Source organism: Trichomycterus rosablanca, chromosome 6, assembly GCF_030014385.1.
Source record: "Trichomycterus rosablanca isolate fTriRos1 chromosome 6, fTriRos1.hap1, whole genome shotgun sequence".
Classification (NCBI taxonomy): Eukaryota; Metazoa; Chordata; class Actinopteri; order Siluriformes; family Trichomycteridae; genus Trichomycterus; species Trichomycterus rosablanca.
The window spans coordinates 2,422,809-2,564,225 of record NC_085993.1 but is presented as its reverse complement, the minus strand read 5'-3'; the positions used below and the strand labels follow the sequence as shown (position 1 = coordinate 2,564,225).

General features: G+C 42.0%; 3 protein-coding genes across 7 annotated transcripts; 2 read left to right on the top strand and 1 right to left on the bottom strand.

Moving 5' to 3' along the window:
* Nucleotides 1–883: 883 nt before the first annotated feature.
* On the bottom strand, nt 884–18,039 carry rpl5b (ribosomal protein L5b). The gene is made up of 8 exons (XM_062997251.1): nt 17,951–18,039; nt 17,463–17,532; nt 17,263–17,378; nt 15,341–15,475; nt 6,178–6,380; nt 4,498–4,675; nt 4,264–4,352; nt 884–1,047 (listed from the first exon to the last, which is right to left on the bottom strand). The coding sequence occupies exons 1-8, from the start codon at nt 17,951–17,953 to the stop codon at nt 951–953; spliced, it is 891 nt and encodes a 296-aa protein (XP_062853321.1). The 5' UTR covers nt 17,954–18,039; the 3' UTR covers nt 884–950.
* A 5,652-nt stretch (nt 18,040–23,691) lies between these two features.
* On the top strand, nt 23,692–114,787 carry evi5b (ecotropic viral integration site 5b). Of its 5 annotated transcripts, none has more exons than XM_062997246.1 (20): nt 23,692–23,868; nt 45,198–45,436; nt 64,166–64,355; nt 66,926–67,147; nt 69,906–69,980; nt 72,456–72,581; nt 75,962–76,105; nt 76,314–76,403; nt 77,698–77,795; nt 77,884–77,944; nt 78,690–78,743; nt 82,377–82,409; nt 82,957–83,148; nt 84,774–84,905; nt 84,985–85,125; nt 86,710–86,868; nt 89,571–89,717; nt 89,955–90,050; nt 100,721–100,816; nt 114,040–114,787. In XM_062997246.1, exons 2-20 carry the CDS (start codon nt 45,279–45,281, stop codon nt 114,325–114,327), a joined length of 2,502 nt encoding a protein of 833 aa, XP_062853316.1. In that variant the 5' UTR covers nt 23,692–23,868; nt 45,198–45,278; the 3' UTR covers nt 114,328–114,787. The 5 variants fall into 5 exon arrangements, with proteins under 5 accessions (XP_062853316.1, XP_062853315.1, XP_062853317.1 ...); XM_062997245.1 differs by lacking the exon at nt 23,692–23,868 and adding an exon at nt 29,737–29,856; XM_062997248.1 differs by lacking the exons at nt 23,692–23,868; nt 45,198–45,436 and adding an exon at nt 59,282–59,455.
* Nucleotides 114,788–131,885: 17,098 nt separating this feature from the next.
* On the top strand, nt 131,886–138,932 carry gfi1ab (growth factor independent 1A transcription repressor b). Its single transcript, XM_062997250.1, has 6 exons — nt 131,886–131,997; nt 134,301–134,492; nt 136,549–136,913; nt 137,088–137,225; nt 137,323–137,488; nt 138,754–138,932. Exons 1-6 carry the CDS (start codon nt 131,886–131,888, stop codon nt 138,930–138,932), a joined length of 1,152 nt encoding a protein of 383 aa, XP_062853320.1.
* The last annotated feature ends 2,485 nt before the right edge of the window (nt 138,933–141,417 follow it).

Genomic DNA, 141,417 nt, shown 5'->3' with positions numbered 1-141,417 from the left:
TGTAGTCCATCTGTTTCTCTACATGCTTTGTTACCCCCTTTCATGCTGTTCTTCAATGGTCAGGACCACCACAGAGCAGGTATTATTTAGGTGGTGGATCATTCTCAGCACTGCTGTGACACTGACATGGTGCTGGTGTGTTAGTGGGTGTTGTGCTGGTATGAGTGAATCAGACACAGCAGCGCTGCTGGAGCTTTTAAACACCTCGGTGTCACTGCTGGACTCAGAATAGTCCACCAACCAAAAATATCCAGCCAACAGCGTCCTGTGACCACTGATGAAGCTCTAGAAGATGAGCGACTCAAACAGCAGCAATAGATGAGCGATCGTCTCTGACTTTACATCTACAAGGTGGACCGACTAGGTAGGAGTGTCTAATAGAGTGGACAGTGAGTGGACACTGTGTTTAAATCCACTCATACCAGCACCTAAATAATACCTGCTCTGTGGTGGTCCTGACCATTAAAGAACAGCATGAAAGGGGGGTAACAAAGTATGCAGAGAAACAGATGGACTACAGTCAGTAATTGTAGAACTACATAGTGCTTCTAAGTGGAGCTGATGGTAAGTGGAGCTGATAACATGGTTGATTTTGAACCATCAACCAAGACAGTAAAGTAAATGTCTAAGAAAATAAGGGTTTCATTTTATTTTATAATAATTATTTTCCCATAACTGCTTGATTGTTATCTGGAGCAGCGGTTACTCTACAACCTCTTTCTAGGAACTTGTTGGTGCCCTGTGTTACCCTCCTGTGCCCATTTACACTTTGACGCTTGAACCGGTGACCTTCTGATTACCGCTCCAGTACCTTAACCACCTTCAAATACAGTGAAGAGAATTTCTGGCTTTTCAAAAGCAAAAAGAAATCACAATAACAGTGTTTTTGGGTTTTTTTTCAATAGATTTTATTAGAACAAATTTCTGAAAAATCCGGGAGGGGATGTGATCTAGTCCTCCTCTGTAACCTGAGCACGAAGGAAACTGGCCTTCTTCTGTGCGACACGGTCTTTCCTCTGACCGATTGTGAGCTTGGCACGGTTCCACCTGGTAAAAAAAAAAGAAAAAAAGCAAATAAAAGTAAGAAAAGCCACAAATGAAGATGAATTAATTAATCTTAGTTTACTGCGTTATTTCTGCATTATCTCCCAATTTATTGTACCCAGTTCAGTTAGTCTTCCGCTGCTTGGGACCACGATCGCATCCGATTGTATATTTGCCTAACATGCACGGTACTTCGAAGGATCGGCTCGGCTCACGTGCCGATCTCCACGTTCCTAGACTTCAGTACAGGCGCCTCGGGCTACTAACCAGGGTCCTTAGGCGGCATCGAAGACCCCACCCTCCTTTTTTAGTCCCATCTTTTCCCACACAGAAGACTAGTGACTGATCTTGTCGGCTGCACTGTCTGCACTGCCAATAGTGCCAGGTAGGGGGCGCCCACCAGACCGGTTGGATTTAGTTTTAGATCTGCTTGATTCACATCGATTATCTATCAATACAAATACACACATCATACATGGTGCAGCGCTTCAGTGTGAAGATACAGAGATCTCTCTATATAGGCGCATTTTACACCATCCTACACTCCCGAGAAGAGGGCGTGTCTAAATTCTTCGATCCCTTAAAGGCTAAGCACCAGCTAATATTGAAATTTTAAACACATACATGCATCGAAAGTTGAGTTCCTAACTTGTGATTATTGATAGTTAGAAAACATTTTTTTTTTTACAAATTCAAGGAATACGGCTTAAAATTATGATGTTTTGCGTCGCTCGCGGTCTTCGGATTCTGTCACAGGCGTCGCACGTGTGACGTAGATGGTGGACAACAACTCAAGAAGTTGAATGGAAGGCGATGCAAAATGATTAAAAGGTGCGCTGTGTTTGGCTGCAATAATTCAATTCAACACCAACACCGATTTGATATTATCGCCAAATATATAAATATTATATATCTAGATAGATATATAGATGAGACAGCTTTAGGACAAATCAAATGCGTGTTTATTGGTAAATACTGAACAGAGCAGGGATGCGCTATAAGAATGCGCGTGTTTTCTCTATTAAAAAGGTTTAAATTTAGCTTCTATCCTAGGCTAGATATACACTGTAAAACGAAAAAAAAGTGTTTAGGCTAAATATTTTAAATGCACTAATCTGATCAAAATATGGTATAAATAAAAATAGAATAAAGGCTGAAAGACCTTAAACCTGCGTTATCATGCGCGCTAAACCAACACATTCACCTGATGTGGTTTCAGAGAGGATCTGAGAGGGGTAGCGATGTTCCCCTCAGCACTAAATCTCTCTCTGATGGTGCTCGGTGCACTAATACACACGTGTACTGATCCTGCATGCATACTTTACAGAGCAGAGCAAATCTAGCCTGGTTATCGCGCCAATATTACCCATCTATTTAGTAGGTATAATTAACATAACAATATGTACTACATTTTAAGTTATTATTCGTTTCAATACATTTTTATTCAACGAAAAAATACATTTCAATCATTCCAGCAAGAGAGTGTCTGCAGGCTGCAATGCCATATTAACCGTCATTAAGTGTTTTAGAACGCCGAGGCTGTTTAAATATAGTCTATATTACAATTATTTTATTGAGTGTGAACCATTAATAAACTTGCCTATAATTACTGTTGCCATTGTTTCCATTTTAAAACACAAAGCCTGACACTCAGAAAGAAAGAAAGAAAGAAAGAAAGAAAAAACGTTATACAGGCACCCCCACTGTCAATGCAGATTCATCCTCTTCATTAAATTCAGAAATAGCTTCGGAATCTGAAAAACCAGCACTGGAAAATTCGCTGTCCAAGTCAGTCATAACGGTGTAGTAGTACACTGTTGTCCACCAGTGACGTCACGCTGCAACTTCCTGGAATTTCCGGAGCGACCTCGGGTTTTTCCGTCAATTTACTTGAAATCGTCGATTTTTGAGTGAATTAAACAAGTTATTTACATTTTATTCACGTGTATGGTTTTTAACTAGCTAAAATAATGTGAAATATTTAGAGAGGTCCATTAGGTGGTGCTTAGCCTTTAAAATGCTCCTACTGAGGCGCCTTAATTCCGAGTGATGATCTGACTGAATAACGAGGGAGCGTCCGACGCCTCCTCAGCGCTGAAATTAATCCCAGCATTCAGTGCGGCACGACTTCTCACGAAAAACAAAACAAAACAAAAAAACAAAAAAGTCTACGTTGTGGATCATCAAATGTGTTTCCAGTCCTGTTTGGTTAGGGAATTTGAGAACTTTCTGGACATGTCCAAAGGCTCCTTTTATAGTTCTTGGCGTCAGGTTGGCGCATATTTGGGTCATTCTGTTAGTATGTGTTTAACAGTCAGTGGAGAGTGGCATGTAGGGCTGCCACTAACGACTATTTTTCTATTGATTATGCTAATCATGTAATTCAGAATCTCATTTAAGCTCCTTTTATTTTAACAACAAACTGTACGGCCTAATATGTCCATATGATCACATTCTCAAGCGCTCCATATTAAACAGAGCGCAGCACGTGCTTCAACTTCTAGCAGGAATAAAATAGTGAGAGGTGGGCACGTCTCATTAAGTCCCACGTACAGTAACGACAGAATGAGCCCAGATTCTAACCTCCACATTTTCTCAACACTTATGTGATTGTAAACACAGAGGCGAGTGTTCGGGCGCATTCACACGAGACGCTTCTTGCGCTTCTAACTGAACGCGAATGGCGCCGGTGCTGCTGTGGTACCATCAAAGCTCTGCACAGTGAACAAACCAGCTTTTAGTTTCGTGCCAGTTTTAAGTATCACCAAACTTTGGATGATTTGGGTCGTGGAAAACCTTGAGCTGTTATTTGAAAGCTCTACAATCGTCCTCTGACTGCTGCAGACGACTGCGCTTAATGCCGCCGACCAGTGACCGGACCAGATACGACTGAGGTCCTGCACGCACACAGCGAGTAGTGCTGAGGGAATCATATGAACGCTTATATGAACGGAAACGTTGTAGAAATGAAGAAGGATCATTTATAAACAGTTTTATAAACGATGCGTCGACTTAAAATATCGACATCGGCGCATTTCTAGGATATAGTAGTTTGATCTGCTCAGTTTTGAGCTGTAATCGTGGTACGAGTGTTTGAGAGGGCATATTTCATGCCGTTTATTTCAGCTCTGGGATTCCCATGCAGCTTGCCATTTATTTTCGATCCACTGTGATCAGGGCCCTTGGTCTGGAGCATTACCCACATGGATCTGTACATACCTCTTCTTCTTGACGACCTTCTTGGGCTTCTTTTCGTGTATGGGGTTCTCACGGATGGTCGCGTGCGCCTTCTTGTACATTTCCTCCACCTGAAGGAGCAGAATAGTATATTACCATGTGCTCAGGTGCTAAACATCTGGAATGAATCCCTGTTAAAAAGACGAGCGACGGCGTCTGTGAGGATCTAAAGTTCAGGGTGTTTGGTTAAAAAGAAAGAAGAAAAAAAGGCTTTACACTGTCGGGGGTGACGCCGTTCTTGATGAAGCGAGAGAACTGTTTCTTGTAGGCCTCCTCGTCGTCGTCCATCAGGATCCTCATGTACTCCGCCACGTTCAGGCCGAAGATGTGCTTGCGGTGGACCTCGGCGTTGAACTCTTTGCTCTCGGGGTCGTAGCCCGGGAAACGTTTGGTGCTAAAAGAGGAAGAAGAAGTGAAGTGTAGGATTACGTCAAAATATGCAAATCAAAAGCACACCATATGGCCAAAAGTATTTGGACACCTGACCACAAGCTTGTCGGATATGTCATTTAAAAACAAACACTACGATTTATTTATTTATTATTAGAATTTTAACGTCATATTCGACACACTGGTTACGTTCATGACAGGAACGGTGGTTACTGGTTTACAAGTTTAATCTCAAACACAGTCGTGGACAATTTTGCATCTCCAGTTCACCTCACTTGCACGTCTTTGGAGCTTCCGGATGAAACCCACACAGACTTGGGGGAGAACATGCAAACTCCACACAGAAAGGACCTGGACCTCTGCACCTGGGAATCGAACCTAGGACCTTCTCACCGTGAGACGACGAGGCAATTCAGCCAGGTTCAACCCTAAACTGTTGCTGCAAAGCTCAAAACATATTTACTTATAATAATTGATAATTGATTCTTTGCACCTGTTAGCAATTACTGTGGCTGAAACACATTAATTACACCGATCAGCCAGAACATTAAAACCACCTCCTTGTTTCTACACTCACTGTCTATTTTATCAGCTCCACTTACCATATAGAAGCACTTTGTAGTTCTACAATTACTGACTGTAGTCCATCTGTTTCTCTACATGCTTTGTTACCCCCCTTTCATGCTGTTCTTCAATGGTCAGGACCACCACAGAGCAGGTATTATTTAGGTGGTGGATGATTCTCAGCACTGCAGTGACACTGACATGGTGGTGGTGTGTTAGTGTGTGTTGTGCTTGTATGAGTGGATCAGACACAGCAGTGCTGCTGGAGTTTTTAAACACCGTGTCCACTCACTGTCCACTCTATTAGACACTCCTACCTAGTCGGTCCACCTTGTAGATGTAAAGTCAGAGACGATCGCTCATCTATTGCTGCTGTTTGAGTCGGTCATCTTCTAGACCTTCATCGGTGGGCACAGGACGCTGCCCACGGGGCGCTTTTTGGTTGGTGGACTATTCTCAGTCCAGCAGTGACGGTGTGGTGTATAAAAACTCCAGCAGCGCTGCTGTGTCTGATCCACTCACACCAGCACAACACACACTAACACACCACCACCATGTCAGTGTCACTGCAGTGCTGAGAATCATCCACCACCTAAATAATACCTGCTCTGCGGTGGTCCTGACTATTGAAGAACTGGACTACAGTCAGTCATTGTAGAACTACAAAGTGCTTCTATATGGTAAGTGGAGCTGATAAAATGGACAGTGAGTGTAGAACATCATTCAAAAATAATAACCTGATTAAACAATCAGCTAAATGTTCATTCATCAGACTAAACTCTCGAGGACTCCTCAACAACAACAACAAAAAACCTGCTTTCAGTCCCGTCTTGAAACATCAACCGTGCAAACGAAGGACCGACTCCAATTTGCTCAGTTTCAGAAAGTCATCATCAAGCAGCACCGAGCTCCAGGAGAGAACAGCGATAAGAACCTGTGTACCTGTGAGGGATGGACAGACCTCCGTCCACGGCTCCCTTCAAGGCTCCGAACACCTTGTTGCCGGTGGTGGTTCTGGCCAGGCCGGCGTCCAGGTAGCAGGTGAAGGCGCTGGGCTGACCGTCGAGGCTCTCCACGTTGAACTCGTCTCCGGTGATCTCGACCTGGCCCTCGTAGACCTTGTCCAGCCCGAATTTGTTCAGCAGCTGTAAGAAAAAACAACATTGTAAGAATTTTTTTCTATATAAAACCTTTCAACTAACCCTCTCGAAATTACATTGGCTTGGAATTATAAGCCTGTACTTGCAGTGGACAACCAACTGAGTTGATGTAGCTTTAAAACTTACGTCAAAGCAGTATTTTATTTTCCTAACCCTTTGAGTCTAAATACTAGGGACCTTCCAAAAGTTTTAGCACTTTTTTTTAAAACTCTATTTATGAAGAATTTCAAATACAAACTCCAGCACTTTTCTACATCGTCACCTTCCGACGTATTTGTCATTATACCAGGTATAACGAAATTAAGGTGCAATACTCTCTAGTGTTATAAGTAGGGCTGTCGAAGTTAACGCGATTTAAAAAAAGTGCCGTTAATTAGGGATGTCCCGATCACGTTTTTTTGTTCCCGATCCCGATCTTTAATTTTGATCCCGATCCGATACCGATTCTCAAACAGATACTTGTATTTTCTAGATATTGTCTAGATAAGAACTAGATAATAGTGTTCACACAGTGCACACTTCAAGTACATTACAGTTATTCTAATTAATCTAATGTACATGTTTAACAACTGAATAGCTCTGCAGTGCTGTAGGAAAAGAATTGCCTGCATCCAAGCTATTGCTTAATGTTCTTTTACAAAATAAAAGTAAACAAACCTAGTGCAGCATTGTAGTAAAAATGAAGTGAGATCATTACAGTTTCACTTTGAACTTTATATTCAAAGAACATAATTCTGTTTAATGCAGTGATACACTAAAAATGAACAAAAATCTCCACTCACAAGTGGTGTAGCAGCTTAACTTGAATATAAAAAAAACAAATAAGTTACTTAACAGCATTACAGTCAAACCTGAATACCAAAATAAAATGGAAAGTCACTCTTTTGTTATGAAGGAAAACCAGTTCTTAAAGTGCTTGTATTGTGACAATGGTTTGATGGACGGGTCTACGCAAAGTGAGTGTGTTTTGACCCTTTGGGGCTTCCATAGTGCATGGGATAGCGTGCTCGGCTCTGGCTGTCCGCTATTCGGAACAGAAGAAGTTAATAAAGTGTTTTGCTCCCGACAGTTTGTGAATATACCGTGTATTTATTTCTTTATTAAGCGAGTGCATCACTACGACGCTCGGTTACATAACTAAGCCAATCAGAGAGCTTGATACTGAGATGTCGTTCAGTCTTGTAACACGTAAACTGGTAAAAGCTGTACGTTCTGGTCCTGAAGTTTTCATACTGGGATTAAAAGTTATTGTTTTGTAAACCGGAGTGATCCTCGACTCACACACCATATAAACAGTAAAATTCTACAGTAATGAACGCAGCTCTGCTCCCACCGCCTCGTGAAGCGCTCGCACTGCAGACGTCACACTTCACTGCTGGACTCGTTTCACTTTCCAATTTAAAGTATTTCCACACAGCGGACATGCTGACGTAAAACAAAAGATCGGGTTATGATCGATTTCCGATCAGTTTAAAATGCCTTGATCGGCCCCGATCCCGATCTGTGAGATCGGATCGGGACATCCCTACCGTTAATGCAAATTCTATTTGGCTCTGCGAGTCTTCCGTAGTTCATGTTGAGACTTGACCGTGCACGGCATCTCTCATTAAGACGGCGTTTCTCTAAGTGTGGGGCGAGCGCGTCTGACTGGTAGAACCAACGTTTTAACGTCGGACTTGCCACCGTTTGTTTCATTTGCGGTTTGTTAACATAATGTAACCGAGCGTCGTAGTGATGCACTCGCTTAATAAAGAAATAAATACACGCTATATTCACAAGTTGTCGGGAGTCATCGCGTTAGACAAGCACGCTATTCCATGAACTATGGAAGCCCCAAAGGGTCAAAACGCACTCACTTTGTGTAGAAACATCCATCAAACCATCGTCACGATACAACCACAGAAAAGTCTGTTACAATAACTACGCCTTATCCCGCCTGAAGCACCGCTGATCTACAATGTTTGCTGATGGAGAAACTTTAACCTACAATCTGACACATATATGAAGTCGAGGGTCTCTGCTGGATAGTATTACTGCCTAGTATGTGAGTGAATAAACTCCCTTACAGTTTTCTCTTGTCCCAGCAGTTTTTAACATAAGTACATTTAGCATCAAATGTGTTCACCATTTTAATGGTAACATTTCACTTAAAATCCTTGTTTTCTATAACATTTACACAGATTTTTTTTTTAATGCGATTAATCGCGATTAACTATATAAAATTCTGAGATTAATCGCGATTAAAAAATTTAATCGTTTGACAGCCCTAGTTATAAGTAGAGATGGACCGATCTGGGTTTTTGGCACCGATTCCGATCTCCTTTCAGGGACATCGGCCGATAGCCGATTCCGATCGGGGGGGGGTTATAGCAGTAAATAAACTTAAAAAGAGCCTCACAGTAAAGACAAACCGGAGCAGCGCACGTGTCTAAGGAGCTGAAAGTTTTCTAAAAGTTCAGCAGATGATCCTGAACTAACGAATTTGGTAATGAATAAACTTTTGCCTCTGATTGGCTCTGTAACGTTTTCTGTTCTCATTTACATCAAAAGCAAGAACCGCTTACGATTTACCAAAGTGAACCAGGAGTTTATATAACGTGCTGATAGAATCGACTCAGATGTGACCGGGTTGAATTATCTTTTTAAAGTAAATATTACAATCAGCAAAATTACATCGTAAGAGCTTTCACGATGGTTTCTGTACGATGGTTGATGAATGGTGATGTGATGGTTGGCGCTTCGTAGCTCAAAGTCTGGATCGATCCACTGAGCTGTTAACTTAACATGGTCTTTATATATCACACGATCGGATCGGCTACTTTTAGGAAATATCGCCGATAGCATATTTTGATTAAAAATCGGCCGATACCGATTCGTAGCCGATCGATCGTCCCATCTCTAGTTATAAGCAATAAATTTAAAGAAAAACTAGAATTTACAAAATACCAAAATTTGCATTTACAAAATCAACAGAATTTACAATAACAATAATGACAATAACACAATAACATTAACACACAAAAATAGACTTTGTCAGTAACAAGCTGGTGGAAAATTGCACATTACCCTTTGTAAACATTGTAAAATTGCCCAAAAATTGCCCATTACCTTTGTAAACATTGTAAAATTGCCCAAAAATTGCCCATTACCTTTGTAAACATTGTAAAATTGCCCAAAAATTGCCCATTACCTTTGTAAACATTGTCCGAAATTTGCACAGTTTGTAAACATTGTCCAAAACAGTCCCATTGTTAGTAAAACTGCACAGTCCCGTCTGTTTAAACTCACCTTATATAGAAATATTTAAGATTGGAACTGCGGTGGGGTAAAAGCTATTTTTGAGCCGGTTTGTCCTTGTCCTGATAGTCCTATACCGTCTGCCTGACAGTAATAACTCAAAAAGTGACAAAGATCCCTTAAATAATCTGGTTTGAGCCGTATTGACTCCTTGGTTGACACGTGTTGAACTCGAATATATTGGTAGAAGCTTTTAAGAAACATAAGGAAAGGGGTGGGGAGTGAGTTACACCCAACCTCGATCAGGAGTGGACGACAGTAGCAGTAAAAGTGAAAAATCTAATCAGTTAATTGGATAAAACATGAAAAAAATAAATAAAATAGGGAGGACCCCTAAAGACAGGAGCAGCCAAAAGGAAACAAACAAAAAAAAAAAGAGCAAAAGACTAAACACAAATATCCAGATTCTTTTTCTTCTGCCACTTATCTAATGCCTGGTTCACACTACACGACCTTTTGCCCTGATTTTCGCTCGCCGACTGGTCAGAAACTGAGCAGACGCTCGCGGAATATAAATCAGGGAAAGTTTAATATCAAAAGGGCGAAAACAGTGTCCAAAATCAGGTAGAGTCCAAAACGCGAACAGAAGAGTTTAATTAGGATCCACTGAATCAAACACAGCCGAACTGAATCAAAACTCCGGAGCCGGTGAGCGCGATCAGGATTGGCTGACCGGGGACATGTGCTAGTCACGTGACAGTCCGTGGGAGCATGGGAATTGTAGTCTATAGTGTTAGAAGCAGGTCTTAAGACCTACATCCACCCCCAGAGTCACAAGAGGACAAAATCAGAGCAGAGCGATTACTTGATGCCGCCCCGCCCCGCCCAGCCCAGATACTGATACAGACTCACTTCACAGGCTCGTCAAGTCAACTCGTGTTCCTTTTAAGAAACCTGTAAAGAACTTTTTGTAGTTTTGCACTTTTGCTAATGTAAGGAGGTTCTGCTGCACAATATTTAAAGTAAGAGTTGTTTGTGAGCTATTCTTATAAAGGATATAGCTAATTAAGATTTCTATTTTCTTTTCATTATTGTTATATCGTTATCGTTAAAAAGTTCGAGTCTCTTGAAAGGATAATTAAAGGTGGTGCTGTTCAATGTTCCCTCTAAAAATCCAACCTGAATTGAAAATAAAATAAACACATAACAATTCATTCTGTACGGACATCCCCTAAAAAGAAAATAATGCGACTTAGAGTGGGAATGGAATGAGATCGTGGCCACGACTTAAAAAGGTTGAAACTAGGGATGCATCAATACCATTTTTTCCCAACCGAGTACGAGTACAAGTACATGTATTTTAGTACTCGCCGATACCGATACCTATTTAGAATTGCGATTCCGCTGATTGAAATATTTACTTTAAAAGGATAATACAGTCCGATCCCATCTGAGCCGATTCTATCAGCACGTACATTCGTGGTTCACCTCGGTAAATCGTAAACGACTCTGAGTCGGCTCCCGCTCTGTGGTAATAACCAGTATAATTAAGCCTGAGCTTTATAATGTAAGCGAGTCACACAGAATGTTCTGTAGTAGTTGGTGTTTATTTACAACCGCATCATTTATTATAACAGTAAACACGGAGAGATGACTGAGAAAAGAAGCTTAAAATGAGTCGACTCCTGAATCACTTGTATCGACACTGTGAACAGAGTATTGAACACAAACACGTCCTGTAACAGCGGTCGCTGCTTTTGTAACCGGTTATCTTCGCTGTTAGCTCTATTTTGAAGGGGGTTTTTTTTCAAACGGAACTGAATAACATTAAACGTGCGTGTGAGCGTCGCGGTCAGTGAGAATAATTCAATCTGTCTCCCGTGGGTGAAAAATGAATTGCTTTAGTTTTAGAAGTAAAAAAATCTCGCAATGTCGCGCCCCCCCGGTCAGGCACTCGCGCCCCTCAGGTTGAAAATCCCTGCGTTAACGCAGCAACGTGCACTAGGCACAAGGTATCGGATGTTTAGTATCGGAGCCTCGTTTGCGAGTGCGAGTTAATGAGCGCGGTATCGGGCTAATGCCCGATACTAGTATCCGTACTCATGCATCTCTAGTTGAAACAGTTGAATATTGTTTACTCTGTTTACTTTCTTGACTATCGTGTCAATAAACAGAATGGACGATTAAAGCATTGTACTTGCTTACTTTATATTTATTACATCTACAACAGTAGCGTACATTAACGTGTGTATAAACATTTTTATGACAACCAGCATACATCTGTGTGTGCGTCGCTCTAACAGTTCCGTACCGAAACATAAAACCATCACACGTTCCATACATTAACACATGCTGTTAGCCATAGATCGTTTGTTTTGGAGCCTTGATGTAATATGCAGTCTCCCTCCTGGGTGTAACAGATGAACACACCATATTCAACCGTTTCCCCTAACAACACGTGTTAATGTATGGAACGTGTGATGGTTTTATGTTTCAGCTTCACACACTGGACGTCAGTGCCTTATAATAAAAATATTCAGTGTGTTTTCAAAATTGGAGTTTATAGTTGGCTTGGTTTGGTCGGCAGTTCACGTTTTGCCATATTTAGAATTAAATATTTATACATGAACAAGATTTTTGTAATTTTTATGAAAAGTATTCCAACAGAAATGTAAATGCTGAAATTTCATTCTTTGAATAAACCATGTAACTTGGATAGATGCGATGCTGGCGTGACCACAGTGCACACATCTGATGTTGCTCACAGTGGTCCAAGGCAGGGGTTTTCAACCTTTTTAGGCATGCGACGCCCTTCGTGTGCCGAGCACGACTTGCGCCTCCCTCCCCTTGGTGGAGCAGCACTCGGTCGCGTGTACCACCACGCCCCCCTCCCCTGGATGGCACGGCTTTCGTCACGCACCCCTCCCCTTTGTGGACCACGGCTCAATCGCGGATGCCTGCCACGTGTGCCACCGGTTCATAATAATAATCTCGTAGTGCCACGCCCCCCGGACAGCCGCTCGCTCGGGTTGAAGACCCCTGGTGAAAATGAGCTAGGAGCGACATTTTCCTGCCAACTGTTCGCATCCGTTGCTGCTGAGTTTCAGGCTTTGTGTTTTAAAATGTAAACAATCGCAACATGAATTATAGGCAAGTTTATTAATGATCAAATTGAGTTCACACTCAATAAAATACTTGTAATTTAGACCATATTTAAACAGCCTTGGCGTACTTAAACACTTAATGACGGTTAATATGGCATTGCAGCCTGCAAATATTCTCTTGCTGGCTTGCTAGAATGATTTAAATGAATTTTTTCGTTGAATAAAAATGTATTGAAACGAATAATAACTTAAAATGTAGTATATATTGTTATGTTAATTATACCTAATAAATAGATAGTTAATAGTGGCGCGATAACCAGGCTAGATTTGCTTTGCTCTGTAAAGTCGCATGCAGGATCAGTACACGTGTATTAGTGCAACATCGGTAACGTCGGGAACATCACTACCCCACTCAGATCCTCTCTAAACCACATCAGATAAACGTGTTGGTTCTTCTAGCGCGCATGATAAAGCAGGTTTAAACTCTTACAGACTTTATTCTTTATTAAATTTTTTTTTTTACCATATTTTGATTAGATGTGCATTTAGAATATTTAGCCTGAACTCTTTTTTTTTTCGTTTCACAGTGCATATCTAGCCTAAGCTAGAAGCTTAATTTAAAGCTTTTTTTAATAGAGAAAAGACGCGCATCCCTGCTCTGTTCTGTATTTAACATTAAACACGCATTTCATTGGTCTTAAAGCCGTCTCATCTTTGTCATTATAAAGCAATAATATACCGAATCATAGCCTAATAATAAAGCTTGTTTATATAGCTCTAAAATGCAGATTAATTAAGTAATTTTCAAAAAACAAAAAAAATGGCGATATCACCGCATACCGCGATATTAAGACAGGCTGAATATCGCAAGGGGAAATTCTTTCACCGCGACAGCCCTAGCTCAGACACATGAAAAATTAGAGGGAACATTGGTGCTGTTACTCTTTTTCACTTCTGCAGTCTTTTAAATTAAAATGCAAAAGAAAGAAGAAAAAAAAAAAAAAAGAAATGAATATTTTTTTCAATTGCATTATACAAGAACAAAAAAAATCTAAATCGTAATCGACAATCGGTAATAATTAGGGCTGCACGATATTGGAAAAAACTGACATTGCGATATTTTTTTTTCCTGCGATTATATTACGATATTAAAAAAAATGCAGGAATTTTCACCACATTATTAATAATATTAATGATGCATGTATCTTACTCTAAATAAGGGGCTCATCTGTGAAAAAGCATGGTGCCTACAGGGGATACAAAAGATCATGACCAGCTACATCTTTGTACTGGGTTGAAACTGAGCATTAAACTAAGAAAGCTTCAATATCACACGAGGGAATTATTAACAGGATTGACAAAATTGGTCATTTAATATTTTATTTCACAATCAAAACCTCTTCAAGTAGTAAACATTATTTAAAAAAAAACTATACAAACAAAAGAGCAGCTATACACCTGTTCCAAATCCCAGATTTCTTAGTTACTTAGATGCCTTAGTTACTAAGCACAATGCTGAGGCAGAACGAGTGAGACTCGAGAGCGTCCTTAGTGATGAAGTCAATCCCAGAATACACTGCGGCATCTCTTCTCTCAAACGTAAATGAATAATTATTGATTTTTAACGAGTGTTTTTCTTTGCAAGTTTGGGCTTGTCAGCAAATGTAACAGTTTTCTGTACACGAATCGAGATGTTATGTTGACATGTTAGCGCCGTCCCACCTCATTCCATTGGTTTTAATGGCAAGATGCTAAACGCGAAACCCGATGGAATCGGGCGCGTTCCAATAACCTGCCTTCCTAATAAGTCATTGACTTATTAGGATCCTCTCTACTGTGGCAGCTGCCTATGTAGGTAGTACAGCGAGGCGGCGCACTAGGTTGTTGAACACACTGGTAGATGCGTCATGGAAAATGAGAACGGTGTGAATTTTCGTTTTGTGTGCAGCCCTAGTGATAATATTAAAATAATCTAGATTTTTCAGCCCTAGTTGGAGTGTAAAAAGGTGGTACAGGGGAGTAATATAGTTTATATCAGAATACATCAGCACACACACACAAGTTTTACAGTATTTCTGACCTGATCGTTCTCTACAAAACACCCACGCTGCATTGCAAAAATATATTTATTAACCTCCAACTCACTATAGAACGATCCATGCTGGTCGCGTTACCAAATCCACTCAGATTCATTTATTTTCCTCCTTGATTTTACGCTGCACATCAGCGCACAAACTTTGATCGCTCGCTACTTGTTGACGTGCATGTTTGGACGTGGTGTCACTAAACCCCTCGTCACTTCTCGCGTGTGTTTTTGTGACGGAACGTAGTCCGAGAGACCAGACGGACTCGCCTGCGATTAAACTCCCGGTGATGGTGTAGTGCGTGACCCCCACTATCGCCGATCAGTCGTGTAGTGTGAAAGCCACACCGACTCGAAAGGCTCCCGATTACAAGAGATCCAGTCGTGTCGTGTGAACCGTACGGCGACCCGACGGCTTGGAAATGAATCCGACTAAGCACCGATACATTCTTCCTGGTAGCGCTGTTGGACGTGCACCGGCGTCAGGACCAGCGTTCGTTCTACGGCCGAGCGGTACGTACCCTGCGGGCGAGGAGCAGTCCGGTGCAGTAGGCTGCCGCGTAGTTCGTCAGACCCACAGTGATGCCGTACTTGGGAAGCTCATGAGAATACGCGGCGCACACGATCACGTCTCCCTCGATCTTGGCGTAGGCGATCTGCAACAGAGACGTCGACGCATTAACAGACATTCAGAACCTGGAACAGGATGTGAGGTCATTATTTTACACACTCTGGTTGCATTCATGACAGGAACGGTAGTTACTGCTTACACAGGATTCATCACTTCACAAGTTTAATGTCAAACACAGTCGTTTTTGGACTGTTGGAGGAAACAGGAGCTCCCGGAGTAAACCCACGCAGACACGGGGAGAACCTGGGAATCGAACCCAGGACCTTCTTGCTGCGAGATGACAGTGCTACCCACCGAGCCATTGAAAGCAGCCGTGGCTATCTGGTTGGTTTAAACCAGCAACTAGTTCAGAATCACTGTGATGTTTCAATTCACATGAATTAAAAACAATAATAATTACAAGGGGTGTCCCAATACTTTTGTCTATCTCGAGTGCGCATGTACATTTCTGTATATGAAAAAAAGCACCATTCAAAAATAATAAACTGGTAAAACAATCATCTAAACGTTCATTCCTCGGACTGCAAACTCTCGAGGACTCCTTTAAAGAAAAAGCTGCTTTCAGTCCCGTCTTGAAACATCAACCGTGCAAACGAAGGACCGACTCCAATTTGCTCAGTTTCAGAAAGTCATCATCAAGCAGCACCGAGCTCCAGGAATTGATCGATTAGTTTTAGCTGGTTTGTGGATTTCTATGGACAAGGAGTCTTTTTATTTCTGGTACATGCTTCCTCAGTTGGTTTGCCCAGTTGATTTCATACACGGGACGCTACTGGCGGATGGATGAGAAGCTACACAATCGGAGCACGCGGTTAAGTACCACCTTCCGCGGGGGGTTCTGGAACGCAACCCCCGCGATCGAGGAGGGATTACTGTATTCCCGTTCTTGTAATTCTTTATCTCTTCTCAGTATTTCGGAAATAATGGGGTGGTCTGCGTCAAGGTGTTCCAAGGCTTTTAGGCATGATTTTGAGTCTGTAAAAATAAGGAATCTATGGTTGCTTGTTTGGATATATTCTAGGGCTAACAGAGCATAGCCTTCTGCGGAGAATATGGAACTGTAGTTCGGCGAGTTCCAGGAGAGAACGGCGATAAGAACCAGTGGCGTACCTGTGAGGGATGGACAGACCTGCGTCCACGCCTCCCTTCGAGTCTCTGAACACCTTGGTGCCGGTGGTGGTTCTGGCAACTAGTTTCTGAACTAGAATCTGAACTGTTAAACTAGCACAGCCCTGTAAAATCGGTACCAAATATTCTGCCACTGCATGGACAATAACGGTCAATAATTCAAATAGGCCAATAAAACCACATTATTGTGCCAAATTTATTGCGTATTTATTATATTTGGGTTTTAATGCCAATAGTAACACGTGCGTCATTTACTGGCAAAACACGTATTATGTTGTTTTTTCCCGATAGAATTTAACGAATTACAAATCCTGGCATTGTAAGAGATGTATGTAGACCTTTTAAGTCGACTGTACCTAAACTAAACATCCTACTGTCATTTATTTCTTATTATTTCCATCATTAGCATAATATGAGCTACTGAAGGGCACCCACACTTATTTCCCATCAGCTGTATGCATACTCGAATTGTCTGTCTGTCTGTCTGTCTGTCTTTAGAGGAGTGTAAACAGCCGAGCGCGTAACAGCCAACTGCCCGATTGCGTCACGCTTCCTCTCCACCAATGCCGATCCCCGCTCTGATCGAGGAGAACGAAGCTATGCACTGGAGTTTCTCGAGCAATCGTTTCAGCCCTAATCTGAAGGTTGTCAGTTCAAACCGTTTTAATGTACAGTGTCTCTTACCTGACAGATGATGTCCCTGTTGGAGAAGCGGACAATCATCCTGTACTTGGGTGTGTTGTACTTGTTCTTGTCCTGGAGCACCAGGCGTTTGCGGGCAAAGTAATCAGTCTTTCCCTCTGATTAAAAACAAAACATGAAGGGTTAACACACATGGCAGAGTAACAGTATGGGGTTAGATCGAGTCCATACAGGGTCAGTACCTCTCCTCCTCCTGAATTTCACCTGGTACCTCTTGAAATAGGCCTTGTTCTTCACTACTTTAACGAATCCCTGTAAAACAGTGATGCCACAGGTCAGTCAGGCATGTAAACAAATATAAACATAAACAACACTGAGAGGAAACTGAGCCAGATCAGCCATAGCAATAACATTAGAAGCACGTAGCATTTAGCACGTAACTTGCATTCACATAAACATACAGGGGGTTTATAATAATAAGCTTATTTTAAGTGTTTTAAATACATTTCACATATTAAATACATGAAGGTCGAGTAAGTAAACAGTGCCACACAGCCGGACTGTGAGCAGCCATGTTGGGCCACGTTAGATCAGACACTCTGCAGCTATGCTAACCGCAATCTAACTCCATCCTCAACGTTTATTAACATCATCCACAGACACAACACGGCGGACAGACAAGCGACGCTTGGAGAATCATGCGATGATGCTATTAGATGGCGTTACTGACCATTTTGCAGACTTTTTAGTCTCCGAAGCCGGAGCCTGGAGTCAAACGGCAGTGGCCTTAAGTCCGCTGCACTGGAAAAAGAAAGACTAATGTGCGCATGCGCGATACATGTCTTCCGCACAGAGAGGCGCAGAAACAAACAGCGCAGAGTCGCCGCGTACTGGAGTGGAGCTATTACCAGTTCATCACCAGTACACTGTTACAGTCCAGTTACCGTCTTACCAGTTCATCACCAGCAGTTACAATCCAGTTACTGTCTTACCAGTTCCTCACCAGTACACGGTTACAATCCACTTACCGTCTTACCAGTTCATCACCAGTACACGGTTACAATCCACTCACCGTCTTACCAGTTCATCACCAGTACACGGTTACAATCCACTTACCGTCTTACCAGTTCATCACCAGTACACGGTTACAATCCACTTACCGTCTTACCAGTTCATCACCAACATACTGTAATACAATAATATAATAATCATTTATCTTACCACCAACATACTCTTACAATCCATTTACCGTCTTACCAGTTCATCACCAGTATACGGTTACAATCCATTTACCGTCTTACCAGTTCATCACCAGTACACTGTTACAGTCCAGTTACCGTCTTACCAGTTCATCACCAGTACACCGTTACAGTCCATTTACCGTCTTACCAGCTCATCACCAGTATATGGTTACAATCCACTTACCGTCTTACCAGTTCATTATCAGTACACTGTTACAGTCCAGTTATCGTCTTACCAGTTCATTACCAGTACACGGTTACAATCCACTTACCATCTTACCAGTTCATCACCAGTACACTGTTACAGTCCAGTTACCGTCTTACCAGTTCATCACCAGTATACTGTAATACTCTAATACTCAACTTACCATTTTATTATCGTACCACCAACATACTCTTACTTTCCTATTACCGTCTTCACCAGTTCATCACCAGTACACGTTTACATTCCATTTAGCGTCTTACCAGTTTACTACCAACATAATGTAATTAAATAATAAAATAATCATTTAATTATCTTACCACCAGTATACTCTTACATTCCATTTACCGTCTTACCAGTTCATCACCAGTACACGGTTACGTTCCATTTACCGTCTTACCAGTTCATCACCAGTACACGGTTACATTCCATTTACCGTCTTACAAGTTTAGCCCCAGCATACTGAAATATTTGATTTACCATTTTATTATCTTACCACCAACATACTCTTACATTTCACCATCTTACCAGTATACCACCAACATACTCTTACATTCCAGTTTATCACCAATATACTGTAATATTTAATTTACTGTCTTACTAGTAGTTCATCACCAGTATACTCTTACATTCCATTTACAGTCTTACCAGTTTACCACCAATTTAATGTAATATTCAATTTATGTCATACCAGTTTACCACCAACATACTGTAATATTCAACTTACCAATTTATTATCTTACCACCAACATACTCTTACATTCCATTTACCATCTTACCAGTTCATCACCGACATAATGCAATATTCAGCATACTATTTATTTAATACATGGTAAGCTTAATATTACAGTATGTTGGTGAAAAACTGGTAAGATGGTAAATTAAATGTAAGAGCATTCAGTGGTTAGGAATTTCAGTGTGTAAAGGTCGAGGGTGCGAGCTTAATCTGAACGCTCGTGATCTTCCATCCCTCAGAAGGTGCCGCATCAAGAACCTCCACTCAACACTAGCTGATATAACCACATGGGTGAGGGATTAGTTTATCAAACCTTTATCAAGCTCTACAATACAGAGTTACTGCACTAATCATACTTAACACTTTACTGTGCAAAAAAGAAGCCTTATGTTAACCATGTCCATAGGCGGCGTCGCTTTCTCTGGGCTCGGAGGCATCTAGGATGGACCATCACACAGTGGAAACGTGTATTGTGGTCAGATGAATCAGCATTCCAGGTCTTTTTTGGGAGAAATGGACGCCGTGTGCTCCGGACCAAAGACAAAAAGGATCCAGACTGTTATCTGCAACACGTCCAAAAGCCAGAGTCTGTCATGGTATGGGGTGTGTCAGTACCAGGGTCTGTCATGGTATGGGGGTGTGTCAGTACCAGGGTCTGTCATGGTATGGGGGGGTGTCAGTACCAGGGTCTGTCATGGTATGGGGGTGTGTCAGTACCAGGGTGTGTCATGGTATGGGGGGGTGTCAGTACCAGGGTCTGTCATGGTATGGGGGTGTGTCAGTACCAGGGTGTGTCATGGTATGGGGTGTGTCAGTACCAGGGTGTATCATGGTATGGGGGTGTGTCAGTACCAGGGTGTGTCATGGTATGGGGGCGTGTCAGTGCCCTTGGTAAGGGTCATTTACACTCTGTGATGCAGCATTAATGCAGAAAAGTACGTTGAGATCTTAGAGCAACATGTGCTTTTCCAGGGACGTCCAGCATTTTTCAACAAGACGATGCAAAACCACCTGCTGCACACATTACAAAGGCGTGGCTGTGGAAGAAGTACGGGTACTGGACTGGCCTCTTATACAAATATAAAAGACTCAAATAAAACTGTGCACACAAGCCAGCACTCACGTGTGAATAAACCTAAAGGTGTGAGTGTTGTTTTGGTAATTCGTTAGTTTCAGTGACGTTTTCTTTACACACCCTGTTCTGCATGCCAGAACAGACAGACAGGCGATGGTTCTTCCTGCTTAATGGTTTGTGAGACTGAAATGGCAGCTATACAAAGTGAGCACAGATTACAGCAGGCCTGCGTCAGACAGACTCTTCATGAGAAAGGTAGAGGTGTGTCTATCATCAGATCCAACACGAGAGCGACGTCAGCACTTCCAGGAAAAACCAGAAAAGTTGGTTCAGTGTGCTACCACGACTAAATCACAACTGTCATTCTGGTCACTAATAAAGTGTTTTTAGGATGGTATCGGAAAATGGAACAACTATAAGAATGATAATCTGATGGTGAGTGTCAGTTTTAGTTCCTGTCTTAATACTACGATTGAAAATCAATCAATCTTGGAACTTGATCTCAGAAAACATGTTCAAACGTTTTAGGATTTATCTTAAATGTACTGCAGTGACATTTCCTGTATGTGCAGATGTACTTGTGTTTTGATTGTGTATCATAAGAATCTCATTATTTTTTAATCAGCACGAATGAATTTACACAGAACTGGTAGTGTGTTATTAACAATGTCATAAAAATGTCTCTGGTTATTAAAAATGGGGTTAAAATATGAGATATATTCTTTTCTAGAGGTTTTAATGAATCTAATCTTTTATTCTCTAAGTCCCTCTCTTGTGGATCTGCCTTGACAGCTCCCATGGTTTTTTTTATTTTAATAATGTTTACACTAGTGGGTTGGGACTGACAAGACAAAATTCAGTAGACATCAAACCATTTAGCGTTCCTCCCGTGTCCACTTGAACTTGGACAGTGATTTTAAATCTTAAGACCTACCAGTTTAGGTCTCTCCCCATTGAAAACGATAGAAACTTGGTCTAGAGTAAAAGGAAATACGGGTAGCACTGTCGCCTCACAGCAAGAAGGTCCTGGGTTCGATCCCCAGGTGGGGCGGTCCTGCGTGGGTTTCCTCTGGGTGCTCCGGTTTCCTCCCACAGTCCAAAGACGTGCAGTCAGGTGAATTGGAGACACAAAATTGTCCATGACTGTGTTCATCATTAAACTTGAGAACTGATGAATCTTGTGTAATGAGTAACTACCGTTCCTGTCATGAATGTAACCAAAGTGGGTAAAACATGACATTAAAATCCCAATAAAAATCCCGGGGGCAGTTGTAGCCTAGCAGTTAAGGTACTGGACTAGTAAGCACAAGGTTGCTGGTTCAAACCCCGCCACTGTTGGGCCCTTAACCCTTAATTGCTTAGACTGTATAATGTAAGTCGCTTTGGATAAAAGCGTCTGCTAAATGCTGAAAATTTAAATAAACAAAAGGAAATGCTTTGGAGTTTTTTAATGGCTGAAAAAATCACCTAATTATTCCTTATAATTTCAGTTTCTATTTTTAAATGAGGGAAATCACCAAGCTTACTAAGCTGTACTGGAATCCAGCGATAAAGTACTTCAGCTCGGCTTCCAACCGAAACTATCTAACTGTTTGTTCTGTTGCTTATTGTTAAGCGTGCTACAGCATTGAACACCTGATTTAAGACATCATTTAACTCATTATACCAATCCCTCGTGAACTATAGTGGGTGTGAAAAGGTATAAGCATAAAACAATGCAGAGTTTATCCTGTGTGACCTGATATTGACACCCTGGATGTACTGTATTTGTTTGATTACCAGTATCTGACCTTATACCAGTATCTGACCTTATTACCAGTATCTGACCTGGTCAACAAAAGGTATTTCAGCAGTCACTGGTAAGTTCCTAGATACAAGCTGAGCCCCACTGATGATGTTCAACAAATTGTTGAACTCTGGGGTCCTTCTGAAATCCCTCATAATCCTCCTTTAATGGCCATACTGGATTGTACTGTGTTGAAAAGCTTTCAGTGTAGTTGCAATGGATTGATGTCTATTTTCCAGTTATGTTGGACCCACAGATTCCTGTCACCATGCTGACTAAACATAGCAGAATGTGGATTGCCATACGTATGCTATAATAAGCAAGATGTTGTTTAGGGTGGATTGACATGTTACCTGTGCCATGGGTACTAATACACCCGTCCTTGGCTTTTAGCTCAATGAACACATCATCTGTTATTTCTGAAAGGTTACCAAGTTATATCACAGATAATAAAGTGTACTTTAATGGTGTCCCCAGTCAGAAACAAGAGATTCATAGTGTAAAATGTGAAGCTGACAAATCTGATGTACACTGATCACCCATAACATTAAAACCACCTCTTTGTTTCTACACTCACTGTCCATGTTATCAGCTCCACTTACCATATAGAAGCACTTTGTAGTTCTACAATTACTGACTGTAGTCCATCTGTTTCTCTGCATGCTTTGTTAGCCCCCTTTCATGCTGTTCTTCAATGGTCAGGACCCCCACAGGACCACCACAGAGCAGGTATTATTTAGGTGGTGGATCATTCTCAGCACTGCAGTGACACTGACATTGTGGTGGTGTGTTAGTGTGTGTTGTAGTTTTTAAACACCTCACTGTCACCTCACAAATGTCCAGCCAACGGCACCCCGTGACTGATGACCACTGATGAAGGTCTAGAAGACGACCGACTCAAACAGCAGCAATAGATGAGCGATCGTCTCTGACTTTACATCTACAAGGTGGACCAGCTAGGTAGGAGTGTCTAACAGAGTGGACAGTGAGTGGACACTGCGTTTAAAAACTCACTAACACACCCACCACCATGTCAGTGTCACTGCAGTGCTGAGAATCATCCACCACCTAAATAATACCTGCTCTGTGGGGGGTCCTGACCATCGAAGAACAGCATGAAAGGGGGGTAACAAAGCATGCTGAGAAAAAGATGGACTACAGTCAGTAATTGTAGAGCTACAAAGTGCTTCTATATGGTAAGTTGAGCTGATAAAATGGACAGTAAGTGTAGAAACAAGGGTGTGCATGATCGCCTTGAATACACGGCAGATGGCAGCATTGGTTTTGAATGTAAAGCGACACGCATGCGCAGTCGGGTCCGGCTCAGTGACGTGGGCCTGGCCCATTTGTCGGCGTTTGTAACTGTAGTGTATGGGCACACACACTCTCACATAGACACTAATACAGTGTTACACGAACACACGCACACACACACACACTGCTGTTCCTGCCTAAGCAAGCTTGCTTGAAGTCAGTGGATGTTGTTGAATTCGTGCCCGGCCTGAGAATCTGTTGACATTGTTCTGGACGCTGTAATCTCTCCACCAATGCGGTACAGCAGGAGTTAATGTTTAACTAAACGCCGGGATTAAACCACAATCATCCAAGGTAAACGCACTGCAGCTGGTTCATTCTTCCATGTTTAGTGGTGGTGTTGCACTGGGAGATTCGTGGCTGCTGGTTTTCTGTACTGGAACTGAATCTGCTTCCATTTCTACTTGTTGTTTACACCCGATGCAGCGTTACCTTTAGCTACAAATTAATGTATTCCAGGGTTCTTCATTGAACCACAAACACTTCTGCTTTTGGAGCAGCTCATCATTACATTGACCATCGTTTGTTTGGGGCTTTTCTGCTTCGTGTCATTAAAAGCAGTAAATCCTGTGACACTTAAAGCTGTAAAATCCTTTCTTGTATTTGTCTTGAGAATCATGAGAGATTCATTTATTTACATTTACATTTTCAGCGTTTAGCAGACGCTTTTATCCTAAGCGACTTACAGTTATGTCTGAACACAACTTTTGAGCAATTGAGGGTTAAGGGCCTTGCTCGGGGGCCCAACAGTGGCAACTTGGCAGTGGTGGGGCTTGAACCGGCGACCTCTAGATTACAAGTCCAGTAGCTTAACCGCTGAGCTATCACTGCCCCACGTTGTAGCCTAGTGGTGACCAAAAGGTGGCTGGTTCAAGCCACCACCACTGTTGGGCCCCTGAGCAAGGCCCTTAACCCTCGATTGCTTAGACAATATCAATATACTGTCACAGTACTGTAAGTCGCTTTGGATAAAAGCGTCCGCTAAATGCTGAAAATGCAAATGTAACTATTAGGATTTAACCTCATGTTTTACACACAAGTTTAATATCAAACACAGTCATGGACAATTTTGTATCTCTAATTCACCTCACTTGCACGTCTTTGGACCGTGGGAGGAAACCGGAGCGCCCGGAGGAAACCCCACACAGACACGGGGAGAACATTTCACTCAGGCCGGTCCACGTGGGGACCGAACCCACCCGACCGTACCACCCAGTCATGAGAGAAGGACCAAAGAAAACCAGTCCAATGACGTAGTTGGGTCTATATCTTGAATGGGAAGCTATTTAGTCACTAATAAATCAGGTATCCTGTAGTTTATACCTGGTTTTACCCAGGCTGATTAGTTTTTAATGCAAATGACGAATTTGTGATGTCAAAAAATCGTTTATGATTATTATTTATCATTGTCTAATGGCTACTTACAGGGGATGAAGTACCATGTCACAAAGCAAGTCATCTTACTCATCTCAAACTGGTATGTTCAGCGGGTTGCCCAGTCTCCGGATCCAAATCCAGTGAAGTACCTTTGGGATGTAGCATAGATCTGCACCTATTCCATGATGCGGTCATGTCAGCACGGTCCAGTATCTCAGGCGAATGTCTTTAGCACCGTATGGAATTCATGCCGCAAAGAACTGAGGCATTTTTAGTGCTCAGGGATCCAAACCTATTATTAGTGTGGCGCTTCTGATGTCTAAACGCTGCATAATTACACAGAAAATAAAGAAAGGTTCTGTAGTTTGAAGTTACTATGACCCGGGGGGGGGGCTTCTCCAGATTTGATTGGTAAGTTAGCATCATAGCAACTTCTCAGATCCTACTCAGGTTTTGAGGCTTTGGTCATGTAGATGGTATATTATTGTTGTTTGAGTAAACTGTAGGATTTCTGACCTCTAATCGAGTTATTTTACACATTTGTTATGATTTATTTAGTCACTTTTCCTTCATAGTTCTGGAACTGCACACACAGTATGTGGAATTACTGTACTGTACTGTATGTGCCAGGCTGGCACTTGTCTGACATCAAAGGTGCCATTTCTTTTCTATTTCTTCCTATTTATTCATTCATTTTCTCCCATTTATCTCCCGATTTAGCGTAGTCAATCTGTCCTCCGCTGCCGGGGATCCCTGATTTGGTTCGAGGATGGTATGTTGCTGCTCATGTGCCCTCCAACACGTGCACAGTCCCCTTCTTTTTGCCCATACTTACTGCACAGATGCTTCTATCTGCTAACCAGGGTTCCTACTAGGGATGTAACGATTCAAAAATTCCAACGATTCAAATCGATTTGACATGGGTAATGAATTGATTTTCACTTCAAACAGCAGAGGGCGCTGGCGCTATACACCTTGCCCTGTTGACATCACTGGTGCTATACGCCTGGTTGCCAAATCCGGGGTTTTTCAGCCAAATTGGGCTTAATTCAAAATTGTTTTGCATAGTTTGTTCCTACCTCAGAAAGGAAAGGGCATTCATTATTTAGATAAATAAAAGATTTTATTTTCTTTTTATAAGAGAAATAATAAAAAGGAAACTTTGTCATCATTTGTCTTCAATTTCAGTTTTTAAGTATTGTTATATCCCTAGTCCCTACACAGCGTTTGAAGACCCCACCCACATTGTCCAGTCACCTCTCCCTAGCAGACACGGTGGCCAATTAGTGTCTGCTGCGGGCACGAGTAGTTCAGAACCTCGTCGCTGGTGTACTAGCGGAATTTCCCGCTGCACCACCTGGTGGTGGCCTAGTGGGTAGAGCTTCGGACTATCAACTGAAAGGTTGAGAGTTCGAATCCCAGCTCTGCCTTGCAGCCACTGTTGGACCCTTGATTAAAGCCTTTAACCCTCTCTGCTCCAGTGGCGCCTTACGATGGCTGACCCTGCGCTCTGACCCCGCGCTCTGACCCCGGCTTCCGAACAAGCTGGAGTACGCGAAGAAAGAATTTCGTTGTACTGTACATGTGTGTATATATCTTCTTCTTGTTCCTCAGCCTTTGTCCCGTTTTTCGGTTACGGGGTCGGCATTTCCGGCTTCTTCCCGTTAGGGGTCGCCGGTGGGATTTGGCACAGTTTTTACGCCGGATGCCCTTCCTGACACGACCCTCCCTATTTATCCGGGCTTGGGACCGGCACTTCGATGCACTGGTCTGTGCATCCCAGCGGCTAGGTAACTATGGGACAATTCAGTGTCTCCAATTAGCCTAGCAGCATGTCTTTGGACTGTGGGTGGAAACCGGAGCACCCGGAGGAAACCCACGAAGACACGGGGAGAACAGTACATGTGTGTATATATATATATATTGTATATATATTGTGTATTGGTGCATTGTCATCCTGATACACGGCACCGCCTTCAGGATACAATGTTTGAACCATTGGATGCACATGGTCCTCCAGAATGGTTCGGTAGTCCTTGGCAGTGACGCGCCCATCTAGCACAAGTATTGGGCCAAGGGAATGCCATGATATGGCAGCCCAAACCATCACTGATCCACCCCCATGCTTCACTCTGGGCATGCAACAGTCTGGGTGGTACGCTTCTTTGGGGCTTCTCCACACCGTAACTCTCCCGGATGTGGGGAAAACAGTAAAGGTAGACTCATCAGAGAACAATACATGTTTCACATTGTCCACAGCCCAAGATTTGCGCTCCTTGCACCATTGAAACCGACGTTTGGCATCGGCACGAGTGACCAAAGGTTTGGCTATAGCAGCCCGGCCGTGTATATCGACCCTGTGGAGCTCCCGACGGACAGTTCTGGTGGAAACAGGAGAGTTGAGGTGCACATTTAATTCTGCCGTGATTTGGGCAGCCGTGGTTTTATGTTTTTTGGATACAATCCGGGTTAGCACCCGAACATCCCTTTCAGACAGCTTCCTCTTGCGTCCACAGTTAATCCTGTTGGATGTGGTTTGTCCTTCTTGGTGGTATGCTGACATTACCCTGGATACCGTGGCTCTTGATACATCACAAAGACTTGCTGTCTTGGTCACAGATGCGCCAGCAAGACGTGCACCAACAATTTGTCCTCTTTTGAACTCTGGTATGTCACCCATAATGTTGTGTGCATTGCAATATTTTGAGCAAAACTGTGCTCTTACCCTGCTAATAGAACCTTCACACTCTGCTCTTACTGGTGCAATGTGCAATTAATGAAGATTGGCCACCAGACTGGTCCAATTTAGCCATGAAACCTCCCACACTAAAATGACAGGTGTTTCAGTTTCATTGTCCAACCCCTGTATATATACATATATATATATATATATATATACAGTATATATATATACAATATATATATATGACAAATAAAGACATTCTACAAGCACAATCACCTTGAAACCAAGTGGCATTATTATGTTATTTTCCTTTTTAAAGATTGAAACTTGAGAGTACATTTATTTAAAAATGATTGACCTCAATATATACAAAAGTATGTGGCCGTACAGTGGTACTGTATTTTTGGTAAGTTTGGTGGGGAGGAATTCCAGTGGCTTGCACACAGCCCTGATCTCAACCCCCATTATAAACCTTTGGGATTAATTGGAATGTAGATTGTGAGCCAGGCCCTTCTGTGCTGGACCTTATGATGCTTTTTGACTGGATGCTAAGCATGAATTTCGGAAGCAATCAGACTTGCCTGATTAACGTGAACTAAGAAATGACCTGGCGGGTTAAAACTACTGATCAGAGTGCATTTGGAGGATATTGCAGCTCTGTTTGTGCTATCTGGGATCCTTGAACATTCCTGATGTGTAAGGAGGACGTGTTGGGGAACCTCAGTGAGGGATGGACATACAGGTTGGAACTCGTCTGTTTGGGTCTGTGTGTGGTTACGACCCACCACATCTGCAGCGCCTCGTTCTTTCTTTTGAAGTATACATAAGACGAGTTCTACTTTGTGCCAGTTAGGGATTGGGGGATCCATTTTCGCTGAGTTAATAGATTTTAAATACAGCGGTACCTTGAAACTCGACGTCAGTCGGTTCTGGGAGTGGCGTTGAGTTTCGAGGTATTTTTTCCCATAAGGATGTTTGGGAAACCTGTTAATGCGTCCATGGTCCCGTGGAGCTGCAGATATTTTAATCTCATGTAAAATAATGAGGTTGTTTTTGACACTTAAACACTGAAAATAACACAAATATAATATAAACACTCAAATACAATAAAAGCTGCACTTTAGTTTTACTTCTTTATTGTTTCCTGACGCTTCTTAATGGCGGAGATGCTTGATGTTGGAATACCGTATTCCGTTCAGCACCGGCGCATTCACATGAGAAGTGACAAAACCGCTTTTGTGCCGCTGTGCCGTTATTTCCTATGAAGTGTGATGGCGGTGCACAAAACTTAGCGTGACTTACTGTAGTAAAACAGCGAGTGAGGAATGTGATTAGTGGAGGAACTTATGAGCAGTAATAATGAAGAGAAGTTTAGTGCTCCTGTCTCCTTCTTTTACTACATTAAACCACGTTAAGCTTTATTCTGAACCAGAAGCGTTTTAGATTCTGGGAGAAGCTGATTCTGATTCTCACCATTTCTCAGAAGCTGGAGCTGTAACACAAGTTTAAAAGTGAAACAGGGAGGAAAATCCAGATAAACACAGATACATGTGGAGCGGTAACCCTGGATCTGATCACCCTTCAGTGTGATTACTTTCTCTCACAGGGTGTAATATACTGTAGTTTTTGTCTAATATTAGCAGGAGTTTGATTATTTGAAGCACTGTACCTTCTAACCCGGATCTCAGTTCTGGTGGGCTGGCGTGATGGTCCCCGTTGATGGATTTTGTCGGGTTGCCCTTATTTACCACAATAAACGTTATTTATTTACAAAATTACAAAATTCGACCCTGAATGCAGGTCATTGGAGTGACTGTGGCTTTAAGATCACAATGGTACACGAGCTTGTTCCTGGATTGTGTTTTTCCCCCGCTGTATTTTTCTCTTTCTCTTCTCAGCTCTTTTAAATAGGACCGAATTCTTCTGCTGTTCTCACGTTGCTGATTTTTTTTCACTGGAAACGGCTTTATGTTCACCCTGCTTCCTCGTTTAGTATTCTGGCTGAGTCTTCGCTTCCATCCTGAGGCGAGTGGAAGGAAGGAATCTGTATCCAGTCTGAATTTGTGCTTCTGTGCCGCCGGAGGTTTTGATTCCGACTCCAACGGCGATCGAGCGTCCGGCAGGTCTGAACCGACGCGCCACGGTAGAGGTAGAGGAGACGCTCGGTCCGGTAACACGTAATCAAGAAGCAAATGCCATCTGGGCGGCGTGGGAAGACCAGTGTGAGTACTGGAGCTGTGTGCCATCTGCTTTAGCCTGGTTCAGGGCTGTTATCACACGTCGTGCTAATAATTCCATTATAATCACGTTTTCATTCAGTTCTGTTGATCAGATTAGCACAACTGTAGCAAATAAATAGAATAGAATACGTTTTCCTGCTGCTTCATCCTGGTCAGGGCCGTCTTGGGTCTGGCTTTCCCAGAATCACTGGGTCGCCAATCCATCACGGGGTCTCGTCCACCCCCCGTCTCAGACACAGCCAATTATTTCTGGATGTAGATGCTTAACCGAGCGGTAGCACTGCTGAGGATACAAACCCTGCATCCCAGCAGTGGTGGGCTAGCGTATAGTAAGTATACGCTAGTATAATTAATATTTATATACATATTTTTCCCTGGTGAGTTGGTTTTTAGTTTTAAGTCTAATAACTGGTAACCTTTTGTCCCACCTTTAAGGACCAGATATCAGACCTGGGGTGACGGAGCTATCCTCTTGCTGCCGGAATTCTCTTCCCAAACAAATCTGTGATTGTTCCGATATTGTGAATTTTAAATAATTGATTAAGACTCACTTGTTTACAGTTTGGTGTTGTGTTTCTGACACTGTACTTCTTGTAAAGCGTCTTTGAGTATTCTGGAAAGCACTCTTTAAAATAAATGTATTATTATTACTATTATTATTCATTATCAGCCAAGTAAAGTTTATTTATGCTACTTTATTGTTTTAATCCATCACATTATATATTTTTGTTGATTGGTTGAAAGCACTAACTTAACAGAACTAGCAAGCTGTCTACAATGGCTGTCATTTTAAATGAATAATTTTAGCCACGCTACTACGCTTTATTAAGTTCACACTACACGACTTTCCAAGTCGTCGGGTCGCTGTACAGTTCACACTACACGACTGGATCTCTTGTAATCGGGAGTCTTTTAAGTTGTTTGGTTTTCACACTACACCATCTACCATCAGGAGGAATCTCAGACGAGTCGGTCTAGTCTCCCGAACTACGTTTTGTCACGAAAACACACGCGAGAAGTGACGAGGGGTTTAATGTCACCACGTCCAAAAACGCACGTCAACAATAAGCGAGCGATCAAAGCTGTTTGTGTGCCGATGTAAAAGCGTAAAAGCAAGTAGGAAAAATGAATGAATCTGAGTGGATTTGGCTACGCGACCAGCAGGGGGCGTCTGTTCTGTACTGTAGTGAGTTGGAGGTTAATAAAAATATGTTTTGCAATGCAGCGTGGGTATTATGGTTTGGCGTGGACGATAAGTCACAAATACTGTAAAGCTTGTGTGTGTGCTGATGTATTCTGATAGAAACTATATTACACTCCTGTCTCACCTTTTTTAGCCAGTCGGCGAGTGCTCTCGAGTCGTTGAACAGTTCACACACAGCGATCGAGAGCCGAGTTTCGATCGCCGAGCGAACGCCGAGTTGCCTCCGAGCCGACACATCTAGCGCCGACCAGTCGACGAGCGAAAATCAGGCCAATAAACGTCTAGTGGGAACTAGGCATTACTCACCCAATTTTTTAGATATGCTCACAGATGCCCAAAATTTGACAACTGGGTATAAAGGGTGACTTGTACTCAGAATGCAGGATGGACTCTTCCCTCTTGGACTTGTGTTGATTGGATATTGATTGGTGTTGATTGGCGTGGCTTGGTGTGAACAGAATGTTTAAGGTGTGGCCGTCTTGTTCAGCTAACAATGGCTGTTTTTTATAGAGTGAATATTCTTCATTTTAAGAGAAATTCTTAATGACTGTTGTGTTTATTGATCTTCATCTTAAATATTGTAGTTTTTTTTTGCATTTATTGCTCTTATGTAAATTAGAAGTGAAGCGATGTGGCGATTACCCATACTCCCACTTAGACATAGCCGGTAGTGCTTAATTCTTCCAGCCCTCAGATCAAAGCTTCTCTTTCTATATTTGCTGTCTGATCTTAATCAATGGAATTCATTATACTATATACAGTACCAGTCAAAAGTTTGGACACACCTTCTCATTCCTGTGGTTTGTCTTTATTTTTTTTAAATTTTCAACATTGTACATTAATAATGAAGACGTCCAAACTATGAAGGAACACGTATGGAATTATGTAGTAAACAAAAAAGTGTTAAACAAACCAGAATATGTTTTATATTTTATATTCTTTAAAGTAGCCATCTTTTGCTTTGATGACAGCTTTGCACACTTTTTGGCATTTTCTCAATCAGCTTCATGAGGTGCCACCTGGAACGGTTTTCAATTAACGTTTGTGCTTTGTCTAGAGTTAATTTCTGGAATTTCTTGCGTTTTTAATGTGTTTGAGACTATCAGTTGTGCTGTGCAGAGGTAGAGTTGGTAAAATATAAAACATATTCTGGTTTGTTTAACACTTTTTTGTTCACTACATAATTCCACATGTGTTCCTTCATAGTTTGGATGTCTTCAGTATTAATGTACAATGTAGAAAATAAAAATAATCAAGAAAAACCACTGAAGAGAAGGTGTGTCCAAACTTTTTAACTGGTACTGTATATATATATATACACTGTAGATTAGAGATGGACTGATCAGCGTTTTTGAGGCCGATGCCGATCACCTTTCAGCGCGATCGGCCGATAGCCGATACCGATCGAGGGCGGGGCTATATGCCACGGCAGGGCAACTTGCAATTTTTTGCGCAAGCAAGACATGAAACATGGTCTAAACTGGTTTATTACCATTTTTAAAGAACTCAAAATTAGCAGTAAATAAACAAAGTAAATCAAACAAATACAGCCAATACTGCAATGATTATATTTAGACCACTCATTAATCTAAAACGAAAAAAGTAAATTAAATAAATGCAGTAAAAACGGCATTCATTAAACGCAGACTCTGGGTTATTTTAAACGGAAAACTGCAACCATTAAATGTAGATCTTGAATTGTTTTAAAACGAACTCGAATTGTTTTTAAACAGTAAATTAAACAGTCAATACCGCAATACGCGCCGTGCACAAGCGTGGATAGTGATAGATTGTTTAGCGTCGCTTCAGATATACTGACTGAAAAGAGGAACAGACTGTCATCCCAAAAAGCTGAAATATTACTATTTGTGAAAAGAAATAAAACAGGCCCAGTTGTTTCATTTCAAACGTTCCATATTTTATATAGCTGCTGTTATATTTCATCTAGAATTAATTCAAGACCTACGACGACTGCACGATTTCAGTGACGCTGTGCAGACGACATTTGTTTAATTAGCTGTTTTTCGTTAAAAATAATTCAATATCTACATTTAATGGTTGCAGTTTTTCGTTTTAAAATAATGAGTTTAATGACATAATTTTGACTGCATTTATGTAATATACTGTTTTTCCGTGTTAAAATAATTAATGGTCTAAATTGAATGATTGCAGTTTTCTGATACTCACTGTATTCAGCCGCGTGGTGTACTCTTAAGTGCCGCATCAGATTAGTAGTGTATATATATGGCCGAAAATATATAGACACCCACTCTACATACTCTACAGACCAGGTCTGGAGTCTATACCATGGCAAGCACAAACAGTGTATAAAATCCATTATATTCAATACATTGTATGTGGTAACAGTTTGAGGAAGGTTCTAGTCCATAGAGGCATGGAGGAACTCCAGTAATCTGACCTGAACCCCACTGAACACATTTGGGTTGAATTGGAGCACTGATTGTGATCCAGACGTTCTTGTCCGTACTGTGTAAAGCTTTACCAGAAGAGCAGAGCGAAGGCTGTTATAGCTGCAGTGAGAAGGTGGAATCTATTTATATAAACGACCATGGCTTTGGTATTGACGTTCATCACGCTCATGGTCGCGTGTAAACAAACTTTAGCTGGTGTTTAGTGTTTAGTGTTTAGTGTATTGATTTAAATAGCTCACAGAGCTGAATGCTTTTCAAGGCTCTGCTATATTTAGCTCTGCGCTGGAGTTAGTGTACACGCGGCGTGCGGCGCTGGATTAAACGTCAGGGGTTGCAGAATGGAACCTGCTGTCTGTTTCTCTGGAGCTTTGTCACGGCGTAACACGAGCTGAGCGTCCTGTTTGATTCATTTAGCTGTCGGATCTCTAAACCCTCCTCGGTCTCGCTTTAAAGCTGGAACGTTTTTAACTGCGTCCAAGATCAAGCACTGAAATCAGTAGACGCTCACCAGGCTGGTGGTGTGTACAGACCCTTGATAACCTCACCTGTTACCAGGTTACACCTGTTCCAGAACAACGTTACTTGTATAACTGTAGTCTTATTTTGTCCCAACTTTTATGACTTGGTTTATTTATGAAGTACAGTCAATGGTACAGTAGCTCTCAATGGGCGCAAGGCACACAGAAGCACCCTGGACTCGGTGCCAGTCCATCACAGGGCATATACACACACACACACACACACACACACACACGCATGCACTTAGGGCAATTTTAGTATCTCCAGTTAATCTGACTGTCGGAGGAAACCGGAGCACCCGTAGGAAACCCACACTGACTCATGACCCACAGCACCCAGACCACTCCATTTGGGAATCAAACCCAGGACCCTTTTGCTGTGAGGTGACGGTGCTACCCACCATCCCACCTTTCCTGGAAATGGGCTTTGTACATGCGTCTGTCAGTACTTGTCTATCCTGAGTTAGCAGCTCTTCTCTCTTTCCGTCTGTTTGGACAGCTGGAGCCTCGATCCATAACAAACAGCGGGCTATTTTCATGCCAGCGCTGCATCAGCTGGCACGGTTCTTTCCCAAATTACACTCAAGTGCCGCTCTGTTTATCTTCTCGCCCGGCGGAGAGAGGGGGGGGGGGTATTAAAGCTCCTGTTAGGGCTGCGATTTTCCACCATGAGCTGAAGTTTAGCTGATCAGCCGGGACACGTTTGATACCCGACGTTTGTTTCTGTAGCTGAACGGTAAATTAAGGTTGCCGGACGGGAACAGACGCACGTTCTTACGTTATTATTTACGGTGGATGTTTTTAACGTCTCATTGTGTCTCTGGAAGGTTTGTATTGATACCACGTGACCCCTCAGGTGGCGCAGCGGTGAAAACACACGCTGGAACCAGAGCTGGGATCTCGAATACATCGTATCGAACCTCGGCTCTGCCTGCCGGCTACGTGAACAACGGTCGGCCTGTCGTTCAGATATGGGCGGGACTAAGCCGGACGGGGTCTCTCTCCCAAGACTGGTGCAATTACGACCTCTGCTGGCTGATTGATGGCGCCTGCACAGTAAAGATAAAAGAGTGCTCTCAGGGTGTGTCTCTCCGTACACGACGCTGAGCTGCACTGGCACTCGTCAAAGTGTCGGTGATGAGATGCATACGGCATGCTGCCCACGTATCTGAGGGGGCGTGGGTTAGCTTCGTTCTCCTCAATCAGAGCGGGGATCGGCATTGGTGGAGAGTAGAGATCGAAGGATCGATCGGCTGTGTATCGAAATCGGCCGATTTGTAATCAAAATATGCGATCGGTCGATATTTCCTAAGTTCAGCAGATCCGATGATGTGATATATAAAGATCACCTCCATGTTAAGCTTAACAGCTCAGTGGATTGATCCAGACTTTGAGCTACAAAGCGCCAACCGTCGCATCACCATTCGCCAACCATCGCATTTCACAACCTAAAATAACATAATTAACGATGTGCATCATACATACGATGCAATTTTGCTGATTGAAATATTTACTTTAAAAAGATAATTCAACCTGATCCCATCTGAGTCGATTCTATCAGCACGTTATATAAACTCCTGGTTCACTTTGGTAAATCGTAAGTGGTTCCTGCTTTTGATGTACGTAGATGAGAACAGAAGACGTTACAGAGCCAATCAGAGGCAAAAGTTTATTAATGACTAAATTCGTTAGTTCAGGATCATCTGCTCTGACTGACAGAAAACTTTTAGCTCCACAGACGGAACGAGTCTGACTCGGTTACAGATCTGTGGTAATAGCAGTTTAATTAAGCTTTTTAATGTAAGAGAGTCACACAGAATGTTGTGTAGTAGCTGGTGTTTATTTAAAACCACGACATTAATTAATAACAGTAAACACGGAGAGATAACTGAGAAGAGAAACTTACGCTTCACATAAAATGAACCGACTCCTGAATCACTTATATCGATACTGTGAACAGAGCGTCTCTCTTAAAGGCACACACACGTCAATGTTTTTGTCACCGGTTTATCTTCACTGTTAGACCTATTTTTATAAGGTTTTTTCAGACTGAACTGGATAACATAAACCTGTGTGTGTGTGTGTGTGTGTGTGTGTGTGTGTGTGTGTGTGTGTGGTCAGTTAGACTAATGAAATATGTCTCCTGTGGGTGAAAAAATTAATTGCTTTAGTTTTAGAAGTAAACCCCCAGTGGTTCTGTTTCCTTCCAATCTGGTCATATCCAATTACCCGTTTGCATTCCGCTTCCTTTCTCCACTATCCCGCGTTTCTGTGCAGTGCCATCGATCAGCCAGCAGAGGTCATAATTGCAGCAGTTATGACGAATCCCCTCCGGCATTCACCCTACGTTGTTCGTGTAGGCGCCCAGCCTGCCGGTAGCAGAGCTGAGGTTTGAACTCACAAGTTTGGGATGTCATCTCTGGTGTGCTAGTGGGTTTGACCCCTGTGCCACCTGAGCGCCCAGCGTCCTTATGTTTGTTAACAAATTTTCCCCAATTGCGCTTCCTCTCTATTGGTGCTGACCCCCGCCCCAATTGAGGAGAGCGAACTGACACACGCCCCCACGTATGTTTGGATTTCTGCATGTGTGTGTGTGTGTTTGCGTTTGCAAAGCAGCTGTGTAAATGCTCTGCAGTCCAGATGAAGAACAGCTGCACAGCCGAGGGTCACAAAGGGACGAGAGGGAACTAAACTGTCCCCTCTAGTCTGTGTTACTGACACACTTTACTGGGAATCGAACCCAGGACCTTCTCGCTGCGAGGTGACAGCGCTACCCACTCACCATGCTGGACAGAGTGGTGCATAATGTGGTACTGTTTACACTAGTGGTGTAGTACTGTACATTGTAGATTTCTGTGTATGCTGGACGGAGTGGTGCATAATGTGGTACCGTTTACACTAGTGGTGTAGTACATTGTAGACGTCTGTGTATGCTGGATTGAGTGGTGCATAACGTGGTACTGTTTACACTAGTGGTGTAGTACATTGTAGACGTCTGTGTATGCTGGACGGAGTGGTGCATAACGTGGTACCGTTTACACTAGTGGTGTAGTACATTGTAGACGTCTGTGTATGCTGGACGGAGTGGTGCATAACGTGGTACTGTTTACACTAGTGGTGTAGTACATTGTAGACGTCTGTGTATGCTGGATTGAGTGGTGCATAACGTGGTACCGTTTACACTAGTGGTGTAGTACATTGTAGACGTCTGTGTATGCTGGACGGAGTGGTGCATAACGTGGTACCGTTTACACTAGTGGTGTAGTACGTTGTAGACGTCTGTGTATGCTGGACGGAGTGGTGCATAACGTGGTACTGTTTACACTAGTGGTGTAGTACGTTGTAGACGTCTGTGTATGCTGGACGGAGTGGTGCATAACGTGGTACTGTTTACACTAGTGGTGTAGTACATTGTAGACGTCTGTGTATGCTGGACGGAGTGGTGCATAACGTGGTACTGTTTACACTAGTGGTGTAGTACGTTGTAGACGTCTGTGTATGCTGGACGGAGTGGTGCATAACGTGGTACTGTTTACACTAGTGGTGTAGTACGTTGTAGACGTCTGTGTATGCTGGACGGAGTGGTGCATAATGTGGTACTGTTTACACTAGTGGTGTAGTACGTTGTAGACGTCTGTGTATGCTGGACAGAGTGGTGCATAATGTGGTGCCGTTTACACTAGTGGTGTAGTACGTTGTAGACGTCTGTGTATGCTGGACGGAGTGGTGCATAACGTGGTACCGTTTACACTAGTGGTGTAGTACGTTGTAGACGTCTGTGTATGCTGGACGGAGTGGTGCATAACGTGGTACTGTTTACACTAGTGGTGTAGTACGTTGTAGACGTCTGTGTACGCTGGACAGAGTGGTGCATAATGTGGTACTGTTTACACTAGTGGTGTAGTACGTTGTAGACGTCTGTGTACGCTGGACAGAGTGGTGCATAATGTGGTACTGTTTACACTAGTGGTGTAGTACGTAGACGTCTGCGTATGCTGGACAGAGTGGTGCATAATGTGGTACTGTTTACACTAGTGGTGTAGTACGTAGACGTCTGCGTATGCTGGACAGAGTGGTGCATAATGTGGTACTGTTTACACTAGTGGTGTAGTACATTGTAGACGTCTGTGTATGCTGGACGGAGTGGTGCATAATGTGGTACCGTTTACACTAGTGGTGTAGTACGTTGTAGACGTCTGTGTATGCTGGACGGAGTGGTGCATAACGTGGTACCGTTTACACTAGTGGTGTAGTACGTTGTAGACGTCTGTGTATGCTGGACGGAGTGGTGCATAACGTGGTACCGTTTACACTAGTGGTGTAGTACGTTGTAGACGTCTGTGTATGCTGGACGGAGTGGTGCATAACGTGGTACCGTTTACACTAGTGGTGTAGTACGTTGTAGACGTCTGTGTATGCTGGACGGAGTGGTGCATAATGTGGTACCGTTTACACTAGTGGTGTAGTACGTTGTAGACGTCTGCGTATGCTGGATTGAGTGGTGCATAATGTGGTACCGTTTACACTAGTGGTGTAGTACGTTGTAGACGTCTGCGTATGCTGGACAGAGTGGTGCATAATGTGGTACTGTTTACACTAGTGGTGTAGTACGTTGTAGACGTCTGTGTACGCTGGACAGAGTGGTGCATAATGTGGTACTGTTTACACTAGTGGTGTAGTACGTTGTAGACGTCTGTGTACGCTGGACAGAGTGGTGCATAATGTGGTACTGTTTACACTAGTGGTGTAGTACGTTGTAGACGTCTGTGTACGCTGGACAGAGTGGTGCATAATGTGGTACTGTTTACACTAGTGGTGTAGTACGTTGTAGACGTCTGTGTACGCTGGACAGAGTGGTGCATAATGTGGTACTGTTTACACTAGTGGTGTAGTATGTAGACGTCTGCGTATGCTGGACAGAGTGGTGCATAATGTGGTACCGTTTACACTAGTGGTGTAGTACGTTGTAGACGTCTGTGTATGCTGGACGGAGTGGTGCATAACGTGGTACCGTTTACACTAGTGGTGTAGTACGTTGTAGACGTCTGTGTATGCTGGACGAAGTGGTGCATAACGTGGTACCGTTTACACTAGTGGTGTAGTACGTTGTAGACGTCTGTGTATGCTGGACGGAGTGGTGCATAACGTGGTACCGTTTACACTAGTGGTGTAGTACGTTGTAGACGTCTGTGTATGCTGGACGGAGTGGTGCATAATGTGGTACCGTTTACACTAGTGGTGTAGTACGTTGTAGACGTCTGTGTATGCTGGACGGAGTGGTGCATAATGTGGTACCGTTTACACTAGTGGTGTAGTACGTTGTAGACGTCTGCGTATGCTGGATTGAGTGGTGCATAATGTGGTACCGTTTACACTAGTTGTGTAGTACGTTGTAGACGTCTGCGTATGCTGGACAGAGTGGTGCATAAATGTGGTACCGTTTACACTAGTGGTGTAGTACGTTGTAGACGTCTGTGTATGCTGGACGGAGTGGTGCATAATGTGGTACAGTTTACACTAGTGGTGTAGTACGTTGTAGACGTCTGCGTATGCTGGACAGAGTGGTGCATAAATGTGGTACTGTTTACACTTGTTAGCTAAGTGTACTTTATACGCACCAGGCCGTACAGGACCGATTTCTGACCGATTGTCGTTCGATTCATTGCAGATTTTGGGATCAGGCTCGGTCTGCGTCTGTCTCTGACCTCACTTCACAGGTCACCTCGGCCTCGTTCCTTCCTCCCTTCACTTCTCCTTCTCGCTGCACTTTGCTCTTTCACTGTTTTACTTTCTTCTCTCACCCCGCCTCTCTCCTCTCTCTTCTCTTTCTCTTTCTCTCTCTGTTTTTTTTCTCGCTCGTTTTTGCCCACAGCGAAGGGTGATCCCCACTCGAACATCCCCGGGGGTTTAGCATTCGAGCGCGGCTTTAAACCTCAAGCCGAGCGTCTGAGGCAACCCGGAAGCGCGAGCTGCCTCGGTCAGGTCAGGATTCGCAGAAGTGGCTTTTGATTCTGAGACGCGCACACTTCCCCCGGGGTTACCGTCATGACAGGCGAGTGAACCGGTAACGTCGCTGATGTCTCGGCGGGTGAATTCCACCGTGTACACGACGTCGGTGCGCCTCGGGGCTCGGTGCGCACTTTGATCCCGACTGACTTCGTGACCGGCGGATGACTGAAGCGGCCGTGAATCTGTCGGCGACGTCGGGTTCGGTGGTTTGAAAACGCAGCCTTTAAAAAAATAGCTTTTTTACTCGGATGGAATCTGGTTCTGAGTCTGTACGACTGAAGAAGGAGGTGATTTCTGGGTAAGCCTGACGTTCAGTGACATTTTTTCTTTTCTTGGATGCTTTTGACAGTTTGACACTTCCTGAGAAGTTCCGGATGAATCTGTAGTGACTTCTGTAGATCGTTATTCAGACCTAAAGTTTGTGTTTGTCATCTGTTTACTGGTTAAAGGGATACGACTTCATTTGCATAGGTTTGAATGTCTGAATCTGCTGCTTGTAGAAAATGCTTTTAGCCACGTCTCACAGCAAGAAGGTCCTGGGTTCGATCCACAGGGACCTGGGTCGGTCCGGGTCTTTCCTGTGTGGGTGTCCTCCCACAGTCCAAAGACATGCAGGGTAACTGGAAATACAAAATTGTCCGTGACTGTGTTTGACATTTAGCTTGTGAGCTGATGAACTTCCGTTCCTGTCATGAATGTAACCAAAGTGTAAAATATGATTTTAAAATCCTAATAAATAAATAAATAAATAAATAAATAAATAAATAAATAAACCTTCACTAGGAATGTAACGATGCACCACAAGACTGCACATGTGCCACGATTCGAATCGGTTTACATGTATAATGAATCGATATTCACTTCAAACAGTAGTGGGCGCTGGCGCTATTCACCTCGCCTGGTTGACGGCACTTCACAAAGTTGCCAGATAGGGGATTTTCCAGCCAAATTTATTTATGTGAAGATACTTTCTTTATTTGTATTATTCATTTATTTATTTTAAAATTTCATTTGTTTTTTTTACACAATAAGCATTATTTGGCATAGTTTGTACCTACCTCAGAAATAAATGGGCATTCATTATGTAGATAAATAAAAGATAATCACAAATACAGGATTTTATTTATTTAAAGGGAAATAATAAAAGGAAACTTTGTCATAATTTGTCTTTAATTTCATTTTGTTTAAAAATTCGGGAAACAAATCGTATCGTAAACCCAGTATCGTGAGTCGTATCGCATCGTGGGTAGAGTGTATCGTTACGTCCCTACGAATCACTGATCGCTGGTTGTCGTGTGTTCACACCGGCAGTCTCATCATCGCCTGTGGGCGTCAAGCAAAATTAAAAGTAAAAAAGATTCTGTCTCGTATCTACAAAACATAACGAAGAAACTATCTGACCACGAATCAGGCGTGTCCCCTGGGTAGTCTATCACTGTCTGTTCATCAACATGACGTAAATAACTGTTTGTTCTTTGCGATCGCTGCATCTATTTGTTGATGTTGACTCCTTGACGCTGAGTATCTCTTCCATCTCTAGTAGGAACGATTATCCAGGAGTCAAAAGTTTCACGGTGGCGGAGATAAAGCGCGTTCCGCTCGGTTCGATCCGATTGAACACCGAGCGCGGTGGCAAGCGGTCAAAAACGAGCGTCGGAGCAGTGTATCTGCACTGTGATTGTGTTCAAGAGCAGCTCTGTATGGGGGAGCGACTACGGTTTCATGAGCTAGTCACACTTGATGTTCGTTTTGCCGAGCTACGTCGTCATCGACAGCGTCTCTGTGTCCGATTACGTGTTCAGACTTCCAGACGGGGTGTCGGGTTCCTGTCGGGGTTTGTTTCGTAATTTTGTCTAGATCGGCATTTCTCAACCTCGATCAGTCATGGGAAGAAACTCTGGAGTCACGGCAGTCTAAAATGTGTTAAACATGTACGCTCAGCACAGCTGATGGCCAACACACACACACACACACACACACACACACACACACAAAGACAGCGCTTTTCCACCAAAAGAACCCTGGTTCTTGAACCGGTTCTGTTCAGATTTCTTCGAACCGTCTGGTGTTTCCACCAGTTTTTGGGAACTAATCGTGCATCATCAACGGTGGCGTTACACAACGAAAGTAAAGAGTAACATGATGGCGGAGCGTGTAGATTATCTGTGGGGATTTGTGCTGCTGTTACAGATGTTGGTTTTAATGTAAAAAGCATGGATCAGCTATCGGTGATAAGGAGACGTGACGTGTTTGTCTCAGTTGTTTTCTTTAGTTCATTAATGTGAGAAGCGTTTTGCGCTTCACTCTCACCGCGACTCTCGGCACAAATAACCGATTTGCTCAGCGCTCGACTCGAGCGATAAAACACTAAAGTTCCACGACATGAAATAACCATCAAACCCAGTCTAAAATACAACACATGTATCTGTGTTTAACTGGATTTACTTCACGTGTGCTGGTTCTTCAAGCTGGGGCTTCAACTAAATAAAGAGTAACGTGGCTGAATGTACTAACAGTACCACACAGAAACACTCAATTTCTCTCAGTTATTACTGGTTATAAGTGTCTCTGTACAGGTTATAAGCACTCTGTACTGGTTATAAGTGCTGGTTGTAAGCGCTCTGTACTGGTTATAAGCGCTCTGTACTGGTTATAAGTGCTGGTTGTAAGCGCTCTGTACTGGTTATAAGCGCTCTGTACTGGTTATAAGTGCTCTGTACTGGTTATAAGTGCTCTGTACAGGTTATAAGTGCTCTGTACAGGTTATAAGCGCTCTGTATTGGTAATAAGTGCTGGTTATAAGTGCTCTGTACTGGTTATAAATGCTCTATAAGCGCTCTGTACCGGTTATAAGCGCTCTGTACAGGTTATAAGTGCTCTGTACAGGTTATAAGTGCTGGTTATAAGTGCTCTGTACTGGTTATAAGTGCTCTAAGTGCTCTGTACCGGTTATAAGCGCTCTGTACCGGTTATAAGCGCTCTGTACAGGTTATAAGCGCTCTGTACAGGTTATAAGCGCTCTGTACAGGTTATAAGTGCTCTGTACTGGTTATAAGTGCTGGTTATAAGCGCTCTGTATTGGTTATAAGTGCTCTATAAGCGCTCTGTACAGGTTATAAGCACTCTGTACAGGTTATAAGCGCTCTGTACTGGTTATAAGTGCTCTATAAGCGCTCTGTACAGGTTATAAGTGCTCTGTACTGGTTATAAGTGCTGGTTATAAGCGCTCTGTAATGGTTATAAGTGCTCTGTAAGCGCTCTGTACAGGTTATAAGCGCTCTGTACTGGTTATAAGTGCTCTATAAGCGCTCTGTACAGGTTATAAGCACTCTGTACAGGTTATAAGCGCTCTATACAGGTTATAAGCGCTCTGTACAGGATATAAGCGCTCTGTACTGATACAACTGCTCGACTTACAATCATTATTGTTTACAGTTTGAGAGATTGAGGATTATGAGCCTTGCTCAGGGTCATAATGGTCCTTGAACCGACAACCTTCTGATTACTAGTTCAGTACCTTAACCGTTGAGCTTCCACTGCCCCAATCACACGAATTCAATCATTAGAAGGGAGTGAGAGAGGGTCGTTTACTCCCGTCGTCTACCTCTCGAAACATCTGCTGAACAACCTCACATCCTGCAGCTGCACATCTGCACAGTCTCGCACGTTTCAGGGTCTAAACGAGGACGTTTTTAGCTTTGATTTTACATACTGAGTGCTGAATCAGAGCGTGAAAACCCTGAATTAGAGGCTTTTCTGCTAAACCAGGACCACATCAGCAAGTTTTCCTCCAAATTTAGTCATATCCACTTACCCGATCGCATTTCACTCCCGCTACCGCTCCGAGGAGGGTCGTGACTATCACTCGCGCCCCTTTCGACACATGCGCATTACCCAACCGCTTCTTTTCACCTGCATTATGTGTCGTGGAGATCCGTATCACGCATGGAGAGTCACGCACCGATCTCCATCATCCCTTGTCTCTGTGCAGCGCCATCGATCAGCCAGCAGAGGTCGTAACTGCAGCAGTTGTGGGGAATCATCGTCTGTATAGGCGCCCGTCTTGCTGGTAGCTGCTGATTGGTAAACGTAACATAAATATGCCCGTTTATCTTTGGTAAACAGTTTGGGGAAGGTCTTTTCTCTTCCAGAATGACTATGCCTTGTAAATACACTGGTGTGGAACACCGGTGGCCTGCACAGAGCCCAGACCTTCCTGTCCAACATCAGAGCCTACATCTCGAACGCTCTTTTGATTGAATTAGCCACAGACACACTCCGAAATCCTGTGGAGACACTGACACTGACATGGTGGTGGTGTGTTAGTGCGTGTTGTGCTGGTATGAGTGGATCAGACACAGCAGCGCTGCTGGAGTTCTTAAATACCGTGTCCACTCACTGTCCACTCTATTAGACACTCCTACCTAGTCGGTCCACCTTGTAGATGTAAAGTCAGAGACGATCGCTCATCTATTGCTGCTGTTTGAGTCGCTCATCTTCTAGACCTTCATCAGTGGGCACAGGACGCTGCCCACGGGGCGCTGTTGGCTGGATATTTTTGGTTGGTGGACTATTCTCAGTCCAGCAGTGACAGTGAGCTGTGTCTGATCCACTCATACCAGCACAACACACACTAACACACCACCACCATGTCAGTGTCACTGCAGTGCTGAGAATCATCCACCACCTAAATAATACCTGCTCTGTGGTGGTCCTGTGGGGGTCCTGACCATTGAAGAACAGCATGAAAGGGGGCAACAAAGCATGCAGAGAAACAGATGGACTACAGTCAGTAATTGTAGAACTACAAAGTGCTTCTATATGGTAAGTGGAGCTGATAAAATGGACAGTGAGTGTAGAACCGACAAATAAAAAGTCCCAAGCATACTGTGAAAAAATAGTGTGATACAAAGATTGTGCATCATCCCTCAGAAACTAAAGCATTTCCACACAACCGACCCATTCGTGGTCATTTTTTAATCAGATCTTCACTACCGGTTTTGTTTTCCTCTATTTTTGACTGATTAGTATTTCTTTCTAAACATCGTGGTCAGTTATGTGGAATATATCGATATTTTGCCCTAATTAGAAGTGGTGTCCAGGTCCTTGACCGGCTGTAATATTAACGTGACGTAACACCGATTCGTCTCTCCCGCACAGGTGGCGACGGACAAGGTAGCCGGCAAGCTGAGTTCGACTCTTTCATGGGTGAAGAACTCGGTGTCGCACACGGTCAGTCAGATGGCTAGCCAGGTGGCCGCTCCGTCCTCGCTGCACACGGCGGTGGGCTCGTCCGCCGTCTCGCTGTCCCCCCCGGGCCTCTCGCCCTCGTCGCCGTCGTCCTCCAAGCTCAGCCCGGACGAGATGGAACTGCTGGCCAAGCTCGAGGAGCAGAACAGGTAAGAGACGCGTCCTCCGCTTCGGGAATCTTACGTAGGCTCTGGGTTCGATTCCCAGGGTCCTTTCTGTGTGGAGTTTGCATGTTCTCCCCGTGTCTGTGTGGGTTTCCTCCGGGAGCTCCGGTTTCCTCACACAGTCCAAAGACGCGCAAGTGAATCATGGGTAGCCTGTAACTACCTGTCTTGTCATGAATAAATAAAAGTAATTGGCGCCCAGGTGGCGCAGCGGGATATTCCGCTAGCACACCAGCGCCGAGATTCTGAACTCCTCGGTTCGAAACTCGGCGTTGCCACCGGTTGGCTGGGCGCCATCTAGCGGGCATAATTGGCAGTGCCTGCAGCAGACACTAATTAGCCACCATGTCTGCTAGGGCGGGGAGACCGGACTATGTGCGTGGGGTCTTCAAACGCTGTGTAAGGAACCCTGATTAGCAGACAGAGGCAAAGAAGGGGTCGGAGGAGGCGTGAGCAGCGATATACCCTCCTCTAATGCATTTTGGGGATCTCCAGCAGCGGAAGACAGATTGACTACACTAAATCAGGGGAAAAAGGGAGAAAATGCAGAAATAAATAGAAAAAAAACAAACTTTGTACACAAACGTCTCACAAAGAGTCCGAGTCAAGTCACGAGTCAATATAATCTACACAAAACGTATATTGGAAATGTAGCGTAGAAATAAAGAAATAATCTGTAAGTTCAGATAAAAACAACAACAGATTAGCGAGTGTATTTAGCCGTTTTACTCAGTGCCTTTACTTTCCTAGCTACCAGTTAAAAGCTTAAATTTAAATCACTTCGCCGGAAGCTGGAACATTTACCCAGGGGTGTCGTAGTAGGGTGAAAAGTGGGACTGAGTTACCAGGGCCTCAAGTCGGGGGAGGGCCCTTGAGGAGTCTGGAATGATATTTTTCATTAAATATCATTTAAAGATCACAATAAATGTTGCTAACTAATGTAAATGTAATGTTTTGGGTAAATAAATTGGTTGATTGATGGATTGAATTGTGTGTCCTAGCCTACATACAGTGTCTGAGGACAGGCACCCTCACCCCTTGCACGAAATGGTTTAGTCCGCCTTCACCGGGCTAGGCTCATTTAATTTAGGTAGTGCGCGTTGTATCCGTGCTGTGGAAGATGATGCCCAATAAATCTAAATCAGGCAGGAACGAGAAAAAAAAAAAAAAAGAAATGTGGGAAAGCAACTGCTAACGAACTTCTTTCCCAAGAAAGGTGAGCCCACGGGCACTGCTTGTGCATAGGGCCCAGAATTTGGTGCTACGCCCCTGCATTTACCCACTGCGTGTGTTGCAGGTTAAGACGGTCAGAGCATTATTAGAGAGCAGAATCAGAATGATGTCAGATCATATATACTGTATATATATATACAGGGGTTGGACAAAATAACTGAAACACCTGTCATTTTAGTGTGGGAGGTTTCATGGCTAAATTGGACCAGTCTGGTGGCCAATCTTCATTAATTGCACATTGCACCAGTAAGAGCAGAGTGTGAAGGTTCAATTAGCAGGGTAAGAGCACAGTTTTGCTCAAAATATTGCAATGCACACAACATTATGGGTGACATACCAGAGTTCAAAAGAGGACAAATTGTTGGTGCACGTCTTGCTGGCGCATCTGTGACCAAGACAGCAAGTCTTTGTGATGTATCAAGAGCCACGGTATCCAGGGTAATGCCAGCATACCACCAAGAAGGACAAACCACATCCAACAGGATTAACTGTGGACGCAAGAGGAAGCTGTCTGAAAGGGATGTTCGGGTGCTAACCCGGATTGTATCCAAAAAACATAAAACCACGGCTGCCCAAATCACGGCAGAATTAAATGTGCACCTCAACTCTCCTGTTTCCACCAGAACTGTCCGTCGGGAGCTCCACAGGGTCAATATACACGGCCGGGCTGCTATAGCCAAACCTTTGGTCACTCGTGCCGATGCCAAACGTCGGTTTCAATGGTGCAAGGAGCGCAAATCTTGGGCTGTGGACAATGTGAAACATGTATTGTTCTCTGATGAGTCTACCTTTACTGTTTTCCCCACATCCGGGAGAGTTACGGTGTGGAGAAGCCCCAAAGAAGCGTACCACCCAGACTGTTGCATGCCCAGAGTGAAGCATGGGGGTGGATCAGTGATGGTTTGGGCTGCCATATCATGGCATTCCCTCGGCCCAATACTTGTGCTAGATGGGAGCGTCACTGCCAAGGACTACCGAACCATTCTGGAGGACCATGTGCATCCAATGGCGGTGCCGTGTATCAGGATGACAATGCACCAATACACACAGCAAGACTGGTGAAAGATTGGTTTGATGAACATGAAAGTGAAGTTGAACATCTCCCATGGCCTGCACAGTCACCAGATCTAAATATTATTGAGCCACTTTGGGGTGTTTTGGAGAAGCGAGTCAGAAAACGTTTTCCTCCACCAGCATCACGTAGTGACCTGGCCACTATCCTGCAAGAAGAATGGCTTAAAATCCCTCTGACCACTGTGCAGGACTTGTATATGTCATTTCCAAGACGAATTGACGCTGTATTGGCCGCAAAAGGAGGCCCTACACCATACTAATAAATTATTGTGGTCTTAAACCAGGTGTTTCAGTTATTTTGTCCAACCCCTGTATATACGTACTGTATATGTATTTGTATATGTAAGTATATAAGTATGCCGGGATTCAAACCCCCAAAACTTCCAGGAGCCTTGCTCACGATGTCTTTGCTCAGGGAGTGGAACTTGAACCAACCGTCTTCTGATCAATAGTCCAGTGTTTTACCCACTGAGCTCTTAGGATTAACATGAACATTGACAATTAGAGAATTTTACTCGATTTGTTTAAAGGCCCAAAGCAAATCAGCTCATAAAGGTGCCACTCTGAACCCTCAGGAGAAACAGTAGTGAAACTCGGCTGCATTTCCTGCTCTTGGTTTGCTTCCCCTTTTTCTTTTTTAATTTACTACACTTGTAAAAGTGTGAAAACTCAGAGCTCAGAGCTGATTCTTCTGATTTTCCTCAGAAATAATGACATTCAGACAGGCTTCTCAGAAAGCTCATGGCGGCCCGACACCTCCGTGTGTGTCGCCTAAATTCAGCGTTGTGTCACTGACAGATCCGGTGAAAGTTGTGACGTGACGTGACGTGGCGTGAACTGCGAGGGTGTCTGTACTGTGATTGCGCTGTGTTATCAGTACAGTAAGAACAGAACAGCGTCTGTGTCACTGCCTTTGTGTATTCATATAGACTGTATGTACAGAATTGCTGTACAATAGCGTGTGTGTGTGTGTGTGTGTGTACAGTGGGGTATTCAGTGAATCTGGCAGTGGGGGGTCATAACGATGGAAATTGTGTGAATGTTGGCAGCTTGTTGTGGTATTAAGAAAGTGAAGCATTATGGGAAATGCTGCTAGTGGGAATCAATCAACGTCACTGCAGAGCCTGGTGATAAGGTGACGATATGTCTGACGTGGAGATGCAAAATCGGCTAATTATTTGAACCCATATCCGACCATTAGATGCCGATTAACCGAAAATCTTATGGCCCTTCATTATATAACGTATAAAACACATCGCAGAGCTTTATATAAACGCGTCTTTATATATTTTAATGCATTCCCCCTTCAAATCTAGTCATATTTATCGCTGCTGACGTGTGCAGTAGCTGATCCTGCATAAGAAGGGTTCATATGGAGATCCGTATCGTGCACGGAGAGTCAAACACTGATCTCCATTATTCACTGTCTCAGAAGTGGTATTAGCAGCGGTTATGCAGAATCCCGTCCAGCGTTCCCAATCACCGTCCAAATAGATGCTTGCCCTGCCAGTAGCAGAGCTGAGATTCCAACTTGTCTTGCTTTACCAGACTTCTGTACCATCTTCTGTATTAGTGAGCCCAGCCTGGGATTCGAACCCCTGTATCTCAGGCACCACTCTTTCCAGCAGCTTGGCATTTCACGTTTCAAGAATTTACTGCAATTAAAAAAAAAAAAAAGAAGAAAAATCCTAAGCTCTAAACTGATTGTATAACTCGTAATGCGACACATTACACATTGTTTTCTCTTTGTTAGGTCTATCAGTATGGTAGAGCTTACAGAACTAATTGAATTGAAGACAGAGCATTGCAAACAAATCGGGCGATAAATCTTTAAGAAGTGAAGATCTGGAGAAGCGTACAAGTTTATCTCAAAACCATAATAATTATGTTATAAAGAGAAGACATTAAAACTAAAATTAAAAGTGTCGCCACAGCAGACTTTTCTGTTTCTATCCAGGCTTGGGACGGGCATTGAGAGTGCACTGAGAAGTAAGTGTGATTCACAAGGGTTTTTTTATCCACCCGATAGTAGCGCTGAGATTCGAACCCTAGATCCCGAGGCCAAATGACCAATGGCTATTCATTCCTTCATCCTGGCCTCTCATCCTGCACCATTGATGAAGAGATTAAAGGTTCTCTGTTGCTCTTACTTGATCGTCACGTTGGATTCGGTCAGTCCATCAGCCTGCATTGATCTCTGACCCTCATTTCGACGCGAGTCAATGCGTTCATGGTGTTCCGACCATCTGCTTTCTGACCCCTCCACCCCGGCCGGCCGGTCACAGCTGGGTCCCTTTCATTCAGCGCACACTTCCTGATTAACACCGCTCATCACCCGCTGCTCAGATACAGAGCCGGCCATCGCCGCACCGCTCTCCGCCGGTCACATGATCAAAGCTTTCTGCACCATGAAGGACACTGTCCAGTTAAACAGATAAACTACACTTTTCCCAGGTAGTCAATGAAACACTGTGCAGAAACCAAATCAAGACATGTTGGTTTTTTCCCCTTTGTTAGGTCTATCAGTATGGTAGAGCTTACAGAAGTAATTAAATTAAGACGGAGCATTGAAAACAAGGGTTAGCAAAGATCTGTAGAAGCGTACAAGTTTATCTCAAAACCATTAAACGCGCATTATATTTGTGAGGTCAGACACTGATGTTGGATGAGAAGGCCCGGCTCACAGTCTCTGCTCTAATTCATCCCAAAGTTGTTCTATCGGGTTGAGGTCAGGACTCAAGTTCTTCCACACCAAACTGGCTCATCCACGTCTTTATGGACCTTGTGCTTTGTGCACTGGTGCGCAGTCATGTTGGAACAGGAAGGGGCCATCCCCAAACTGTTCCCACAGAGTCGGGAGCATGAAATTGCCCAAAATCTCTTGGTGTGCTGAAGCATTAAGAGTTCCTTTCACTGGAACTGAGGGGTCGAGCCCGACTCCTGAAAAACACCCCCACACCGTAATCCCCCCTCCACCACACTTTACACTCGGCACAATACAGTCAGACAGGTACCGTTCCCCTGGCAACCGCCAAACCCAGACTCGTCCATCGGATCGCCAGACGGAGAAGCGTGATCCGTCACTCCAGAGAACACGTCTGCACTGCTCTAGAGTCCAGTGGCGGCGTGCTTTATACCACCGCATCCGACGCTTTGCATTGCGCTTGGTGATGTAAGGCTTGGATGCAGCTGCTCGACCATGGAGACCCGTTCCATGAAGCTCTACACGCTGTTCCTGAGCTGCTCTGAAGGCCACATGAAGTTTGGAGGTCTGTAGTGATCGACTCTGCAGAAAGTTGGTGACCTCTGCGCACTATGTTCCTCAGCATCCGCTGACCCGCCCTGTCATTTTACGTGGTAACACTTGGTGGCTGAGTTGCTGTCGTTCCCAATCACTTCCACTTTGTTGGAATACTTTTTGCAATATAGTGTATAATCCTAGTGTCTTATTTTTCTTGCTTACTGTTGGTTTATCACAACGAACATTTAGCATCAACATGTGCAGATTTCTCAGCATCATATGAAGGTGTTTTTGTTGACTGGTTGATTTGAGGTCTCTGGAAAGTCCGCAGCGTGTTTTGGGAAATCCTGAACCACGGATGTGTTACTGAGTCGACTGGTTTCAGTGCTGATGCGCTGCGCTGATCTGAACGAATGCCGCGCTAGTCATTCTGTTACACTATCAACCTGATACACGTGGATCAAGTAGCTCCTACTGTAGGATGTGTTCTGAACTGGTAAACGTAGCTGCATTATGGTAACTAGTTGCTGCTGTTGAACATGTAGGTTTGGTAGAAGCGACTGTTAAAGAGAGAAATTAAGGTCGTGGTTTCGTTTACTCGTTTACAGTTGGACCACAACAAAGCGACCACACGTTAGTCATCATTTTTTGTAGATAGCATTTTGCTTTCTAACTCTTTTGTTGACTTTTTAACCCCACTACAGAGACAATGCTTGACAATCCAAGTTCATTTATAGATATCACACGAGGTCAGGCACTGACTGACTGACTGGCTGGCTTGTAATGGGCAATGTAATGTGAATCCTTTTCTGACCAGACAGGTACAGATCAGACAGAGTGAACATGTTTTATTGATTGACGGCTAAAGTTTGGGTGCTAAAACCGCAAACCAACCTCTTTCACCTTTATTTTCTCATCAGAAGCCAGTGATCTAATGCATATCAATAATCAATATCCTCATACACTTGGACTTCGAATCATGTTTTCAGGCATTAACGCCTTTGTCATATATACACCGATCAGCCATAACATTAAAACCACCTCCTAGTTTCTACACTCACTGTCCATTTTATCAGCTCCACTTACCATATAGAAGCACTTTGTAGTTCTACAATTACTGACTGTAGTCCATCTGTTTCTCTGCATGCTTTGTTAGCCCCCTTTCACCCTGTTCTTCAATGGTCAGGACCCCCACAGAGCAGGTATTATTTAGGTGGTGGATCATTCTCAGCACTGCAGTGACACTGACATGGTGGTGGTGTGTTAGTGTGTGTTGTGCTGGTATGAGTGGATCAGATACCGTGTCCACTCACTGTCCACTCTGTTAGACACTCCTACCTAGTCGGTCCACCTTGTAGATGTAAAGTCAGAGACGATCGCTCATCTATTGCTGCTGTTTGAGTCGGTCATCTTCTAGACCTTCATCAGTGGTCACAGGACGCTGCCCACAGGGCGCTGTCGGCTGGATATTTCTGGTTGGTGGACGATTCTCAGTCCAGCAGTGACAGCGCTGCTTTGTCTGATCCACTCATACCAGCACAACACACACTAACACACCACCACCATGTCAGTGTCACTGCAGTGCTGAGAATCATCCACCACCTAAATAATACCTGCTCTGTGGTGGTCCTGTGGGGGTCCTGACCATTGAAGAACAGCATGAAAGGGGGTAACAAAGCATGCAGAGAAACAGATGGACTACAGTCAGTAATTGTAGAACTACAAAGTGCTTCTATATGGTAGGTGGAGCTGATAAAATGGACAGTGAGTGTAGCTTTACATTCAACTATTAAGGTAGTTGTAGTTGACGTAAGTCCAAGAACGGAGCAGCAGAGAGAATCATTCAGGATCGATGACGAAACAAAAGCAGAGGTCCGATATAAGTTGTGTACGTCTCAGATCGATTTACTGCATTAACTGGATGTACCGGATGCATAATTCATTATGAGTTCCATGTCTTATTAGAATCCTTTCTACTGAGGCAGCCGACCAGGTAGGCAGTAGGCAGCACGGCAGCTCATTAGATTTCCACACAGACCCTGTTTGACCAAAAGTATCTGGCCGCTTGATCGTAAGCTTGTCGGACGTCCCAAATGCGCTTGGACTCAATCAGAATTATTCATTCGGGGTCACGGGAGGGTGCTGGAGTCTATCCCAGCTTTTCAATGGGTGCAAGGCACACAGTAACACCCTGGACACACACACACACACCCATTCACCTATAGGACAATTCAGTGTCTCAACAAATGCTAGATTGCTAGAACAACAGTTGCTCTTGTATGGGAATTTGTAAAAATTTATTCAAAAGCTGACATTGTTTGTGTGGCTGGGCGCTGATGTGGGTGTTCTGGTTCATTCCACCCCGTGCAGGCCACTGGAACAGGGAAGGGCCTTCCTTAAACTGTTCCTGCCTATTATATAAGCCATTTATTCCACCTGTTAGTAATTGTTGTAGCTGAAACACATGGGGTGGCTCGGTGGGTAGCACTGTCGCCCTCACAGCAAGAAGGTCCTGGGTTTGATTCCCAGGTGGGGCGGTCCGGGTCCTCTCTGTGTGGAGTTTGCATGTTCTCCCCGTGTCCGTGTGGGTTTCCTCCGGGTGCTCCGGTTTTCTAACCGGACGCATTACGGCAACGAAAATCAGGACGCTGTTCTGAATTTACCCGGTGAGTGTCTCAGCGTTTCAGAAATCATGTTTTATATCAGTCTCTCGTTTATCTAGCTCCGATTCTCAATGTAAACGTCCACAGTGAGAAATAATCGTACTGTTGAACAGTTTGTACGGGTAAACACGGCTGTATAGGGACGCCGGCGTTACTGCGATATCAGGAACGTCCCTGAGGTGCAGATATTCGCCCTCGCAGGCGGCTGAAGGGTTTGTTGTTTGTATTTGTGTGTAGTTTGGACCGAGCAGGATCATCACACAGTTCAAAACATGACTTTCCTTCTGGGATTAATAAATATAATAATCTATCTATCTATCTATCTATCTGTCTGTCTGTCTGTCTGTCTGTCTGTCTGTCTGTCTGTCTGTCTGTCGATCAGTCTGTCTATCTGTCTGTCTATCAAGCGATCTATTGATCTATGTCTTTCTGTCTTTCTGTCTTTCTGTCTATCTATCTATCTATCTATCTATCTATCTATCTATCTATCTATCTATCTATCTATCTATCTATCTATCTATCTACCTTTCTATAATAATATCTATCTACCTGTCTGTCTGTCTGTCTGTCTATCTATAATAATGTCTGTCTGTCTGTCTGTCTGTCTGTCTGTCTGTCTGTCTGTCTGTATCAATCTATCTGTCTGTCATTCTATCTGTCTGTCTGTCTAGCGAGCGATCTATTGGTCTATCTGTCTGTCTGTCTATCTATAATAATATCTATCTATCTATCTATCTATCTATCTATCTATCTATCTATCTATCTATCTATCTATCTATCTATCTATATCTATCTATCTATCTATCTATCTATCTATTCGTATGTCTATTTATCTGTCTGTTTATACTGTATGATATTCTGGTGATACAAACTGAGTTTGTTTATTAGCCTGTAGATAATCGAATCCTAAAGACGAGTCGGTTCTGCTCTGTTCTGTTTGTCTGGTTTATTTGTTTATTATTTCTGCTTCCTCTCCTGACAAACAGCCTCAATCACGTAATTCTTATCCACTTATAAACATAAAACTTAACACTTAACATGCGTCCAAATAATTCTGGATAAACTTGTAGTCGTTCTCTCTGGGTTCTTATGTACAGTAGTGTTCAAAAAAATAGCAGTGATTTTAAAAAAGTGAATAAAGCTCAAAATCATCATAATAACTTTTATTTCCATAAATGCAAATGCACTGAAAATACTACACTTTTAATTCTAAATCAAAACATTAACAACATTTAGCCAGTTTGTGTTAAACCTTTACAAAGAATTAAGAAAAATTAATATTAGGCTGATTTTCAGCATTTTTCTTTAAAAACTCAAAAAATTTATCTATAACATGAAAAAATGTTTGAGGTTTCACTTTAAATTAAATTACTGAACTAATATTTAGTGGCATAACAATTGTTTCTGAGATCTGTGTTGCATCGAGTCGACCAACTTCTGGCACCTCTGAACAGGTATTCCAGTCCAGGATGATTAGACGACATTCCACAGTTCTTCTGCAATTTTGGGTTTTGCCTCAAAAAACCGTGTTTCAGACGTCAGACCACAAGTTCTCTCTGGGATTGAAGTCAGGGGATTGTGCTGGCCACTCTATTACCTCAATCTTGTTTGTCTGTCACTAAGATGTTTTGGGTCATTGTCATGTTGAAACACCCATTTTAAGGACATTTCTTCTTCGACATAGGGCAACATGATCTCCTCAAGTATTCTGATATATTTAAACTGATCCATGATCCCTCGTATGTGATAAATAGACGTAACACCATGGTATGAGAAACATCCCCATATCATCGTTTTGTACCACCATGCTTTACTGTCTTCACAGTGAACTTTGGCTTGAATTCAGTGCTCGAGGGTCGTCTGACATACTGTCTATGGCCACTAGACCCAAAAAGAACAATTTTGCTTTCACCAGTCCACAAAATGTTCAGCCATTTCTCTTTGGACCAGTCAATGTGTTCCTTGGCAAATTTTACCCCATTCAGGACACGTCTTTATCTTAACAACGGGACTTTGCAAGGAATTCTTACTGGTAAATTGGCTTCACTTAATCATCTTCTGTACTCACTGGTAACTTCAGATGTTCCTTGATCTTTCTGGAGGTGATCACTGGCTGAACCTTTGCCATTTTGGCTATTCTTCAATCCATTCAAACAGTAGTTCCACGCTTCCTTCTGCATCTTTCAGGTTTTGGTTGTCACTTCAAGCTATTTGAGATCATTTTAGATGAGCAGCCTATCATTGCTGCACTTCTCTGTATGTTTTTCCCTCTTCAATCAACTTTTTAATCAAAGTACGCTGTTCATCAGAACAATGTCTGGAACAACCCATTTTACCCAGTATTTCAGAAGGAAATACTCAGGGTCATGAACGACTTACTTCTGGCAGTCGACTCTGGTCTAGTGAACATACTCATTCTCCTTGATCTTACTGCTGCTTTCGACACAGTCTGCCATGATACTCTGCTGCATAGGTTGGAGACCTGGACTGGTATAACTGATATGGCAATAGCATGGCTTCGATCCTATCTCACCTGTAGGCAACAGTTTGTCTCGATAGGCGGTTTTAGGTCTGATGTCCTCTCTCTCTCTTCTGGTGTCCCCCAGGGCTCGGTTCTTGGCCCCCTTCTTTTTATCATTTATCTACTCCCACTTGGTGACATCATTCGACAGCATGGACTACAGTTTCACTGCTATGCAGATGACACTCAGATTTACATCTGCACTAAGCCCTCTGACTCTCTGCCCCCTGACTCGTTGGTCAGTTGTCTGGCCGATATCAACAGCTGGATGACCAAAAATTTTCTTAAACTAAACAGCAGTAAATCTGAAGCCATTCTCATTGCTTCTCCTTCCATTCTGAAGAAAATTGCTCACCCCACGCTATCTATCCCAGGTTTTATCACATCCTCAGTGACTCAGGTTTGCAACCTTGGTGTGATTCTGGACTCTACACTTTCCCTGGAGGCTCACATCAATAACATCACAAAAATAGCTTTTTTTCACCTAAAGAACATTGCCAGGTTGCGTCCTTCTCTCACTGACCCTGTGGCTGAAACCCTTATTCATGCATTTATTACCTCTCGACTGGATTACTGCAACTCTGTGCTGGTTGGGCTTCCTTCCAGCAGCTTAAAAAAACTCCAGTATGTCCAGAATTCAGCAGCTAGACTTCTTACTCACACTAAACCCTGGGAACACATAACCCCCATACTGCAAAACCTTCACTGGCTCCCTGTTCAATACCGAGTACAATATAAAATTCTACTCTTGGTTTATGAATCTCTGCACGGTCTGGCCCCCAGTTATCTTTCTGCCCTGCTCACTCCATACTGTCCTGCACGTTCACTCCGGTCTGCTAATGCCCATTTACTGTCTGTTCCATCAACCAGACTTCGCTCATTTGGTGAAAGAGCGTTTAGTGTGGCAGGTCCTAAATTATGGAACTCTTTGCCACTTTCCCTCCGCACGAGCTCATCACTATCTGTTTTTAAGAAGCACTTAAAAACTCATCTTTATAGGACTGCGTTCCATAGTTCATAGTTTTTATCTTAACCTCTGTACTCTTTTTATTCCTGGTCTCTTAATCTTTTTATTTTCTTATTTTTAAAGTTATTATTTTATTTTATTCCTTTTATACTTGATTCTCTGGCTTGTGCTTGTGCTGTTCTGTGTTCCCTGTATTAATCTGTTATAATGTACCTTATTGGTTGTCATTTGTTTAGTTTTTGCTCATATTTGAATTGTACAGTGTCCTTGGGTGACCTGAAAGGCGCTTATAAATAAAATTCTATTATTATTATTATTATTAAGGAAATGTGCTATGACCAACCTGTGCATTATTTGCCCCCCTCCTACATTAAATAAGGGCCAAAATTGACACCCGTTCTTCTGCAGAATGAATGACTTCACCAATTGAACTCCTCACTGCTATTATTTTAAACAACCCCCTTTCAATCAATGCTTCGATTACTCAGAATGAGCGGCATGCATGTCCTAATTGTTGGGTTTGTTTTGTTTTCAATACTCTACTACACTTTCAAGTCAATTTTTTGCTATGTAGAAATAACATTTCTACTAAAAACAGTGATTTATCAAGTTAATGGTGTTGGACTGCTATTTTTTTGAACACCACTGTACATTGAGCTTTGTGGAACTTCTGGTGAATCATTTGCAGAGTCACGTTGCCCACGAACACAGCAATGCTCATTTCTCTGCTCTTAAACTAAAAGTTACGATACAGTCAGTTCCAAAAGTATTTGCACCTTTTGTACAGATGGGTTTAAAAAAATACTAATAATGCCGCAATATATTTGTGGTTAATTAGCTGAACCCTTCACTAAAAACCTGTTTCAAAATAGTTTTAATGAAACCACGTGTTTGCATTTAATCCTCCATGCTGATGAAGATTCAAGATTTAAGATTTTTGCTGTCAAGTGTTTCACTATACAATGAAATTTGTATATTTCTTGTCCTCCATATATACACCGAGCAGGCATAACATTATGACCACTGACAGGTGAAGTGAATAACACTGATTATCTCATCATGGCACCTGTTAGTGGGGGGGGTATATTAGGCAGTAAGTGAACATTTTATCCTCAAAGTTGATGTTAGAAGCAGGAAAAATGGACGAGCGTGAGGATCTGAGCGAGTTTGACGAGGGCCAAATTGTGATGGCTAGACGACTGTGTCAGAGCATCTCCAAAACTGCAGCTCTTGTGGGGTGTTCCCGGTCTGCAGTGGTCAGTATCTATCCAAAGTGGTCCAAGGAAGGAGCAGTGGTAAACCGGCGTCAAGGTCATGGGCGGCCAATGCTCATTGATGCATGTGTGGAGCAAAGGCTGGTCCGAGCTACTGTAGCTCAAACTGCTGGTTCTGATAGAAAGGTATCAGAATACACAGTGCAGCGCAGTTTGTTGCGTATGGGGCAGCATACTGACCCCTGTCCACCGCCAAAAGCACAGCAGCGCTGCTGGAGTTTTTAAATACCGTGTCCACTCACTGTCCACTCTATTAGACACTCCTACCTAGTCGGTCCACCTTGTAGATGTAAAGTCAGAGACGATCGCTCATCTCATCTATTGCTGCAGTTTGAGTTGATCATCTTCTAGACCTTCATCGGGGTGCTGTTGGCTGGATGTTTTTGGTTGGTGGACTATTCTCAGTCCAGCAGTGACAGTGAGGTGTTTAAAAACTCCATCAGCAATGCTGAGAATGATCCACCACCTAAATAATACCTGCTCTGTGGTGGTCCTGTGGGGGCCCTGACCATTGAAGAACAGGGTGAAAGGGGGCTAAAAAAGCATGTAGAGAAACAGATGGACTACAGTCAGTAATTGTAGAACTACAAAGTGCTTCTATATGGTAAGTGGAGCTGATAAAATGGACAGTGAGTGTAGAAACAAGGAGGTGGTTTTAATGTTATGGCTGATCAGTGTACACTACTTGTGTGGTGCAGAAATTATGAGCACTAGAGTTTGAATGGCAGCGGTGCTACTGACCTGGAGTTCGACTGACACAGTTGGCCATGTCAGGGAGGAAAGGTCAGTTCCGCTCTCTGCCGTGGTGATAAGCGATCTCTGGGACCGGTCAGCACACTGGTATAGAGCGTAGAGTGACTCTCCATGCATGATAAGTCGAAGGACCGACACGATAGTCTGCAGATCTCAGCCAGAACGGCAGAGGAAATTGGAAACATGTTCCTGATGCCGATCATCTGATCGATCTGATGGAACAGTCCTGTCTTGATGCGAGTGGTCTCTTCTAGGATGACAATGCCTTCATCCACTGGGTATGAAGTTTCACTGTGTGCTTTGACATGTGAAAGTGATGTAAGTTAAATGCTATAATGTGCTTCTCTTTAACAACATCTTCAGTGGTGTTTCGTCATCCAGTTCAGCTCCAGAGGCCTGAATGTAGATTGTAAGCCAAGGAGTCGCCCTCGGTTCCCCTCATACGATCCTCATCTGTAACCTGAGGCAGCGCGGCTTGATTGCTCTGGCCTCACTATTTTTTTCCGAGATCAGGTTCCCGGTTCTTGTCTGTGTGTGTGTGTGTGTGTGTGTGTGTGTGTGCGTGTCTGTCAGGGTGTTTGCATGTGTGTGTTAGTGTGTAGGTGAGTGTTTGTGTCTATCACTGTCTGTTTTATGTCAGGGTGTGTGTGTGTCAGGATGTGTGTGTTAATGTGTAGGAAGATATTGGGTATATTGTTGTTAGGGTGTGTGTCATTTAAAAAAGTAAACGTGAGGCACTTGAAATTGCTAAACGCAATACTCAGATAGACAGACTGTCAGACAGACAGATCAATGCAGATAGATAGACAGATAGATCGACAGACAGTCAGACAGATAGATAGATAGATAGATAGATAGATAGATAGATAGATAGATAGATAGACAGACAGACAGACAGACAGATCGATATAGATAGACAGACAGACAGACAGATAGACAGACAGACAGACAGACAGACAGATAGATAGATAGATAGATAGATAGATAGATAGATAGATAGATAGATAGACAGACACAGACAGACAGACAGACAGACAGATCGATATAGATAGATAGACAGATAGACAGACAGACAGATCGATATAGATAGACAGACAGACAGACAGATAGATAGATAGATAGATAGATAGACAGACAGACAGACAGACAGACAGATTGATATAGATAGATAGACAGACAGATTGATAGATAGACAGACAGATCGATATAGATAGACAGACAGACAGACAGACAGATTGATAGATAGATCGACAGACAGACAGACAGACAGACAGACAGATAGACAGATCGATATAGATAGATAGGCAGACAGACAGATCAATATAGATAGACAGACAGACAGACAGACCGATTGATAGATAGATAGACAGGCAGGCAGACAGACAGATCAGGCAGGTTGCCGGTTCTTGTGTGTGTGTGTGTGTGTGTGTGTGTGTGTGTGTGTGTGTGTGTGTGTGTGTGTGTGTGTGTGCGTGTGCCTGTCAGGGTGTTTGCATGTGTGTGTTAGTGTGTAGGTGAGTGTTTGTGTCTATCACTGTCTGTTTTATGTCAGGGTGTGTGTGTGTCAGGATGTGTGTGTTAATGTGTAGGAAGATATTGGGTATATTTCTGTTAGGGTGTGTGTCATTTAAAAAAGTAAACGTGAGGCACTTGAATGATAGCTGAATGAAAAACGTAAAATCGCTAAACACAAACCCTGTTTTAAATTTGACAGTAAATTGCAGATGACACGAGAGACGGCTCATCTCATGGTCTGTGACGCGATTTTCATGGCCGTGAATTAGGTAGGGACTTGGTTATAGTGTATTGAGGTGGAAGTAGTAATTGTAGTCACTTTAGTAATTCTATCAGGAGTCACAGACATGTTGAAAGAGATCATTCCAGTTCCTGAAGATCTGATGAGTCAGATAAGTGTGTACGTGTATAGGAATTATAACCCCTGACTGAACTTAAACGTCTCCTTCTATAGACTCATGTGATGGACCTTAATACAGCTGAAAGCTTAAGACTGTAAGACTATAAACCATTAAAGATAACAGAGCAGCACTTCCTGAGCGTGTGCTTCCTACATAAACAGTGTTTGAAAATAGAGGCCGTTTGACAACCTGAAGGAGGTTTTACCTACAAAAACACACAAACCCGCAGGTAAACGCTTCACGTATCTAGAGCAAAGTTCATATTTAAAATAGACGTGGTACAGAACAGAACCGTAAACACATTCCTACTTTCATTTTAACTTTGGACCAGATAAGAGCAGAGTCAGCTGAACTGACCGACCGACTAACCGACCGACCGACTAACCGACCAACCACAGTTGCAGTTGTAAGACAGACAGTCAGAAAGACAGACAGTCAGAAAGACAGACAGATAGATAGATAGATAGATAGATAGATAGATAGATAGATAGATAGATAGATAGATAGATAGACTTACGGACGGACGGACAGATCAATATATATAGATAGATAGACAAATAGATGGATGGATTGATGGATAGACGGACAGACAGACAGACAGATTTATAGACAGGTAGACATAGATAGATAGACAGACATATTGACAGATAAAGAGATGGACATAGATAGACAGACAGACAGACAGACAGACACAGACAGACAGATAGATTAATAGATTAATAGACGGATAGATAGACAGACAGACAGACAGACAGACAGACAGACAGACAGAAAGAGACAGACAGATAGACGGATAGATAGACAGACAGACAGACAGATTGATTGATAGATAGACGGACGGACGGACAGACAGATAGATAGATAGACAGATAGATAGACACTTTATTGATCCCAGAGGGAAATTCATGTTACAGCAGTGCAGTAGAGAAGAGACGAGTAAAAATAACATAATTACAACTGTAAAATAAATATTACATTATAGAATATATGTAAAAGCTACAATAAAGAATAAAAAAAATACAATGTGCATTAATACTGAGAATAATATACATGACATAATATGTAAGAAATTATGTAAGAAAAGCACTGGTTTAAATTATGCCCTTAAATTACTGTACGAAACCCAAGCTGATGCTCGGCACTTGGAATGGCACGTACAGTCCCCTGATCTGAACAGAAATTAAAACATGTGGGTAGAATTGCAATTCATTCTGAAAGAAAGCTTTAACATTCGCAGAGACGTTCTGTTAATTATTTGCTGAGGAAACATTACACCGATCAGCCATAACATTAAAACCACCTCCTTGTTTCTACACTCACTGTCCACATGACTACACGTACTTTGTAGTTCTACAATTACTGACTGTAGTCCATCTGTTTCTCTACATACCTATTTAACCTGCTTTCACCCTGTTCTTCAATGGTCAGGACCCCCACAGGACCACTACAGAGCAGGTATTATTTAGTTGGTGGATGATTCTCAGCACTGCAGTGACACTGACATGGTGGTGGTGTGTTAGTGTGTGTTGTGCTGGTATGAGTGGATCAGACACAGCAGCGCTGCTGGAGTTCTTAAATACCGTGTCCACTCACTGTCCACTCTATTAGACACTCCTACCTAGTCGGTCCACCTTGTAGATGTAAAGTCAGAGACGATCGCTCATCTATTGCTGCTGTTTGAGTCGGTCATCTTCTAGACCTTCATCAGTGGTCACAGGACGCTGCCCACGGGGCGCTGTCGGCTGGATGTTTTTGGTTGGTGGATGATTCTCAGTCCAGCAGTGACAGTGAGGTGTTTAAAAACTCCAGCAGCGCTGCTGTGTCTAACACACCACCACCATGTCAGTGTCACTGCAGTGCTGAGAATCATCCACCACCTAAACAATACCTGCTCTGTGGTGGTCCTGTGGTGGTCCTGACCATTGAAGGTGTAAAGAAACAGATGGACTACAGTCAGTAATTGTAGAACAACAAAGTGCTTCTATATGGTAAGTGGAGCTGATAAAATGGACAGTGAGTGTAGAAACAAGGAGGTGGTCACACAGAGAATGAACGTCTCTACAAAACACGCTAACCTCTTTTAGCAGCAGCGACTTTTATTAATGTGTTTACTCTTCCTCATGCCAGTGACCTTCACAAAGTACGATCATTATTCTTCCCTCCTAAACAAACTGCCAGACAAAACAAAAGCTGGAAAAACTCTCAACGATCCGATGCCAGACCAAAACACTGGTTCAGGTATTTTTAATCATGGTGTGTTGTGCACGAGGTTTTAAGACCAAACACATGCTGCTGCTTTTAAAGCTGCATACCTCAAAACCAAAGCTGTCTGTATTAGAACAGGTCTAGACCTGTATGATAGTCCAGGAGGGGGATTAACAGATGGCTAGAGACCGTGGTATGGTGTGGTGGGGTGGTTCACATTTGTTTTTATGTTATTTTATTACAGGTTATAAGGTAAATGATAGATCTATTAGCAGATAACAATCAAACAAGGAACCAGTTTCCTGGCTCAGTTAGAAATGTGATTCTAGGAGCACCAAGTTGGCACAGCAGGTTATTCCGCTAGCACATCAACTCCAAACTGTCCGAGTTCGAATCTCAGCTTTGTTACCGGTCAGCTGGGTGCCCTCTAGCAAGCACAGTTGGCCGCGACTGACTATACCCTCCGAATACACAGGCAAATATACCCTCCTCGGACGCCATCAGGGTCTCCAGTAGCCGAAGACCAATTGGCTACACTAAACTGGGAATAAATGAGAAGAAAATGCATAAATAAAATAGTAAAAATTTAAAAATGTGATTATGTGAAGTTCTTAATAGAGTTCGGATACACATTATATATATTTTTATATAAGGAATATATATTTAAAATTCCTTCCCTGTTTTTATTGCTGTTTTATGCTGTTTGTATGTGTTTTTTGCTTTGATTTTATTATTTTATGTACGGTGACCTTGAGACTCCTGAAAGGCGCCTATAAATAAAATTTATTATTATTATTATTAAAGCTTTTTTAGTTTACGTAGATCACAGTAAGTCACACATTGGTTCTTTGGTTCTTCGCTCTGCAGGTTGCTGGAGACGGACAGCAAATCGCTGCGTTCAATGAACGGTTCTCGAAGGAACAGCGGCTCTTCACTGGTATCCAGCTCCTCCGCCTCTTCCAACCTGTCCCACCTGGAAGAAGACTCGTGGATCTTATGGGGACGCATCGTCAATGAGTGGGAGGATGTTCGCAAGAAAAAGGAGAAGCTGCTAAAGGTAACAGCACACGTGCACCAAAAACGCTCAGTAATCTTGTTATTTATTGTCTTGTACTTTTACTTCCACTACATGGCAGGCAAAAGTGTCTACGGATAGGGACATCGGGTCTAAGTCAATCAGAACTAGCTATAAGGCATAACAAAACCAAAATGTAATGTCCCCATATGTGACCGCAGGGTCTTAAGAGGTTAACTTTCTCCCAAAAATACACTACATTGCCAAAAGTATTCACTCACCCATCCAAATCATTGAATTCAGGTGTTCCAATCACTTCCATGGTCACAGGTGTATAAAACCGAGCACCTCGGCATGCAGACTGCTTCTACACACATCAGTGAAAGAACGGGTCGCTCTCAGGAGCTCAGTGAATTCCAGCGTGGTACCGTGATGCCACCTGTGCGACAAGTCCAGTCGTGAAATCACCTCGCTACTAAATATTCCACAGTCGACCGTCAGTGCTATTATAACAAAGTGGAGGCGATTGGGAACGACAGCAACTCAGCCACCAAGTGTTACCACGTAAAATAACAGAGTGGGTCAGCGGATCCAAACTTCATGTGGCTTCAGATGAGCTGAAGAACAGCGTGTAGAGCTTCATGGAACGGGTTTCCATGGTCGAGCAGCTGCATCCAAGCCTCACATCACCGAGCGCAATGCAAAGCGTCGGATGCAGTGGTGTAAAGCACGCCGCCACTGGACTCTAGAGCAGTGCAGACGTGTTCTCTGGAGTGACGAATCACGCTTCTCCGTCTGGCGATCCGATGGACGAGTCTGGGTTTGGCGGTTGCCAGGGGAACGGTACCTGTCTGACTGTATTGTGCCGAGTGTAAAGTGTGGTGGAGGGGGGATTATGGTGTGGGGGTGTTTTTCAGGAGTCGGGCTCGGCCTCTTAGTTCCAGTGAAAGGAACTCTTAATGCCTCAGCACACCAAGAGATTCTGGACAATTTCCTGACTTTGTGGGAACAGTTTGGGGATGGCCCCTTCCTGTTCCAACATGACTGCGAACTTGACCGTCCTGACCTCGACCCGATAGATAGAACACCTTTGGGATGAATTAGAGCAGAGACTGTGAGCCAGGCCTTCTCATCCAACATCAGTGTCTGACCTCACAAATGCGCTTCTGGAAGAATGGTCAAAAATTCCCATAAACACACTTCTAAACCTTGTGGAAAGCCTTCCCAGAGGAGTTGAAGCTGTTATAGCTGTAAGGGTGGCCGACATCATATTAAACTCTGTGGATTAAGAATGGGAGTCACTCAAGTGTGTGAAGGCAGACGAGCGAATACTTTTGGTGCTTTTATTTTGTAATTAAAATATTTATGGACCTGACGGTGAAGACATCACAATGTTACATAATAATTATTATTAATTAATTATTAAGAGTTGAGATATAGACCTGTTTTTCTGCGTTTTACAGACGCACTGATGTTGTCAGACTCTCCCAAAGGCTTTAAACAAATTATGCAAATTTAAACTCGGGCATTATTACAATTTTTTTACAGCACAAGAAAATTCTCACAGCAAAAAGCTCTGTAAGAAAATACATACAATACATATAATGCCAAAAATATGTGGACATTGTTCCGATTAATGAATTTAGCCACAATCTTTCAGCCACACCTGCACCATAAATACAGAGGAACCTCGATTTAACAGACAAAATCTGGAAAACCGAATGACCAAGACCAGTAGTTCAGTAGTCGTCCGCTAGCCGGCGCACGTCTCTCTGTTTACATGAGCGAGAGGCTTTATTTTGCCGGGAGGCTCACTTTGTTCTTGCCTTTTTCTCTGTAATTTATGGTTAGTTAGGGATGGATTTGAAAGTGCTCAGTGAAAGAGGAGCATCTAGGTATTGCTAGGTATTGCATTTTCTCCCTTTTTTTCCTCATTTGCTTTTTAGTGCGTCCTATTTCATTTAGAGTTATGCTTCCTCTCTGCTGGTGCTGACCCCCGCCCCAGATTGAGGAGAGCGAACTGACACACGCCCCCTCCGACACGTGAGCAGTACCCGACTGCATCTTTTCACCTGCACGAGGCGAGTTCATATGCAGATCAGCCTTGTGCACGGAGAGCCACACCCTGATCAGCATGATTCCTCGACTCTGTGCAGACGCCATCAATCAGCCAGCAGAGGTCATAATTGCATCAGTTATGATGACCAGTGCTCCCCCCTTTTAGTCCGTTAAATCGAGGTTCCTCTGAGTATGGTTTGATAAGTTTAGTGTAGCGGAACTCCAGAGATCCAGACCGCAACCCTGCTTAGCACTTTCGGAATGAATTGGATCGTATTTTTCGGGCCAGGCCTTCTTGTTCAATACAAGTGCCTGACAAAATGGGCACAAATTTCCATAGACACACTCCAAAATCATGTGGACAGTGTTAACAGAGAAGTGGATGCTGCTGTTGTGATGTTAAAATCAGATGTCTAACAAGCACACGGTCGGGTGTCCACTTACTTTTGGCTCTGTAGTGTATTTATGGATCCTTAAAGCTGATTGGTTGATACCAGTAGATTGATTTTAGCTGGAATTTGTTATTAATGCGGTTTGCTGACCCCTGTGTGCAGGAGTTGGTCAGGAAGGGCATCCCGCATCACTTCCGGGCGATAGTGTGGCAGCTCCTGTGTAACGCCCAGAATCTGACCATAAAGGATCAGTACTCGGACCTGCTGAAGATGACGTCGCCCTGCGAGAAGCTGATCCGCCGAGACATCGCCCGGACGTACCCGGAGCACGAGTTCTTCAAGGAGGAAAGCCTGGGTCAGGAGGTCCTCTTCAACGTCATGAAGGTACCCGGCCGAATTCTGTTTGATTGGTAACGATTTGTTATTAAGAACGTAGATTTGTACACGTCTGATCCAATCCGCTGATGTAAACGTATCTGCAGTGCATGCAGAGTGTATCGAGTCTCACGTTTCTGCTCCACAACACTGTGACCCTGATTCCTGACGTGGCTCACGTTTCTACACGGCTAAATAAACAACGAAACACACGCCAACATTACAACCCAACCAAACCATCTATTAATAAACCTACTCTGTTACCATAGCAACCACAATGAGCTGGTCCTTATAGATGTTAATGGATTAAAACAGGGTGTGTGTGTGTTTTACTATGTGTGTATGCATTGCACAGTGCAGGTGTGTAAGTGTTTTCCAGTTCAAGTGTGTGTGTGTGTGTGTGTGTGTTACTAATTATTAATGTGTTTGACACTGAAGTGTGTGTGTGTGTGTGTGTGTGTGTTTTACAGTGCAAGTGTATTTTACAGTGAAGGAGTGTGTGTGTGTTACAGTCCAAGTGTGTGTTATCAATAATTACTAATTATCAATGTATTTGACACTGAAGTGTCACTGAAGTGTGTGTGTGTGTTTGTATGTGAGGTTGTATTTGTATTTGTGTGTGTGTGTGTGTGTGTGTGTGCTACCATGCATCTATGTATTTGACAGTGAAAGAGTGTGTGTGTGTGTTTCCTATGTGTGTGAAAGTGTGTGAGCTTGTATGTGTGTGTGTTTGTGTGTTACTACAAGTCTATGTATTTCACAGTAAAATAGTTTGTGTGTGTGTGTGTGTGTGTGTGTGTGTGTGTTGGGTTGTATTTATGTGTGTGTGTGTGTGTGTGTGTGTGTGTGTTGTACCATAAATGTGTGTGTGTGTGTGACTATGCATCTATGTATTTGACTGTGAAACTGTGTGTGTTTACTACGTGTGTGAAAGTGTGTGTGTGTGTGTTTGTGTTATGTAGCATAAATGTTTGTGTGTGTGTGTGTGTGTTACTATGCAGCTATGTATTTGACAAACGTGTGGTGTGAAAGTGTGTGAGCTTGTATGTGTGTGTATGTGTGTGGTATATAGCATAAATATTTGTGTGTGTGTGTTACTACGTGTGTGAAAGTGTGTGAGCTTGTATGTGTGTGTGTGTTTGTGTGTTATGTAGCATAAATGTTTGTGTGTGTTACTACAAGTCTATGTATTTGACAGTAAAATAGCTTGTGTGTGTGTGTGTGTTTGACAGCAAAAGTGTGTGTGTTACTATGTGTGTATGTATGTAAGCTTGTAAGTGTGCATATGTGTTGTACCATAAATGTGTGTGTGTGTGTTACTACATGTCTGTATGTATTTGACAGTGAAGGTAAGAGTGTGTGTGTTATTACATGTGTGTATGTATGTTCGTACTGTATGTATTTGAATGTGTTTGAGCTTTTATGTGTGTGTTGTACCATAAATGTGTGTGTGTGTGTGTGTGTTACTGTTCATCTATGTATTTGACTGTGAAACTGTGTGTGTTTACTACATTTGTGTATGTGTGTTTGTAAGGGTGTGTATGTGTGTGAGCCTGTGTGTTTGTGTAGTACCATAAATGTCTGTGTGTGTGTGTGTGCTACTACATGTATACATGTATTTGACAGTGTGTGTGTGTGTGTGTGTGTGTGTGTGTTAATACATGTGTGTATGTGTGTTTGTAATGGTGTGTATGTGTGTGAGCCTGTATGCCTGTGTGTTGTTTGTGTGTTACTACGTACATGTATATGTATTTGACTGTGTGTATGTGTGTGTTAATACATGTGTGTATGTGTGTTTGTATGGGTGTATATGTGTGCGAGCATGTATGCATGTGTGTTGTGTTGTTTCATAAATGTGTGTGTATGGTTGTGTTTGTATGGGTGTGTATGTGTGTAAGCTTGTATGTGTGTATGTATATATTTGTGTTGTACCATGTGTGTGTGTGTGTGTGTGTGTGTGTGTGTGTGTGTGTTGCTACATGTCTATATGTATTTGACAGTGAAAGTAAGAGTGTGTGTTTGATACAATGTGTGTGTGTTTGTGTTGTACCATAAATGTGTGTGTGTGTGCAGTCCGGGTCCTTTCTGTGTGGAGTTTGCATGTTCTCCATGTGTCTGTGTGGGAGGAAACCCACAGTACAAAGCCATGCGGTCAGATTAATTGGAGATGCTAAGTTGCTCTAGATGTGTGTGTGTGTGTGTGTGTGTGTGTGTGTGTTTGCCCTGTGATGGATGGACTGTTGATCTGTCCAGTGTGTTTCCTACCTTACGCCCGGTGCATCGTACCCACCTCGACCCTGAATAGGGTAAAACGGTGGTAAAACAGACAGTGAATGAATGAATGAATGTTTAATGGGTAAAAAATCACCTGTTTAAGGCTTAAACATCCCAAACTTGGGTCGCATGTTTTTGTTAACGTGGCTTTAACGTCCTCAGCATTCTTTTCAATGATGATACAGCATTTCTGTTTATACTTTATACCAGGCTTCTCCTCTAGTCATCATTTTTTTACTGTGTTCGGAGGATCTGTTTTTCGCTGACGGTGTTTAGTTCAGTTCCTGTTTTGGATTTTTTTCTCCCAGTCCGGCTGATTTGGGAGAAACGCTTCAGTTCTTCAGTCATCACAAATCAAGCATCTGCACACAAAAAGACCAGTATGATCAAACCAGTATAGAAATGGACCGGTCGGCCTTCTCGAGGCTGTTTTTAAAGAAAGCTATTGTGAGAGTTTCATTTTATGCCTCATGTTGACTTCCTGTTATTGCAGGCCTACTCGCTGGTGGACCGGGAGGTGGGGTACTGCCAGGGCAGCGCCTTCATCGTCGGCCTGCTGCTCATGCAGGTATTTACAATCACAGAACTGAACACGAATAAAGGCTTAGTACAAGTGTACAAATGTGTGGGTTCACACCATGAGCTCCATGTTTTATTTAGAGGATAAAAACAAAATGTTATTTTAAATTCACCAACTTCAGTGTATTTGAATTTTGATCAAAGGCCTTATGGGGTAAATAGTTAGTAGGGATGTAACGATACACTCGCGATGCGATTTACGATACTGGGTTCACGATATGATTTCCCCCGATTTTTTTAAACAAAATTAAACCGGATTCAACGTACCAGATCCCACCAGTGGACATCAAACCTATAATAAACTCATATATCAAGGACAAATGGCAAAACGACTGGAACACACACCAGAATAATAAACTATACGAAGCTAATCCCACTATTGGGGAAAAAATGCAGACCTACCTTGAAAACCGTTGGGACCAGACAGTGTACACAAGGTGCCGTATTGGACACTCTAGGTTAACACACATGTACCTGATAAAAGGCGAAGCTGTCCCATATTGCGCAACATGCCAAACACAGATTACAATAAAACATTTAATGCTGGAATCATTTATGTCCATGAAAGACAACAGATTTTATCAGCAAAAACCATAAAGGAATTATTTACCAAGACAAAAGCAACAACACTCCTAAAATTCCTGTCATTAACAAAACTGAAGCAACACATATAAATGAACATACATAGACAACAGACATAACTTCCCTAAGTCGAATGGAATAAGTAAATAAAAGACAGATCACAACCTTTCCTGCCATGAACATGGCCCAAAGGGCAGACATGGCGTTAAAAACGAAACACCAAACCAAACCTAAACAAAATTCAATCGAAGACAAAGTTTCCTTTTATTATTTCTCTTCAAAAAATAAAATAAAATCCTGTATTTGTGCTTTTATTTATCTAAATAATGAATATCCTTTTATTTCTGAGGTAGGTACAAACTATGCAAAACAATGCTGCACATTTCCCTTTTTGTGTAAAAAAAACTGAAATGAAATAAATCGCACATTAAATAAAGTATCCTCACATAAATACATTTGGCTGGAAAATTCAGAACCTGGCAACCCTGTAGTGACCTCAACCAGGCGAGCTGAATATCGCCAGCGCCCTCTGCTGTTTAAAGTGAATATAAATTCATTATACATGTAAACCAATTTGAATCGTTACACATGTGAATCGATTTTTAACTGTCTTGTGGTGCATCGTTACATCCCTAATAGTTAGTAAATTAAAGTTAAACTATTTTTTTTACTGAGCTTTTATTTGTGCATGAGGTAGAATTTGGGCTCCAGTTGTGTCAACATAAACAGCAGCAGATTGTATTTGTATTATATTATTATTATGCTTTTTTATTTGTATTTTTGTATATATTTTAGGAACCATAGTATGTCAAGACACTAGCTAATTAGTGCGAGATTCAGCCAAGTGTTTGCCTGTTAGCACTAGATGGACGTGAGGTCTAAGGGTCTAAAACCATTTTAGAAGAGCAGGTTACTGAGGCTGCTGACACAGGATGCTGATACACTCACGCTGTCGAAACAATCGTGTTTTAAGATTTTTTAAAAGTAATTTTTCACCTTATTTACAATAGCAAGAACAATCGCACACTGACCTGTACATCTTTACATTAAGACCCACACTTTGTCCATGATGTTTTATATGACCCAGGCAACACAATGCATCTTACTCTCTCTAAACGAGATGTAACATAAAGCCTCCACAGGGGGGCGTTCAAGTTAACTCACTCACTCGCTCACCTTCTTAACCGCTTATCCAATTAGGATCGTGGTGGTTGCTGGAGCCTATCCCAGCTTTTCAATGGACGCAAGGCACACAGTAACACCCTGGACAAGAACATTGCTGTGAGGCGACAGTTCTACCCACCGAGCCACCGTGCCATCCCACTTTCAAGTTTATTTAATTTTAATATTTTTCGCTGTGACCCATTGATTTTTTTCGGCTCGCGATTCACTTAAGGGTTTGAAAGACCCTGCTTTAAGATACAGAAGAGTAAAGGTGTGTAAATTATAAACAAATACCTTTTAGACTAGTATTGTTTTTCAGTCTTGAATTTAAATGATATATTATGTTCCAAAGCCACAATATTTACATATATTTCAATATTTACAACTGATGGGAACACTAAAGGATCTTAATATTACACAAAGCCAGTGAGTGGAACATGTTTATTTATACTTTTTACATCAGTATTTTAGGAAAATGGGCATTGTGAGCATATCTACATATAAGGTATATTCTGATTACGGTTTTGTTATGTGCATTGCTTTAATTTAATTTCTTAATTTCTTCTTTTTTCTTTTATTCTAGTTAGTTTAGCTATTCACATTATACTTTTTTTGCTGCTTTATAATTTGTAAAGCTCGTGATGCGTTTAAAATATTAAAGACACTGTAGAAACCTCATTCTGTAAGAAAATGTCATTTTGCGTTTGTTGTTTGATAGATGCCCGAGGAGGAAGCGTTCTGTGTTTTCGTGAAGCTGATGCAGGATTACAGACTGAGGGAGCTGTTTAAACCCAGTATGGCTGAACTGGGACTCTGCATGTACCAGTTTGAATATATGATCCAGGTAAGTGGGTGAAGCCGTGTCCTCCGACTCAACTCAGAAATTCAAAATCCAGTTAGTGATAACTGGTTTACCATCGGAGGTCGACATCATTAATGGTTTTGTTTGGGTTCATCCTTAAAACAGCCACAGTGACCTGAGAATTTTTCTTACTGGTGTAATAATAATGGTATTTCTCTGGTAAGGACTGACTTTTACTCCTGATGGACTGATAAAAGTTTACATACACTTGGGACAACATTGGAACACTTAAATAAACTATAAATATTAGCTATAAGTAATGTGCCATGCAGCAAAATAATTAAATAAAAAGTTGCTGTACACGATTTGGACAAAAGTATTGGGACACCCCTTCTATGAAGGGAATGAAATGCTTCCAACTTTTCAGCAACAGTTTAGGGAAGGTCTTTCCCTGTTCCAGCATGACTGTGTCCCTGTGCACAAAGCAAGCTCTATAAAGACATGAAGAAAATCAGAATCAGAATCAGATTTATTGGCCAAGTATGTGGATACACACAAGGAATTTGTTTCCGGCTGATGGTATCTCTCTAGTAATAATACAGTGTACAGGCAATGTATACATTAAACATTAAACACAAAAATTATACAAACTATAAGATTATATACAGGCAATATACAAATATGTAATTTAGCAGCATGTGAAATATTTACAAAACAGTAAAGTGCACAGCATGTAGGATGAGTACTACAAAGTGTAGTCAATTGGCAGCAGATGAATATTGTTACGCTTAGGTCTGTGTTATCAGTCATTTATTTATTTAGGAGGGAGATGGCATGTGAGAGAGAACTGCTCTTGAATCTGGTGGTTTTAATGTGGATGGATCTATAGCGCCTGCCGGAGGGGAGGGGTTGAATGAAGTAATGGCCAGGGTGTGAGGAGTCAGTGATAATTTTCTCTGCCCGTTTCTTGGTTCTTGAAGTATACAAGTCCTGGAGAGAGGGCAGAGGAGCACCAATGATTTTTTTCAGCTGACATCACCTGTCGCTGCAGTCTGTTCCTTTGTTGTGTTGTGGCTGCACCAAACCAGACTGTGATGGAAGTGCACAGAACTGATTCGATGGCCGCAGTGTAGAACTGTCTTAGCAGCTCCTGTGGCAGTCCCAGCTTTCGCAGCTCCAGAGCCCTGACTTCAGCCCCACTGATCAGCTCTGGAATAAACTGGAGCACCAACATCAGTGCCCAGTTCCCCCCCGGTGTCCTTTAATTTCTTGTGAGAAGCCTTCTCCAGAAAAGAGGCTGCTGTTAAATCAGAACAGATCACATAGAGGTCACTCTTTATTTTAACCATTCGTTTTTGAAATGGGACGTCCGACAAGCTCACGGCCATATATACATGTGTATGTACATGTAATTTAACCCAGCAGAGTTTGTCAAATCTTTATAAAAATATGGACTTAAAAGACATGAAAGGCATCTTTAAACCAAGAAGTGTGATTTCTAATAATTTGGTTGTTAGAAAAGCATTGTCAGAAATCCTTGCATGTCACGTACAAGTGTATGCCGAGTCTGTAACTGAACTGGATGTATTAGGGTGGACGCTGTTGGGCGGTAGAGCTGCAGGAGTAAACACAGGCAGGGTGGCCCTGAACTGTAGAGATAAGTGGGGCTTTGTGACTGCTTATAATAACTGTTTACTGGATGTGGTGGTTTAATAAACCCAGAAGATCCTAACAGAAGACGAAGCCAAAATAGTACTTACATTTGAATATTAACCTGCTAATTACACTGTGCACGTCAATTTCTGTTTCATCAACAGTTGTGCATGTGATGGTGAGGGATATTAAATGCTGGGCATGTATCAAACACAGCAGACCTGAGTGACTTTAATAAGGGCTAAATCATTAGTCCCAGAATCTCCACGCAGTGTGCCATGATGAGTACCCACTGATAGTGTTCTTAGATGGGACAAGCTACAAACCTCTGCTTTAATTACTAGTACATTCATCCTAACACTTCTAATCACAGGTTTCCTTACAGGATTGATTGACAGTAAGGCTGCTGTCACATGATGAGCATTTAGTGCTTTGTTCACCGCGAGCCTGGCGTGTATTATTGCTTACGGCATCATATAAGCCATTCGTAAGTCGTCTATATCGTCTCACTCCAGTGATGATTCTCTGATGCTTGCATTTGACCAATTAATGGTCAGCACTGTTTCTTACACATCCATACAGCTGGTTTGGTACACTCAGTCCCTGGTCAAGAAGGGTAACCAAATTTAGCGCAGGTAAATGGGTACAGTACGGGTCACTCTGCAGTAGAAACGACTGCTAAATGTGAGATTGCAGATTTAAAAATGTCCCATGCAGTGGATTAGTGGCAGTGAGTGTGTTTTCTGTGTATTTTGGGACATTACTGTGTGCATGTACAAGATTTGCCTCCAGGAACATAAAAAGCTTGTTTTTCCTCTGTCTCCGTTGTGACTCTGCTTGGTGTTCTTCATAGACTTTAACACCAAAGACCATTAAGGAACAGTTCAACAACACGAAGCAGCGACCTTCCTAAAATTCCTGTCAGAATAACCCTAAAACACCTAAAAAAAAAAAAAAAAAAAGGAAAAACCCCAACCTATAAAATCTGCCAAACCCCTATTATGATAAGGCACATCCTAATAGAATGCCCCAATACACCAGGGAACACACCTTAAATGAAATTCTTACATAAGACAACACCAGTTAAACCTACCTCGCAGCTATTAAAATAAAAATTACATTATAAAACCCCCCCAAAATATAAAGACAAGATAAAACAAGCACACAGAAACATGATACCTGTATTGCCGTAACACATGTGACACGTGTTAAACACGGCATTAATATCCAAATAAATAATTAAATGAATAAATAGACAACAGACACAACTTCACTAAATACAACAGAATTTTGTTTATTATTTTTACGACCCAGGCAACACAAACGACGCATCAAAACAAACATAAAACGAAATATACTTAATTAATAAAAGTGGTAGGAATCTGGTCTCACTGCGGTTTACAGGGTGTAATGCAAGCCCTCCACAAGGGGGCGTTTTTAAAACAACTTAAAACTTAACAAAACAGCTCGAGTGAAAATAATGATAAAAATACAAGTTGAATTTGCTCATCCGAGTAAAGTTAGGTGTCCAAAATTTTTCACGGTAGCAAGCGTTCTGTACCACGCAACCTTCAAGCCAACAGTCTCGCTCGTCTTGATCCTCCACCCAGGACTCGAGGAAGAACGGGCATCAAGGATCTGTTCTGTACCAGCACCCAAACCAAAAAAAACCCCCGTGTTAACCTATAAGAGTCTTATCACAATGTTTCCTGTCATGAACACGACCCAAGGACGAACTAAACACTGTGAACCATGTTCTTCATCATCAGGAGCAGCTACCTGAACTTCACGTTCACTTCCAGGCTCAGAGTTTCCACACCTCCATGTACGCCTCGTCCTGGTTCCTCACCATCTTCCTCACCTCATTTCCTCTGCCTGTCGCTACTCGAATCTTCGACATCTTCATGTGTGAGGTAAGAAAAGATGTTAAATGTAAGAAAATCGTCCTGCCGAGCTGCTGCGCTCTTGTTGCACTTGAATATTTAAAAATAATCTGATTTATTTTCATTATAATTAGAAGTCAGTGCTTAGCTGAAATGTAAGCGGTGAGCGCCCCCTGCTGGAGAGAAAAATGTATTGCATTAAATTGATGAAGGATTTTCTTCTCTCGGTGTGTGCCAGGGTTTGGAGATAGTGTTTCGTGTCGGCCTGGCCATCCTGCAGATGAATCAGGCAGAGCTCATTCAGTTGGACATGGAGGGCATGTTACAGGTAAATAAATTGTGTTTTGTTGCTGATTTTACACAATGTATGCTGGGAATATCAGTTTTCTATTGAATTTTCCTCCTTAATCTCTGAGATTTTCTTAGATTTCTGAATCTTTTTATAATATTCTAATATGTACGGTAGATGGTAGACAGTGAAAGACACAAATCATTCTCAGTCATGCATTGAGAAATGTTCTTTTTGAACCCGTTGATGATTGTCCTTGATGTATGGCACAACTGTTTGGATGTAAAAAGGATCAATCTCTTTAATCATGATTCCCTTACCTGTTACCAACTCACCTGCCTATTGTGGAACGTTTTAAAACGCCGTACCTTCAATATTTTATCAAATTTTCACTCTTATTTTGCACGTATTTATTTAATTTTGCATGTTCTTCCATTTTTCTCTCGATTTTAGTGTAGTCAATTTGTCTTCCGCTGCTGGGGATCCCTGATTGCATTCGAGGAGGGTATATTTCCTGCTCATGCCTCCTCCTACCCGTGTACAGTCCTTAGCGGACCCTTTCTTTTCACCCGTCATCTGCTAATCAGGGTCCTTGCACAGCATTTAAAGACCCCACCCACATAGTCCGGTCATTCAACCCTAGCAGACACGGTAGCCAATGATAGTCTGCGGCAGGCACTGCTGCACTGCCTGCTAGATGGCGCCCAGCCGACCGGTGGCAATGCCGAGTTTCGAACCGAGGAGTCCAGAATCTCGGCGCTGATGTGCTAGCAGAAAATCCCACTCAGCCATCAAATTTAAAATGTGTTTATATTTACACGTATATAATTACATATTTTCCAAGAGAATGAACACATGACAGATTTTTATCATTTTATTTCTGCATTTCCTTCCCTTTTTTTTTTTATCGTAGCCAGTTAGTCTTCCGCTGCTGGGGACCCCAATTGTGTCTGAGGGAGGTATAGTCATCCCTCTTATTCGCCCGTACTTCGGTGGATTTGCGTGTGAGGTCGGTCTCGAGCACGGAGAGTCACGCGCTGATCTCCACGTTCCTCCACTTCTGTACAGGCGCCTCGGGCTACTAACCAGGGTCCTTACACAGCGTTGAAGACCCTGTCCCTTTTGTTTTTAGTCCCGTCTTTTTCCACCCACCAGACTAGTGGGCAATTTTGTCGATTGTGCTCGCTAGAGGGCGCCCAGCCGACCGGTAGCAGAGCTGAGATTTAAATTCAGGGAGTTCATGATGTTTGTAGAATCTGAGTGCTCGATTGTTTATTTGCGATTGGACGATGTAGAACGATTGTAATTCCATCCACCCTCCTGTTTCCTGTAGTACTTTCAGAAGGTCATCCCTCACCAGCTCGACAGCGGCCCGGACAAAGTGATCCAGAACGCTTATCAAGTCAAGTACAACGCTAAGAAGATGAAAAAGTGCGTATTTATACCCCTCCCATTTTAAACATTTAAACCAGCGTTCTGTATCTCCAGCTCAGAGCTTCACTGGTTTGTGTGTCTGCAGGTTGGAGAAGGAATACACTACCATAAAAACCAAGGAGATGGAGGAACAAGTGGAGATAAAGGTGAGACCTGAATGTTTTGGCTGCACCACTAAGATTCGATCACCTGATCTTGGCTCTAGTGTACTGGTGTACCAAAGTACCCATGTTAAACGTAGTTACCCATTTTGACCACTAGTGCAGGGCGCTCGGGTGGCGCAGCGGGATCTGCTGCTGAGATCTCAAGCCCTGCTATCGGCCATGCAGCGCCTACACAGACATGATCGGCTCCGTCTAAGGGAGTGCAGGGCTGAAGAGATTACTCATTGCTGCTGCAATTGCGACCTCTGCTGGCTAATTGAGGTGCTGCACCCTCCGAACATGATACTGATCCCTGTGTAAACCCGCCTTGCACATGTGACCGGGCGGTGGCCAGCTGAGACTCGAACTCTGGTCTTTGCAGCGGTAAGCTGGCATGTCAGACATTATAGGAATGATGTAGGGTTGGCGAGGTCAGGTGGCACAGTGGTAAAACACACTAGCGCACCAATCGCAGCTCTGCTACCAGAAGGTTGGGCGCCTATCTGGGCAATAATTCGTCCGTGGCTGCTGGCTGTTCGATGCTGCCTGCACAGAGACGGAGGATAACGTTGATCCATACGCGATATGGATCTCTATATGGAGATGTAGAGCTCTGCAGTGGTAGAGGAAGTATAATGCAATCGGGGCATTGGATACGACTAAACTGGGAGGACAACTGGGGAAATGTACAACAGAAATATTTAGCAGGATGCTTTGACGACATCGTTTGGTCTTGTCTGTTTTGCAGAGACTCCGGACAGAGAACAGGTTACTGAAGCAGAGGATCGACACGCTGGAGAAAGTAAGAAGGCCGTCTCGATATATATCGTTATATACACTGATCAGCCATAACATTAAAACCACCTCGTTTCTACACTCACTGTTTGTTATCAGCTCCACTTACCATATAGAAGCACTTTGTAGTTCTACAATTACTGACTGTAGTCCATCTGTTTCTCTGCATGCTTTGTTAGCCCCCTTTCGTCCTGTTCTTTAATGGTCAGGACCACCACAGGACCACCACAGAGCAGGTATTATTTAGGTGGTGGATGATTCTCAGCACTGCAGTGACACTGACATGGTGGTGGTGTGTTAGTGTGTGTTGTGCTGGTATGAGTGTATTTTTAAACACCTCATTGTCCCTGCTGGACTGAGAATAGTCCACCAACCAAAAATATCCAGCCAACAGTGCCCCGTGGGCAGCGTCCTGTGACCACTGATGAAGCTCTAGAAGATGACCGACTCAAACAGCAGCAATAGATGAGCGATCGTCTCTGACTTTACATCTACAAGGTGGACCGACTAGGTAGGAGTGTCTAATAGAGTGGACAGTGAGTGGACACGGTATTTAAAACCTCCAGCAGCACTGCTGTGTCACACACTAACACACCACCACCATGTCAGTGTCACTGCAGTGCTGAGAATGATCCACCACCCAAATAATACCTGCTCTGTGGTGGTCCTGTGGGGGTCCTGTGGGGGTCCTGACCATTAAAGAACAGGACGAAAGGGGGCTAACAAAGCATGCAGAGCAACAAATGGACTGCAGTCAGTAATTGTAGAACTACAAAGTGCTTCTATATGGTAAGTGGAGCTGATAAAATGGACAGTGAGTGTAGAAACAAGGAGGTGGTCATAATGTTATAGCTGATCGGTGTATATATATATATATATATATCACAATCACTGCATACACGACCTCATCTCTCTCACTGGTTCATTACTTATGCCGACCGTCTCGAGCTCACGTGTACTAACCCACGGATAATTTCACATTCAGCAACTGACCGAACGTACTGACACGGATTAGCTGTGTAACATGACGTGTGTGTGTGTAACATGAGGTGTGTGTGTGTGTAATGAGCTCATGGCTTTACGCTGAACAGGTAAGTACCGCTCGGATTAGCACGTCTGCTCCGTTTCATTAACCGTCTGCCTGCGATGGAGAGCTGCTGGCTGTGTAGAAGCTAGGATGCAATTCATAACTGTGGCATGCAACCTCCCTGTTGCATGCTGTGGCACGCGTGGCCAGAGTGGCGGTCAGCCTTCGAATAAAGAACGAAATGCGTATGGCCGAAAACCCCAACTACGATTTCTAAAGCTCCTGCATGTCGTGCTTTATAACGTAATAGGCATAGTGGGAGTTCCGACCCACTCCGGAGTCCTCAGCACTAAAACCGACAGGCTGGCATTAACAGCATGGCACTACCATCTTTCTTCTTCACCTGCTGCTCATCTCTGCTTTGCATCAGATCCAGCCGGAACGCTGACTGCTTCATCTTTTCTGTCGTGCTTTCATGCCCACGTCACCACAACCACACTCCGATCCTCTGTTCTTCATCTGCCACGCCCTACTCACGCTGTGTGGTGAAAGAATTAAATCTAAACAAAACAGCTTGAGTGAAAATTCATTATAAAAATTAAAGCTGAGACAAGTTTGGTGTCCAAAGTTTTAATAATAACCCCCGTTCTGCACCACACAACCTTCGATAGCCAATAGTCTCGCTCATCTTGATCCGAGCATCAAGGTTCTTCTCTGTACCAGCACCCAAGTGGTGGAACGAACCTCCCCAGTCTGTTTATACAATCCGAGTCTCTCACGTCTTTTAAAGACGATTAAACACCTTCATCGCCTCTTTACTGAGCACTTAGGCTGAGCGACAACGTGCACTTACTAACCTATAGCATCTTATTTAAATAGAAAATTAAATTTTTACTAATATTTACTGTGGAAGCTCTTCTGTAAGTCGTTCTGTGGATAAGAGCGTCTGCTAAATGCCGTAAATGTGAACGTAAAAGCCACCCACAGGTTCTGGAGTCGAATCCCAGGCTGGGTTGACAAATACAAAAACAAGCGACTGTGAAGTTTTCCCAGCGAACCTTGTGGTTATTCAGACTATAAAGACCTTTCACAGAACTGAACACATAAACACAAGCATGCCAGGCTAATGCCAAGTTCACACTACACGACTTTCCAAGTGGTCAGGTCGCTGTACAGTTCACACTACACAACTGGATCTCTTGTAATCGGGAGTCTTTCAAGTCGGTGTGTATTTCACACTACACGACTGATCGGTGACAGAGGGTCACACACTACACCATCTATCACCAACTGGAATCGCAGGCGAGCTTCTCTGGTCTCCCAAACTACGTTCTGTCATGAAAACAAACGTGAGAAGTGACGAGAGGTTTAATGACACCACGTCCGAAAATGCACGTCAACAAGTAGCGAGAGATCAAAGTTTGTGCTCTGATGTGCAGCGTAAAATCAAGGAGAAAAATAAATGAATCTGAGTGGATTTGGCAACGCGACCAGCATGGATTGTTTTGTTCTATAGTGAGTTGGAGGTTATTAAATATTTTTGGTGTTTTGTAGAGAACGATCAGAAATACTGTAAAACTTGTGTGTGTGTGCTGATGTATTCTGATATAAACTACATTACGCGCCTGTCCCACCTTTTTACACTCCTCCCCTGCGTTTCCCCTCACACCGTATCCTGCATTCTCATTGGCTGTTCGACACCGCACTCATTGCCAGTCAGGCAACTCAGATCCAGATATCTGACATGCTAGAAATCTCGCTTCGGTCGAGTGCTCGTCGAGCCGCTCGGATACACACGCGAGACAGATCAGAATTTAACAGATCTGTTTCTAATATAATTATATACTTTATAGTTTTATGTTTATAATAAAAGTCTGTTTCCTTTTTTAATCAGTGAAACTATTGGGTTACTAGGCAGTTGTAGCCTAGCGATTAAGGTAATTAAAAGGTCGCTGGTTCAAGCCCCACCAACACCAAGCTGCCACTTTTGGGCTCGTGAGCAAGGCCCTTAACCTTAAATTTCTCAAACTGTATTCAGTCCAAATTGGATAAAATTTTAATAAATGTGTCTGCACAACCCCGATCTGATCAAGGAGAGCCAGATCACCACACTCCCTTGACAAATGTGTCCAATCTGTGGCCACTTCTTATCACCTGTCAGGAACGATCCTGCCATGAAAGTAACCTATGTTTTGACATGGTGTCAAACCAATAAACAAACTCATCACCTGTCAGTGTTGGGTTCCCACACAGAGCCACTCTCAACCCATCACACACACTCGTGCAGTCGCTCGGACCACATACAGTATTGTTAATCAGGTTAATCAGCCCCGGGCACCCTGACTTCATTTCTGTACAACAATAAAGCAGTCGAGCGTCGTCACTTCAGTGCAAAACTGCTGAAGAGAATTTTGGACACTAAACTTGTTCATTCTTGTTAATTGCTGAATCTAAATGAAAAATAAATGTGTTGAAATAATCACTGTAAATGCGGGGAGGATGAAGAACAGAGTGTTTCTGTCAGGAATCACGTTTGTTGTTTTTATTTTCCTGTGTTGTGATGTCCTCTGGTTTCTCTCTATGCTTTTCTGTTTTGGATTTTTCTCTTTGTAGGAGAGTGCTTCTCTGGCCGATAGATTGATCCAGGTATAAAAATCTCCACACCTTTCTTTTCCCGGCTACCCTTCCTGCTGCCACTTTTATTTTTCTGCTTACTTGGACGATTTAAAGTTATTTAAGTTTGCTGTTAAATTTTGCATGAGCTGAATTAGATAAAATACAAATAATACATTTGCATGCTTCTCTAACATCATTATCAGCTTGTCCGAGTCCAAGTAAAGGGAATAATTTAGAGTTTAGTGCTCCTCTAATTGCTGTGCATTAGAATGTGTATGTGCATGCTTAGGATCTCCAAAAATCCACATTATTGATTACTAAATACGGCCTGCACGTTGACAGTTCATCAGAGAAGTGATTGATAATACGGCTCTTGATCACAATAAAAAAAAAAAAGAAGAGCCCAGAATAAAAATCACTTTTGAAAAGTCGCTAACAGCATGTCCAGCATGTTGACCATAAACTTATATCCACGTATATTCGTACTCCTGGCCGTGCATATTAACAACCCCCCCTCCCTCCACGTCGCCCCCCTCATTGGTTGACCCCTCCTGTTGTCCGTGATGGGTCGCGTCAGGGTCAGGTGACGCGGGCGCAGGAGGCCGAGGAGAATTACCTGGTCAAGCGGGAGCTGGCCACGGTGAAACAGCAGTGCGAGGAGACGAGCGTACAGCTCGAGCAGGCTCAGAGCGCCATCAGACATCTCCAACAACAGCAACCACAACATCAACCACAACATCGACCACAGCAGCAGCAGCGTCCGTCTGCGGTAAGGACCGTACACAGACAGTGACCCCTACTGGACTGGTGGCGTGTATCTGAGCCCGGGGGTTTAGTCCGGGTACTGGTAAAGATTCTTTGATTTTGTAGGACCTACGTGAATATGAGATATGATTGAATCCCCTCACGTTCCTGTCAGAGAGGCAGAATTATCATAATACGTATTTATTTAAGTGCCAGCGCTTGCTTTCTCTCTCTCTTTCTCTCTCTCTCTCTCTCTCTCTCTCTCTCACTCACACACACACACACACACACGATGCTTTATGTGCTGCTGCTCATTATGATTCTCCGCTCTCACACACTCTTGTTTACCCCTGATAGGCTGATAGACTGGTATCAGACCCTGATATCAACTGGGAATTTTATGATGGATTAGTGGATGTATTATCCAAGATGTTAATCCTTTTACACATGGAAATAATCTCTAAATAAATACATTATAGACTGTAAAAATATGTGTAATGTTAGGTACTAATGTTTGTGGCATGGCCTGGCTCACAGTTGACACGCAATTCACTTCAAAGGTGTTTTAAACACTCACCAAACTCATTAAACCGTATATTCCTGTACTTCACAGTCATGATGGAACAGAAAAAAAGCCTCAAGCTTTTGCCACAACGTTGGATTTATTTATTTTAGAATAATAATAATAGTCAAACACACTAGCACACCAGAGCTGGGATTTCGAATACATTGTATTGAAACTGGGCTGGGCGGCGGTGACAGGGGGTTTCACACTACACCATCTATCACCAACTGGACTCGCAGGCGAACTTCTCTGGTCTCCCAAACTACGTTTTGTCACGAAAACAAACGAGAGCAGTGACGAGGGGTTTAATGACACCACGTCCAAAAATGCACGTCAACAAGTAGCGAGCGATCAAAGTTGTTTGTGCGCTGATGTGCAGCGTAAAAACAAAGAGGAAAAATAAATGAATCTGAGTGGATTTGGCAACATGACCAGCAGGGATTGTTATGTTCTGTAGTGAGTTGGAGGTTAATAAATATTTTGTGTAATGTAGCGCCGATCGAACGCCGAGTTGCTCCCTCGCTGCCACATCTAGCGCCGACCAGTCGGCGAGCGGAAATCAGGGCAAAAATCGTGTAGTGTGAACTAGGGTAGCTGAGTTTGGAAAACTCCCAACTGATTATGTGGACACAGAGGGGGCCATGTCAAAACACGGGCGGCACGGTGGCTCGGTGGGTAGCACTGTCGCCTCACAGCAAGAAGGTCCTGGGTTTGATCCCCAGGTGGGGCGGTCCGGGTTCTTTCTGTGTCTGCGTGGGTTTCCTCCGGGAGCTCCGGTTTCCTCCCACAGTCCAAAACATGCAAATAACCTTGTGAACTGATTGATGAACCTTGTGTAATGAGTAACTACCGTTCCTGTCATGAATGTAATCAAAGTGTAAAACATGACGTTAGAATCCTAATAAACAAACAAAACACGGACATCATTTAGTTTATGAATGTTATTTAATGACTGCTGTGAAATGTGGCCCTTAAAAAGGGCGATTTTTGAAATTCAGTAGGGCCTTAGGGTCTTATAATGGTCAAACGAACACTTTGTGTTCCCCTCTGATGAAGCCCTGGACTGTTCCTGTCTCTGTTCATAGGCACCGAAACCTCGTTACTCGGAGGAGACCATTCTTCAGCTGGAAAAAGAGTTGGTCCAGGCCCGACTGAAAGAGGCCGAGTCTCACTGTGCCCTCAAAGAGATGCAGGACAAAATCCTCGACATGGAGAAGGTGAGCTGATGTCAGATGGTTTTGCAGATACTCCACAGTTACTCACTGTTCATCATGAATGTGCTGTGTGCTTCAACAGAGGAACTCATCTCTGCCGGATGAGAATAATGTGGTCCAGCTGCAGGAGGAGCTGATAGCTGTGAAGCTGAGGGAGGCCGAGGCTGTGACGGGCCTCAAAGAGCTTAGACAGCAGGTCAGAGACCTGGAGGATCACTGGCAGGTAGGTACCCAAACATATATGTGGAATTGCCATATTGCTTTATTAAGTAAGCTGCTCATTTGGACTAGAGTAACACAGAAGTGGATTGTCAGTCATTGATCAGACTATGATGCTGGTGTGGAACATGTGTAGATCCGTATCAACCAATGGTGTTTGCTAAAATTGCTCAAAAGAAGGAAATCAGAATTAAAAGATGTTGAGAGCTGAAGAGCTGAAGGTTCTAATCTAAGCTGTGCTATCAGCTGGCCGGGCATCTACACAGACATGTTTGTTGGGGTATTGATTGCCACACTGTCCAGGTTATTCCTGCATTGCACCCAGTGTTTCCTGGTGTGACCGGACCTGATGAAGGCTGGGACTTTATGGCTGGACTCTATGATGCACGGCTCTCTTTACCATAAAGCACATGAACGGTCAGCTGAAATACACCACAAGGAGATCTGATAGGTCAGCAGAGTTCTGGGACAGAGTTTTATAAAGTGATGAATCAAAACTGGGACTGTTTGACCAAGATTACAATCCCTGCGGTCAAGCATAGAGATGGAACAGTAATCGTGTGACTTGGATTATCGATTCACAAAAATACAAAGGTACTTTAAAGAAGGAATGTTTTGCTTTGTGTGTTGAAACTGACCCTTGGTGATAACTGGACTTTCCAGCAAGACGACGATCCCAAACACACTTCCAAGTCAACAAAGCTGGGTTAAAAAATCAGTCGTGGATCTTCTCAGTCTCCAGATTTAAATACAGTAAAGGCATCAGACCTCAATGAGCTGGAAGCACGAGAAAAATGGATGAAGATGATGGATGTGAAGGATGTTGCACCAAGTACTGAGACTGGGGGTTAATAATAGTGCACACAAACATACGCCAAATGTTTTTTTCCCAAAATTGCTTGTATGTACCAATACATCTTATTTCTCTGTGTTTTGAGACCTCTCGTGGTGGATTTTCATTCAGTTCTATACACATCACCGTGATGTGGCACACCACCATGTTAGGCTGTTTAATACGGCCCGTCAGGACGGCATTCATTTCGGTTTTATTCTGCAATACCCTGCAATACCCTGCGTTTCAGTTGATTCCACTAAATGGCGCACTCCAAACATTTCCAACATTTGCTAATGTCGAGTCTGTCGTCTTTACACACAGATATTCATTCTTTAAGAGAGAATTTATATTAGTTCATCCCCCTATCTGCTACTGGCCCGGCCCGTCTGTCAAATTTTATAACCCTGTGTGGCCCTTGAGCCAAAAAGTTTGCCCACCCCTGCTTTAAAGTGAGGGAGGTTGAATATTTCCGATTGCAACTGTATGTGCAATAGGCAAAAAATATGCATTTATTACTGCACCAGTTAAATGGCAGTCCAAATCTTTGACAAAAGTCAAAGATACTGGACAAAAACACTGGACAACAGTCACTTTGGCATTTTTATATGTAAAAGTTATTGTCTGTGAACCTTTACCATGTCGTCCTGCTGTACACTAAACATTTTGATAAAACGAGGTGAAAACTCTGCCGCAAATAATGTCTAATAATATTCTATGAAGTCCCGTGTAACAGAGTGGTGTTATTTTTTGCAGAGACACTTGGTGCGTACAGCCGGCCGGTGGAAGGACAGTCCGCGGAAGAACACGGTGAACGAGCTGCAGGACGAGTTAATGAGCGTGAGACTCAGAGAAGCGGAAGCTCAGGCTGAACTCCGAGAGACCCGACAGAGACTGCTGGAGCTGGAGACGCAGGTACAGCGCAACACCCACACGTCCCCATCAAAGAGAGATTTTCTTATTAGAAACTTTGGACATACATGTACACTATACGGCAAAAAAGAACGATGCCCACTCCTCTGAAGAGGCTTCTTACAGATCTTTGAAGTATGTCTGCGGGAATTTGTGCCCATTCAGTTAAACATTTGTTTGGCTGGGACACCGATGTTGCTCAAGAAAGTATCAGTTGATGTTCCAGTTCATCCCAAAGCTGAGGTCAGGGCTCTGTGCAGGACACTGGAGTTTCTTTAAACCAAGCTTGGCTTCATGTCTTTATAGAGCTTAGTTTGTGCACGGGGACGCAGTCATGCTGAAACAGGACCTGCTAACCTTAACCTTGGGCTAGAGTAATAGCTCCTAATAATAATAATAATAATATAGTATTACTACTACTACTAATAATAATAAATTATACTTATAATATAAATAGTAATAGAGTAATAGCTCTCCGAAGAATAGCCTGAGTTTTATACTAGCAGTAAGTTTCACATCCACTAGAGGGAGACAAAGATCAACTTATCAGCTTTTTCGTGTTTCAAGGTTCATGGTTTGTCGTGTATGACTGTTTTATTAACTATATTTATACAAAAAAAGTGACTAAACCTCTTAAAACTCACACACCCAAGCTTAGTAATATTATGTATATTTTATAACAGTATACGGGGAAGCTCCTCCATTACATTTTCATTTACATTTTCGGCATTTTAGCAGACGTTTTTATCCAAAAAGCGACTTACAGTATTGTGACAGTATACAATCTTAGCAATTGAGGGTTAAGGGCCTTGCTCAAGGACCCACCAGTGGCAACCTGGCAGTGGTGGGGCTTGAACCAGCAACCTTTGGACTACTAGTCCAGTACCTTAACCACTAGGCTACAACTGCCCTCCTCCATTCTGTAATACCTGCCGAATACCCATTTCTAGCAAACATATGCTACTAAAGTCCAAGTACTTATGGGATTGACAATCTATAGCAATACCCCAGACTATTAGAAGAATTTTTTATCAAACCATAATGAATACAATCTTTAAACAGTTCTTTAAAAAAAATTGTCTAAAAGAGCAAATCTAAAGACCAACATATAAGAAAATTAACACTTGACAAGGACTATAGAGTGAAATATGAGAATTACCGAATACTTATCCATCCTGCCGTGAACATAACCACTGTGTAAGCACGACGCGAAACATCTAAATAAATAAATACATTATTTATAACAGTATATTTTGAAAAGTAGACAGTTTGGCATGGACTGCCACCCAGCCCAGAGTGAATTTCTGCTCTTTTGCATAGTGTTTCCATGGGGCACTGAACCCACTGTGAATCTAAATAGGATAAACTGGTTATAAGTAAGTAATGATGAAAGATTTGAAGAAACATATGAGAAATGTTAACAAATACATTTTATTTTGAGTCTTGAGAAGCTCTAGCTCTATTTTTAATGCTAAAAGAAATTCTGCCAATGCTGGAATTATGTTTGAACTCAATTATGGTCCCCAGACGGCCTTTTTTCTGATGAGGGTGTCTTCTAATTGATTTATAGGATTTAAGTACCCTCCTGACACAGTGATGTCATTTCCTTTAGCATTTTTTGTACTGAAGATTTTAAAGAAAGATATAAATTGGGTATTTTTGTTAGCTCTGTCATTATACAGCCTTTTCAGCTTTTGCAAACTAGCCAGACGTGACTGTTTCCTTTTAACAGATGGTCTCACTGAATCGCTTCATCACGGTTCAAACGGTTAATAAACAGCTGACCTTTATCTAATAACCAAAACCACTATGTTTCTTTCTGCAGTTCCTTTTTCAGCACCAGCGCTCCTTTCAGTGTTAGTAGGAATAGATCGGGGTGCACAATATGTCGATCGCAGTGCACGCTGGTAGATCGCGCCTTATTCGAACAGGTCAACGTGATTGACACGAAATGTGGCCACTGTTTCTTTAATTTGCGGTTTATCATCATAGCTACGCCTCAGCCTGTCTAAAGCACGGCAAATCTAGAAAGTTTTCATTCATCAGTAGCCAGTTTGCGCCATTTTTGCATTTTTTCTTTTGTAACCTACACTGTTTGTGAAGATGAGTGCAAAACCAAGCACAAAGGAACCAAAAACGGTCACTGCAAAGACGGCTGTTTCATTTATAAGTGGAAGAAGCTGAAGGAGAATATTCAGATCTCATGTTACATACAAAAACTTTAACCCTCAATCAGACATTCATATGAAGTCAAGCGCCTCTGCTGTACAATTTTGGAACTTGCTGGCTGAGGAAAATATCCAAACATAAGAAAATGTGCCGCATATTTGACCTATCTGTGTGAATCAGCCTTTTCACACATGAAAATAATGAAGTCTAAATATGGGTCCACACTTACTGATGAACACTTGGAAGCTGCTTGAGAATCAGTATCAGCAGCTACTGTCCAGACTACATAAACCTGACCGACACCATTCGGTGTAAATCATCAGAATAAGGTCAGTGTGATAATTCAGTCGTTTGCCCTGTATTGCTAAATAACAATATAGGAAAAGCCAACATTAAGAAGTAGATCGCGATGGCCTGTCGACTGAAATAGTAGATCTCAAGCCACGAAGATCTCAAGCACCCCTGGATGAGATAATTGGAAGCACCAGCGTGTCGTCGTCTTAACTTTAACTCCTGATGTGTTTTATTGTATACAGAACCAGATCCACAGCAACCAGCTGCGCAGGGCCGAGCAGGAGACGCGCAGTCTGAACGAGCGGCTGCAGATCACGGGCTCGCAGAATAAAGTGCTGCAGGCCGAGCTGAAGGAGATCAAGCGCAAGCAGGCCGAGATCGAGTGCAAGGTGAGGACGCAACTTAAAGCGGGTGGCTCTCGATGTTTTTATACACAGTGCCTCATGTAAACAAACCAAAAATTCCACAATCTTCCAAAATTGCTTGTATGTAATAAATATTTGTTGTATATGTTTTATTCAGTTTAATACACATTACCCTTATACCTCTTTAACGATTGTGGGGAGATATATTTTTAATTGCAGCTGTAGACAATCTTTTTCTCTCTATCTGTCTATCTATTTCAGAATAAAGAGGAAGTGATGGCGGTGAGGTTGAGAGAAGCCGATAATATAGCCGCCATGGCTGAACTCCAGCAGCAGATCTCAGAACTGGAGATTCAGGTATGAAACCAAAGTTAGAAAATATTAATACAGATGCTTTGAAGGTGTGTTATTTCGAATATCTTCGGTCAAACTATGACTTTAGAAGAACATCACACGTATTTACTGTAATACTCAAAACCCATCATAGAGATTCTTGGAGCATAGTTTGTGAACTGGTCTTTGGGGCCTAATCTTGCACTGGGGGACACTGGAAAACATTTACTGCATTTTTTAAATTAGTTATTATTGGGTTTTTTTTTTATTTTGTTATAAAATTTTGCATTAATATGCATGGCAATGCTTATTTATTAATGGACTGATGGTAGTTACTCATAGTTCATGTGTTGAAAGCAGCAGATCTGACCAGCAGAAAGATCTGAGTGATTTTGATAATGGCCAAATCATTATAAAGCTTTTTCATAAATGCACTGTGAGGAGGGACGACCACAAACTGCTGACATGTTTTGAAGGCTATGATGCCTGGAACTGACCAACAGAAGGGCTACTGTGGCTCAAATTGCAGATCATTTTAATTCTAGAGATGCGGTGAATGTGTTATGCCTGGTTCACGCTACACGTTTTTTGCCCTGATTTTCGCCCCCCGACTGGTCGTCGCTAGATGTGGTAGCTCGGAAGCAACTCTGCGTTCGCTCGGCTCTCAATCGTTATGTGTGAACTGTTCAACGACTCGATCCGAGCGGCTCGACTGAAGAAAATATCCAGCATGTTAAATATCTGGACCTGTCGGCGACTCAAAATCCGCAAGTGCGGTGTCGAACTACAGCCAACGAGAACGCAGGATACGGGGTGAGGGGAAACCCGGGGGAGGAGTGTAAAAACGTGGGACAGGGGCGTAATACGTTTAATTTCTATCAGAATACATCGGCACACACAAGCTTTACAGTTTTTGTGACCTTATCGTCCACGTCGAACCATAATACCCACCCAAACGATATTCATTAACCTCCAACTCACTACAGAACAGAACAGACGCCCCCTGCTGGTCGTGTAGCCAAATCCACTCGGATTCATTTATTTTTCCTGCTTGCTTTTACGCTGCACATCGGCGCACAAACAGCTTCGATCGCTCGCTTATTGTTGACGTGCATTTTTGGACGTGGTGACATTAAACCCCTCGTCACTTCTCGCGTGTGTTTTCGTGACCGGACAGACTCGTCTGAGATTCCTCCTGAGGGTAGATGGTGTAGTGTGTGACCCCCTATCGCCGATCAGTCGTGTAGTGTGAAATACACACCGACCTGAAAGGCTCCCGATTACAAGAGATCCAGTCGTGTAGTGTGAACCGTACAGCGACCTGACCACTTGGAAAGTCATGTAGTGTGAAACTGGCACAAGTGTCATTGTAGCTGATTTTTAATGCACTAACAGTGTTATTAGCATTTGAATTAAAGGGCAGGGGTTGTGGATTGAACTGGTAATCAGAAGGTCACTGGTTTAAGCCTTACTACTGCTAGATTACCACTGTTGGAACTGTATGTTACATTTACATTTTCGGCATTTAGCAGACGCTTTTATCCAAAGCGACTTGCAATTATGACTGAACACAATTTTCGAGCAATTGAGGGTTAAGGGCCTTGCTCAGGGGCCCAACAGTGGCAACTTGGCAGTGATGGGGCTTGAACCGGCAACCTTTTGGTTACTAGTCCAGTGCCTTAACCACTGAACCCTATGCCCTATACCACTGCCACTGATTACTGTATGTGGTCACAATTAGGAATTTGCTTTAAATACTAGTGTCTGCTATTTGCTGAAAATGTAAATGGAAAAAGATGCCAATCACAGTTTACATAGATTGTGTGTGTGTGTGTGTGTGTGTGTGTGTGTGTGTGTGTGTGTGTGTGTTGGTTTGAGAAGCACTGATATAAATGACTGTGTGGTAATCACACACACATGCTGCAGATTTAGTGAAGGATGATCAGACTGATAAATGTTAGCGTGATGTATTAATAAGTACATTTGAAGCTCTAAGTCTTCAGATCTGAGAACTTTCAGGAGGATTCATGACAATCAGACTTTGAGATCTTTGAGATTTGAACACACACACAGTCTCCTCCACAGTTTTTGACATGATTTGTCTGCAAGGATTAGATCAGTATCACAATTAGTCAAAATGTCGATCTCAATAAGTAAACGTCTCAGAAGGGTGTCGGCCCTTATTTCTGACCTCACGTTTCGACGACGATCTGTGTTATTTAAAAGGTGTGAAGGTTCTTCAGAGGCGTCGAAACTACAGACGTGTCTGTGCGAGGCAGGTTTTTGCCGTCTGCCGCCATGCGCGTCGCCATGATGTCTCAGAACTCGAACTGAGCTCAAACTGTGGCTCTGTGGTTTTGGTTAGCCACAGTTTTCTTATGAACTCAGAGCTGTGGGATTTAGGCCATGGTTTACCAAATCTGGTTTGTCTGATAGAACTCAGAGTACTTTGTGTGTGTGTGTGTGTGTGTGTGTGTGTGTGTGTGTGTGTGTGTGTGTGTGTGTGTGTGTGTGTGGGAAGGGGGTTAGCAAGTACACTGTGGTCACATGATGCCTGTGTATGTTTACATTTACACATAATTAGTTTAGCAATGACCTGAATAATGCAATACATTTGGTACTTTAGCTGTGTGTGTTTGGGACAGATATACACTGATCAGGCATAACATTATGACCACCTCCTTGTTTCTACACTCACTGTCCATGTTATCAGCTCCACTTACCATATAGAAGCACTTTGTACAATTCTACAATTACTGACTGTAGTCCATCTGTTTCTCTGCATGCTTTGTTAGCTCCCTTTCATGCTGTTCCTCAATGGTCAGGACCCCCACAGGACCACCACAGAGCGGGTAATATTGGAGGTTTTAAATACCGTGTCCACTCACTGTCCACTCTATTAGACACTCCTATCTAGTCGGTCCACCTTGTAGATGTAAAGTCAGAGACGATCGCTCATCTATTGCTGCTGTTTGAGTCGGTCATCTTCTAGACCTTCATCAGTGGTCACAGGACGCTGCCCACGGGGCGCTATTGGCTGGATGTTTTTGGTTGGTGGACTATTCTCAGTCCAGCAGTGACAGCGAGGTGTTTTAAAAACTCCAGCAGCACTGCTGTGTCTGATCCACTCATACCAGCACAACACACACTAACACACCACCACCATGTCAGTGTCACTGCAGTGCTGAGAATCATCCACCACCTAAATAATACCTGCTCTGTGGTGGTCCTGTGGGGGTCCTGACCATTGAAGAACAGCATGAAAGGGGGCTAACAAAGCATGCAGAGAAACAGATGGACTACAGTCAGTAATTGTAGAACTACAAAGTGCTTCTATATGGTAAGTGGAGCTGAATAAATGGACAGTGAGTGTAGGAACAAGGTGTGCTATTTTAGTCCATTTTATCATTCACCCATAAACCAACGCTCGCTTTAAGCGCTGAAGCCACAATAGATAACAAACTTCTTTTTTCTATCATTCCACCCACATTTAGGCCACATGTACCGCTAAAGGAAAATACTACAGACGATGTGATGCGTCACAGGTGCTTTAATTTCTCTGTAATCTGCATATCTGTCTGACATTAGCACATCAACATGCATTAAGTGTTATTCTGCCCAAAAACTGCACCGTCGAGCGAAAGCGACCTCGCTTGCTAGCGTTTTGCTTCAGCATTACTCTGCTGACCGAAAACAGCATCTCTCTCTTCTTTTTCACACCTCTCTCGCTGGAGAGTAAAGCTGCTTGCCTTGCATGGCCGTCCTGAGACCGCAGCGTAGCTATCTTCATCACCATACGCCAAACCACTTCCTATCAGGCTCAGAGAGTCACCCAGCAGGAATCAAAGCTGACGTTTTTGCTTTGCTGCTCTGCATGCGCGAGTCGCGGCGACGTAAGACAGAGATTTAGCTGCACGAAAGATGAATAAAGAGGCTTTTTTTTTTTTATTATTGCACGGCGCACAGAGGAAAAAGTTGCACATGTTAATTCTGAAAGTACGCACAGTCTGCACAGTACGGTCACCTCTGCTAAAGGTGTTGTTTGTTTCCATGCCAACTGAGGAAATTCAGAGCAACAATGCAGCGTGAGGGGTTTTCCTGTATCCAAATACAACACGTCCGATGGTGCGTTTTTAATATTCAGGGTCAGCAATGGAGCAGTTTGTTTAGTTAGTGTGTGTGGAGTTCGGGGAGGGGGGGGAGAGGGGGGGTTGTGTATGTATGTGTGCTTGTATTTAAAGTTGGCATCGTTGTCCTCGCAAGTCATTTTTCCGAGCAGCATTTTGACCTTTCGATTTTATTATGGTCATATCACTTAAAGACGTGTTTGCGTCCGCCGCTCGGCTCGAGCGGTAAAACATCATCAGAGTGCGAATATGAGACGGATCTGCATTAGTGTGGAATAAGTATCAGATCCAGGGTTACAGCTCCACATGTATCTGTGTTTATCTGGATTCTCCTCCCTGTTTCACTTTTAAACTTGTGTTACAGCTCCAGCTTCAGAATCAGCTTCTCCCAGAGTCTAAAACGCTTCTGGTTCAAAATAAAGCTTAACATGGTTTAATGTAGTAAAAGAAGGAGACAGGAGCACTAAACTTCTCTTCATTATTACTGCTCATAAGTTCCTCCACTAATCACATTCCTCACTCGCTGTTTTACTACAATAAGTCACGCTAAGTTTTGTGCACCGCCGTCACACTTCATAGGAAATAACGCCACAGCGGTGCTAAAGTGGTTTTGTCTCTTTTGTGAATGCGCTGGTGCTGAAGGGAATACGGTATTCCAAGATCAAGCATCTGCACCATTAAGAAGCATCAGGAAACAATAAAGAAGTAAAACTAAAGTGCAGCTTTTATTGATTTTTAACTGTTTGTAATTGTATTTCAGTGTGTTTATATTATATTTGTGTTATTTTTAGTGTATAAGTGTTAAAAACATCCTCATTATTTTACATGAGACTAAAATATAAGCAGCTCCACGGGACCATGGAACACAGGTTTTTCCCAAACATCCTTATGGGAACAAATACCTTGAAACTGAACGCCTTTAAAACTCGACGCCACTCCCAGAACCGACTGACGTTGAGTTTTGAGCGTGTTGAGATGATGAGCTTGTCGGACGTCCCATTTCAAAAACAATTGGTATTAAACCAGTGACCTTTATGTGATCTATTCAGCTTTATGAAGGCTTCTATGTATGGGAATTTGTGCCCATTCAGTCAAAATGTGGCAGCATTTGTGTGGCTGGGCGCTGATGTTGATGTTCCAGTTCGTTCCAGAGCTGTTGAGTGGGGCTGAGATCAGGTTCTTTATGTCTTTATAGAGCTCGCTTTGTGCACAGGGGGACAGTCATGCTGGATCAGGAAAGGGCCTTCCCTAAACTGTTGCTGCCAAGTTGAAAGCATAGGATTTCCTTTATATAATTGATTTAATACACCTGTAAGTAATTGTTGTGGCTGAAACACTAGATCTATAAGGGAATGAACAAACTGTTTTCATATCAGACAAATTAAACTAGACTGTGTAACGGCATCATTGAGTTGTTCAGCTGGAAGAGTGGGTGTTTCAGGGCAGTGTGGGTCCTTGGGAACTGGGTTTAATACTTGTACCATATACCATGTTCTCCTGCCTTTGTGGGTCTCCTTTTACCTTCTGAAGGTAACCTGCCTGCTCTAAATTACTTTTGGATGTAGGCGAGTATGGAAAGGTTTCATGCCTAGTCTCTGTGTAGCACTGGACCCACCACCACCCTGACCAGGACAAAGACGTTTGTTGAAATGATCGAATTATTGAGCGTGTGTTGTTACAGGTTATAGCGTCATGATTTCAAATTTATTTCAATAGTTTGTGTAACAGTCACAACAGATCTTAATATTGTACAAAAAAAACATAGGCAAATGTAGCCTAGTGGTTAAGGTACCTAGGACTAGTAATCAGAAGGGTGCTGGTTCAAGCCTCACCACTGCTATGTTGCCAATGTTGGGCCCTCGAGCAAGACCCTTAACCCTCAGTTGCTCAGACAGTATACGGTCACAGTACTGTAAGTCGCTTTGGATAAAGCCGTCATAAATGTACTAAACTAGTAATCAGAAAGTTGCTGGTTCAAGCCCCACCTCTGCCAGGTTGCTGCTGTTGGGCCCCTGAGCAAGGCCCTTAACCATCGCTTTGGTTAAAGGTGTCGGCTAAATGCAAAAAATGTAAATGTAAGGTTTTAGTTCTATATTCACCTCAAACTGGTGAGTCTACCACACTTCTGTAACCTGTTTACCCCACACAGGTGGGTATAAACCCAGGGGCCGTCATTGTTTTTGAGTTTCTTCTCGAACGGTCCTCAGGGTTCAGTAAGGAAGCTATTATTTTGAACCGTTTGACGTTCCCGGCCGCGGCCCCGCCACCTGCTAACACCGCGCAGCTGAGTGTAAGGAAGTCTGCTAACTGCCTCGGCCTTATCACCCGCACCGCACCGGCTCGCCGAGACGACAAACACAGATTCCTCAAGCGCCGTTGCTTCAGATCCCGCTTCATCTCCAGCCTGTTAGAGACCAGCGGGCCACGCCCTAACTGCAGACCGCAGGAATCAAAAACACCCGGGGGGTGTGGGGGGTGTTAGTGCTGATCCGTTGAACTTCCCACCCCAACACTTCAGCTCTTTGGTTTGCTGCTTCCCCCCTTCTTTCTGAGAGAAAAACATTTGTTTAAAAACAAAGGAGTACTACGTTTTCCATTACGGTCACAGAAGATCTCCTTGTTTCTGCACTCACTGTCCATGTTATCAGCTCCACTTACCATATAGAAGCACTTTGTAGTTCTACAATTACTGACTGTAGTCCATCTGTTTCTCTACATACTTTATTAGCCCCCTTTCACCCTGTTCTTCAATGGTCATTGTGCTTGTATGAGTGGATCAGACACAGCAGCGCTGCTGGAGTTTTTAAACACCGTGTCCACTCACTGTCCACTCTATTAGACACTCCTACCTGGTTGGTCCACCTTGTAGATGTAAAGTCAGAGACGATCGCTCATCTATTGCTGCTGTTTGAGTCGGTCATCTTCTAGACCTTCATCAGTGGTCACAGGACGCTGCCCACGGGACGCTGTGGGCTGGATATTTTTGGTTGGTGGACTATTCTCAGTCCAGCAGTGACAGTGAGGTGTTTAAAAACTCTTGTGATGCCCACTCAGAAGGATGTCGTCACACCAGCTTGTTTGGTCATGAAGGCACAGGGTGCCACAAAAAAAGAGTACCGGACTGTACCAGGATGCCGTCATGCCCCCTACTGGCCTTAAAATGATGGCAGATATGCACTTACCTTTGTTTTTGAACTGGTCTTTTTTGGTGTTGTTGTATTGTCGACCTCCAATAGGTAATTATTCCCAACGGTTCTTACTCAAGGCAAAACAAAGAACTCATCTTTTAATTTTATTCCCCTGTTTAAATAATTTAGGTGTAATTTAAGGGTTATTTAAGTGCAGATGTAACCAAAAGTATCACATGGAGCCGTTTATGTTCTTAACAATCGAATACTATGCCGCTCAGGTGGCGCAGCGGTAAAGTATGCTAGCACACCAGAGTTGGGGTTTGGAATACATCGTATCGAATCTCGGCTCTGCCTTCCGACTGGGCTGGGTGGCTGCATGAACAACGATTGGCTGTTGTTTATAGGGTTAGGGGTAAAAAAAGTCGGATCATAAGTCCTCATAACTGGTGCAACTGCGGCCCCTGCTGGCTGACTGATGGCGCCTGCACAGGGCTGAGGAATAATGCTGATGGGGGTGTGACCCTCCGTACACAGTGCCCGTTTGTATATGAACTCGACTCGTGCAGGTGAAAAATGCAGTCTGTGCATGTCAATTGAGAGGCGTCCTCAGTCAGCAATCAGGGGAATTGGACACGACTAGATTAGGGGAGAAAATTGGGGGGAAAAAATAAAAAACAATCGAATTCTGTTCTAGTATTTAGACAAAAATTAATTCTAATTAATAAAATTGATTCCTATAAGAGGAAGCATGTTTGTTAGTGTGTCAGTCTGAACTGGATGAGCAGCCAGCTAATGCAGATGTGCGGACAGTAAACAGCACGTGTTCGCCTCTCGCATGTGACAGTTTATCACCACAGCTAGGCGACTCCCCAAGGCATCAGGAAAAAGTCAAAACACACCCAGCCGGCTGCAAACCGCCACGGCTTTCACAACCGACCTTATCAGGGGTTAGCATTAGCGCCTCTTCCTGCTCTCCGACTCATCGCTGCCTGTAGATGAACCCATTCTCACCTCTGAATGGAACTTGCTGGTAAAGTCGAAGTGGTTTCTAATAAAAACGCAGATTTCTGAAACTGAAACTTCAAAGTTGGAGTCATAATGAAACAGGGAGTTAAACATTTACAGTGGGGGGCAAAATTTAGAGATCAGTAGTGAGAATGCTATCTAATAACATAACATTATCTGTAGAGATGGTAGCATGCTTTACCACTGTGCTGATTACGTAATCACAGTTTTAGCTTACTAAGCTAACACAGTTAGCCTCAGGCCGCACAACCCGCTAACACGCCAGCTAACGTCTCCCTAAGTGTACCGAAAACGCTCAAACTGTCCCTGATGAGCCTGAATTTACAAATAAACGACACTTGTATAATTACACCTTTATACAGATTAAACACCAATGATAATTTATTTACATTGTAAAGGATATTTACAGTGTAGGATAAACATTTTTACTGGTACTGCTGTTAATGGAACTAAAGTTTTGGTACTGAAACTTGTTGTGCTAAAAGTGGAACTGGTAGTGAAACATTTGGTACTGGTACTGATACCAGTTCCACGTCTAGCACAAAAATTACTGAAAAAAGTAAAATTGGAACCAGAAACAATTAATACTGGATTATTAATGATGGAATTGAAACATTGGAACTAAAACTAGTTCATTTGATGGTACTGATGGCACTGTAGCTGGAACCCTTTGCCAGGGATGTGATTTTATCACCCCCATATCTAAATAAATAAATAAATAAATGAGCACTCCTATAAAAGAGGAAGGTACAGATAGGATTTGCACATTTGACTTTTGCTACTCACACTTCTGAAGAAAACGTTCAGAATTAAGGCGCCTCAGTAGGAGTGTAGGATGACGAAAAATGCGTCGATGTAGATCAGGGGTGTCAAACTCATTTTCACCGAGGGCCACATCAGCATTATGGTGGCCTTCAAAGGGCCGATTGTAACGTATCCTGCTTTGATTGCATGCTGTTGTTTTTCTTGAAGGCTGAATTCTGCATTCATATTGTCCTCCTTTACCACAGACACGGCCTCATAACACAAGAGATGCACCAGTTTCTCTTCCTGAAGCACAAACTTGTTTTCATTTTCATTACATTTCCTTCTTCTGCTTAATTTTCTTACTTATCTTCTTGTACATTTGTACATATTACATGTGTAAATATTTCTTAACATCATCTACTGGCAGGATGTGTCACTTTGCAGGTCACAAAATCAGCATGCATTTTGAGAGATGCAGTTAATGTAGGATTTTACAGTTTATTTTAAGATGATTGTTCTGCCCTCACTAATAGTTTATCCCCCTTTCTCAGCTAGACAGACAGACAGACAGACAGACAGACAGACAGACAGACAGACAGACAGACAGACAGCTCCCTTCAGAATACAGTTGGTTTTATTTGCTTCCCAGCTGTGTGAGACACTGTGTGCACCAGAATGAAGTAAAAATACAAACAATAAAAACAATAAAGAACTTAATACAGTAAAAGCACACAGCTGTAGTCAAGTGTTACATCTGGTACGATATGAGATTTAACCAAACGTAAAATAGCGCTAAGGAGTTAGCATTTTGTGTAAAGATACTAATTTACTATAGTAACAGTAACAATTGTATTTAAATACGGTAAATTTGTAACTAAAGCGCTGTGATATACTCACTAAACATCTACAAACAACTGAGAATATAAACGCCACTACTTACAGACGATGCTTTGGTATTATACTGCAAGATAATTATTTATATTTATTATTCTTGTTTACATTACTACCCGCGTTCTTTTGCCGTAAAAGTCACATGGCTTCTCAGCGAAGGTCAAAGTTAGTTGCCATGACTACGATGCCAATGGTTGCCGCTTAAAGGCGCAGGAGTCCCATTAAATTATAAGCGCGTCTCTGTAACGACTCGAACCATCACAACAATCGTACAGTCGTTTAAGCGAGTCGTCTCGCGGGCCATATAAAATGACGTGGTGGGCCGGATCTGGCCCGCGGGCCGTGAGTTTGACACCCCTGATGTAGAGAGTGAGCTAGATTTTCGGACAGACCTTGGTGACTTAACAGTCAGACAGTTTTCAGATTTTGATTTAATACCACCCATTCCATGACCGATGTTGGCTTTTGAATCTTTCACTGCTAACAGTCTGGATGGTCCTTATTATCTCTAGCACAGAAAACCGGACGTCTGTTATTTTTAAAAACAAGCTATATGGTGGACCCACCAGACCCCAGCACACGTTTCCACTGGCTTACGGACCGTCCGAGATGAGCTCGAGCCCAGAGAACTCGCAGTACAGTTTCAGGTTGCATTTCTTGATGCAGCATCAGGCCGTGTTAAATGCCGATGGTTTTTCGAAGTACTCCTAAACCTGTATGATTGGTGCTGTGATTGAATCAGTGTTTATTTTTTATTGTATTTCACCTATAGAAAGAAGAAGGCAAAGTAAAGCGTCAGCTGAACAACACGGACTCCAACCAGTACATGCGAGACCTCGAAGACCAGATAACAGAGCTCAAACACGAGGTGAGAATCCTGATCATTGTCATGTGAAGACATTATAAAAGTTCTACATTATTTTTCTAAAAAGAAAGGAGATTCTATTTTGGTACCAAAACCGCCGATAGATCTGAGTAGCTCAACATGAACTTTTACCTTTTTTCTGGTTTGTTTGGCTTTGATCTGCCAGTTTCTTGTGTGGTTTTTTGCTTTATTTTTCCTGGGCTTCATGAGCACTTTGAACAACTTTGAGAGCTCTTTTAGCCGTGGGGTTTAGAAGTGTTAACTACGCCCTGCCAAACGCTGTTTCCTGCATTATGGCAGTTAAATGCGTCCTCACGCACCCCTCAGTCTCTCCGTCTATAAGCTTATTAATACGTTTAATCTTCATTTACGGTCTGTAATGTAGCGTTAAGCCCAATTACTACCTATTAATAAAGTATATATCTGTCTGTCTGTCTGTCTGTCTGTCTATCTATAATCTATCTATCTCTCTGTCTGTCTGTCTATCACCTATCTATAATCTATGTTTCTGTCTATCTGTCTGTCTGCCTACCTGTCTGTCTGTCTCTATCTATCTATCTATCTATCTATCTATCTATCTATCTATCTATCTATCTATCTATCTATCTATCTATTCAACCATCCATCTTTGTATCCATCAATTTATTCATCTATCTATCTATCTATCTGTCTGTCTGTCTGCCTGCCTGCCTGTCTGTCTTTCTCTCTCTCTCTCTCTCTCTCTCTCTCTCTCTCTCTCTCTCTCTCTCTCTATCCGTCCTTCTATCTATCTATCTATCTATCTATCTATCTATCTATCTATCTATCTATCTATCTATCTATCTATCTATCTATCTATTCAACCATCCATCTTTGTATCCATCAATTTATTCATCTATCTATCTATCTGTCTGCCTGCCTGCCTGTCTGTCTTTCTTTCTCTCTCTCTCTCTCTCTCTCTCTCTCTCTCTCTCTCTCTCTCTCTCTCTCTCTCTCTCTCTATCCGTCCTTCTATCTATCTATCTATCTATCTATCTATCTATCTATCTATCTATCTATCTATCTATCTATCTATCTAGGGCCAGCTGTAGCCTTGTGGTTAAGGTACTGGACCAGTGATCAGAGGGTCGCTAGTTCAAGCCCCACCACTGCCAGGTTGCTGCTGTTGGGCTCTTGAGCAAGGCCCTTAACCCTCAATTGCTCAGACTGTATACTGTAACTGTAATGTAAGTCGCTTTGGATAAAAGCATCTTCTAAATGATGAAAATGTAAATTTATCCATCCATCCATCCATGTATCTTAGTATCTATTTATCTATCTGCCCGTCTGTCCATCTATCCACTTATTTGTGAAATTATGTTGACTTCTGATCATATTTTGTTGGACGATCCATGCTAAAACCCTAGAAACCCTAGAAACACAAAGCTTAGATTCTGCAGTCTGGATGGAATCTGCACAATGAGCTACAGCTTTGATTAACTCGAAATTGAATTTGTATCAGATGTCAAGTGCTTCTTCTGATGGATTAAAAGAACTGACTTCTTACAATTATAGATCTAAAAGTACCAACCTAATTTCCGAAAAAAGTCGGGACGCTTTGTTAAACGCAAGAAAACAAGAATCTGTGATTTGTTCATGTTCTTGAATCTTGTTTTAGCTGACAAAAGTAGAAAGCAAAGGCTTTCAATATTTTTACTGATCGACTTTATTGTATTTTGTAAACAGAAACACATTTAGTTTGAGTTTGAAGCCTGCGACACACTTCACAAGTTGGGACAGAGGCGTGTTTACCCCTGTGTTCCATCAGCCTCCCAATGGCTAGGCTGTTTTGACCATATAAACCATGGGTCGGGGGAAAGAAGAGTTTTAGTCGTTTTATGCTATAATGACACCCAAAAATGGTAACGAGCCGTAGTTTGGACATTTACATTTTAAATTTTTACATTTTCAGCATTTAGCAGACGCTTTTATCCAAAGCGACTTACACAATGAGCAATTGAGGGTTAAGGGCCTTGCTCAGGGACCCAACAGTGGCAACTTGGTGGTGGCGGGGCTTGAACCGGCAACCTTCTGTTTACTAGTCCAGTACCTTAACCACTGAGCTATCACTGGCACTGGACATCCCTGATTTAAGTCATACCCTGCGATACCATGTGATGTATTGGTGTCCTGTGCAGGGAATTTCTGCCTTGCGAAATAGTGGAAGTAATAACAATATAAACACTTCTTTCATGAATTCTCAGCTGGCTGTATAAACCGAGGTTGCATTGCTGCAGATCAGATATGAAAATGATTTCAGTACCCCTGTAAAAGGGGAAGCTGAACCCACCCGCGGGACTGTCCAAGTCCATGTAGACATGGTTTAGGTTTGATGTGGATGAAGCCCCGTTTCATTTTACTGTTTAATTGCCTCTGGTTTTAAACAGGATGTCAGACAAATTTGTGGTCATTTTTTAATTTGTGGTACTGGAACTGTATATTTGGTTCAGGAACCCATGGTACTGAAATTAAAACCTGTGGTACTGGTACTAGTACTTTTGCCACCTTTTTAGCTGTTAGTAGGACCTTAAACATTTTTACTGGTACTGTAGTCTTTGTTAATTAATCTAAAAGCTTTGGAATTGAAACTTTTTGTGCTAAAAGTGGAACTGGTAGTGGAACATTTCATACTGGTACTGGTACTGATAACAGAACTAATGCTACCAGTTCCACCTTTAGCACAAAACGTACTGAAAAAAGTACTTTTCATGCTAAAATTGGAACCAGAAACAATTGGTACTGGATTATTTAGGATAGAATTGGAACCACTGGAACTAAAACTAGTACATTTGATAACTAAAATTGACCCTTTGGTGTTAGAGCTGGTACTGATGGCACTGGAGGTGGAACCCATCATAGGAAGCTACCCCACTGTGGTATTTGCCAAGTACTTATTTCTGTCAAACATACACTGACTGAATGTCTTAAATACGTACATGAACAACAATCTGTAGCAATATCTAACATTTAAAAATGATTCTTAAAGAACACTACTAAAGCAACACTTGACAAGAGCTATAGACTGATATAAAAATGACCTTCCGTTCCTGCCGTGAATAAAACCGTTGTGTAAGCACAGCGTAAAACATCTAAATAAATAAAAACAATAAATAAGCACGCATATAAAAGAGGAAGGTACAGATAGGATTTGCACATTTGACATTTGCTGCTCACACTTCTGAGGAAAACGTTCAGATTTGGGCAGCATTTACCTCGGTGTAAACCAAACCAGCTTTTCTTTTTACCGGTTTAGACTTCCTCTTGTTTTTTAGGCTCTTTTTAAAAAACAGAAGGTTGATGGCTTGTGGTTAAACAGTACACTAAATCATTCCCTCAGTTCCTTCCTAATTCCTATCACCAGAGAACAGCCCAGAACGCTGCTCGTTTCCTTTACACGTCCAATCCCGCTGCAGCGTTGCTTCACTGTCGCGGCTGCTCGACTGAACCGGCACGGCTGATTTAAATGTTTGTGGTGAGTTACAGGACGAGGAACTTCTCAAATACAGGTTTGAGCTTCTTCCCCTTCACACAGGAGAACCAATACTGGCTAATCGCGTTTGTCATTTATTTTTATTCTATTTTATTTATGCATTTTCTCCCTATTTAGCGTAGTCAATCTGTCTTCCGCTGCTGGGGGATCCCTGATTGCATTTGAGGAGGGTATGTTGCTGCTCACACATTCTCCGACCCGCGTGCAGTCCTTGCGGACCCCTTCTTTTCACCCATGCATTCTGCACAGACGCCTCTATCTGCCAATCAGGGTCCTTGCACAGCACTGAAGACCCCACCTACCTTTTCGGTAGGGTCTTTACCCACTCGTTAATCATTTATCCCTGCACATTCTGATAGACTTATCCGGGATGACCGGACTATGTGGGTGGGGTCTTCAAGGACCCTGGTTAGTAGCCCCCAAGGCGCCTGTACGTGTGGCGGAGGAGCCCGGAGATCGGGGCGTGTCTCTCTGCCTCATGCGCGAATCAGAAGGGGGTCGGTGGACTGTGCATGCGTCAGAGTCTTCACCATTACGGTCTGTGAGACAGGACATTGACCATTATGGACATTACCATAGTCAGACGGTCTTTTTAGGCTACTCTACCGTGGGGCAATATAGGTGGTTCAGGGTAGCAGGGGCTGGCCACGGCCTTGCAACGAATTTGGCGTTCTGTCTGGGGTGTGTTGCCATGTTGTGTCCAGCGAATTTGAGGAAGCTGGAACCACTGTGGGACTTTCGTTGCTCATGGTTTTGAACGGGATGTCAGGTGTCTTTTTTGAGCTTTTTGAGCTTTTGGTACTGGAACTGTACATTTGGTACTGGAACCTGTGGTACTAAAAAGTACTTTTGGTGTCTTTTAGCCGTTAGTGGAACCAAAAACATTTGGTACTGGTACTGGAGCCTTGTAAATGGGTCTAAAGCTTAAGTACTGAAACTTTTTGTGCTTAAAGTGGAACTGGTAGCTTTAATACTAAACCAGAAACATTTGGTCATTAATGATAGAACTGGAACACTTGGGACTAAATCAAGAAATGCAGCATTTGCTTACTTGTATACTTAGCTAATATATATACACACACACACAACTGTTATATATATGTTATATATGTACAGGGGTTGGACAAAATAACTGAAACACCTGGTTTTAGACCACAATAATTTATTAGTATGGTGTAGGGCCTCCTTTTGCGGCCAATACAGCGTCAATTCCTCTTGGAAATGACATATACAAGTCCTGCACAGTGGTCAGAGGGATTTTAAGCCATTCTTCTTGCAGGATAGTGGCCAGGTCACTACGTGATACTGGTGGAGGAAAACGTTTCCTGACTCGCTTCTCCAAAACACCCCAAAGTGGCTCAATAATATTTAGATCTGGTGACTGTGCAGGCCATGGGAGATGTTCAGCTTCAAACCAATCTTTCCCCAGTCTTGCTGTGTGTATTGGTGCATTGTCATCCTGATACACGGCACCGCCATTGGATGCACATGGTCCTCCAGAATGGTTCGGTAGTCCTTGGCAGTGACGCGCCCATCTAGCACAAGTATTGGGCCAAGGGAATGCCATGATATGGCAGCCCAAACCATCACTGATCCACCCCCATGCTTCACTCTGGGCATGCAACAGTCTGGGTGGTACGCTTCTTTGGGGCTTCTCCACACCGTAACTCTCCCGGATGTGGGGAAAACAGTAAAGGTAGACTCATCAGAGAACAATACATGTTTCACATTGTCCACAGCCCAAGATTTGCGCTCCTTGCACCATTGAAACCGACGTTTGGCATTGGCACGAGTGACCAAAGGTTTGGCTATAGCAGCCCGGCCGTGTATATCGACCCTGTGGAGCTCCCGACGGACAGTTCTGGTGGAAACAGGAGAGTTGAGGTGCACATTTAATTCTGCCGTGATTTGGGCAGCCGTGGTTTTATGTTTTTTGGATACAATCCGGGTTAGCACCCGAACATCCCTTTCAGACAGCTTCCTCTTGCGTCCACAGTTAATCCTGTTGGATGTGGTTTGTCCTTCTTGGTGGTATGCTGACATTACCCTGGATACCGTGGCTCTTGATACATCACAAAGACTTGCTGTCTTGGTCACAGATGCGCCAGCAAGACGTGCACCAACAATTTGTCCTCTTTTGAACTCTGGTATGTCACCCATAATGTTGTGTGCATTGCAATATTTTGAGCAAAACTGTGCTCTTACCCTGCTAATTGAACCTTCACACTCTGCTCTTACTGGTGCAATGTGCAATTAATGAAGATTGGCCACCAGACTGGTCCAATTTAGCCATGAAACCTCCCACACTAAAATGACAGGTGTTTCAGTTATTTTGTCCAACCCCTGTATATATACAGTATATATACAGTGTATCACAAAAGTGAGTACACCCCTCACATTTCTGCAAATATTTTATTATATCTTTTCATGGGACAACACTATAGAAATAAAACTTGGATATAACTTAGAGTAGTCAGTGTACAACTTGTATAGCAGTGTAGATTTACTGTCTTCTGAAAATAACTCCACACACAGCCATTAATGTCTAAATGGTTGGCAACATAAGTGAGTACACCCCACAGTGAACATGTCCAAATTGTGCCCAAAGTGTCAATAGTTTGTGTGACCACCATTATTATCCAGCACTGCCTTAACCCTCCTGGGCATGGAATTCACCAGAGCTGCACAGGTTGCTACTGGAATCCTCTTCCACTCCTCCATGATGACATCACGGAGCTGGTGGATGTTAGACACCTTGAACTCCTCCACCTTCCACTTGAGGATGCGCCACAGGAGCTCAATGCAGTTTTCGAAGGGAGGGGATCATGCTCTGTTTCAGAATGTCACAGTACATGTTGGAATTCATGTTTCCCTCATTGAACTGCAGCTCCCCAGTGCCAGCAACACTCATGCAGCCCAAGACCATGATGCTACCACCACCATGCTTGACTGTAGGTAAAATACAGTTGTCTTGGTACTTCTCACCAGGCCGCCGCCACACATGCTGGACACCATCTGAGCCAAACAAGTTTATCTTGGTCTCGTCAGACCACAGGGCATTCCAGTAATCCATGTTCTTGGACTGCTTGTCTTCAGCAAACTGTTTGCGGGCTTTCTTGTGCGTCAGCTTCCTTCTGAGATGATGACCATGCAGACCGAGTTGATGCAGTGTGCGGCGTATGGTCTGAGCACTGACAGGCTGACCTCCCACGTCTTCAACCTCTGCAGCAATGCTGGCAGCACTCATGTGTCTATTTTTTAAAGCCAACCTCTTGATATGACGCCGAACACGTGGACTCGACTTCTTTGGTCGACCCTGGCGAAGCCTGTTCCGAGTGGAACCTGTCCTGGAAAACCGCTGTATGACCTTGGCCACCATGCTGTAGCTCAGTTTCAGGGTGTTAGCAATATTCTTATAGCCCAGGCCATCTTTGTGGAGAGCAACAATTCTATTTCTCACATCCTCAGAGAGTTCTTTGCCATGAGGTGCCATGTTGAATATCCAGTGGCCAGTATGAGAGAATTGTACCCAAAACACCAAATTTAACAGCCCTGCTCCCCATTTACACCTGGGACCTTGACACATGACACCAGGGAGGGACAACGACACATTTGGGCACAATTTGGACATGTTCACTGTGGGGTGTACTCACTTATGTTGCAGCTATTTAGACATTAATGGCTGTGTGTTGAGTTATTTTCAGAAGACAGTAAATCTACACTGCTATACAAGTTGTACACTGACTACTATATCCAAGTTATATCCAAGTTTCATGTCTATAGTGTTGTCCCATGAAAAGATATAATGAAATATTTGCAGAAATGTGGGGGGTGTACTCACTTTTGTGATACACTGTATATATACTGTATATATATATATACAGTGTATCACAAAAGTGAGTACACCCCTCATATTTCTGCAGATATTTAAGTATATCTTTTCATGGGACAACACTGACAAAATGACACTTTGACACAATGAAAAGTAGTCTGTGTGCAGCTTATATAACAGTGTAAATTTATTCTTCCCTCAAAATAACTCAATATACAGCCATTAATGTCTAAACCACCGGCAACAAAAGTGAGTACACCCCTTAGTGAAAGTTCCTGAAGTGTCAATATTTTGTGTGGCCACCATTATTTCCCAGAACTGCCTTAACTCTCCTGGGCATGGAGTTTACCAGAGCTTCACAGGTTGCCACTGGAATGCTTTTCCACTCCTCCATGACGACATCACGGAGCTGGCGGATATTCGAGACTTTGCGCTCCTCCACCTTCCGCTTGAGGATGCCCCAAAGATGTTTCCATTGGGTTTAGGTCTGGAGACATGCTTGGCCAGTCCATCACTTTTACCCTCAGCCTCTTCAATAAAGCAGTGGTCGTCTTAGAGGTGTGTTTGGGGTCATTATCATGCTGGAACACTGCCCTGCGACCCAGTTTCCGGAGGGAGGGGATCATGCTCTGCTTCAGTATTTCACAGTACATATTGGAGTTCATGTGTCCCTCAATGAAATGTAACTCCCCAACACCTGCTGCACTCATGCAGCCCCAGACCATGGCATTCCCACCACCATGCTTGACTGTAGGCATGACACACTTATCTTTGTACTCCTCACCTGATTGCCGCCACACATGCTTGAGACCATCTGAACCAAACAAATTAATCTTGGTCTCATCAGACCATAGGACATGGTTCCAGTAATCCATGTCCTTTGTTGACATGTCTTCAGCAAACTGTTTGCGGGCTTTCTTGTGTAGAGACTTCAGAAGAGGCTTCCTTCTGGGGTGACAGCCATGCAGACCAATTTGATGTAGTGTGCGGCGTATGGTCTGAGCACTGACAGGCTGACCCCCCACCTTTTCAATCTCTGCAGCAATGCTGACAGCACTCCTGCGCCTATCTTTCAAAGACAGCAGTTGGATGTGACGCTGAGCACGTGCACTCAGCTTCTTTGGACGACCAACGCGAGGTCTGTTCTGAGTGGACCCTGCTCTTTTAAAACGCTGGATGATCTTGGCCACTGTGCTGCAGCCCAGTTTCAGGGTGTTGGCAATCTTCTTGTAGCCTTGGCCATCTTCATGTAGCGCAACAATTCGTCTTTTAAGATCCTCAGAGAGTTCTTTGCCATGAGGTGCCATGTTGGAACTTTCAGTGACCAGTATGAGAGAGTGTGAGAGCTGTACTACTAAATTGAACACACCTGCTCCCTATGCACACCTGAGACCTAGTAACACTAACGAGTCACATGACATTTTGGAGGAAAAAAGACAAGCAGTGCTCAATTTGGACATTTAGGGGTGTAGTCTCTTAGGGGTGTACTCACTTTTGTTGCCGGTGGTTTAGACATTAATGGCTGTATATTGAGTTATTTTGAGGGAAGAATAAATTTACACTGTTATATAAGCTGCACACAGACTACTTTTCATTGTGTCAAAGTGTCATTTTGTCAGTGTTGTCCCAGGAAAAGATATACTTAAATATCTGCAGAAATATGAGGGGTGTACTCACTTTTGTGATACACTGTATATATACCCTATGCCTAGTCTTACAAATGCTCCTTAGACTGAACAGGCACAAATCCCCACAGACATACATCAAGTCTTGTGAGAAGCCTTTTCAGATGAGTGACTGTTGTTGTAGATGAAACGATCACATAGAGGTCAGGTGTTCAAATACTTTTGGCCATATAGTGTATGTGAATAACCTTCCCAATTACTACATTTAACAGTAAGTAGGCACTAATTTCTACAGACACACTCCCAAATGTTGTGGAAAGCCTTCCAGGAGGAGCGGAGACTGTTAAAGTCGTATTACTGCCAAGTGGTTTTGGGATGGCGTGTAGAACAAGCGTGCCAGTACTATCAGAGATGGAAAAGCACAAACCTGATCTATAAATCAGTACCCGAAGTACTCATAAATGACTGTTTATCACATGTTCGAAGCTTTCAGTGAATGATTAAGTGCGGTACTGAAACTCGTGGACGTGTTGTAGTGTTGTTTAGGTGCAGATCTTTCTGCTGGTTGCTATTTCAGTTACGTAATCGCTGAAGGTCGAGAGGTTTCCTATCAGAGGAACTCACACTGAGTGGAACTGAACCTTCTGAACACCAGCAGCCGTCACACATCGAGGGTTCTGCTGCTGTTTCCGGCCCTTTTCTCTTCTTTCTCTCTCTCTCTCTCTCTCTCTCTCTCTCTCTTTCCTTCCCTCTTCTCGCCTCGGCCTCTCAGTGATAGAAATGTGTTGATGTGAGAATTGTAGTAAATGTTAAGATGTTTAATGAAGTGTGTGGGGTCACACTTGAGATGTTGTGGTTGCTTTGAAATACCCATGAATACCTCTCTTCCCACATGTCTGTCTTGGTGAGGCAGTGTGTTGCAGGTAAGTGTGTGTGTGTGTGTGTGTGTGTTTTAAGAATCTGTTCATTACACCACTCAGAAAAATCCCAGCCCACACTTCCACAGAGTTTTATTATTTCTCTCCTACTTTTCTCCTTTTTTATTTTACACCCCGCATGTGTTAATGTTTATTATAAGTATCGCTGCTTAATTTCACTTGTTGTTCCACATCTTGTTGTTCGTGATCTTCTGTAGAAAAGCACGACACAGGACACTAAATCTTTTGCTCCTTCTTTAAGTTCTGCAGATTGAAGTCACGTCCTCAGATCTGTAAATAGACCCGAGCTATATATATATGAATATGTATACACAGAGCCACGTATGCTCTTTCCATCCACGATAAACCTGAGAGAGGCCCACTAACACTTGATTTAAAAATAAATCCCCTTTACCTTTACACTATATTTCAATTCTATGAGTGTAGCAGCTTCTGCTTTTCACGTTCGTATAATAATAAATATAAAAGTGTTTTAGCAATATACTAAGCACAACGTATAGAGCCAGCGTACTCGTCTCTTTATTATTAATAGACAGACAGACAGATAAATAGATAAAAAAGATAGATAGATAGATAGATAGATAGATAGATAGACGGACGGACAGACAGACAGATGGATAGATGGATGGATAGATAGATAATCAGACAGATAGACAGACATATAGATAGATAGATAGATAGATAGATAGATAGATAGATAGATAGATAGATAGATAGATAGACAGACAGAGACAGACAGACAGACAGACAGACATAGACACAGACAGACAGACAGACAGACAGACAGACAGACAGAGAGAGAGAGAGAGAGAGAGAGAGAGATAGAGATAGATAGATAGATAGATAGATAGATAGATAGATAGATAGATAGATAGATAGATAGATAGACGGACGGATGGACGGACAGATCGACAGACAGACAGACAATCAGACAGATAGACAGACATACAGTGTATCACAAAAGTGAGTACACCCCTCACATTTCTGCAGATATTTAAGTATATCTTTTCATGGGACAACACTGACAAAATGACACTTTGACACAATGAAAAGTAGTCTGTGTGCAGCTTATATAACAGTGTAAATTTATTCTTCCCTCAAAATAACTCAATATACAGCCATTAATGTCTAAACCACCGGCAACAAAAGTGAGTACACCCCTTAGTGAAAGTTCCTGAAGTGTCAATATTTTGTGTGGCCACCATTATTTCCCAGAACTGCCTTAACTCTCCTGGGCATGGAGTTTACCAGAGCTTCACAGGTTGCCACTGGAATGCTTTTCCACTCCTCCATGACGACATCACGGAGCTGGCGGATATTCGAGACTTTGCGCTCCTCCACCTTCCGCTTGAGGATGCCCCAAAGATGTTCTATTGGGTTTAGGTCTGGAGACATGCTTGGCCAGTCCATCACCTTTACCCTCAGCCTCTTCAATAAAGCAGTGGTCGTCTTAGAGGTGTGTTTGGGGTCATTATCATGCTGGAACACTGCCCTGCGACCCAGTTTCCGGAGGGAGGGGATCATGCTCTGCTTCAGTATTTCACAGTACATATCGGAGTTCATGTGTCCCTCAATGAAATGTAACTCCCCAACACCTGCTGCACTCATGCAGCCCCAGACCATGGCATTCCCACCACCATGCTTGACTGTAGGCATGACACACTTATCTTTGTACTCCTCACCTGATTGCCGCCACACATGCTTGAGACCATCTGAACCAAACAAATTAATCTTGGTCTCATCAGACCATAGGACATGGTTCCAGTAATCCATGTCCTTTGTTGACATGTCTTCAGCAAACTGTTTGCGGGCTTTTTTGTGTAGAGACTTCAGAAGAGGCTTCCTTCTGGGGTGATAGCCATGCAGACCAATTTGATGTAGTGTGCGGCGTATGGTCTGAGCACTGACAGGCTGACCCCCCACCTTTTCAATCTCTGCAGCAATGCTGACAGCACTCTTGCGCCTATCTTTCAAAGACAGCAGTTGGATGTGATGCTGAGCACGTGCACTCAGCTTCTTTGGACAACCAACGCGAGGTCTGTTTTGAGTGGACCCTGCTCTTTTAAAACGCTGGATGATCTTGGCCACTGTGCTGCAGCTCAGTTTCAGGGTGTTGGCAATCTTCTTGTAGCCTTGGCCATCTTCATGTAGCACAACAATTCGTCTTTTAAGATCCTCAGAGAGTTTTTTGCCATGAGGTGCCATGTTGGAACTTTCAGTGACCAGTATGAGAGAGTGTGAGAGCTGTACTACTAAATTGAACACACCTGCTCCCTATGCACACCTGAGACCTAGTAACACTAACAAATCACATGACATTTTGGAGGGAAAATGACAAGCAGTGCTCAATTTGGACATTTAGGGGTGTAGTCTCTTAGGGGTGTACTCACTTTTGTTGCCGGCTGTTTAGACATTAATGGCTGTATATTGAGTTATTTTGAGGTAAGAATAAATTTACACTGTTATATAAGCTGCACACAGACTACTTTTCATTGTGTCAAAGTGTCATTTTGTCAGTGTTGTCCCATGAAAAGATATACTTAAATATCTGCAGAAATGTGAGGGGTGTACTCACTTTTGTGATACACTGTATAGACAGATAGATAGATAGACAGACAGAGAGACAGACAGACAGACAAACAGCATGTAGAGAAACAGATGGACTACAGTCAGTAATTGTAGAACTACAAAGTGCTTCTAGATGGTAAGTGGAGCTGATAAAATGGAGGTAAAAACAAGGAGGTGGTTTTAATGTTATGACTGATCGGTGTATACTGTATATACACACAACTGTTTTATATATATAAATACTACTATTTGCTAACTGCAATATATATTAGGCCCTTCTGTACCCTTGAGTCCTGACCTCAGCCCCAGTGACCAGCATTGGAATGAACTGGAACATCAATTCAATCCATGTCTAGCCTTACACATACACATCTTTTGACTGAACAGGCACAAATTCCCACAGACATACTTCAAAGTATTGTGAGAAGCCCTTTGAGATGAGTGTGTGAATGTGAACAACCCTCCCAATTGCTACATTCGACCACAAGTAGGCACAAATGTCTACAGACACACTCTCAAAGCCTTCCTGGAGGAGTGGAGACTGTTAAAGAACAATCTCACGGTCCGGTTGCAGGTCGACAAACATACTTGATCATATCGTGTACGTCGCTTACACTGCTAATGCAATAATACTTGTTTATTTTTGTTTATCAGTTCTACACGTCATGCATGAAAAGAAATATCCGCATGTCCACGTCCAGCGTCCGTCTTCCGTTGCGAGCGCTGAGAATGACGGGTGTGTGTTGTGTTCGCAGATCCGCTGTTTAAAAGGACAGAGGGGCTCATCGAACCAGGCGGGTTTTGACGCGATCCACATCGTGAATCACTACAGACGAGGAGAAGAATCCAACCAGTCGTCAGACGAAGACGGCATGAAGCTTCCACTCAAACCGCCTCAGCGTCTAGCCGGCGGGCGCATCACGCTTCACCCGCAGCTGCAGGACATGGACAGCGACGATGACGACGAGGACGAGGAGGAGGACGGAGAGGAGCTGATGCTCACCGTGCCGTCCGATAGCAGCCATAAGAGCACAACCGTGTGACCGCCGACACTAACAATGACAACCCGAGACCCGAAATCTCACCGACGAACCGCGGTTTTACTTCACATCTGCCTTTTACATTTTGTTTTTGCCAAAATGAGTCAGATGTTCATGCTGCGTTTCATATTTGTGATTACTTTGTTTGTTTTTGGATTTCGGCGTGACACGAGTGGCTCGTTCGGGTCTTTGGACTCCTTCGAATAGAGCGAACGCCCTAAAATCGGAGACGCCGCTTCACGCTACCACAAACTGACTTGTATGATCTGTGTTTTATGCATTACGATAAAAGCATTCGACTAGTTTTTAATTTTTAACCGTTTTTTTTAAACAGGAGCCGTTGAAAACCTACGGAGTGAATTCGTGGGTGTCCATCACATTGAGGGGAAAACCTACAGGTGTAGGAACACTATTGTACATTAAATGTTGTACAGAGAGACAAATAAACTTTAATTAGTGTCAATTAGTGTAAGTACTGTCTGTGTTTACATTATAGTTTACTCAACAATCTCCATTTACGTGCACACTACAAGTAATCATGCCAGATGGTACAGCAAATATTCCACTAGCACACTAGCACTGGGATTCGAATCTCAACTCTAGCGGGCACAAATGGCAGTGCAGACAGAATTGGCCACTAGTCTGCCGGGTGGGTCTTTGACACTGTGTAAGGACCCTGGTTAGTACCCGAGGCGCCTGTACAGAAGTGAAGGAACGTGGAGATCAGTGCGTGACTCTCCAAGCGCTAGACCGACCTCTCGCATCAATCCATCAAAGTACGGGCGAATAAAAAGGGGTCGGTGGTCCGTGCACATGTCAGAGGGAGCGTGTCAGGTGAATATACCCTCCCTGGATGGGATCAGGGTCTCCAGCAGTGGAAAACTGATTTGCTACGATAAATTTGGGGAGAAAATGGAGAAAATCCATAAATAAAATGGATCATCATTCATTTTACCACACAGAAGGTCCAAAATGGAACAGGAGCGCTAACCCCAGCAACGTGCCTGTCATCAGTTTGCTTTAGCATTACCAAAAATGGTTTATTTTACTGCACCACACAAGAAAGGACTTTACACTTAACGAATGTAAACTCCTGTCAGTTCATTAGGTTTAGAAGTTGTTTACGAGTGAGTTTCTGGTCCAGTATAATCCCAGTGCTTTGTAGTGTGTAACTATACCATTCCAATGACATTAGTGTGTAATTTGACTAACGGTCACTTCAACTGGTTCAATTCAATGCAATTTAAATTGAGCTTATTTAATACTTAAGGAATTATTAAGTTCCCAACCTGGCTATTAAAACCACCTCCTTGTTTCTACACTCACTGTCCATTTTATCAGCTCCACTTACCATATAGAAGCACTTTGTAGTTCTACAATTACTGACTGTAGTCCATCTGTTTCTCTGCATGCTTTGTTAGCCCCCTTTCACCCTGTTCTTCAATGGTCGGGACCCCCACAGGACCACCACAGAGCAGGTATTATTTAGGTGGTGGATGATTCTCAGCACTGCAGTGACACTGACATGGTGGTGGTGTGTTAGTGTGTGTTGTGCTGGTATGAGTGGATCAGACACAGCAGCGCTGCTGGAGTTTTTAAACACCTCACTGTCACTGCTGGACTGAGAATAGTCCACCAACCAAAAATATCCAGCCAAAAGTGCCCCTTGGCAGCGTCCTGTGACCACTGATAGGTCTAGAAGATGACCAACTCAAACAGCAGACTCTGACTTTACATCTACAAGGTGGACCAACTAGGTAGGAGTGTCTAATAGAGTGGACAGGGAGTGGATGCAGTATCTGTGTCTGATCCACTCATACCAGCACAACACACACTAACACACCACCACCATGTCAGTGTCACTGCAGTGCTGAGAATCATCCACCACCTAAATAATACCTGCTGTGTGGGGGTCCTGACCATTGAAGAACAGGGTGAAAGCAGGTTAAAACAATATGTAGAGAAACAGATGGACTACAGTCAGTAATTGTAGAACTACAAAGTGTATATAGTAAGTGGAGCTAATGAAATTGTGAGTGTAGTAACAAGGAGGTGGTTTTAATGTTATGGCTGATCAGTGTACTGTATATTTAGATGTGAAGCGAATCACAGAGCAGGCTTATAAACCTCTGACTTTATACTTCTAGTTAGAAAACAGAAGTTGGTTTACACAGGGGAGATACGGGTCTGTGATATTAGTGTTTCTAGACAAGTCACCTGTGTTTTACAGATGTAGGTTGAACTCAGGAAGCCCCCCAGGTATATATATATAGCACCCGTTTCTTTACATACACTTTTACCCAAAGTGAATTAAATGTGACTGAATATAATCAAATCAAAATCTAATCACAGTACAACTGGCAGTGAAATGCTAAAATGTATACACAAGTATAGAAAATATACAGAATATTTACAAAAATACACACAGGCCACAGCCAATTATTTATTCATTTAGCAGACACTTTTACCCAAAGACTTACAGTAATGTGACTGTATACAGTCTTAGCAATTGAGGGTTAAGGGCCTTGCTCAAGGGCCCAACAGTGGCAACCTGGCAGTGGTGGGGCTTCAACCAGTGACCTTTTGATTACTAGTCCAGTACCTCAACCACTAGACTACAACTGCCCTGAATCACAAAGACACGGTTTGAAAATGTCACAATCTGCCGACCCCCTGATCTTTTCACACCTCATCTAGAGATAACACAGAATAATACACAAAAACACACCAAACACCATTTTGGTGGCTGTTCTGGAATCACCTTGTTAATGAAAGGAAAGGGCCAGGCTAGTTTAAGCCGACAAAAAGACTTCGTCACTTGGATAACCAATAATTTCCACGGTTCTCTTATTGGAGTTCTTGTCTGTGGTAAATAAGCGTGTTTTAATTTTTTACAGGATAAAGTGTGTTTAGAATCAGAATCCTGGGTCATAAAGTCACGTACGGTAAGTTTTGAGCCTCTGTTCTCTCTTTTCGTTAGTTTCCTGTTTTGCTGCTCGACTCGGTGAAAGGTAAATCAGATTCATCAGCAGCTCTGCAGCTATAACACAAACATCTACCAGATTTCACCGAAGATCACTGCTGCTTCTCTTTTTACTCAATCACAGGTCACCGTGTGTCTTATTCATCCAACTCGCCGCTGAACAGCTTTCCAAATCACCTTTCTGTCTTTAATAAACTGCAGCCCACAGCTTTCGGTATTTTAAGATTTGCTGGTGCTTTTGACAGCACCTTCGCACCTAAAGGTTTGTTCCTGCATGTGGTGACTTCACACCTCTGCCCACACGGGTGGCTTCTTTTAGTCACAGAATAGACTGATGGCGCTGGAGTGTTTTTTATTTTTTCATCTCAAAGTTCAGAGCACTTCTTTTAAAGCTATGTTGTTAGAAATTATGGCCAAACTTATATAAACACCACTTTTTTTATACTGCTAACAGGTGTACGACATCTTACTAAAATCATTACGCTTTGTGGTAAGACTTTGGCAAAGGCTCTTTCTGTCCCAGCATGACTGTAACCCACAGGGGAACCGTCATGCCCTTCTATGCCCTCAGAAAAAGCCTAATAATATATGCATACAAAAAGTAAGCTGTTCTAATTAAATGTAATCTTTAATTAATTCAATTCAAATCTTAGCAAATAAATCATTCATACCTGCCTATTCAATTTGTGTGGGAATGGGAAGGGTTAAATTAAAGAAGCTTCTTTGTCTCCCTGTTAGAATTCTGGAAAGAACGTCGATGGTTGGTGGTCCAGCTATAAATTTTCACACGGCTGGGTGCCATCTGGCGGGCATCATTGCCCACCGTATCTGCTAGGGCGGGATGACCGGACTATGTGAGGGTGGGGTCTTCATACGCTGTGTAAGGACCCTGCTTGGCGGAAGAGACGCCTGTGCAGAATGCAGGGGTGAGAAGAGGAGGGCTGTACACGTGTCGGAAGAGGCGTGTGCAGTGACGTGCTCTCCTCAGATGCAATCGGGTGTAAATCGGGAGGAAAATGGGGAGAAAATGCATTTAAAAAAACTGAGCAATCATAACATTTCTGTAAATAGGTGGGCTGTGTTGTTGCTAACTTTATGACAAGTTCCGCCCGCTGTGCCAGCTGATTTTATTCTGTCCTGTAATGTGAAGGTTTATTATTTGGGAAAATGGCCACTATGCAGAATGACCGTCATCTGTGTCGTGACGCGGAGGTTTATTATTAAATTTTGTTGGTTTTCAGTGGTAGGGGGGCGTGACGGTCATATGTTTTGAACCCCGGTCTGTTGTCTCCATATTTATTTGAAGTGCACACGGCTTGTGTGATGATGCAATTGTTTGTAAGGAGGAATTTAGCTGTGTTGTTGAGCTTAGAACCCTCTACCCCGCTAGGGTTGCAGTATAATAATGCACTGGGTGAAAGGTAGGAAACACTCTGGACCGTGCGCCAGTCCATTACAGGGCAAACACACACATTCACACTTGTGATTTCTAGTAGCTCTAATGAACCTGGCTGCATGTCTTTGGACTGTGGGAGGAAACTGGAGCACCCAGAGGAAACCCACAGGGTTGTGGGGAGAACATGCAAACCCCACACGGAAAAGACCTGGATTGCTTTAGCTAAGAATCTGTCCTAGGACCTTCTTGCTGTGAGGTGACAGTGCTACCCATCAAGCCACTGTACTGCACTTCTATTTTGATACTGATACAGGAGCATATAGGGAATAGGAACAGATTTTTTTTTTTATTGTATGCTGTTCAACAGGCTCAAAATAGTTTGTGTTGGGCCATTTCTTATATGGAAAATCTTCGTTCATTGAGGGTTGAATGAGATGGAGATCTTTTTCTCAGCATGTGATTCAGACCTACAGAACTCATCATGTCTTAACGATGTTTAAATCTGTTAGTCTGGAGGCCTTTAGCATCATGCATGGGTTTTTTCTATCCTGAAATTTAAAAACATCATAAGGAGAGAGTTTTACACCATAAGGTGCACCTTAGCATTAGTTATTTTAGATCTGTTGGTGGTTATACAACAACACAAAGCATTCACTTACTAAGCATTTCCACCACATGGTTGCCAAAACCGTTATAGATCCCCACTCAATGGAATCAGACTATTTGATTTAGTCATAGAAATGTTAGGTAGGGAATATAGAGAAACGGTGGCTTATCATACCATATTTGTTATACCATCATTTTATTGTCTTTATGTTTTGGCTTTTTGCAGTTTGTGTATATTCAACACAAAATCTTATAAATATTATGCAATATAGAAAACAATTATGTAGGCATTAAGAATGTGGGGTTATGTGAGGAGACTGGCCTTTACTTCTAGAACAGTGTACAACAGTCATGGCATTGCTAGTAGGTAAATTTTGTGGTGTCTATCATACTGTCAGCCAGTGGTTTCACAATGACTATAAATCATTAAAAAAAAAACTAACACACTGGCCCTGAGAAGTGTGTGGTGCAAAAACCTCGTACTAGCCTTTACCGGAATCGTCGCTAAAATGAGAACTATGACATGAATGAATGTTCTGACTTGTGTCTATCAAAAACTTCTAGGAATGCAGAAATGATACAGAAAATAATCAAATTAGAAATGTTGGTGACCCAGAAAAAGCATAAATGATGTATAATTTTTACAAAATAGTGACAAATACAGTGGTGTTCAAAAAAATAACAGTGATTTTTAAAAAAGCGAATAAAGCACAAAATCATTATAATAACTTTTATTTCCATAAATGCAAATGCACTGAAAATACTACACTTTCAATTCTAAATCAAAACATTAACAAAATTTAGCCAGTTTGTGTTAAACCTTTACAAAGAATTAAGAAAAATGAATATTAGGCTGTTCAAAAAAATAGCAGTGCCAGCATTTTTCTTAAAAAACTCAAAAAATGTATCTATAACATGAAAAGGTTGGTGAGGTTTCACTTTACTTTAAATTACTGAACTAATATTTAGTGGCATAACAATTGTTTCCGAGATCTGTGTTGCATTGAGTCGACCAACTTCTGGCACCTCTGAACAGGTATCCAGTCCAGGATGATTAGACGACATTCCACAGTTCTTCTGCAATTTTGGGTTTTGCCTAAAAAAAAAAAAAACGTGTTTCAGACGTCAGACCACAAGTTCTCTATGGGATTGAAGTCAGGGGATTGTGCTGGCCACTCTATTACCTCAATCTTGTTTGTCTGTAACCAAGATGTTTTGGGTCATTGTCATGTTGAAACACCCATTTTAAGGACATTTCTTCTTCGACATAGGGCAACATGATCTCCTCAAGTATTCTGATATATTTAAACTGATCCATGATCCCTCGTATGTGATAAATAGACGTAACACCATGGTATGATAAACATCCTCATATCATAGTTTTGTACCACCATGCTTTACTGTCTTCACAGTGAACTTTGGCTTGAATTCAGTGCTCGAGGGTCGTCTGACATACTGTCTACGGCCACTAGACCCAAAAAGAACAATTTTGCTTTTACCAGTCCACAAAATGTTGAGCCATTTCTCTTTGGACCAGTCAATGTGTTCCTTGGCAAATGTTAACCCATTCAGGACACGTCTTTATCTTAACAACGGGACTTTGTAAGGAATTCTTGCTGGTAAATTGGCTTCACTTAATCATCTTTTGTACTCACTGGTAACTTCAGATGTTCCTTGATCTTTCTGGAGGTGATCATTGGCTGAACCTTTGCCATTCTGGCTATTCTTCAATCCAATCGAACAGTAGTTTCACACTTCCTTCTGCATCTTTCAGGTTTTGGTTGTAACTTCAAGGCATTTGAGATCATTTTAGCTCATCAGCCAATAATTTGCTGCACTTCTCTGTATGTTTTTTCCCTCTACAATCAACTTTTTAATCAAAGTACGCTGTTCATCAGAACAATGTCTGGAACAGCCCATTTTACCCAGTATTTCAGAAGGAAATGCGCTATGACCAACCTGTGCAACATTTGCCCCCCTCCTACCTTAAATAAGGGCCAAAATTGACACCCGTTCTTCTGCAGAATGAATGACTTCACCAATTGAACTCCTCACTGCTATTATTTTAAACAACCCCCTTTCAATCAATGCTTCGATTACTCAGAATGAACGGCATGCATGTCCTAATTGTTGGGTTTGTTTTGTTTTCATTACTCTACTACACTTTCAAGAAAATTTTTTGCTATGTAGAAATAGCATTTCTACTGAAAACAGTGATTTATCAGGTTAATGGTGTTGGACTGCTATTATTTTGAACACCACTGTACAACCCCAAATCAGAAAAACTTTGGACAGTATGGAAAATGCAAATAAAGTAAAAACACAGAGTTCCTTACATTTACTTTGACTTTTATTTGATGTCAGACAGGATGAACCTGAGATATTTCATGTTTTATCTGCTCAACTTAATTTCATTGATTAATAAACATCCATTCCTGCATTTCAGGCCTGCAACACATTCCAAAAAAAGTTGGGACAGGAGCAATTTAGTGCTCGTAATGAGGTGAAAAGACTAAATAATGATGTGATTCCAAACAGGTGATTGTGATCATGGTTTGGTACAGAAGCAGCATCCAGGAAAGACTGAGAGTCTCTAATGAGTAAAGATGATCAGAGGATCCAGTTTGTCCACAAATGTGTGAGAAAATGATTAAAATGTTTAAAAACATGAACATGAACCTTAAAGAAAGATTGGAAGGGATTTGCATATTTCTCCCTCTACAGTGCAGAATATTATTAAACCATTCAAGGAATCAGGAGGAATTTCAGTGTGTAAAGGACAAGGGCGCGAGCTTAATCTGAACGCTCATAATCTTCCATCCCTCAGTCGGCACCGCATCAAGAACCTCCACTCAACACTAGCTGATATAACCACATGGGTGAGGGATTAGTTTATCAAACTTTGATAAAGCTCTACAATACAGAGTTACTTCACAAATGATTCTTAAAACTTTACTGTGCAAAAAAGAAGACTTATGTTCTCTGGGCTCGGAGGCATCTAGGTTGGACCATCACACAGTGGATACGTGGATTGTGGTCCTGTCTGCAATAAAATAAAAGTCAAAGTAAATGTAAGAAACTGGGTTTTTTTTTAATCATTTTCCATGCTGTCCCAACTTTTTCTGATTTGGGGTTGTAGATTTACATGGTCTGTACGACTGATTCAAAAAAGGCTACAAAACAAAATAGGCTATCAAGTGCAAGGGTTATAATAAATTATTATTTCCAAATTGAGCTAATTAATTGTGGATGAGACGTGTTATGGTAATAATGTGCATGGTAATACATATGCTGTAAATGCTCTTGCATTGCGCCTGGTTAATGAATGAAGATAAACCTGCTGCAACACTGATCAGGACGAATTAGTAATTTTGCTTTGTACCATGAATAATTTGTATTAGTGTGCAATGTTTATTTATTAGTTTAATAAATGGAATAAATGTGTAACATTCTTTTATTCTGTATTATTATATAGTCAATGTGGATGGCATGATGTAAACACAGATCTGCTGCTTTTGCTGCTGCTGTGTTGGTTCATCGTTGTGTTAGAAATAATGTTTTCAGGAAGTTGGTTCTCCCTCAGCCTCAGTAAGACGATCAGCGTGGCTACTGAACTTCAATAAACCAACAGCAAGTGTCAAAACCAGTACAGATTCCCAGCATCATACAGGTAAGCAGTGTGTGGATTTATACTTCATTTTTCTTCGAAATACGCGCTGTTATGCCTCCGCACTTTCAGCAAATCACGACTGGTTCGCACTTTCTTCCTCCTACAACTTTTCTCATTTCCCAAAACATACCAGTAGGTAGATTAACTGCTCTAGATCGCCCCTAGGTCTACTTGAGTGTGTAAATAAGTGTTCCTGTTCCCTTTGATGAACCGGCACCCAAATTTGGATGTTTTTCTACTTTGCGCCAAGTATTTCCGACTGGCACCTGACCCACTGCGATGCCTAGTAAAAACGAGTAAATAAAATGTAAAAACGAGTAAATAAATGTAAAAACGAGTAAATAAATGTAAAAATGAGCAAATAAACGAATGAATGATTTTAAGCAGGTGCTATAATGTCCCCGCTTCAGTCAGAGATTCGACATCTGCAAAATCACGACCGAAAAAAACAAAACAAAAAATCTCGCGTTTTGAAACGTGGTTGCTTAGAAGATCCGACTTTTAGTGTTTCGAGTTTAAAATGTATAATAAACAAGATTATAACATGCATTTAGTTATCGATCCAGCCGCATCATGTGATCCTACTCTTATCTACAATATTAAAGAGTTTAAATGGACTAAAATTGTGGATTAATAACCAGGTTTAATCGTTCTTGTGCGCTTTTGCGCAACGGTGCGCACCCTGAGATCTGGTTCACTTCACTTACACTGTGGATCAAAAAAGCGCCTCTGTACTTTTAACCATAACTTTGGCAATTTCTTTCACATAAATATTGTTTGTAACTTGCTTTTGCAAAAAAATCATTGTTGAATTTGTCATGTTAAAGTTGTCATGCATTGTTTACATAAAAATATTGTGAAAATTATGATGTCACAAGTTCTTACAGCTACACGCTTAAGGTGTGGTGGGTATTAATATAATAATCTCTCATTCACTGTCTGTTTTACCACTGCTTTATCCTAATCAGGGTTGCTGTGTCCATCACAAGGTAAACATACACACACACCTAGTGCAATTTAAGTAGCTCCAATTAACCTGGCTGCATGTCTTTAACAGAAAAATAGAATGCTTTATTTGTCATATATACATATACAAACATACAGTGAAACAAAATTATTTCTTCACATATCCCAGCTTGTTTGGAAGCTGGGGTCAGAGCACAGGGTCAGTCATTGTACGGCACCCCTGGAACAGAGCTGTGATTCAAACTCTCAACATTTGTGTTGATAGCCCAAAGCCCTACCCACTAGGGTACCACATGTCCCACACAGTCTATGGAAGAAACCACTGCTCGCTAAGGAAACCCATGTGGACAAGGGGAGAACATGCAAACTCCACATAGAAAGTATCCAGACTGCTCCACCTGGGAATCGAACCCAGGACCTTCTTGCTGTGAGCCGTCAGTGCTAATCACTTTGTTTAATTTAATTCTGCAAATTTAATTATTAATGCAACAGTGAAAGAAAGGCTATGGGCAAAGGTGCAGATGTTCCTCTTTTTTGAATGTCAGTGTGTATTTCTCACACTTGTGTAGTATGTTGTGTGTTTTGATTTCCTTTTCTCTAAGAATAACGGGTTGCCTAAGCAGTGAGATTTACTGTCTACTCTGGGATGGGTTTATGAAAGTACAGAGATTCTACAACAGCAAATCATGACTGAACAAAAATCTCAGTTTTTGATTGTTTAATGCTGCTCTTATTTATTAGAGAATTATGTGCATTATGGAATTTTAATTGGGCTATTATAGTACAGGCATGGGGTGGCACAGTGGTGCACTGGGTGGTCATGGCGCCTCACAGCAAGAAGGGCCTGGGTTTGATCCCTTTCTCCTCTCTGGCCGTGCGACCATGGACTTTGCATGTTCTCTAAGTGTCTGAGTGGGTTTCCCCCGGGTGTTCCGGTTTCCTCACACAAGTCCAATGACATGCACTTCCTACTTTTTTCCCAATGAATCAAATCCACCACAACTGACCAGGATAAAGCTGTAGTGAAACAGGCAGTGAATTAAGAAATGAATGATGCACATCCACTGCCTCATGCACCACACTATACTTCTGGCTGAAATAGGGCCACCGACTAGCACACGCTCCCTCTGAAATGTCTTCCCTTCCTCCACTTTTTAAGGGTTTTGACAAGAATGTAGAGCTACATTGGCTCTTGGATTCCTCCCACAAGTCAAAGACATAAATGGCCCCAAATGTAGGTGTTTTTGGGAATGTGTGTTTGTCGCCCCCTCTGGCGACCTGTCAGGGATGTTTCCTGACATTCGCACAAAAGATCGGACCCACCGCGACTCTGACCAGGATAAAGCGGTGGTATAACAGAACGAATTCATCATGTATTAAATTGCAGCAATGGTCCTGCTGTGACCTGTTATGTACAGGTTTTGTCATTTAGAAATACGGCGGTTACCTAGACGCGCTTTTACGCACATGGTTTAGCAGAGTGCTCTCCATCTGTCCACTTAAATCAAATGTAACCTTTATTTTTATTGGATTTGTCGCAAAGCTGTTGTTCATGTGATGTACATCAGTAAAAATGTTGCCCCCGAATTTTCCGACGTGATTAAGAATCAGAACTTTAGAGCTTTAGATCAAATCAGCCCCCCCCCCTCCCCCACACACACATGCATTTTCACTTTTCTGAGAGTAACATGTAGTGGCTTCTGCGTGGGATGCACATAAATACACGCGGTGTGTTTTTAAGAAAGTGCTTTAAAACTAGATTTGCGTTTTGAATAATTAACTTGCATGTGTTTTAAAAAAAGCATTATATTTATTATTAATATTTATAACAAATTAATTGCTGCCAGCGTTTATTAATCCAGTGGCAGCAAATTATCCTCTTTGTCCCTTCTGATGGAACCATGATTCCAAAGTCATATAATCTAGCATGGTACCCTTATATAATAAATAATTTATAATAATAATAATAACAATAATAATGATGATAATAATAATAATAATAATAATAATTATTATTATTATTATTATTATTATTATTATTATTATCGTCTACACTATAAAAATGAGAAAATACCAAAAACAAGGAAGATGAACCTCCAAACTTTCCTAACCCAAATATTTTCATGTCATTCTGTTCCAAGTGTCTGTACCCTAAAACACCCCAGTTCCTCACACAGTCTGGACAGAGACTCGTACTCTGGTAGAATTACAAACTATTTTAATTGTCTTGTATATTTATACCTAAATACTGATTTAATTTTACTTGTTTGTAATAATTAAAGGTGTTTGGACCTTGGATTTCCTATCGCTTAGAAAAAAACAATTTTTATATTACAAAGAAAAATAATAATTAATAAACTAACAAAATTAATACATTTAATCTGCACTGAACGACTCACATCAGATCACAACACCTTTATTGATGTTTCGCCTTCATTCATTATTTTGCCAACCAATTTCTTATTTTATTTTTATCAACCGTTTTTAACCTGGTCAGGTTCGCAGCGGGTTCGGTTTCTGGGCACAATGCAATACTAGACAGGTCACCAGTCAGGGCTTAGGTCTTTCACTATCAGACATAGCCGATCATGGCATAGTCATGTATAGATGCTCGGCGGGCCGATAGCACCGCTCAGATTCAAACTGTGATCTCAGCTTTAGTGGCTGTGCCACCCACACCCTGCCAGCTTACTGCTGCATTTCATATATGATGTTTTCTTGTTATATAGCACACCCACATCAAGTGTGTATAGCACAACCTCTTAACCTTATGGTCGTTACCCCAGTTGGGGTACGAATTTTTTTGCAAACCTTTCATTTTGCGCACTGGCCGAATGAATCTATTTTTATGCACAATTACAGTAATTATATATTTTTTTAAGAAGTACATTTGCTATAAATGTGCTATTGGTGTGCTATTCGTCTTTATGCAATAAATGCAACATGCAAGTAATACACTAAAAAAGCCCACATGGTGGTGATGGAGTAAGTGGTTGTGCTTAAAGGGTTATGGTGCAAGAAATACATTCTAATAAAACGATGCTGTGATAATTCTATTCAGGGACTTTGTGTTTTTGCAGGAAAAGAATAATAAAATCGTTTATGGTGAGTGTGAGTGTAATCACCAGCCTGCACACAGTTTTGATTTCCTGCTCTGTGATGATTAGAAAATTTCCCAATCCACAATCTCCACCTCTCTTCCACATCCACGATTTCAGTTTGAGATTAAAAGTCCAGGACGGTCACTTATCAGTTCGGTTTACTGTTTTTGTTTATCGTGGGTTGATAAAGCAGAGCTGTTGTGCAAAACATCGCTCGTTACAGTCAAAAATACAAATAAGCAGCAGATGAGGCATCACGATATTCCGCACATTTTACTCAGTTTGCACGATTCTGGTGCAGCAGCTTTGGTCTTTGTTTAAATCATGGATTGGAAGATTAATCTGCATTTAAAACTCAATTTTTCCATTTTGAGCAGTCAAATTACTGTAATAATAAAAGCCAATATTCACCAATTGCCTCTACTTGTGTTCAAATTACACAAGACACACAAAAATATGCATTGTTTTAATGGTATTTATACATAATATAAAATAAAAGAATATAAAATGTAATTTTAATTAAACACTGTACATAATACTGTGGTCTTATATTATTTTATCAAACCAATAATGTAATTATTAATTCTTTCATCCATGCAATCCATGCATAAATGACATTGACCAATGTAAATATTGAATATAATTCATGTATTAATTAATAAAAACAACGTGTTGCCTCGAAATAACTGACACAAAGATAAAATCTTATACAAAACAGAAGCAGATCTTTTCGTTTAACAAAATGCAGTTAAAATTTTACCTAAAAACTTTACCTAAGACTTGAGAGTGTCTGTGACTGCATGCTTATAACACAATTATTTGCCCTAATTGGTTAAATACAGTATATGCCTTGTCAAAAATATAGATAAGTCAATTAAAAAGTCAAATCAGAAAGGAGCAGTCACCTTGTGTTGAATGCTACTGTGTCCGGATGGTCAGATGTAATCTAAGAAGCATTAAAAGAACATTGTACATGAGTAAGATGATGTCCACAGTTCTCTCAACTTCCGAATAACAGTGGTACAGGACACACAAAGAGACACGTCGTTTTCAGTGATATTTATTTGTTTTAAAATAATATAAAACGTAATTAATTATAATATTCAGCTTAATGAAACACTGTACATAATACTGTGACCTTATATTAATTCTTCAAACCAATAGTGTACCTGTTAATTATTTTATGCATGCTTAAATTACATTGACCAGCAGGTCCTAACTAAACAAGTGTCACTTCCAATGTCTGAAAATATTGAATAGAATTAATTTATCAATTAATTAAAACCAACGTGTTGCCTCGAAATAACTGACACAAAGGTAAAAGCTTATAGATGTTGTTATTTAACTTTAAAACAGAAACCGTCAGATATTTTCATTTACCAAAATGCAGTTGAACTTTACTTAAGACTTGAGAGTTGTTGTTGTTTTTTTCTAAATACAGTATATATACGCAAAAGTTGTCTAAGATTTAATTGACTGATTTTGAAATAGAGGTTTCTTTCTTGTGCATTAAAGCTTGCTTGACTGTGGGCAGTGTGAAACACGTTTTAATTCGTGTCAGTCTTACTGTGGCGTTTTAGATCATATCTGACCATCCAGACAGATTCCCTCTCAGCACCTCGATCCTGAATCCCCCTCCTGATTTACAGTAGGTCATAAAAGTGCTGGTAAATAAGTCACTGGTTTCATGATTGTAATAGGAAGCTGCGCACTGTAGAAGCTCCGGTGGGTTTGGGGTGTTTTTTGGGAGGGGTGAGGAAGGTGCCCCCCGCTGTGACTGACACGCGCCGGCGCGCAGCAGGTGAGAGTACCTGTGCCCCGTCTGCTGCACGAGCTCAATGCAGGGCTCTGTTCCTATAGATCTGGAGGTGGGGGGCGTGTGTGGGGGGTGAGCGTTTGGGTGGGGGTGTTAGGAGGGGATCACGACAGCAGATCAGCGGTGTCCCGATTGTGTAGCAGAACAAGGCGGCTCTGTTTTACCTGCAAGAACCGTCGCGGCGTGAAACTCGAGAGGGCGCTGTGGAGCACCATTACGCACCAGGCTTTTATCTTATTAGTGCTGGATTTATGTCTCATATGATTAAAAAAATCAAAGCTATGAAATCCAGAGTGGAAGTGACGTGTACAGTGTAACTTATAATAAAATGCATAATGTTGACACAATTTTATATTCAGATATGCTCAGAACGCCCCCCAATATAATGACGTAAATTATATATGAACATATTCCACTCCCTAGATTTGTGTAGTGTTTGGATCTGTCAGTGTTTCCATCGGCTGTTAATATGGCAGAAATGTTTTAGAATGCCCCCCCCCCCCCCCCCCCCCCCCCAACAATCCCAGTAGATTTGCCCCCCAGTAGATTTGTTTAATTAATTGCAGTGTGCCTGTAGTATGTGTGTGAGAGAGTGTTATATGATAAGTGTATAAGAGTGTATGAGGGTCGAATGTATGAGAAGAGTGTGTCAGTGTGAGTTTAAAAGAGTGTATGAGCTGAAGTGTATGTGTGAGTATATGAAAGTGTGTAAGCATAGGTGTCGGTGTATAAAGGAGTGTGTGCACTGAAGAGTGTCCGAGTGTGAGAGTATATGAGAGTGTTTAAGTAAAAGTGTATGAGTGTGTGAGTATATGAGAGTGTAGAAGTAATAGTGTATGTGTGAGTATATGAGCTGAAGAGTGTCTGGGTGTGTAAGTATATGAGAGTGTATGAATAAAAGTTTATAGGTGTGTGTAAATGAGTGTATGAGCTGAAGAGAGTCTAAGGGTGAGAGTATATGCCTGTAAGAGAGCACAAGAGTGTATGAGCTGAAGAGTATCTGTGTGAATATAATATATCTGTAAGAGTGTAAAAGAGTGTATGAGCTGAAGAGTGACAGTAAGTGTAAGAGTGTATGAGAGTGTATACGAGTGTAAAAGTGTATGAGAGTGTATGAGTGTATAAAAGTGTATAAGAGTGTATAAGAGTGTCATGAGTGTATAGATGTGAGTGTATGAGTGTATAGATGTGAGATTGTATGAGTGTATACGAGTGTATACGAGTGTATGAGTGTAAGAGTGTAAGAGTATGTAAGAGTGTAAGTATGAGTGTATAAGAGTGTATACGAGTGTATACGAGTGTATACGAGTGTATAAGAGTGTAAGAGTATGTAAGAGTGTAAGTATGAGTGTATAAGAGTGTAAGTGTGTAAGAGTGTAAGAGTGTATGAGTGTATAGATGTGAGATTGTATAAGTGTATAAAAGTATGAGTGTATAAGTGTGAGAGTGTATAAGTGTGAGTGTATGAGTATATGAGTGTATAGATGTGAGTGTATGAGTGTGAGAGTGAGTGTATGAGTGTATAAGAGTGTAAGTGTATGAGTGTATGAGAGCGTATAAGAGTGTCATGAGTGTATAGATGGGAGTGTATGAGTGTGAGAGTGAGTGTATGAGTGTATACGAGTGTATGAGTGTGAGAGTACGAATGTATGAGTGTATAAGAGTGTATTAGTGTATATTAGTGTGTATGAGTGTATAAGAGTGTCATGAGTGTATAAGAGTATATGAGCGTATAAGAGCGTATAAGAGCGTATAAGAGCGTATAAGAGCGTATAAAGGTGTACAGTATAAGTGTCATGAGTGTATAGATGTGTGTATGAGTGTATAAGAGTGTGATGAGTGTATAGATGTGTGTATGAGTGTATAAGAGTGTGATGAGTGTATAGATGTGAGTGTATAAGTGTATAAGAGTGTCGTGAGTGTATAGATGTGTGTATGAGTGAATATGAGTGTATAAGAGTATATGAGTGTTTAAGAGTTTATAAGAGTGTCATGAGTGTATAGATGTGAGTGTATAAGTGTATAAGAGTGTATAAGAGTGTCATGAGTGTATAGATGTGAGTGTATAAGAGTGTCATGAGTGTATAGATGTAAGTGTATAAGAGTGTCATGAGTGTATAAGAGTGTATAAGAGTGTATAAGAGTGTATAAGAGTGTATAAGAGTGTATAAGAGTGTATAAGAGTGTCATGAGTGTATAAGAGTGTCATGAGTGTATATGAGTGTTTAAGAGTGTATAAGAGTGTCATGAGTGTATAGATGTGTGTATAAGAGTGTCATGAGTGTATAAGAGTGTATAAGAGTGTATAAGAGTGTCATGAGTGTATAAGAGTGTCATGAGTGTATATGAGTGTCTAAGAGTGTATAAGAGTGTCTAAGAGTGTCTAAGAGTGTCATGAGTGTATAGATGTGAGTGTATAAGAGTGTCATGAGTGTATAAGAGTGTATAAGAGTGTATAAGAGTGTCATGAGTGTACAGTATAAGAGTGTCATGAGTGTATATGAGTGTTTAAGAGTGTATAAGAGTGTCATGAGTGTATAGATGTGAGTGTATAAGTGTATAAGAGTGTCATGAGAAGTGTTGTTCAGTGTCATTTCCTCTCGGCTCTCCTCCTCCTCTTCTTCCTCCTCCTCCTCCTCCTCTTCCTCCTCCTGTATTACAGATCGAGTATCACATAAAGCCTCTCGCTGTATCACATAATCCTGATTGCACTTCTCTTAATTCCCCGCGGGGCTCCGGTCTGGTGTTCAGTGCCTCGGAGGCGGCGGAGCCCCCCGCATAGGTGGACCGAGACTCTTATGGCTGGCTTTCATTTAAAGCACCTGTCTGCGCCTAACACCTGGCAGACGGGGCTGGTACAGAGCGCATGCGCAGTCCGCCTTCGCGGTGGTTTAAAGCCATGAGGGGGCCGATCGGCTTCAGTGACACTCAGAGATAAACAGAGAGCAGCCGGGACTGATCAGCGGCGTGGTTTTAACTTCATCACCCACAGGAAACACGGAGACAGCGGACAGACTAGAAACATGCCTCGGTCCTTCCTGGTGAAGAGCAAGAAAGCTCACAGTTACCACCAGCCGAGGAGTTTAGTGGATGACTACAGCAGACTCGATACCATTGTAGCTCATATATGCACAGGTATGTGTTTTACTAGATTCTAAAAATGTAGATATGTCAATTACATATGTATTGAGGTATGTATGTGTGTATATATATATATATATATATATATATATAGGTGTGTGTGTGTGTGTGTGTGTGTGTGTGTGTGTGTGTGTGTGTGTGTGTGTGCGTGTGTGTGTGCGCGTGTGTGTGCAGATTTTGGTGTATAAAAAACTATTCTATTCTAAATATTATATTGGTACTTTTTTACCTAGGTATAAACGATGTAAATGTAGGCTACACTTTTATTAGATAGGCTGGTTCATTAAATTAAGCTGGATTGTAAATAAATACAAACATTTTCTCAAGTTAAGAATGACACTATGAAGATTAACCCCCAAATAAAATATTATCCGATGTATTTATTCCAAAGACATCAATGTGCAGATTTATATGTAGACTTACTATATAAAAACATCAATAAATTTAATGTTTTTATTTGTTTCTTTGTTGTATAAGAGAAACATGTACGTGTAGGCTACTCTCAAAGTAAACTAAAACAGTGACAGTTGTGTAAAATTATAATAAATATAATAAATAACTAAGTATAAGCACATACATGTCTTTAGGTGATAGGGACTTTTAAATATTATCTGAATGACATGCGATTTAACCCATGCTCTATTTAATAGTATAGTATAGGCTAGTATAATTATAATAATTTTACACTAGGCTATAAAATAATTCCTTCATTATGAATAAAGTATAAATAGTCCAGCTCATTTTCTCATCCATTTACGTTTGTGTTTATCTACATCCTACGAATTGATTTAATTCGTTTACAAATGAATGAAATCAAAATCAATTTAAATCAAATCAAAGTATTTCCACATACAGCCACTAGCTTTACACTACCTTGCTTTACACATATATAGAAGAAAACAATGCAGACATCTAATTTAAAAATAGAAAATAAAAAAGTGTGCCTTATATTCATATAAAATGTGCAAAAATAAAAAATAGCAAGCAAATAATGTGTGTATATAAATATAATGAGTTTAATGTTAGTGAAAGTGCAAGGAGCCGATAAGCCTGTATACATTACAATATTATTTCATGTGAAATTGTAAACAGTAAAAGCTTTATTTCATTTACATTACAATCCTGACAGTCTGCACTTAATTACTGTACTGTATATTTATAATTATTTAATATTTCAGAGAGGTTTTGTTTACATTTTGCAAGCTTTCGAAACAGGAAAGTGAAAGTAAAATGCTGTTTTCATAGACCAGTTATAAAAGATGTGATGGATAGTTGTGTCCAATTTTAATGTTCGAATTTATATACAAATAAACGAATATGTTTAATTTATTAACACATTTATTTATGTATTTATCTAAGCATATGGTAAATATTCATAATCATGCTTTCTTAGATACTGAAGCATCCAGAACAAAAAGAGTCAAGTTATATTATGGACAAGGACACAAGTTATTTAAGTGTTAAATAAACATTTATACTGTTAAGCAGCACAGAAATGATTTCCAGCTGAATATTATTAAAACACAATATTAACAATAGTATTATTTACCTTAGTATGTGTTATGAACTGGTCTAATCGCAATATAACTGATGCTCATAAGGAATGACACCGAGCAAATTCAACCTCAAGATCATATCAAGATTGCATTTATACCATTTATACTATATACATAATTAAGGAATTATTTTTATAGCCTAGTGTGAAGCAGTTTTTAATTATTAATTAGCATTTTCTTTGTGAAACAAAAAACTAACCATGTTTATTTTCTTAAACAACAGAGTATGGGAACAATCGCATGTCATTCTGATGCCTTTGCTTAGTCATTTATTATATTTATTAGAATTTTACATAACTGAAACTCAGGAGTTAATGTTTTAGTTTACTTTGAGAGTAGCCTATGTACATTTTTCTCTTATACAACGATGATACAAATAAAAACACGAGTTTTATTGATGTTTTCATATAGTAGGTCTATATATATATATATATATAAATCTGCATATTGAAATCTACATGATGTTTTATTCAGGGGTTCATCTTTATAGTGTCAGTTTAAAATGATCTTTCACTTGGGAAAGTGTTTGTATTTATTTGTTAGCATGTTATGAACAGATCTAATCCCAATATAACTGATGTTCATAAGGAAGAAACACATTTTTCTCATGTGTTGAATAAACACCGAGCAAATTCAACCTCAAGATCAAATAAAGATCAAACGAATTATTCATTCTGCTCTGTACACGAGTTTAAAACGACCGAGTTTAAGAATGATCTGTATGTACCTGTAACATTACAGACAGTAAGAGTGCGGATGAACCAGATGTGGATGCAGATGTTGGAACAGCGGAAGCCGCTGCGGTCTTCAAGCTCGCGGACTCGGTGACTGTGTGCGCGCGCTCTCCGCTCAGCTGCAGCGGCGGCAGCGCGTGCGATCGCTCCTCCGATTATGAGGACTGCTGGAGACCTCCATCACCATCAGCATCACCAGGTAGATGCATCCTTTCTGCATCATTAATGCACTTTTATTTCTACTTAACAGTCATACGCACAGCTGTGGTAAAGCATAGGAGAGTAAACAGGCAAGTAATATACAGTATATACTGTATATAAATCTGCATATTGGTATTGCATCATCATCAGAATTAAATTGATATTTCTAGTAATTTTTCCAGCACTGGACTCATTTCATTATACACACATATGTATATATTCACATATAGAATATATAGTTGTAATTGCCATACTGATGTAAAATAGTAATTGCATCTCATAGCTAATATTGGAGTACTGGAGCTGCTGTAACACTCGACAATCTTATCTTCGACCAGAACATGCTTAAAAGATTACTTATCTTGGATGATTCGTTGTCTATATTTCTTACTTTATTGTATTTGAGCTCACACTTGTGTAGCATCCAGTGAATGAAGTAGATTCTTGGTTTTTAGATGATCTTATTCAAAGACATCATGTAATTATATAAAGAATAAATACAGTAAGAATTAAATAACCAACAACAGAACTTCGCATTTAAATTTGCTTACTGTAAATGTGTACATGATGGCAGCATGTTTAAATGATATTACATAAATTGTCTGTCCATTATTTCCCCAATAACTGTGTTTATGCAGTATTTTAAATATATGAGTTAAAATTATTTCCATTTTTTTTAGTTAAATGAGTGTGTCCATGCAATTGAGTTGTGACCATCCAATCAAGTCAAGTCAACTTTATTTATATAGCGCTTTTTACAATATACATTGTCTCAAAGCAACTTTACAAAATCCAGGACCAACAGATACAAAAACCCCTGTTGAGCAAGCCGAGGGCGACTGTGGCAAGGAAAAACTCCCTGAAAATTACAGGAAGAAACCTTGAGAGGAACCAGACTCAGCAGGGCCCATCCTTCTTGGGTGGCCTGGAGGATACTTTAAATAAATACACGATTTACACAAATCATACAAACACAGAATTAAATTATCTAAAAGTCATAACTGGTAATAAATAGATAAATAAACAATTAAATAATAATAGAGTTGTTATCCGCTCTAGTCTTCAATAAAGTCTGTAGTGATTTCTTGTCGTTGCAATTACTCCAGACCCGTCACATCTGACAGGAGCAGCATCGTTGTCCCGGCAGTCTCGACTTCAATCCTTAACCTCGGCGGGTAAACAGGTTTCCATCAGAATGCCCTCGGGGTAAAACAACAGAGAATGTAGTTAATAATGTACAATGCTAGTTGACAAACAGTTTTACAGAGAGTTTTAGACTCCGGCAGCCCTAATTATTACAGCATAACTAAAACGGAGATCAAGCAGGTAACAAGGTCATGAAGGCAATCAGTGCTGCAATATCAACTGGCAGTGCAATATTCTATATTCTTTATTACTGCAGAATGTAAATGAACTAATATAACATATAATGTTTAAAATGTTGTATAATTATCATGAATAGCAATAAAGTGAAATATTTTTGTTGTTGCATGGCTGCCTTCTGGGGCCAAGAGGAATGTGCTTTATTAATATCAATTATATCAATTAAAAACACACCATCCGATCAGTCCTGCAAAATCAAAGCAAATTCTTTAACACTGCAGAATGCAGATAAACTAGTATAACATACCTGACAAATGCTGTATAATTCTTAAAATTGACTAATACCTTTGATGATAGGAATAAATATGGTATTTAAGCGCAGATATACCTGCCTTTTGGGACCAACCATGTATTGTTTTTTATCTGAAGGATTGGCTGATTTGATGCTGACCTGACAAAAGATATCTTTAATATTTAAATAATACAGTTACCTAATTACTTTATATTAAAATACTGTTTTTAACAGAAAAAAGCATAAAATCAAAACATATTTCTTATAATGATTAACAAGTATATACAGTCTATAAGCATGCATCATCAATCATGGGATTATTTTGTGCATTGGTGTAATGTTTTCCATCTTTTTCATAATGTGATCACATGAAAAGCATAATAAGATTTAAAACAGCAATTAAATAAATCATAATAATCCTGACTTTTTTTAATTCCAGACTCTGAAAAGTCCTTTTCACCAAGCGTGGATGAAACACAGCCCTTTGTGGTGCCCTTCGATCCATGGAACAACAGCTATTCAGGGTCTGACAGACAGCTTGTCCGGCAGAGCTTCAACCATCATCGTCATCCGTCAGTCAATTATTATGAGGAAAGAATGGTTGGACCTTCTCTGTTTGCTGAGAGGGGATCTGGGCCGGGTATTTACAGCAATTATGACTCTGCAAATCTGTTCGAGCGGCCCATGGCTGCCCCTGGACTTTACGTAGACAGAGACGTTCACAGGCCAGAGATGAAAACGAATACAGGAGTGTGCAGTCGACTTCTGCTGAATGGAGCGTTCAAGTGCATCAAATGCAGCAAGGTAACATCACGTTTTAGTAAAATGTATACAAGTTTTAACTAACTGGTAAATGTTGCAGACTGGTCCAAAGTGTGGGTACCAGAGCTTTATATGTGGGAACCTTGATGCAAATGTTGCAGAGACCCTAAATTCTTTGCATTGGTTTTAAGAAAGCTGTCATTGTCTTTACCACAGGTCTTCTCTACGCCACACGGCCTGGAGGTTCACGTACGCAGGTCCCACAGTGGGACGAGACCTTTCGCCTGCGACATCTGTGGCAAAACCTTCGGACATGCAGTCAGTCTGGAGCAGCACAGATCCGTTCATTCACAGGTCTGTACCTTCCAGTACCTGTCAGCGACAGCTTCAGATTTACATGTACAAGTCCTTTTATTAAGTTTCATAAGTTTTAAATCTTTTGTTTCTACAGGAGAGAAGCTTTGATTGTAAGATTTGCGGTAAGACGTTTAAAAGGTCCTCCACCCTGTCCACGCATCTCCTGATCCACTCGGATACACGGCCCTATCCGTGCCAGTACTGTGGCAAGAGGTTCCATCAGAAATCCGACATGAAGAAACACACCTTCATCCACACAGGTGGGTTTAACACATATTCAAGAGTTTGGTGCTGCTAAATATAAACCACTGAAACAATATAGTATTTGTTGGAATTAAAAAGCATTAGGGATACATTTATTGTGTTTTCTTATATTATGTCCTCCTGGCATGGTGGAGTCAGTACATCACCAGGGTTTGGGGACCTGGGATCAAACCTTAGCTCTGGTCACAGTATACAGAGCTTGGCATGGTTTTATAAGGTGGTTTGGATGCCCAAATTTGCCCCGAGATATGGGTTACTGAGCAAAAGTGTCTGTGTGTAATCCCATGTATTGTACTGGTGCCCTGTCCAGGGTGTATTTGATTAAACTAATTAGAGAAAATATATCTAATTAATTCTGCTAATCAGAATGATTGTCTCTGTATCTGTACTCTGCACAATGACATTAAAGTGGAATCTAATCTCAACTAATCTAATAATCTAGGGGTTTAGACCAGCACTGGCTGGGCACCAATAGTACACTAATATTTGGTATTGTATTGGTGCTTTCTTCGCATTTATAATCGTTTTATATTATCATTATTATTTTATTAACATTATATACACCAATCAGCCATAACATGCTTCTACACTCACTGTCCATTTTATCAGCTCCACTTACCATATAGAAGCACTTTGTAGTTCTACAATTACTGACTGTAGTCCATCTGTTTCTCTACATACTGTTTCAGCCTGCTCTTACTCTGTTCTTCAATGGTCAGGACCCCCACAGGACCACCACAGAGCAGGTATTATTTAGGTGGTGGATCATTCGCAGTGACACTGACATGGTGGTGGTGTGTTAGTGTGTGTTGTGCTGGTATGAGTGGATCAGACACAGCAGCGCTGCTGGAGTTTTTAAATACCGTGTCCACTCACTGTCCACCACCCAGATAATACCTGCTCTGTGGTGGTCCTGTGGGGGTCCTGACCATTGAAGAACAGCATGAAAGGAGGCTAACAATGCATGCAGAGAAACAGATGGACTACAGTCAGTAATTGTAGAACTACAAAGTGCTTCTATATGGTAAGTGGAGCTGATAAAATGGACAGTGAGTGTAGAAACAAGGAGGTGGTTTTAATGTTATGGCTGATCAGTGTATCTGTGTTATTATTATTATTATTATTATTTTTCACATTTTAAAAATGCACCAAATATCCTCCAATAATAGTGTGTGGTCAGGTAAAATCACGGTACCTTGGTTTATCCTCTATAGTCTTTTTTTTTACTTTTTAAAGTGCTGACAGCTTGTTTTCTTTACAGGAGAGAAACCACATAAGTGTCAAGTTTGTGGGAAAGCGTTCAGTCAGAGCTCGAATCTGATAACACACAGCCGAAAACACACAGGCTTCAAACCGTTCGGCTGTGACCTCTGTGGAAAAGGCTTCCAGCGTAAAGTGGACCTGAGGAGACACAAGGAGACACAGCACGGACTGAAGTGAATGTAAAGTAATGAGACTGAATAATGCGACCAGCAAACCTTCTGCAGGACAGTGTGTGGCTATCTGACGGTCAGTGTCACGGCAAAATCCAGTTCAATCCAGAGTCCAGTTGATATAAGCTTGCTGTTGCAGCGTGTGTCTTATTGTGGAGCGTTAAATGGGAAGTTAATGTGGCCACCAACTAACATGGCATCATCGGTTTAATGCTAACCAACACCAGTAACCTTCAGTTTGTCTGAACTGCCTTTTTTAACAGAATAATAGATGCAGTAGCTCTTAAATCAACACTGGGAATGTTTGGCTCAGGCAGCAGATGTATGGGGAATTCCCGGGCCAATATTTTGAGTTCAGGCTCTGGATATTTCCATGATTTTATTGTTTCCAAAAGCTTGTTTATGTTTAGTGTTGTAGCTTAAATTCTGAGTCAGAAGTTGTCCAGCCTGTCTGGTGGGGTGTAATTAACGTTGTAATAACACCTGCAAGGTTAAATGAACGTTTACAGTGTTTATTCAGGTCCAACTGGAAGTAGATGCAGATGTAAGGACGGCAAATACGTTATGGAAAATCATCATGACTACAGTATGTACCTACGTGTTGTGATATTTATGGAAGGAGGTGGAAATAATGGCAGTGCTGAAGGGAACAATCACACCGAGGCCTGTAGCCTAAAAGGGCCCACAGCGATACCACAGCAATGCCACTAACATCTTTATTTGACCTTTTAAATTACCAGATTGGAATTAACACAAATTTACATCAGTGACTTATGAAAAGATTAAATACCTTAATAACATTGTGCTTTACTAGACTTTCGCTTGGCTTTAAAAACAGCCAAAGCATCTACACAGGTTTTTATTTATTTATTTATTTATTTATTTTATACATTTAATACATACATTTTTAAGAAATAAGTAGTAGTAATAGTGAGGACCCAACAAACAGTGCTGTAGTTAAATAAAAAGTGCTTTAGCCTATTGTGCACTGTACCATGCTTTCCTGATACATGTCAGAGGATACTGACATGTATCAGATAACTCACCTAAGATCAAATATTAAAAGGTTCCCCATATATACCCCTATTTTAATCATTGTATTTATAATTTTTACTAATATAATTTGCATTACTATTATACAGTATATTAAGCATTTAAAACAGAAGGAAAAAAGCAATACGACTATCGGCCATATACTCGGTTTTAATGTAAAATTTGTTTACTTATCTCTGCTTACTGGGTCTCCAGCAAAGTAAAACAATCTTCACACATTTTTAGCAGTACTCTTACAGTTCTTTTCTTAAACAGTAAAACAGAGAAGTTTATTATACAAAAAAATTGCAGTTGTGGAGTCGTTGATTCATGTTCCACTCTTATCTCCAAATCGCCCAGCCCTGAGATTAACCCATGGGCTCACCAGGGCTCGATCCAAACCTATTCTACAAGGGTGGCGTTTGTGAACCCAAAATATTATCACCAAAACAGTGGGAGAGGCAGTTTGGTTAGTAGGACACACAGCAGTGCGTTTTTCTCTCTATCAGCTCCATCAGCTGAGCTGCAGGAAATCTGCGCACTGCAGAACTGACGCACTGAAACCGCCGCTGAGGGCAAAACACTCACTACAGTCAGCACCAGATTTCACCCAGACCTGCACTGTTTAGCTTCTACTGAAACCTTAACTGATTTGTTGACTTTACAAACATGTTCTAGTGTCTTAAATCGCCTTGTTTGTTTTGAGGACAATTTGCACATGAGTAGGGCTGGTTGGACCCACTATCGACTGCAGTATCGTCCGATTTACGCTTGTTTAACTGTATTAAACCACAAAATGTTTGTTTTAAGCGATATTGATTAATATATTCATATTGTTTGAGTAAATCTATTGTTTGAGTAGATTATTAAAGTTACTGTTACTATGAAGTCTGTTTTATAGAATATTAATTTATATTTATTATATTTTACCTTCACATGAACCCGTGAAATAGAAATAAGTACATTTGTACGATTTCAACTCAAGTGCATCATTAGTTCTTTATTTTTAAACAAAATCGGACAAAAAACTGTAATGTTAGGACATTTTCAGAGATTTATGAGGAGTTTCAGTAGGTCGACACATTTTTTTGATAAAAGCGGTAAATATTTAATGTCACCTCAAGCAATTTAGTTGGAAATGGACAATTCGTTTTTCTTTCAATTGTTCGTCAGAAATAGAAGCTTATACATGTTCAGATTACACTTATATAACACACACACACACACACACACACACACATATGTATATATATATATATATATATATGTATATATACCTGTGTATATATATATATGTTTACTCCGGTTTACTCCAACAGTCCAAAGACGTGCAATTGAGCTGAATTGGAGATACACAAATTGTCCTTGACTGTGTTCGATATAACCTTGTGAACTGATGAACGAGTAACTACCGTTCCTGTCAAGAATGTAACCAAACATGACGTTAAAATCAAAATAAA

What these genes read in the sequence shown, in the direction of transcription:
- gfi1ab (XM_062997250.1), top strand. Translation starts at nt 131,886, where the DNA reads ATGCCTCGGTCCTTCCTGGTGAAGAGCAAGAAAGCTCACAGTTACCAC. An exon ending in ATCACCATCAGCATCACCAG is followed by an intron (nt 134,493 to 136,548) that starts GTAGATGCATCC and finishes TTTTAATTCCAG; the next exon opens with ACTCTGAAAAGTCCTTTTCA. An exon ending in AGTGCATCAAATGCAGCAAG is followed by an intron (nt 136,914 to 137,087) that starts GTAACATCACGT and finishes TCTTTACCACAG; the next exon opens with GTCTTCTCTACGCCACACGG.
- rpl5b (XM_062997251.1), bottom strand. An exon ending in GGTCTGTCCATCCCTCACAG is followed by an intron (nt 4,676 to 6,177) that starts GTACACAGGTTC and finishes TTCCTCTTTTAG; the next exon opens with CACCAAACGTTTCCCGGGCT. An exon ending in ACGGCGTCACCCCCGACAGT is followed by an intron (nt 4,353 to 4,497) that starts GTAAAGCCTTTT and finishes CTGCTCCTTCAG; the next exon opens with GTGGAGGAAATGTACAAGAA.
- evi5b (XM_062997245.1), top strand. Translation starts at nt 29,827, where the DNA reads ATGCCATCTGGGCGGCGTGGGAAGACCAGT. An exon ending in TCGGCCTGCTGCTCATGCAG is followed by an intron (nt 69,981 to 72,455) that starts GTATTTACAATC and finishes GTTGTTTGATAG; the next exon opens with ATGCCCGAGGAGGAAGCGTT. An exon ending in TGGCCGATAGATTGATCCAG is followed by an intron (nt 82,410 to 82,956) that starts GTATAAAAATCT and finishes GGGTCGCGTCAG; the next exon opens with GGTCAGGTGACGCGGGCGCA.